Source organism: Homo sapiens, chromosome 7, assembly GCF_000001405.40.
Source record: "Homo sapiens chromosome 7, GRCh38.p14 Primary Assembly".
In the NCBI taxonomy this organism is placed as follows: Eukaryota; Metazoa; Chordata; class Mammalia; order Primates; family Hominidae; genus Homo; species Homo sapiens.
Genome location: NC_000007.14, coordinates 16599493 through 16741360, shown reverse-complemented (window position 1 = coordinate 16741360; position 141868 = coordinate 16599493). Strand labels below are relative to the sequence as shown.

General features: G+C 38.3%; 2 protein-coding genes and 1 long non-coding RNA gene across 11 annotated transcripts, besides 3 other annotated features; 1 reads left to right on the top strand and 2 right to left on the bottom strand.

Annotated features, from left to right (window-relative positions):
• Positions 1-34843: 34843 nt before the first annotated feature.
• Positions 34844-95180, bottom strand: BZW2 (basic leucine zipper and W2 domains 2). 7 transcript variants are annotated; one of them, NM_001159767.2, is made up of 12 exons: positions 95057-95180; positions 75860-75924; positions 66773-66949; positions 59957-60060; positions 58516-58581; positions 55321-55456; positions 51455-51564; positions 46357-46527; positions 44300-44446; positions 43175-43313; positions 36692-36814; positions 34844-35301 (listed from the first exon to the last, which is right to left on the bottom strand). In NM_001159767.2, exons 2-12 carry the CDS (start codon positions 75915-75917, stop codon positions 35273-35275), a joined length of 1260 nt encoding a protein of 419 aa, NP_001153239.1. In that variant the 5' UTR covers positions 75918-75924; positions 95057-95180; the 3' UTR covers positions 34844-35272. The 7 variants fall into 7 exon arrangements, with proteins under 7 accessions (NP_001153239.1, NP_054757.1, XP_006715770.1 ...); NM_014038.3 differs by having other exon boundaries at positions 95073-95180; XM_006715707.2 differs by lacking the exon at positions 95057-95180 and adding an exon at positions 79107-80147.
• Positions 83026-83609: an enhancer, noted in NCBI's record as "NANOG hESC enhancer chr7:16697377-16697960 (GRCh37/hg19 assembly coordinates)". NCBI's record gives its function as "activates a minimal SCP1, AML or CMV promoter by ChIP-STARR-seq in naive and primed H9 embryonic stem cells {active_cell/tissue: H9 hESC(naive and primed)}" and the evidence as "EXISTENCE:reporter gene assay evidence [ECO:0000049][PMID:30033119]".
• Positions 92495-93006: an enhancer, noted in NCBI's record as "NANOG hESC enhancer chr7:16687980-16688491 (GRCh37/hg19 assembly coordinates)". NCBI's record gives its function as "activates a minimal SCP1, AML or CMV promoter by ChIP-STARR-seq in primed H9 embryonic stem cells {active_cell/tissue: H9 hESC(primed)}" and the evidence as "EXISTENCE:reporter gene assay evidence [ECO:0000049][PMID:30033119]".
• Positions 95201-95480: an enhancer, noted in NCBI's record as "active region_25669". NCBI's record gives its function as "activates an Ori minimal core promoter by ATAC-STARR-seq in GM12878 lymphoblastoid cells {active_cell/tissue: GM12878}" and the evidence as "EXISTENCE:reporter gene assay evidence [ECO:0000049][PMID:35858748]".
• On the top strand, positions 95607-141582 carry ANKMY2 (ankyrin repeat and MYND domain containing 2). Its single transcript, NM_020319.3, has 10 exons — positions 95607-95854; positions 104906-104970; positions 114183-114321; positions 116280-116378; positions 125457-125617; positions 130598-130812; positions 131596-131731; positions 136512-136640; positions 138852-138981; positions 140416-141582. Exons 1-10 carry the CDS (start codon positions 95788-95790, stop codon positions 140598-140600), a joined length of 1326 nt encoding a protein of 441 aa, NP_064715.1. The 5' UTR covers positions 95607-95787; the 3' UTR covers positions 140601-141582.
• Positions 112996-136536, bottom strand: LOC105375169 (uncharacterized). 3 transcript variants are annotated; one of them, XR_007060226.1, is made up of 5 exons: positions 136450-136536; positions 128089-128222; positions 125182-125335; positions 123942-123985; positions 112996-113081 (listed from the first exon to the last, which is right to left on the bottom strand). It is a non-coding gene; the product is annotated as an uncharacterized LOC105375169 (long non-coding RNA). The 3 variants fall into 3 exon arrangements; XR_007060225.1 differs by lacking the exon at positions 112996-113081 and adding an exon at positions 122561-122644; XR_007060227.1 differs by lacking the exons at positions 112996-113081; positions 128089-128222 and adding an exon at positions 122561-122644 and having other exon boundaries at positions 136450-136529.
• Positions 141583-141868: the final 286 nt, after the last annotated feature.

Genomic DNA, 141868 nt, shown 5'->3' with positions numbered 1-141868 from the left:
CAGTGAAGGTTCAAGAGGAGAAGACTACACAATAACATTAATACCAGGAAGCATTGGGGGCTATCTTTGAGACTGGTTACCACACCCTAACAAATTTCTTTTCCATCTGTGGCACTGCACCATTGTGTTTCACTGCATGAACTGACACAGTGGAAGTACCTTCATACATGGGACCAGCAATGACTTAACTATATATGGAAGTGACTGCAGGCTATATAACTACATTGTACTAAGTCCAATCTAAATATATCCCTAACTCAACTTACCCCTAACTAAATCTCAGTATGTTGATGGCCTCTATAAAGCCACCTGGCAGAGGTGAAGTCGTAATAGAGTCAACAGCCTTAATGGTTTGAAATTTAAATATCTTAAGTTTGCAAATTTTACAAAAAGATAGGACTATGTGAACACATTCCCAGAATCCCTCCCAAGGCCTTGGAAGAGATCTATTTATAATCTTTTAATTCTTTCCTGTTCTCCACCCTCAGTTCCTGCCTATTTCAGGATCGCTTTCTTCTGACATGCTACTATAGCGTCTATAAGTAGTCTTCTTATCTCAGACTTTAGTTGCTTCCATCTATTCTCTACCCTTCAACAAAAGAAATCATTCTAAAAAATAAATTTGACCTGATTGTCACTCTCGCTTAAAATCCTTAATGGCTCTTTGCCATTTTAAAGATTCCTTAACATAGTTTACAAAGTTTTTCAAAGCCTGGACCTTATCTATCTTTCAACCTAATTCTTCTTACTGACCTTCAAGCACTCTTTGATCCAGTCACACTGAACTATTTTTAATTCTCTGATATTCTTTTCACTCTTGGTCGTCTAACTCCTAGGTCTGGGTTAGGCTCTGTATTAGTCAGATATGGTAGACTATGCTGTAACAGAAAGTTTATTCCTCCCACGTGCAAAATTGAGTCAGAGCAGCAGTCCTTCATGCAGTGACCCAGCAGTCTGAGCAGCTTCTATCTTATCATGCCAGAGGGAGAGAGCCTGGAGAACACACACATGCTCGTAAAAACTCCACTCAAAAGTGATTCATGCAACTTGGCTCCCAGTCCTTTGGCCAGAATGAATCAAATGGATGGAATAATTGGTGAGCACCACTAATTATACTAGGAAGGAATTAAAATTAGCTGAACATTATCTTTAAACTATGGCTACTGTATCATGGTGTAAATTACTGGGAAAAATCAAGTTAGTAAAAAATCTTCTCCCAAACCAGAAATCACAACGGTAATAAAGAAAGAAAACAAACCCTTTTATTACTCAATAAACATTAAACCAGAATGTGATGTACATCATAGGCAATCTTCTAAGAGATTGCAAAAACAAAAAGGAATCTCACCCTCTTATATCATCAACCAGATATAATCCACTATATACATGCTTTCAAGATAAGCAATAGCTACTTCTGTTTTGAGACAGGGTCTCACTCTGTCACCCAAGCTCGAGTGCCATGGTGTGATCTTGGCTCACAGTAACCTCGACCTCCAGGGCTCAAGGGAGCCTCCCACCTCAGCCTCCAGGGTAGCTGGGACTATAGGTCTGTGCCACTATGTCCGGCTAATTGTGTTTAGCTTTTGTAGAGATGAGGTCTCGCTATGTTGCCCAGGCTGGTCTCAAACTCCTGCAGTCAAACAACCCTCCCACCTCGGCCTCCCAAAGTGCTGGGATTATAGTGATGAGCCACCATGACTGGCCAATTAGTTTTCAAATAAGAGGACTGCCAACACCATTTGTCACACCATAGTTTATCCTACCTTTACCTAGCTATTGGGGTGACCGTCTGCATTTTTTTCTAGCCTCATACAACAATCAACACAGAATACATCTGTGAACAAATGGGGCAGGGGGTTTCCCACTACACCAAGCAGCAGACACCAGCAGGGTGTCCTCTATGTCCTCTAATTCAATTCTGTTGCTATCTACCTGGAGATAGCCTCACGTCCCATAGGTTGAGGGCTCAGTCCCCAAGATTATCCCCTCCTTACCACTAGTTGCAAGTCCAGGCTTCCAGAACTTCTGATTGACCAGCTTCAAATTGGGTTTCCCATGACCCCCTCTTTGGGTTCGATTAATTTGCTAGAGTGGCTCACAGAACTCAGGGAAACTTACTTGCATTTACTGGTTTATTACAAAAGATATTTTAAAGGATATAAGTGAACAGCCAGATGAAGAGACTCATGGGGTGAAGTCTGGGAGTGTCCTGAGTGCAGGAGCTTCTGTCCCCGTGGAATTGGGGTGCCACATCTTCCTGCACATGCTTGAGTTCTTGTTCACCCTCTTGTAAGCCTCCACATGTTCAGCTGTGGGAAGCTTTCCAAACCCTGTCCTTTTGGGTGTTCATGGAAGTTTCATTACATAGGCATGATTGATTAAACCATTGGCCATTGGTGATCAGCTTAACCTTCAGCCCCTCTCTCCTCCCCAGAGTTTAGGCGGGGGGTGTTGCTGAAAGTCCCAGTCCTCTAGTTGTGTCTTAATATTTCCAGTGACCAACCCCCATCCTGAAGCTACCCAGGGGACCATCAGTCAACTCACTAGCACACAAAAAGACATCACTTCAGAATATCTAAGAATTTTAAGAGTTGTATGTCAGAAAACAAGGAAGAAAACCAAATACATATTTCACCATATCACACTATCTATATTAGTTAATTGACTTTATCCAGAGTGTCATCCAAAAGGCTATCAGGATGGCTAAATAGTAGAAAGGAGAGCTTTTTGGGCAATATTGGTTTGCAAACTTGTAAGAGACATTCTCTGGCATGTGCCAAAGGTGTTCTCTCTTGGAAAAGGGGAAGGACAGGTTGGATTTTATGCCTCACAGGGCCTGTATCACACAATAGAGTCATAGATATTCAACAGGTTGGGGGGAAAAGCTACACGCATTTAGGAGAGGAGCTGAGTGCATGCACAGTGAGTAAATACATATGTCACATACATTCCATGTACACTTTGTGGTGAAGTTTTACCATTAAAATGAAGTGAAATTTGGCTCTTTATCTCAAAAGATGAACTACAGAACACAAAGACAGTTTGTGTGTGTGAAGTCTCCATAAACTGGCTGAAATGGCTTAAAGTCTGCAATAGCTTATCAGAAAAGATGTCTATCCTTTGTCCAGTCAGAGTGTAGTGGTTTGGGTTGTAAATCACGGGAGAGGTCTGACAGTTCCTATTGTTAGGAAGTTTAGAGCCATAAGGATTCAGAAATCTGCCTTGCCAGCCGAGCCTCAACTCCCGCAGGTGATTTTGTTTCCTCAACTGTAGGGTTCCTCTTAGTTGATAAAGGGGAATTTGTTTTGGTGTCTCAGATCGCAAGATGTTTGAATCCCTCTTTAAAAAAAAAAGATCACAGAGGGGCAGGCCAGGCATGGTGGCTCATGCCTGTAATCCCAGTGCTTTGGGAGGCCAAGGCAGGCAGATCACTTTAGGTCATGAGTTTGAGACCAGCTTGGCCAACATGGTGAAACTCTTTCTCTCCTAAAAGTACAAAAATTAGCCAGGCGTGGTGGTGCATACCTGTAATCCCATCTACTAGAGAGGCTGAGGCAAGAGAATCACTTGAACCTAGGACGTGGAGGCTGCAGTGAGCCGAGATCACAGCCTGGGTATCAGAGTGAGATTCCATCTCAAAAAAAAAAAAAAAAAAATCGCGGAGGAAAAACAAACTTCTTCTATCTTTATGAGAAGAGATAGTTGTGCAATTTGAAGCAAGGTGCCCACCTAAATAATCTCCACTGAAACCAGTATGTAGGGTGCTATCTCCCTGATGTTTACATTTCAAAGAGATGGCCCCTAGTTCCTTGAAAAAGGCATTCATATGTCATAAAGCTGGAAACCTCAATCTAGTCTTCAAAAGGATTTATATACATTTCAAAAGAAGAGAGTATCTACAATTACAAGTTTTTTTTAAAGTAAATGCTCAAAATAAGAGGAGAGAAAAAATTCTTCCCTTTTCAACAGGGAGAAATAAGCCTCTTATTTTTCATTTGTATGTTCCCTTTCATTATGCACATATTTTGATAGGTACACAAGACAATTAAATAGGTGAAATTTCATCCAACAAATATTTCTAAGATTGCTTACTATTGTCAACTGAAGAATGATGAGGTTCATACACAAATTTGGAAAGAAGAGCTTTATTTTTCATAAAGAGCTGCAGGCTGCAAGTTGGCCATTCTGACAAGCTGGGAAGCATAACCTCCAACCAGAAGTCAAAAACAAATACTTCGAGGGAGGGACAAGGGGAACAGGAATTTATGCTGAGCAGGGTGGCCAGATATACATATTCAATAAGCCATAAGAGGAGTCCTGAATAGTTATGAAAGGAGAAACATGCATGTGTGCGATTGAGCTTCATGCCCCTTCATGGGTCCAATGTACAAAAAATGGTGGCATTAGCATGATCTGAGGGTAGAGTTTTCTGCCCTCTGACATCAAAAGGTAAAGCAGAGGACTTGAAAATCCTTACTGTATATTCTCTATAGACTGGCCAAAGGAACTCGATTGTTCGTGCTGTCTTATCAGGCAAAAAGTGAGCGACAGTATCAGGTGGTTGGTTGATATCTATAGTGGAATCTTTTGAAAGGGCTGGTTTCTATTTAGCCCTTATGGAAGAAAATCTAATCATAGATTGCAAAAGAAGGGGTATAAGATGTGCGTCTTACCCTTATCCCATCATCGCCAAGAACTCAAGTTTTCAAGGTAGTTCTGGGGTCCTTTGGGCCAAGAAATGGTCTGTTCAGTCAGTTGGAGGCCTTAGAATTTTATTTTTAGTTTATGTTATGTACTAGCCATGCACTTGGCAAATGAAAAATCCTTTATGCTTATTCTAAACTAAAAAGCTCTGAAAATTATACAAATTTTTATATCTAGTGCTGAGATTGTTTTGGTAGCAAAATTTGACCTAAAATGACATGAAACTAAGTATAATCTTTATTTAGTTCACTTGAGGTAAATAATCTTAATACATTTTGCTAAGAATTATCAATGTTCTTGAATCCTGGGCAAGACCCCAAATCCTGCTTTATTAGCTTCAGTTATCATTTTACTTTGATTTTTGAAGGAAAAATGCATTAAAACATGGAGCAGGAGGTAGAATATTAGATTCAATATAGATAAGTGGTATTTAAAAAAATTTAATTTGGGGCCAGGCACTGTGGCTTACGCCTGTAATCCCAACACTTTGGGAGGCCAAGGAGGGTGAATCACCTGAGGTCAGGAGTTTGAGACCAGCCTGGCCAACATGATGAAACCCTATCTCTATTAAAAATACAAAAAGTAGCTGGGTGTGGTGGCAGACACCTGTAATCCCAGCTACTCGGGAGATTGAGGCAGGAGAATTGCCTGAACCTGGGAGGTGGAGTCAGCAGTGAGCTGAGATCATGTCACAGTACTCCAGCCTGGGTGACAGAGTGAGACTCCATCTCAAAAATAGAATAAAATAAAATAATTTAATTTCACATTATATCCAGTTAATGAAGTTGGAAGAGTAGAAAGAAAAAGAGAAAGAAAAAGCAGACAGACTGAAGGAAAGGGGAAATGCAAGCACCATGTATACAAATGAGGGCAAGAATCTTATTTGTTTTATTTCTAGTTAAATATCCAGAATTTAGCACAGAGCCTAATACAAAGTAGAAGCTCAACAAATATTTGTTTATTTGTTTAATGGGAGGGACAGGAGGAAGTACAGCAGGATAGGCACAGAAAATAGAAACAGTCACAGGATAATCACCAAAGGAAAAGAAACAAATATCATATTCCTAAAACTGGAGATGGGGGAAAAGAGAGAAAGAGAGAGACAGAACACAAAGCTACATACAGAGAGAATGAAAAAGACAGGAAAGAGAGAGACTAAGAGTGTCTGAGCTATTAGCCTGGTGACAGCTCTATAGAGATGAGAGGGACTTTAAGAGACCTATTATCTTTGATCCTTGAAATTCTAACTCACTGATTAAAGACTTTCCTCAAATTATTTATACTTAAATTTTTAGAGGCGGCTTCTGAAAGGCCTGGCCACAGCAGTTCACCAAAAGTGAAATTATTCTTTTGGTTGAACTGACACGGAAAGATGACATGATGGGGTTGTATTTGCCTGGTGAGTTCTTCCTGCTCACTGCACAGACAAAATCAATTCACTGAGAATGGGGCATTTCAGCAGAGAAAGAGTTTAATAGACACAAGGCCACCCAACGCAGAAGAATTGGAGTCATCACTCAAATCAGTCTGCCCAAAGGCTTAGAGTTTAGGGTTTTTATGAATAATTTGGAGAACAAGGAGCTAGGGAACGGGTACTGCTGTTTTCTGTTTTGTTTTGTTTTGTTTTGTTTTGAGATGGAGTCTTGTCTTGCACTGTCACCCAGGCTGGAGTGGAGCGGCACGAACTCAGCTCACTGCAATTTATCTCAAATAACAAAGGTTCAGGGTAAGTTAATTCTACTCAAATTTACAGGAAACCCAAATTAGATTCAACAGAGATAAGCAGTTCAAATTTCCCGGTAAGAGTCACTAACGGGGCTTAGGTATTGGCGTTTCCTTGAATCGTCCTCTAAATTGTCTATCTTAAGATTAATTTGTTAGTGATTTTGTTACAGTGAATAAGACTTCTGATCTATATCTTAGCCACATGTAGGAGAATCCTAGCTTTTTTTCTTTTCTTTTTTTTTTCTTTTGAGACGGAGTCTCGCTCTGTCGCCAAGGTTAGAGTGCAGTGGTGCGATCTCGGCTCACTGAAGCCTCCTGAGTGTCCCTGTACCTAACTCCATGCTCACACTTAGTCATCAAGTCCTGTTGCTTTACTTTCAAGAAATGTATCACAAAATCTCCACTGCTTTCACGGTGCCCAATCACCCCTCATATTGTACCTGGGTTCCTGGCATGGCCTCTGACCAGCTTCTCTTCTTCCCCTCTTACTCTCTTGGCACAAAATTTATGATACAATCTTGCTGAAGAGCTTTCAGAAGCTTTTTGAATTCTGGGATAAAATCCAAATTGTGTAACTTGACTGATTAGGCCCAGCCCACTTGTCCACTGCCCTCACTTCCCCTGCTTCCGTCTCTCCACTGACCTCCTCTCCTTTTTCTTGTTCTGAGGCCTCCTCAAATCTCTTGTCTCTTAAAGCATCCTCATGCAGACTCATTGTCCATTCCACCAGAATTGTCCACTCTCAATCCTTCTTCTTCCTCTCCCACCCTAAATGCCAGGTCCCTACACCGCTTTCTTGTCAGTGAGGCCTGACTACATTTCTTTTACCCTTTAGTTCTCAAGTTAATTCTCTAACTCTGCATTTTTTCTTCAAAGCATTCCCAACAATTGCAAATGGAAGAGTTGCCTCTGCATTTATGTGTTCATCTTCCCCCACAAGAATATAAGCTCCATGAGGTCACAGATTAGATATGGTAAATTTCAAAGATAATTTTCATTTTTAAGTTTTTTGTTTGTTTGTTTTTGAGACAGGGTATCACTTTGTTACCCTGGAGTGCAGTGGCACAACTGTGGCTTACTGAACCCTGACCTCCCAGGCTCAAGTGATCCTACCACCTCAGCCTCCTGAGTATCTGGGACTGAAGGTGCGTATGCCACCACACGCAGTTAATTAAAAATTTTTTTTTTTTTTTGTAGAGGTTTCACCATGTTGCCCGGGCTGGTCTTGAATTGTTGGGCTCTAGAGATCCTCCCACCTGGGCCTCCCAAAGTGCTGGGATTACAAGTGTGAGCCACCGCGACTGGCCTATTTTTAAGTTTCTTATTAATACAATAATAGGCTTGCAAAACAAACTTATTAGAATTTGTACTTTGAAAGTTACGGGCCAGCTGCAGTGGCTCACACCTGTAATCCAGGCACATTGGGAGGCCAAGGTGGGCAGATCGCTTGAGCCCAGTAGTTTCAGACCAGCATGGGCAACATGGTGAAACTCCGTCTCTACAAAAAACACAAAAAGTAGCCACTGTAGTAGCATGTGCCTGTAGTCCATCCAGCTACTCCAGAGGTTGAGTTGGGAGCATCATCTGAGCCTGGGGAGGTCAAGGCTCCAATGAGCCATGATCACCCCACTGCATTCTAGCCTGGGCTACAGAGTGAGATTCTGTCTAAAAAAAGAAAAAAGAAAGTTCTGCATTTTCTTTAAGGGTAGTAGAACATATACTTAAGTACCCATGCCTGGAAGTCATGTTTCCGTGACTTATTATCTAAAGATTTGGATGAGTTACTCAGCTTTGCTAAAATGGTTTATCAGCTGCAAAGTTAGATTCATAGCTCAACCTTACACAGTTGTTTTGAAGATAAAAGGAAAATTGATTGTTTGGCCATAGAGAATTTAGAATAATTGCTGAAATGACAATTATATTTGCCCATTCACATTTGCGGAAGCCTATGTATTTATTTCATTAGTATATATTTTAATTTGGCAAATGTTTAAATTATGGCTGAGTGACAAGATTCCTAATATGGAAGCATTATAGAACACAATAGCGCACTGCATATTTAATGGTATCCGTTATATTAATCTGTCTCTAAAAGTAGTTCATGATCAATTTTATGTTGCCCACTTACTAGATATTTTATCATAATTATCTCAAATACTATAAAAACATTTTGACTTATGTCTTATTCTAGTATCTCAAGTACTACAATAAGACATTTTGACTTATTTGACATTTTATCATTATTATCTCAAGTACTATAAAAGACATTATTAACATAAACTTGACTTCAGAAAATCAGCAGGGGCTGAGCATTGGGCCTTAAGTCTGTGATCCCAGCACTTTGAGAGGCCAAGGCAGAAGTATCACTTGAGCCCAGGAGTTCAAGAAAGAAAGAGAAAATAGAAATAAAGAAGGAAAGAAAGGAAGGAAAGAAGGGAGGAAGGAAGGAAGGAAGGAAGGAAGGAAGGAAGGAAGGAAGGAAGGAAGGAAAGAAAGAAAGAAAGAAAGAAAGAAAGAAAGAAAGAAAGAAAGAAAGAAAGAAAGAAAGAAAGAAAGAAAGGGAAAGAAAGAAAGAAAGAAAGAATACTAGCAGAGCTGTTGTGCTTCATGCTCAATCTGGACTTCCCTGTGGGATTCGTAGTGTATTAATTGGCGTCTTGGTATCTTAGCTTCAGCTGCTACAAAAAAAAATCATAAGCAGGGCGCGGTGGCTCACACCTGTAATCCCAGCACTTTGGGAGGCTGAGGCAGGTGGATCACGAGGTCAGAAGATCGAGACCATCATGGCTAACGTGGTGAAACCCTGTCTCTACTAAAAATACAAAAAAATTAGCCAGGCCTGGTGGCAGGCGCCCGTAGTCCCAGCTACTCGGGAGGCTGAGGCAGGAGAATGGTGTGAACCCGGGAGGCGGAGCTTGCAGTGAGCCGAGATCGCGCCACTGCACTCCAGCCTGGGCGACAGAGCGAGACTCTGTCTCAAAAAATAAATAAATAAATAAATAAATAAAATAAAATAAAATAAAATAAAATAAATCATAGACTGGGTGGCTTAAGCAACCAATGTTCATTCTCACAGTTCTGGAGGCTGGGAAGTCCAGGATCAGGGGCCCAGCATGGTTGGATTCTCGGTGACGGCCCCGTCCCCAGTTTGCAAGGGCAGCTTCTCGCTATATCCTCACATGGCAGAGAGAGAACAACCTCTCTGGTACCTTTTTTTTATGTATATAAGGACACTAATCCCATAATGAGGGCCTGTTGGGAATGAAACTTTTGGAGTTTCTCTTCCATTTTGCCACACTAGGTAGTAGCTACTGTCCCCAGCAGCCACTAGAGGTCTAGAGGAAAAATCACCAGCAGCGGATCCACCCGCATGTGCCCCTTCACAATGGCCTTGCCATCAGGGGTTGGATTTCAGGCACGGCTTCAGTGACATAACTACAGTGTGAAGGTTTAAGAGTTTTTACTACCTACAGACTCTGGAAGGCAGATTCCCCCACATGCCTGTAGGCCACGTACGTGGAGGTCAGGGAGTATAGGCAAGGAGAGACAGAGGGACCCATGAGCCAGTGCCCTTATTGGGTCCAGGGCATTTATCCCAACAACTTTCCCATGGGGAGTTTTAATTGGTGGGTTTAGAGCAAGCAGGTAGGACTCTTGAGAGGTCACACAGTGACTGACAGGTGGTCAGGTGATCACTGTGGCATGTCTGCACAGTCCATGGGTGTAGGGGCAGTAGGCCAGTCACCTAGGTTGCTTCTAGCAGTCCCATAGGGCAGTGGTCAGCAGGGAGCAGTTGTATAAGGCAGATGTCTGGATCGGCCACACAGAGACACTGGGAGGAAGTATACAACTGGAAACTGTGTCAAGGGTGACTGAGCCAAGCTTTTGGTACGGGAAAGCCCAACATGTTTCAACATAGGTGCTGAAGCAGCATAAATATAAGCATTCACTACAGGGCCCCGTCTTCATGAACTTATCTAAACCTAATCACCTCCCAAAGGCCCCATCTCCAGACATTATCACATTGGGAGTTAGACTTCGACATTTACATTTTGTGGGGGACACAGACATTCAGTGAGTAACATTTTGCTAGGGCTGCTGGGATCAACAGAATTTATCGTATCACAGTTATGGAGGCTGGGAGTCTGGAATCAATGTGGCAGCAGGGTGGGTTCCTACTGAGGGCTGCATGGGAGAATCTGCTCTCTTGGTTTCTGGTGGTTTGCTGGCAACCTTTGGTGTTCCTTGGCTTCTGCTGAATCATCCGAATCTCTGCCCCCATCAGCATATGTTGTTCTCCCTCTGTGCATGCCTGTGTCCAAATTGTCCCCTTTATAAGGACACAAGTCAGATTAGGAGACCATCCTACTCCATTATAACCTCATTTTTTTTTTTTTTTTTTTTTTGACAGGGTCTTGTTCTGTCACTCTGAGGCTGGAGTGCAGTGGTGTGATCTTGGCTCACTGTAACCTCCACCTCCCGGGCTCAGATGCTCAGGAGATCCTCCCACCTCAGCCTCCTGAGTAGCTGGGACTACAGGTGCATGTCACCATGCCAGGCAATTTTTTAATTTTTTTTGTAGAGATGGGGTTCGCCATATTGCCCAGCCTGGTCTCGAACACTAGGCTTAAGCCATCTGCCTGCCTCTGCCTCCCAAAGTGCTAGGATTAAGGGTGTGAGCCACTGCACCTGGCCCATTATGCCCTCATCTTAACTAATTACATCTACGATATTCCTATTTTCAAGTAAGTTCACATTCTAAGGTGTTGGGGATTACAACACCAACATATAAATTTGGAAGTTGATGTAATTCAACCCATAACACTTAGTTACCTTTAATACCTATACAACTTGGGTAAGGATATGAAACCTAGTTTTTTTAAGCTCTGAAGTGTTCACAGGCTATATTCATTTTGATACAATTATGAAATATGATGTGATCTAACTTTTTTCACTTGATATCTTTCTTCTGTGAGAAGCATTGGTAATATTGAAATAAAATTCGGAGCTGTGTGTAAGGAACATTTATTTATAAAAAGGAACTGAATCCTACATGTAATGCAGGAACACTGCCAGATCAAATTAGCAATGTGCTGAGTTTCCTGGTATGGTACTTCCAGTGTTAAAAAGTGGTCTCTAAATTAGCTATTAAAAAGCATTTAATTTTGCATAAAGCGGCTTTCACTACAGAGCCTTAATTAAAAGCCAGTACTCAATTATTTATGTACCACTCAGGGTATTCAAATGACTTAGAAGAACTAGCAAGTGACATTTTACAGATTTGGGCCCTTTGGCATAAAGGAACTCAGGGTAAATTCAAAGTCTTGTTATGACTTTACTTCTTTGGGTTTGTATTCATTAGCCTTTAGAGAACACTGCCAGCTACTGCAGTCTCTGCTGAGATCAAAAGCCAAGGAGATGCTGGAAGTATTCTGAATATTTCATTAAAAGTTCTGAGAAATTTGAAGCCGTAAAAATTTTGCTAGCTCAAAGGAGAACAATTAGGCTGATAATACAAACAGATTTCTCCCCCCGCCCCCCCTCAAGACGGAGTCTTGCTCTGTCACCCAGAGCTGGAGTGCAACGGTGTGATCTCGGCTCACTGCAACCTCCGCCTCCCGGGTTCAAGCAATTCTCCTGCCTCAGCCTCCCAAGAAGCTGGGATTACAGGCACATGCCACAACACCCGGCTAATTAATTTCTCTGTATTTTTAGAAGAGATGGGGTTTCACCATGCTGGCCAGGCTGGTCTCGAGCTCCTGACCTCGTGATCCGCCTGCCTTGGCATCCCAAAGTGCTGGGATTACAGGCATGAGCCACCGTGCTCAGCCGTACAAACAGATTTTTAAGAGCTAATTAATAACCACAGCCAAAGAAAGAAGACTCGGGTATCTAATGCAACTAGACCTCTGCAGCTCGGTGGTGACTAAGCAGGCTCTGAGGGTGTCGACGTCCCCACTGTGGTGAACTACAGACATGGGCAGCTGCCTGCCTTGAGGATGCCTGAAGGGAGAGGAGTTTAAGAGCATATCCATGCACCTCTAAAACAATGAGCAAAATCAGCAACACGGGCACCCATCCCTCCTCTTTGATACCTTGATGGTGTCCAAGAGGTGTTCTGCCATCAGGACATATACTGCAGGACAGCTTCAGAGGCTGACGCTGCCCATCAAGGGCAGGGAGCTCAGGGATGATTTATAGGAGTTGCATTCCATGTGTCCAAGAAGCAAGTCTAGTGGTTCCAGGTGTGGCTGTTTTGGGGCAGTGCTTGAAACCCAGTGGCTCAGTGGGGACTCAGGCCAGGTATGGCTCCAGCCAGCAAACCTGAATCTCTGATTTTATATACATGGTGTCCCAAAAGTCTTAGTTCAGTTTTAGGTTGTAATATCTTCAGTAGTACAGACGCTGTGAATGTACAAAATGAGCTTACAAACTTACAAAACGAAGAAGACTATTTAAATTTATCTGTACTTAGTTTTGAGATATTTGAAAAATTAATTTTTAAAACATTTTAGTCCCTCTAAAGATGGCAGACACTGACACAACTAAAGATTAAGTTAAAAATGTGTTATTTGGCTAAGTGTATGAAATAATCATTAGAGAAATGCAAAGAAAAAAGACACAATGAGATATCACCGCACACCCATTTGGATGGCTACTATCAAAAAAAGGAAAGAAAAGAAAAGAACAAGTGCTGGCACTGATATGGAGAAAGTGGAACTCTTGTGCACCATTGGTGGGAATGTAAAATAGTGCCACTGCTATAGAAAACATAGTGGTTCTCAAAAAACTAATAATAGAACTACCATATGATCCAGCAATTCCACTTCTACACATATATCTGACAGAATTGAAAATAGGTCTCAAAGAGCTATTTGTACACCCGTGTTCATAGCAGGATTATTCACAATAGCCAAGGGATGGAAGAAACCCTAGTGTCCATCAACAGATGAGTGCATCAACAAATGTAGCATATACATACAAGGGCATATGACTCAGCTTTCAGAAGGAAAAATATTCTGACACATGCAACAACGTGAATGAACATTGAGGACATTATGCAAAGTGAAATAAGCCAGTCACAAAGACAAATACTGTATGATTCCACGTATATGAAATATCTACGGTAGTCAAATATTTAGAAAGTGGAATGGTGGTTTCCAGGGGCTGAGGGGAGAGGTAAATGGGGAGTTACTATTTAATGGGTGTCTTAGTTTGGACTGCTATAACAAAATACCATAGACTGGGTGGTTTATAAGCAACAGAAATGTATTTCACGCAGAGGCTGGAAATCTAAGATCAGGATGCCAACATGCTCAGGTTCTAGTGAGGGCTATCTTGTAGGCTGCAGATTGTTGACTTTTTTTTGTAACCTCACAAGGGGAAAGAGGGCTAGAGAGCTCTCTGGGGGTCTCTTTTATAAGGCCTAATCTCATTCATGAGGGCTTCACCCTTACCACCTCCCAAATTGTCTTCCAAAGACCCTGCCCCCTAATACCTCACATTGGGAGATTTCAACCTATAAATTCTGGGGAGACACAAACATCAGTCCACTGCAATGGATATAGAGTTTCAGTTTTGTAAGATGAAAAAGTTCTGGAGACTGGTTGCACAGCAATGTTAATGTATTTAACGCTACTGAACTATACATTTAGAAATGGTTAAGATGGTAAAGTTTATGTTACATATTTTTTACTACAATAAAAAAGTATTATTGAAACTTTCTCAAGACTTCCTGATTGTGATACATTTAAATCATTACATTTTCACTTTTTAAAATTTTGAAGGACTTATTCTTCTGAAATTACTAAAACTTAAAACTGCAGTAGGACTTTTGAAAGATCCTATGCTTTGGGACTTCTCTCCGTTATGGAGAGAACTCCATTTATGACAGTTGGTGTGCGCTATTAGTGGGCTTTAGGTTTGCAGAAGTGTCATTGCTCTAAAATCCATGTTGCAAATAAAAGCTTCCATATTACTCTGAAATACTTAACGTTTACAAAGTTTGTATGGATTTGAAACCATTTGCATTATCACAGAAATTTCAATATCACATGTGGCAATGAAGGAAGTGAAGTGCCATTAGACTCTTAAAATATAATTTCAAATGTATATTTTTGTTTCTTTTCAAATGTATATTTTTGAAGGGTCATAAGAACAGTTTAAATTGTTTCAATTATAATTATGAAAATTTCAACCCTATAAAAAAAAGAAATGCTGGGAGAATTGGACATCCACATGCAAGGTACAAATGCACTCTATTGAGAAGAGTCAGAAGGATCAGAAGACACATAAACATATTGTGCTACAGAGAATGGGAAGATTTTTTTGTCGTGTTTTAAAAATAACAATTTAAAAAATCAATAAGTATTTATTTGCAAATAAAGTTTTACAAGTAAAAAGGCTATGAGTACATAGCCTTCTTAACTTACATGACTGAACTTTGATTTTTTTAACTGGCTGAATTGATTACAACAGTATCAATGAAATCATAGTCAGTAATGATCACCAGGCTGGTGAGTAAATTCAACCTCCTAAACAAACATTGTTCGCAACTTTAAGTGAACAAACAATTCTCTAAAACAAATATTTTCACAAACATTGTTTTCATAAGACGAAAGGGTTCTAAGGTCAATAGTCCTTACAGCATAACTAATAAAAATAAATTTTAAATATAAATGTAAAAAAAACCCCAAAATTGACATATTAAGGGAAATTTCCCTTCCCCTTTTAGTAAACAGACTAAGATATTCTGTTTTAGGATGATAAGGGACAGACTACATGTAGATTTAACTTATTTTTTATGGCAAATAAAGGCTAAATATCTTTATTCATTCTCTTTCTCCCTTACCTCTCTAAGCACATAGTAATGACTAACCTAGTACCTTTCATTCTCAGTCTATTATTTCAACACCTTTTCATTTTTCCTTACAGGTTTGCTTTTAGAAATCTTTGTCTAGTACCTTTTTTTCCCGCTTAATTTAATCAAGGCTTAATTAAAGTATCTGGGGATTATAATTTCTTTTACCTTATTCAATACTGTGAATGAGCATTATAACAAAACTTCTTTATATTCTGATTCACATTTTGACAGTCATTGTAGGCTGAATAATAGCCCCCAAAGATGTCCTTTTCCTAATCTCTGGAACTTGTGAATATGTTACTTTACATGGCAAAGTATAATTTACAGATGTGATCAAGAAAGGATTTTGAGATGGGGAGAGTAGCCTGCATTATCCAGGTGGGCCCCATAGAATCACAACAGTCCTTTAAGAAGCGGAGTAGGCCCTGTGACCAGAGAGGTAGAAGCTATACTGCTGGCTTTGAGGCTGGAGGAAGGGTCCACTGGCCAAGCAATGTGGACAGCCTGTAGAAGCTAGAAAAGGAAAGGACCTGGATTCCTCCCTAGAGCATCCAGAAGGAATGCAGCAGCTCTGCCTATTGTAAAATAATACATTTGTGTGGTTTTAAGCCACTACATTTGTGGTAATTTGTTTCAATGCCAATAGGAAACAAATGCAGTGATCTGTAATCAGCTATCAGTCATCTCTTTTGTGGGATTTGCACGTTAAGCCTGTGGCGTTGCTTTTAGGTGTTTGTGAGACTAATGCTGTTCGAGTCACTGCCTGCATTTACTGACCAAACTGAAAGGTAGTCGAAGTCTCAGGTGAATTGTGTTGCCTAAGCTGTCTTATAATAAACAGTCGGAAGCTGGTGTGGGGTGGCTCACGCCTGTAATCCCAGCACTTTGGGAGGCCCAGGCGGGCGGATCACTTGAGGTCAGGAGTTTGAGACCAGTCTGGTCAGCATGGTGAAACCCTGTTTCTACTGAAAATACAAAAAGTAGCCGGGTGTGGTGGTGGGCACCTGTAATCCCAGCTATTTGGGAGGCTGAGGCAGGAGAATCGCTTGAACACAGGAGGCAGGGGCTACAGTGAGCCTAGATTGTGCCACTGCACTCCAACCTGGACGACAGAGTGAGACTCCATCTCAAAAGAAAAAGAAGCTAGGATTCTCCTACATGTGGCTAAGATACAGATTAGAAGGCGTATTCACTATAACAAAATCACTAACAAATTAGTCTTAAAATAGACAATTTAGAGGACGATTCAAGGAAACACCAGTACCTAAACTCAGTTAGTGACTCTTATCAGGAAATGTTAACTGCTCATCCCTGCTGAATCTAATTTGGGTTTGCTATAAATTTGAGTAGAATTAACTCACCCTGAACCTTTATTATTTGAGATAAGTCTAGAACCATCAGACCAAATTGATATAAAAAATGTTTCTCCACTGCAATATTTTTATTTTACTTAATTAAATATTGATCTTGGAAATTTCCTCTGACTATCCTCTCACCTATTTGGTTCAGAGCCCAGATTGCCTACTGCTTACTTCTGCCTCCATGTAGAATAAAAATATTATTCCATCCCCCTTCATTCTCTAGGCCAAATTCAGTGCTTGCTCTCTCGTTCCAGCCTCATTTATGTTCTGAGGCAGTAAATGGAGGGCTGTTCTGCTGTGTGTGTCCTCCAGCACTTTCTGCTACAATCCTGCTGAAAGATGGGCTGTGGGAGTTCAAATTTTAAAAAAGACAAGGCACAAAGTTAAATTGAGTTCATTTTGGGTATTGCAATCCTAGGAACTAGCACCACCTCTAACCATGCCAGTCATGTTGCAAAACTGAGATCTTCAACACTGTTTTTCATTTTTTAATTTTGTTTTCAGTGTTTAGGGGAAGAAAAGAAGAATGCATCCAAAAGAAACACTACTAGACCATAATCCTTAATTGATTATTGAACAATTCAAATTTATTACCTGAGTTTTTTGTTTTGTTTTGTTTTGTTTTGTTTTGAGACAGCATCTTGCTTTGTTGCCCAGGCTGGAGTGCAATGGTACAATCACAGCTTACTGCAGCATTGAACTCCCAGGCTCAAGCGATCCTTCCACCCCAGCCTCCCAAGTATCTGTGACTACAGGTATATACCACCCTGCCCGGTTATTTTTTTTTTTTTTTTTTTGAGACGGAGTCTCACTCTGTCACCCAGGCTGGAGTGCAGTGGCACAATCTCGGCTCACTGCAGTCTCCTGCCTCAGCCTCCAGAGCAGCTGGGATTACAAATACAAGCCACCACACCCAGCCAATTTTTTATATTTTTGGTAGAGATGGGGTTTCACCATATTGGCCAGGCTGGTCTCAAACTCCCGACCTCAAGTGATCTGCCCGCCTGGGCCTCCCAAAGTGCTGGGATTACAGGCATGAGCCACCACACCAGGTCCTGGTTATTTTTTTTATTTTTTATACAGACAGGGTCTCACTATGTTGCCCAGGCTGGTCTTGAATTCCTGGGCTCAAGTGATCCACTTGCCTCAGCCTCCCAAAGTGTGGAATTACAGGTGAACCACTGCGCCCCGCCTATTACCTGAGTTTTTAAAAACAAAAATATAATTTGAGTTATCTACTTCATATTTCTTAGAACACGGGCCTTTGCTTTTTTAAATCTTTTCCCCTCAAACAGTATTATGCAGTGTTCTTAGGCTAACTGCTGAGTTGCGAACAGGAGAAAGGGGCCATTGGAGCAGGCACTTCATTATGTCAGCACCAATCGACATACAATTCCTTTTTGTATCTCTCTTACTCTTCACACCGCATTTTCCCCTTTCTTCTTCATTTTTCCATTGTGAGAACATGTCAGAAGGAAGAACAGCCCTCAGGACAAAAATGAGATTCAATTAAGAGACTCTGATATTCAAAATGGCACATACATTTCATCTGGGAGGCAGGCTGTTGGCTATAACTAACTTTCATGAGTTACTTTTGGGAAGCCGACACTAGCTGGGTGCTATTTGTTTTTTTCCTGAGTGCACACATTTTTAGCATATTTTGCAGTCCAATTTTCAAAGGCATCTACTGTATTGCTTCAGTTACAAATCTTTCACTGTTAGAATCATTCTTTACTTTCAGAATGATTTTAAGAACTAGAATATTTTCCCTATATCTAACATAATGCACGAATCATAACAGATTCTGGGGAGTTAATTTGTTTGCTTCCAACTTTGTTGGCCATTGTATATAGAAAATAACTTTTTTTTAATACAAGGGGGGAAATATCAGTGGCTTTTTTGAATTTCATTGATTGTTAAAAAATTGTGATTTGTGGAATTAGAAAATCTTTCAATCTCTCTGGTTTTTTTTCTTTTCTTTTTCTTTTTTTTTTTTTGAGATAGGGTCTCTTTCTTCACCCAGGTTGGAGTGCAGTAGCACAATCATAGCTCATTGTAACCTCAAACTCCTGGACTCAAGTGATCCTCCTGCCTCAGCCTCCTAAGTAGCTAGAACTACAGGCACACACCCCCACATCCAGCTAATTTTTTTATTTTTGTAGAAACAAGTCTCACTATGTTGCCCAGGCTGGTCTCAAACTCCTGCATTCAAGCAATCCTCCCTCCTTGGCCTCCCAAAGTGCTGGGATTACAGGCATGAGCCACCATGCCCGGTCTAATCTTACTCTTATAATCGTTTTTTAGGGTGTCTTGAGAGTGTTGATTCAAAGAGGTCAGAAGGCAGTTCTGGATCATCTCTAAGTCTCAGGTCTTATTTATGGAACTGTGGAATAGTTCTTAGAAAGACTCAGAGAAATACTAGAGGTCATCGTGTCTAACCTCTACATTGCAAGAGAAGGAACTCAAGACAAGAGGAGATAAGAATGAACAACAGAGAAGCTGTGATCTTTTGACTCCCAACCTGATGGACTTGTCTCAAAATTATGCTACTTCAGACTTTGAGCATCAACAAACATGGTTCCCCGCAAACTATTATAAGAATAAAGAGGTTGTAATATCTATTTTAGAGATTTTTCTGGACGGTTTAGGGAAACATAATTTTGATCTGAAGAAAACTTGAATTCATAATATTTTCAGCACTTAAATATAATCTTGTTATCCCCATGTAATGGTGTATAAGTCTGTTCTCACAATGCTATGAAGAAATACCCACAACTGGGTAATTTACAAAGGGAAGAGGCTTAATTGACTCACAGTTCAGCGTTGCTGAGGAGGCCTCAGGAAACTTAGAATCGTGGCAGAAGGCAAAGGAGAAGCAGGCACCTTCCTTACAGGGAGGCAGGATGGAGTGAGTGCAAGCAGGGGAAATGCCAGATGCTTATAAAACTCTCAGATCTTGTGAGACTCACTCATTATCATGAGAACAGCAAGGGGGAAACCGCCCCCGTGATCCAATCACCTCCCACCTGGTCCCACCCTTGACATGTGGAAATTATTACAATTCAAGGAGAGATTTAAGTGGGGACACAGAGTCAAACCATATCAAATGGAATAACCACATAATGGTTAAGAACATGGCTTCTGAAATAAGATTGCATTGGATCCATTTTTATTATCTGTACAACTTGGGTGTGTTCGTTAACTTTTTTATCTTTGTAATATGTGAAAATATAATCAATCACATTGATCTCAAAAAAATTATTTGTGAAGATCAAATAAATAAGGCATACACCATGTTGAACATCATTGCTAGAAATAAAGTCACTCAAATATAAACTATTAATTTTATTGTTGTTAATAAATATAGAAAGACATTAATTTTGCCATCAAGTAAGAATAGCTCTTTAGAGAGATATGTCAGAGAAAATAAGTTTTCTTTTCTTTGTTGCTGTTCATCTACTCTCACCCCTGATGAAATGAATTAAAAAGGAAGCTAATCTGAACTGAAAGTAAACTACAGAATTAATAGACCAATAGTTACCAATTTTTTGAAAGGACAATCACTAAAGATACTCACATAGATAGACACACACAACATAATAAGGATCAGTGTTCTCATGCATTAAAATATACTATTCCTAGTCTCCAAGTCTCATTGGCCATAATTAAGATCTGTATGCAACAAAATGTGGAACTTATTTTATTTTTTTAAAACTAGTCAAGTGAGGTGGTGCACGGTGGCTCACACCTGTAATGCCAACACTTTGGGAGGCTGAGGTGCGTGGATCCCTTGAGGTCAGGAGTTCAACACCAGCCCGGCCAACATGGCAAAACCACATCTCTAAAAATACAAAAATTAGCCAGGCATGGTGGTGCACGTCTGTAATTCTAGCTCCTCAGGAGGCCGAGGCAGGAGAATCCCTTCAACCCAGGAGGCGGAGGTTGCAATGAGCCGAGATCACGCCACTGCACTCCAGCCTGGGCAACAGAGAGAGACCACGTCTCAAAAAAAGAAAAAAAAGAGACAGACTCTGATATTCAAAATGGCACATACATTTCACGTGGGAAGCGGGCTGTTGGCTATAACTAACTTCCATGAATTACTTTTGGCAAGCCGGCAAGCCCTCACTACCTGGATGCTAGTGGCTCTGTCTCAAAAAAAAAAAAAAGGAAAAAAGAATTTTTTTTTTAAAAGACTAGTCAAGTGCAGTAGTGAGAAAGGGAAAAAAATATACGGAATTTAAAAAGAGAAAAATGGAAATCTTGTCATTGCTGAGCTTTTCCTACCTACCTCTTCTCATTGTCCTTTTACTGAGCACTAGAATTTAACCTTAAATGAAAACGATCTGTGAGTATACATTTGATTCTAATGTAGAGAAATGTGAAAAATCCATTTCTTTTGCCAAATTTAATTATGCACTAAAAGAAATATTTTAGTAGTATTTTTATGAGATCGTTAGAAATTTGAAATTTTCATAAGAAATAAATTAATTAATTAATAAGAATTTTTAAAAAACAAAAAAGCATTTTAGTAATCTGCCCTGATTTCTTTCTAAGGATATTGTTTGTTTAAATTTTTACTAAAAGTCGAATAGGAGGAGGGGATCGTAAAACTCCCTCTGTCTATACTAAGCCGTGTGTCTGTCCACATTTTACTTATACCTCATCCTTATTTCCAGGGAAGAGAAGCTGCTGATCTCACCATTGTATTTAAAGCCATGGATGAGGAAATAGTTGCTCATGAGGTAGAAACACTGTATGTGTCAGAAAGTGAATATCTCAGTATTGAACCTCTTCCTGCCTCCATGCTGTAAGGACAGATAGCAGGGCCTGCCCTCTGGCCAGCAATTTCTCTTCTTCTTTTTCCATGTGGCTTGTCAGGTAAATAGTATCAGGGTCTCTCTGGGAGCCTGCTAATCTCTTTCTGTCTAAAGATACCTCTAAATATGCTACAACCAAGATATAGACAGATGTGGGGAGGTAAAGGGAAGGAGTAGGCTCAGAGTATCCTCTTGATTTTACCCACACCCCGAAAAAGATATTGCAATATATAGGACATGGTGATATTATTTCTATTTACTCTTGATTCTTGTGTGTATAGTTCTCTTGGGACCCTCATAGGGAGTGAGAGTGGGGAGGAGCAGCAGAGTAATTTATCAGGGGAGGATTTCAGCAGTATTGGGACTTTTGCCATAACAAACAAATCTTATTTTACTTCCTACTAGGCTATACATTCTCCATTTCCAGTAGGTTTGTAACTCAGTTTTTTTTGGTTATTCTATGATTAGTCCTATTTAGTACTTAATGTTCTTAAATATGTAAATATGTGATGGTTTGCTTTGTGTGTCAACTTGGCTAAGGTGTTTCGTAGATGTGGTTAAGATCTACAATAAGGTGACTTTAAGTAAAGGAGATTATCCTCATAATCTGGGTAGGACTTATCCAATCAGTTGAAAGGTTTTAAGAACAAAAATTAGGTTTTTCTGGTTTCCCAAGTCTTCACAGGAAGAAATTCCACCTGTGAACTGCAATCTTAGCTCTTGCCCAAGATTTCTAGCCTGCGTTTTCTGTGGACTTTAAACTTGCCTAGTCACCCCTACAACACATAAACCAATTCTTTGCAATAAATCTCTCTCTCTCTCATACACAGACACAGACACTTATATACATGTACGTGCATCTGCAAATCTGTGTGTGTGTGTGTGTGTGTGTGTGTGTGTGTGTGTGTGTATCCTGCATTCTACTGGTTCTGTTTCTCTGGTAGAATACTAATATAGATTTTAGTATCCTTATATATAGATATTACACTACAGTAAATAATTGAGACATTGAGTAAGCTCTGGAAAGTAATGAAACCCATAATCTGTTTCTAAAATGGTTTATTACCATTATCTCTAAGTGCTTTGAACAAGTTGCTAATGGAGGTGATTCAAAAACTGTCAGGGAATATGGCAAGATTTGTAATTTTGTGTTTTTCCAATCAACTAGAGCATAAAAAGGTATAGTATGGTTTGAAGGTGCTACAAGCCCACAAAACAATCAGAGCCCTGACAGCTGCCGTGCCTCTGACCCCCTGCTCAGATGGTGTGATACTGATGCTCATTCACTGTGTGATATTAATTTTGTGATGTGATAAGCTATGACCTAAAGAAAGTATTCCTTTCCCACATCAACATAAATTCCCAGTTCCTAAGTTTTAATCAAGATTTTTATCCTATAGGACCTAATCAGTACGTAGGTACATAGACATAGATAGACAGATAGATAGATAGATAGATAGATAGATAGATAGATAGATAGATAGATAGACAGATAGATAGAAAGATACATACATACATACATACGTACATACATACATAGTATAGAGAGATAGCTTTTAGCCTGGGGGTAGTTCTAGAACAATGATTTGAAAGCTGCTTGACTTCTCATCAGGAAAAAATGGAGCCATAAGACAGTGGAACAAGATCTTTAAAGTGCTGAAAGATAAAAACTGCAAACCCAGAAGAACACTGTGTCCAATAAAAATATTCTTTAAAAATTAAAGCAAAATAAAGATATTTTCATATAAAAGTAAACAAGATCATTTTTCAGCAGATTTACACTACTAGAAATTCTAAAAGTAGGGTTTTGTTTTTGTTTTATAATTAATTTGTACAATCATTATATGTATATGTAAAAAAAGAAATGATACCAGATGGAAACTCAGATCTTTAGAAAGAGGAACACTAGATACAGTAAATAAATGGATAAATATAAACATATTTTTCTTTTTCTATTTTGTTTTTAAATTTATTTTTAGTTTTTCTAAGTTTCAGGGTCCATTGCAGGATGTGCAGGTTCTAACACGGGTAAACGTGTGTGCCATGGTGGTTTGCTGCACAGATCAACCCATCATCTAGGTCTTAAGCCCAGCATTTATTAGCTATTTTTCCTGATCCAATCCCTCCCCCCACCCCAACAAGCCCCAGTGAAAAACACATTTTTCTTAATTAAAAATGAATAGAACTGTTTAAAACAAAAATTTATAACATTGTATTTTGGAGTCCATAATGTTTACAGATGTAATATATATGACAACTATTATATAAATGATTGAGGAGAGGGTAAATAGACCTGTACAATTACAAGGTATATTTTATGCAACAGGTTACAATAGTAACTCTCACTAGACTGAAAATTGAAGATTGTACAGTGAAATCCCTAGGGCAACCACTACAAAGATAACATAAAGAGGTGTAGCTAAAAGGCAATAGATAAATTAAAATGGAATTCTAAAAAATATTCAATTAATCCAAAAAGAAGGCAGGGAAAGAGGAACAGAGGAGTACAACCAGAAGGAACAAGCAGGAGAAAACTAAAATTATAGACTTAAAGCAACCATATTAATAATGAGCCAAACATACCATTTAGAAGGCTGAAATTATCATAATAATTTTTTTTTAAAGCAAGACTTGGCCCAGTGCAGTGGATCACGCCTGTAATCTCAGCACGTTGGGAAGCTAAGGCAGGATTGCTTGAGTCCAGGAGTTTGAGACCAACCTGGGTAACTAGGGAGACCCTGTCTCTACAAAAAATATACAAATTAGCCAGGCATGGTGAGATGCGCCTGTAGTCCCAGCTACTTGGAGGACTGAGGTGGAAAGATCACTTAAGCCCAGAAGGTCCAGGCTGTAGCTAGTCATGATCACATCACTGCACTCCAGCGTGGGCAACAGAGTGAGACTCTGCCTCAAAAAAAAAAAAAAAAAAAAAAAAAAGAATGCAAGACTTAGTAATGTGCTCTGTGCAGAAGAGTCATACTTTAAATGTAATGACACAGATAGGTTGAATGGAAATGAATGAAAAAGATATGTCATGCAAACAATATGCCTGAAAGGGTGGAGTGGCCATCCCAATGTCAGATAAAGTAGACAAGAGGCCAGGCACGGTGGCTCACGCCTGTAATCCCAGCACTTTGGGAGGACGAGGCGGGAGGATCGCCTGAGGTCAGGAGTTCGAGACCAGCCTGACCAACATGGCAAAACCCCTTCTCTACTAAAAATAGAAAATTAGCTTGGCGTGGTGGTGCACACCTGTAATCCCAGCTACTCAGGAGGCTGAGGCAGGAGAATTGCTTGAACCTGGGAAGCAGAGGTTGCAGTGAGCCGAGTTTATGTCACTGCACTCCAGCCTGGGCGACAGAGCAAGACTCCATTTCAAAAAAAAAAGAAAGTTAAACTGAAGACTGTTAAAGTTGTTTATAAAAATCAGATATCTGTGGATTAAAAAGTAGACAAGACAAAGATTATTACCAGGTAAAGCGGGACATTTCGTTGGACAACTCATGAGAAAGACATAACAATCATAAATCCGTATGCATCTAATAACAGAGCTTCCAGATATATAAAGCAAAATTGGCCAAATTAAACAGAGAAATGTACAGTTTACAGTCATAATCTGAGATTTTAATACCCCTTTCTCAGTAACTGATACAATTACCAGGCAAACAAAAACAAAACAAAAACATTAAAGATGCAGAACTTCTGAACAACACTATCAACCACCAAGACCTCATCCATATTTGTAGAACACTCCACCCAACAACTGTAGAATACACATTGTTTTCAAGTGCAAATGGCATATTCACCAAGATAGACCATATGCTGGGCTATAAAACAAGTCTCAATAAATTTAAAAGCTTTGGAATCTTACCATTTATGTTCTCTTACCACAATGAAATTAAACTAGAAAGTAATTAAAACCACATATTTTAAAACTCAAATATATGAAAATTATACAATGCACTCGTAAATAATTCATTGGCCATTGTCATTGCTCAAAATATTTCAAAGCCATTTAGCAGGTACAAGTTATGACGTGAAACAGGTTGTGATTTGAACAAAACGCTAGAGGCCAAAGTGAACAGTTTTTCTAAAATCCATGAAAAAACTTTAAGGTTGGTCCAAAGCAAGATACATGATCAAATATCTCATCTGCTATTTTATCCTCAGCATCAGAATTTTAAAATCCTTTGTTGCAAGCTAGTTAGCCTGGTACTCTCCTATCTAGGCTGCTAGAAGCATATACACAGAAAATTCATCTTTCCCTACTCTGTAGCACCTGTGTTACTCTCTATTCTCTGAAAGTTTTAGATATGTTGTAAATAGTCATCTCTTAGATTTCCTTGTATTTAGAAAAGTTGTTTTTTGGTACTACAACAAAAATTGTTGTTTGGTTGTAATTGTTGGTGAGCACACTGGAAAAAAGAAAAAAAAAACAAATACATTTTCACTTTATTGCTCACTAAGATAAAAAAATCAAGAAAGACCAGTTTTAGGACTATACTTTTCACTGTGTTCCCACACACTTGGGAATGAGTTCAGATTAGCTGTCATACGGCTATAGGGCACTAACATCTTCTATCCTCTTACATCAGGTAAAACCCACTGAAGGATGCCAGGACATCTTTCTCCAGAGATATTTGCCAGTTTTAATCAGCTTTCAGGAAAAATGAAATCTACCATCTCACTAATCCCTTATCCTGTGCCAAAGCCTGGTCCTGCCTCAGTTCTTGTCTGCTTGCCCTTATGTCCCCTTGGGAATGTGTTCCAAGATGTTTTGACACCTGAAGTTTGGGTTAGGTCAGTGTTCCTAAGCCCAAGCTTGCATCCAAATCACCAGGAGGGCTTGTCAAAATAGATTGCTCAGTCCACCCCCAGAGTTTCTGATTTTGCATGTCTTGGGGGGATCCTGACAGTCTTCATGTCCAGCTAGCCCCCAGGGAATATCAATGCTGCCAGTCTGGAGACTACACTCAGAAAACCATGAGGATTTCCTGCTAAAAAGAAAAGATAATGCTACGAAAAGGTCTAAGATTCCTCAAAGGATTTAGTTGGTTGTAAAACATCAAGGACTGCTTCTTCCCTGGGGACTAAAAAATAATAATAATAAAAAAATCAAGACTATTTGAATTGAGACATTTCCCACTCTCCTGTGCCTCTTAAAATACTTTAAAAGTGTTTTATTTTATTTCATTTTATTTTTTTATTTTGAGACAGAGTCTGGCTCTATCACCCAGAGTGGAGTACAATGGCTCTATCTTGGCTCACTGCAACTTCTGCCTTCCGGGTTCAGGCTATTCTCCTGCCTCAGCCTCCCAAGTAGCTGGGACCACAGGTGTGAGCCACCACACTGGCTAATTTTTGTATTTTTAGTAGAGACGGGGTTTCACCATGTTGGCCAGGCTGGTCTCAAACTCCTGATCTCAGGGGATCCACCCACCTCGGCTTCCCAAAGTGCTGGGATTATAGGCGTGAGCCACTGTGCCCAGCTGAAAAGTATTTTTAAAAATACAAAATAAAAATACTTGAAAATACTTAAAAAGTAAAAAAAAACTTTAGGATTTTATGGGAAAAAACCCTCAGAAGCAGAAAGTCAAATATCACATGTTTTCACTTTCACAAGTGAGAGCTAAACAATGGGCACACAGGGACATAGAGTAGAAGAATAGACACTGGAGACTACGAAAGGCAGGGGTGGGACTGAGGGGTGAGAAATTGCCTGTCGGGTACAATGTATGCTATTTGGGTAGTGAGTACACTAAAAGCCCAGACTTCACCACTGTACAATCTATGCACCTAAGAAATCTGCACTTGTACTCCCTAAATATATAAAAATTTGTAACAACTTTTAAAAAAGAATAATTGGCATTGTTACAGAGCCTGGTTAGACAATCCTCACAGTAAAGTTCTTTTTGCTTCCTTTGAAAACAAATAATAAGAGAAAGTGTCAGGAGTATTTTATAAATAAATTATGGGCCCACAGTGTATTGGCTCTGTTCCAGGGAATGACACAATCAATAATGATGTGTCGTTGTTTAGTGCATTAATCCAAATTCTCATGAAGTAGCAGTCAGGCTGTGGCTCCAATGCTGAACTTGTTAAAGAAGGTATAGGAAAAATTTAGGATGAATTTTTGATCAACTCTTTAAAAAGGATTTCTTTTTTTTTTTTTTTTTTTTTTTTTTTTGAGGCGGAGTCTTACTCTGTCACCCAGGCTGGAGTGCAGTGGCGCAATCTCGGCTCACTGCAAGCTCTGCCTCCCAGGTTCACACTATTCTCCTGCCTCAGCCTGTCGAGTAGCTGGGACCACGGGCAACCGCCACCACACCCGGCTAATTTTTTGTATTTTTAAGAGAGACAGAGTTTCATCATGTTAGCCAGGCTGGTCTCGATATCCTGACCTTGTGATCCGCCCGCCTCAGCCTCCCAAAGTGCTGGGATTACAGGCGTGAGCCACCACCTTTGGCCTAAAAAGGTATTCTTCTTAACGCACATTCACTCACTTAGACATTCGAACTTTACGGGACACCAACTTCCTGCCAAGCTATGTGCTACGCTATATGGCAATTGCAGATACAGAGTTGAACAAAATACAATCTGTCTCCTTAACTGAAGACATAACGGACTTCAGAAAGTCAGCACAGAAATGGAGCTTAGTAACCATTCGGCCCCGCAGTTCTCCAAGTGTGGTTCTGACACAGAATAGTGTCATCCGGGAACTTGTTAGAAATGCAAATCCTTAGACCCCAGCCCTACTGAGTCAGACACAGGCTGGCAGGGGTGCAATCAACTGTAACAAACCCTTGGGTGATCCTGATGCATGCTGAAGTTTGAGGATCAGCAAGGTAGCCCAGTCATATTTTACTTTCCTTAGGTCACAGACCACTGACTATCTGATGAAAACAGAGTTTTGCAGATTACTTTGGGTGGCTCACACTATTGGTTCAAGGCTGAATCCTGTCCAAGCTCTTATTTTTACAATTAAGCAAAGTAAATACCAAGAGTTAAGTGACTAGCTAATTAGTTTAACAGCAAATTAAATGGCAGAATGGGGTCTTCGCACTCAAGCCAATCAATTCCAAGTTCCTATCTCTACCCCTTCACTTACAACAGCAGCAAAAGTCAAATGTGGGAAGAAGTCCAAAGGACTGAAGCCACAGTCGTTTATGATTTCATTAAAAAAAATCTATCTTGCCCATAAAGATGTGACTACTTTTCCAGAGAAGACACGGATGATTTTTTTTTTTTATGATGAGGAAAACCATGTGCTCCAAAGATTATCTCTGAAAAACAGATATGTACCTAGAAATTATTCTCTGCCAAGAACATAGTGCAACATTCAGGCTCATTAAAAAATAATGTTCTCATTTCACCTGTTCCTGCTGAAGGAGCTGGGCATTATTGTTGCTAGGTCAACTGTGGCTACTTAATCACACACCAGAAAACAACTAAACACAAAGAACAACAAAAAAGGTAAAACAAGGTTGAGTAAAAGAAGACATTAACAAAATAATATTAAATGCATCCATTTCAAACACAGGCAAAAATAATCCAGGATCATGATTTCTTGGGTGGAGGCTGGGGTTGGGAGAGGTAGGAGGAGGCTAACGTTCAATTTCTTCACTGGATCGCTGATTACCCAGGTGTGCTATTTCCATTCAAGCCAAAGACTTAGATGCACTTTTCTATATGTTGTATGTCAATAAAATAGTTAAAACGCACATAAAACCAAGATGTAAAGGTTTCAATCATGCAAAGATTAGTTCTAAAAAGGTGTTTTATGTGGAAGAAACATTTTACACCCATTTATTCCACAAGAAAAGGTGTACCAAGGTATATACCGGGTGTAGGGTATACCAGGAGGGACTTTGAAGTCTATCATTTCTCAAAAGTACAGAGAGCAGAAAGGAAATAATTACCATTAGTTCAGAGAAGATGTGGTCAGAAACACTGAATCAGCATGAGCTGGGAGGTGTTTTAGAAATTAGTAATGGGACGCACATTGTCTCAAGCCAAACAATTCTATGACTATGCAAGACATGATATGTTTCACGATTGTTGGTTTCTTGGTTTGCAAATGAAAGATTTTTATTTCCCTCTACCCCAACAAAATTTTGCAAATTGGAAACTGCTGAATTCCAGAAGTTTCGAAGTGTAGCGTTCTATTTTTAGACACTAACATAATTTTAAATTTCTTACTGAAATGATACTGCCTTGAACTATGCCCAAAATGGGAGTAAAATGTATTTAAAAGTATACATGCAAATCCAGAAAGTGACATCACATTGTGTTAAAATGTTCAAACCCTTTAAGCCAAATTCCATGTTTTTTCTAAATAACCATAGATGAAGAAAAATTTATATAAAGGTATATTTTAAATGCTAGTTTTTAAAAGCAAAAAGTTAAAGATACCTTATACAGAATTCTGGAATAATTAAATAAATTGTGACCCTTCTGGACCAAGAACAATGACATGTTCAAAAATCATGTTTTTGAAGAATAGTTATTGATATTGTAAAAATACAGAGTATGATTAAGGAGCAGGATATAAAAATAATATAGAATAAGCACATTAATTTTAAAATTATGAATGTATCAGATACTCTAAAGAAATCTAAATAGGTGTGAAGAGTAAAAAGAAAAATTATTATTTCCCTTTCTTCGTCCCATCACTGTCCAAGATACATGCAGAAATAACATTTATAACAATTATTAGATAATATTTTCTCTTTTATGTATTTATAAGGGTAAGGTATACATACACATAACTTTTTTGATGAAAAAAACATTCTTTAAAACTTGCATTTTTCCTTGAACAATATATTATTAACATCTTTTTTAGTTTACCTTAACTTAAAATCGCTATCTCAAGTTTTGTTTGGGAAAAATACTTCGTGCTAGAAAATGTCAAGTAGTATTCTAAAACTGTTCGAGTCATAGATTAGAAATGCATATCATGGGACCACCCTGCTTAGCTGCTTCCAGATTCCTGACCTACAGAAACTATGGCAGAAAAAATGTTTAAAAAATGTTTATTGTCTAAAGCTGCTAAATGTTAGGGCAATTTGTTTCACAGCAAAAAAAAAAAAAATTTGTTTCATGATATAGATTTATGATAATTTTTAAGGTAGTCGTTTCCTTCCTTCCTTCCTTCCCTCCTTCCTTCCTTCCTTCCTTCCTTCCCTCCTTCCTTCCTTCCCTCCTTCCTTCCTTCCTCCCTCCTTCCCTCCTTCCTTCTTCTCTTCTTCCCTCCCTCCCTCCCCTTCCTTCCTTCCTTCCTTCCTTCCTTCCTTCTTTCCTTCAGTTCTTTCTTGAGGCAGTTTCTCTCTTGTTGCCCAGGCTGGAGTGCAATGGCACAATCTTGGCTCGCCAGGCTGGTCTCAAACTCCTGACCTCAGGTGATCGACCTGCCTTGGCCTCCCAAAGTGCTGGGATCACAGGTGTGAGCCACCATGCCCGGCCAAGTGGCTTTTTTCTTATACACATTTTACATCTACCAGCCTGTCACTAATACAGTGATCAGTGCACATAGGTCTTTGGGTACAACTGTGGAATGATTTCTAGAAATGGAGTGCTGGATCAATGGACATGCATTTTTAAAATCTTGATGTTTATTGCCAGATTGTAACTGTAAAGGCCATATGTGAAAATAACTCACTTTTCATACAACTAACGTTATTGATTTTAGTAATTTTTTCTGACTTTATTATTTTAAGTTGTACATCTCCAATTAACAGTAAGGTTGAGCATCTTTTCATTTTAATTATCCATTTGAATTGACTCATCATACTCTGTATATTTTCAGTTAAATTCTTTATTTTTTCTTATTTATAGAAGCTGTTTATATTTTATTAACTTTTATTTTTATCCATCTGTTGAAACTCTACTGATCCCGTATGCATTTGGTGTTTCTCATTCATATGCCTTTCAGTATAGACACATTTTAAACTTTCTATATTCAGAGCTTTTTTTTTTTTTTTGCTTTTGTGTCTTGTTTTCTCTATGTGAAGGCTATAAAGACATTTCTCTGTTTTTTTAGGGCTTTCATTGTTTTACCATTAGGTGAAAATTTTAATTTTTAATTTTTTTAAGACAAGGTCTCACTCTGTCACCCAGGCTGGAGTGCATAGCATGATCACACCTTATTGCAGCCTCAACCTCCAGGTCTCAAGCAAATCCTCCTGCCCCAGGCTCGAGAGTAGCTGGAACCACAGGTGGTGCCACCATGCCCAGTTTGTTTGTTTAACTTTTGTAGATATGGGGTCTCATTGTGTTGCCTAGGCTGGTGTTGGGCTCAAGGGATCAAGGGCTCCTCCAGCCTCCTGGGCCACCCAAAGTGTTGGGATTACAGGTGTGAGCCACCATGCCTGGCAAGGTGAACATTTTTAATTTATCAGATATTATTTTTGTGTATGTACTACTGTGGTAGCCAGTCTCCAAGTTGGCCTGAAATTATCCTGATGTACTGGTATTCATGCTCTCACTCAGTTCTCATATACATTATACAGGGCTGGTCTACGTGACCAATAGAATATAGTAGAAGTGATGTTATGTCACTTCCCATATTAGGTTATTAAAGGTGACTTCCTTCTTGGGCTCCTTGTCTCTCAGATTACTCAGTCTGGAGGAAGCCAGCTATTATGTCATGAGGTCACTCAGGCAGTTGAGTTGAGGTTCTGGCTAAAAGTCAGCAAGAACTGAGGTCCACCAACAACCTTGTGAGTCACCCTGAAAGCAGATTCTACAGCCCTGGGAAGACAGCGACTCCAGCCCATGGCCTGACGGCAACCTCATGAGGCTGAGCTGAAGCCACCCAGCAAGCCAGTCCCAGATTCCAGATTCCAGACCCACAGAAGCTGTGGCATCACATATGTTTATTGTTTAAAGCTGCCAAATGGCCAAATGTTAGGGTAATTTGTTCTATGGCAATGGATAACTAATTTAACTACTTTTAAAATAGAAACTGGTTTTATTTAAAAACAAACAAAGAAACAAACAAAAAACAGGAAATTGTCTTTCAGAGAAAGACAGGGCTTTTGGTTTGAAGATTCATTACTGAGTCCCTGCTGTTTGAGCATTCCTCTCCCCTCCCCATGCGTGCCGACCTTACAATCACTACTTCAAGTTTTGTTTGGGAAAAATACTCTGCGCTGGAAAACGTTAAGTAGTATTCCATAGACTTCTAGTTCCATGTTGGTTCCATTCTAAGCCCTTGGATAACTGTGCTTTTTGGTTACCTTGGAAATGCTGGAGCCAACAAAGTTGTTGGCTCACATTTTTTACTCATATTCTGCTGAAGTGGAGCAATAACTCTCTTACACATTGACATATAAAAACACATAAAAGTTGACATAACATTTGTAGCATGTTTTCAATATTTTATCTTTAAATTTTGTCAGTATATTAGAGATGCATATTTAACTTATTCAGTTTATAGAATATGCTGGCCATGTATCCTAACTGGCAGTCAGGATGTGTCAACTTAGTTGGCCAAGTTTATTTTTCAGTTAAAATTTTGCATTTTTTCAATTCAAATAAACACATTAATAGACACTCATGGTATAATTATTATTTATCTTCAAAATTACAATTTTTAGATATATGGAAGGGGGCAGGAGCAGTGACTTGCGTCTGTAATCTCAGCACTTTGGGAGGCTGAGGCGGGTGGATCACCTGAGGTCAGGAGTTCGAGACCAGCCTGGCCAACATGGTGAAATCTCCGTCTCTACTAAAAACACAAAAATTAGCTGGGTGTAGTGGTTCACGCCTGTATCCCAGCTACTCCGGAGGCTGAGGCAGGAGAATCGCTTGAACCCGGGAGGCGGAGGTTGCAGTGAGCCAGTATCATGCCACTGCACTCCAGCCTGGACAACAGAGCGAGACTCCATCTCAAAAAAACAACAAAAAAAGATCTATTTAAACAGATATTACTCTGTCCATCGCTGGGGCAGAGAACTTGACAGTGCTCTAACTAGGCAGAAAGAAAGACATTTATCAAATATTTAAAAGATAGGAAGACTGGTCCAGTACAGTGGCTCACACCTGTAATCCTAGCACTTTGGGAGGCTGAGGTGGGCAGGGTGCTTGAGCTCAGGAGTTCAAGACCAGCCTGGGCAACATGGTGAAACCCCATTACTACAAAAAATTTAAAAATTAGCTGGCTGTGGTGGCATGTGCCTGTAGTCCCAGCTACTTGACAGGCTGAAGTAGAAGGATTGCTTGAGCCTGGCTGGGAGGTTGAGGCTGCCATGAGCTGTGATCATGCCACTGCACTTCAGCCTGGACCACAGAGGGCACGAGCCCCTCTCAAAAAAAGAGAAAATGATCTATCATTTTATGAACATAAATAGTGGTCGAGTCATATGGAAAATATTTTTTCTTTTCTGAAGACAAACAGGAAATCAGAAAACCCTCTTTAGATACAGGATGATGATACAACAATGACAATTTTCCTTTTACTTATCTTAATGAGTACATGGGTTACTAATGTACCATCCTTTTGTTTCAAGTCTTAGATAAAATGTTTCCTTCTTAGAGATTACCATCACCCTAGCACCAGGGCAGTACCTTAAGCTTTCCAAAAGTTAAAAAAAAAAAAAAAAAAAAAAGACTTCTGTATAAAGTTTTCCTAAATGTTCAGATGTTTCGTACTGTTATGAATACTACTGAGAGAAGAATAACTTAAAGGATAAAATAACTTAGCCATAAATAAATATAAACAAAGACCTAAACCTATATACATAAATCTTTAGCTCTCCTCTAACTAGGGAGAAAATAGTGCTGAGGAAAACGAGCCATGTGAATCATATATTTATATGCTTAATTATTAATAATATAACCATGGTATTATTAATAAGACCAATGTGCGTGTATTTGGGGGTTAACTTCTCCTTTGCCATGAGGATAACTGAAATGTATTACTCATGAGATGAGAGAAACAGAACAGTTTTCTGTTTTTTTTTTATTTGAGACGGAGTCTCGCTCTGTCGCCCAGGCTGGGGTGCAGTAGCACAATCTTGGCTCACTGCAAGCTCCGCCTCCCGGGTTCACGCCATTCTCCTGCCTCAGCCTCCCGAGTAGCTGAGACTACAGGTGCCCACCACCACACCCGGCTAATTTTTTGTATTTTTAGTAGAGATGGGGTTTCACTGTGTTAGCCAGGATGGTCTCGATCTCCTGGCCTCATGATCTTCCCGCGTTGGCCTCCCAAAGTGCTGGGATTACAGGTGTGAGCAGAATAGTTTTTAATAGATGACAAGAAATATAACCATTCAGTATTGTGGATGGAAAGAGAAAAAACACCAAAATACTATCTGTGTAAGAAGTCACGTACAGGAAAGAAATAAAAGCTCTGACAATATAAGCCCAGATTTTTAAAAAGCCATTTATTTTAAAAAACTGGTTTGTCAAATCACATACATGAGCAGATACACAACTACCAAAGTGGCCTGTAATAGACACCAGTGGGGCGGTCACCACACAGTACCTGAAAAATACAGCTAAAAAAGGAGGAGTCTGTTGAGTATTTAATTTCAGATCTACTTGACTCCTTGTTGAATGGCTTTAAGTTAGCATATAGTGAGTGAGAGGTAGAGTCCCAAGTATAATAGCTGATGCCTCAGGGCTCCATTTAAAAACAAAACAAAAACAAAACCATTTCTCCCTCTGCACAAGGGAAGCCTATCCTATTTTTTTTTTCCTTTGCGAAAACAGAAGCCAAGTTTCTCTTCTCAAATGGTTCAGCATTCCCAATCAAAAAGTGGTGTGTGGTAACCTAGGTATTGTGCTTGTTGAGCCATTTAATTTTCCTCACCTTCCGATTCGGATTCTAGGAGAGAAGAAAGAAGTGAGATATTTCCTCCCAGATTCCTCTAATTAAGGTCAAAAGTTACTACAGTCACCAACCCAGAACCCTGCCATTGCACCAGCATACTTTTACCCTAGGCACCCATTATAAGGTAAAATAGTCACATGAGGGCAGATAGCAAACTCTTGCTCTTTTCTGCTTTCACGTAAATTTTGCCTGTCTAAAAATGCAACATGCATACATATACAAATACCTATAAATGAATACATTTTATATATATTAAATTTATACATATAAATTATATAAAAATTTGAATATATATAAAATTAAACAATATAACTTTTCTTCTTTGGATCACCTAAGATAAACTTTTTATTCTTTTTTTTTTTTTTTTTTGAGATGGAGTCTCACTCTGTTGCCCAGCCTGGAGTGCAGTGCTGTGATCTTGGCTCACTGCAACCTCCGCCTCCTGTGTTCATGCCATTCTCCTGCCTCAGCCTCCCGAGTAGCTGTGACTACAGGTGCCCACCACCATGCCCGGCTAATTTTTTATATTTTTAGTAGAGACACGGTTTCACTGTGTTAGGCAAGATGGTCTCGATCTCCCGACCTCATGATCTGCCCGCCTTGGCCTCCCAAAGTGCTGGGATTACAGGCGTGAGCCACCGTGCCTGGCCTGAACTTTTTATTCTTAATTGAATTCACTTTATTTATTTATTTATCGAGATGGAGTCTTGCTCTGTCATCCAGGCTGGCGTGCAGTGGCGCAATCTTGGCTCACTGCAACCTCTGCCTCCTGGTTCAAGTGGTTCTCCTGCCTCACCCTCCCGAGTACCTGGGACTACAGGCGTGAGCCACCATACCTGGCTAATTTTTTTGTGTTTTTAATAGAGACAGGGTTTCACTATGTTGGCCAGCCTGCTCTCAAACTCCTGACCTCAGGTGATCCACCCACCTCTGCTTCCCAAAGTGCTGGGATTACAGGTGTGAGCCACCACACCTGGCCTGAATTCACTCTTACTCATTATTATCCTTCCACTTTATATTTCCATTATTTAAAATTGCCAGTTAATTGGTAAAGGTGTCATAAAAATCTATAGAATTCCATAATGCGTGATTAAGCTAAATGTATTTTTCTCCTTTCACATCTACTAATCATTTCTTCCTTATTGTCCTCCATCAGAGTGGATAATTTAAGCATTTCATTTCTTTCTTTGTTTTTACATGTAGAGATTTTTATTGCCGTGATTTCAGAAAGGAAAGCTAAGATGTTGGCAAAATGTTTGATACGAAAGATAACTCTAGAATTTTAGTTTTAGAAAATCAAGTAAAATCTGTGGAAGAGGTAAATATTTTGACATATAATGAGACAGTGTTTAAAGGTCATCAATGTTTGTAAACAGAATCATACCTTCTTCTGCATTTTGTAACCACTCAACAAATTTCTTCATCTGGTCAAGAAAAACACTTTTGCCTTTAGCAACATGTGCTTCCTTATACCATTTCAGTATTGCTTCTTCGCTCAGAACATCAGCTGCAATTTTAAATCAAAGATTTCAAAGTTACTATACAAATGTCATGTTTCAAAACAACTTCATGTATTACAGTTTAATAGAAAGCAATCATTTTAAATATAAAGCATTCTGTTACTTATCAGAAGAGAGGAACCAAGTTGATTTTCATGTAGCATAGTGCCATATTTTGATAGCTTACTAAAGGCTTAAGTACTGATGATGATGATATACATCTTCTTAGGCATGATATAATGCAAGCCTATAGCTCACTACTAGGACTTGGAAATCTCTCACAGTGCTAATTTGCTGGTAGGAAATAGAATTGTTTTGTAATTTTGCAAATGAACCAGCAATTCCAGCATTTTAGAACATTTTGGGTCCTGCCAAGTTCAACCATATCTTGATTAAAGAGTAACCTCAAATGACCAGTGTCTTTTAAGGAGATTGGGATTTTCTTTTTTTAGGAGAAAAATGACAAAGGAAAAAAATGTAGATAGTATGCAATAATGATGTTAGCAATTAGATATAAAGAGGAACTTCTGGGCTATGTTGTGGGAGTAATACACACCTAAACTGAAGTTCTACACTTTCTCCATCACTAAATCACGACTTATTTTCCCACAGTATATCCCAAATTACAAGAGTAATATTTTTCCTCTACTACATTAAGACAAAATAGACATATTAGCTAATTTCCTACAGGTTTCTAAAAACAACAAAAAATGTTAACTATCTTTTGTCTAAAACTCTAAATTCCACAAATGTGCCTTGATATTCTCAACATAACATTAATTGAGAGTATTTAATGTTAAGAATAGGAAGGAGAATATAAAAATAAGTGTACATAGTCTCCCAATGTTCTAATGGGTTGTTCTAACATTCTTCTAATGTTCCAATGTTCTAATGGGTTGTTGTTTGGGAATCTGTAGTGGGAAACGAGACAGAAAACAGGTACAAAGCATTTATTATTGTCCCCGAGATGTGCTCAATTCATTACAAATACTGATAAAGCCATATAATGTTAATAAATTACTTTAATGATATCTTTTCAGTTAAAATATAATTTCAACTTATGAAAATGACAGAAACAATTTAATATTGTTTTCATTTAAAACATCACTGGTAGTTTCATAACAAAAACATTGGCTTTTTTTATTTTTAAAGAATTATTGGCTCTTGGAAAATGTTCTTGAATTAAATTGAAGAGGCTGAGCTGACTAAAATGAACATGATTTGTTTATGAAAATAAAAGGTTTTTTAAAAAAACATGTTTATTATCATCACTAAAAACATTACATTTTGCAAAGGAAGCAAGAAGTCTGGATTTACTTATAGAGCCTGGATGTAAGAGCTACAATCAGGGGTCCTGTAGACTTATTCTTAGCTTCTAGTTATTTTAGCTCTTTGTTTCCAGCTCTCCACTGAGATAAAAGAAATTTCTACCAGCCATCAGAGCCTAATTGTCATAGAGCTGAGGAGCAGGCAGTTGTGTCCCGAGGAAGTGACCTGTTATTGTGTAAGACTGCCTTGCAGAGACTTTTAAAGAACATTAACAGGGATTTTAAAAGACCCTTTTATATAACTTGTAAATTATCTTTAAGATGCTTATGATTAGATCAGTAATTATCAAACTGTTTGGATCATGTCTTCCTGCCTGTAGGATAATTTTGAGCATATACACCCAACATATGTATATTTTTGAGTTTATAAATTATATTCATGCACTATTAAACTATCATTATTAATGTTCTGCACAAACAATATAATTTTAAACTGTGACAAACATGGAAAGGAGAATTGTTTTTTTTCTCCACACCTTAATGAATTGAGGATGATACAAAGTACAGGTTGGAAAGCTGATGTAGACTGCAGTTTAGTGATACTATTTGTCTGAGCTTTCCTTTTGAAGGTTGAGAGCACATTCCTGTGTTTTATTGCCTCACAGAGGCTGAAGGAGACCATGCAACTACTAAAATGCTTGTCAATGTCAGTGCTTGTGAAAAGCACACTAAATGATAGGTAAAACCTATCAAATGCATTGTTTATTGCAAATCTTGTGCCTTGATATTCTTAAGTTACCATTAATTGAGAATATTTAATGTTAAGAATAGGAAGGAGAATTTAAAATAAGTCTACATATTAACGGCGCAATGTGGAGTTCTTAGAAGAACCCAGGGTAGTAACAACTACTTGCTGAAAGATCAAACTTCTAGTACCAGAGAATTATTAATTAAAAGCTACTGAAGTATCTACACAGAGCACCATATGAGGCAAAGTATGAACATCGAAGAGTTTAAGAAGAAATTAAACTTCTATTTAGTGAAAGGAAAGGTCTGAAAAGGAAGGAACTCCTTGAGGGACAAAGAATTCAGACAATTTTTTCCCTCACTAAGGATAAAGTAGGGAAAAGAGTTAATTAAAACTGAGAAACCATTTTTGGTGGGATATTTCATAAATGCCTATTAGGAATATAGAATAACAGTAAAAGACAGTAAGAAAGGAAGACATTGTATGATGGCACATAGAGACTGGAATATATGTTTTCCCCTTCTATCTGGCCAACTTCTTCATAATGTCTGGTGAGATACATGTACCTTGAGAGCCTTCACTTCTCCCCCTCCAAATTACCTTTAACAAGTTAGGTGCCCTCCCTCTGTGGTCCTATCCCTTCTGACACCCTCTGTGTGAGGCTTATTTCAGCAATTGACATGGTGAGTGTAATTCTTTGTTTTCTTCTACATCCTGAAATTCAGGAAGTCAGGGACTATATTTTGTTCATCTCATTTCCAGCATTTAATGAAAGACCTGCCCTATAGTATCGATTCAACACACGTTTAAGGAATAAATTTGTTAACTTGATGAGAAAAAATAAATATTTCTCAATTTGTAGAGTTCTAATGTATTCATGAGGATCGAAGAGACAATACTGTAAAAGTGGCTTGAGAACTGCTAAATTTTAGATCATGTTAGTTATTTAGAAACTTAGTCTGAAACTATGTCACTTGAAACTCTTGAAATTCAGAAATTTTTTTATTAGGAATGTCACATAGGGACACAAGTCAAAAATAATTTACCCTAAGAATGCTGGGAATATATGCTGAGAAGGGCACTCACCCTTTTTTAGAACTAGAATAAAAAACTCCTTTTAGAAAAATTTGCATGCAGGATAGAATTTAACCTAAAAAATTTCTGCAAACAAGAAAACCCATGATAGAGATAATAACAGTACTTGACAAGGTAGTTTTACACATTTTAGACCATGCTGAGTCTATGGGACTTATCTTCAGGGAAAAAAGAAGAGAAAATTATTTTTAAAAGTCAATAATGTGATGCTTGAAAGTTAGCAATGGATTTACTGTTTCTTACTACCTTAAAAATATGCAAATCTAGATTTTAATACAGAGAGTCTTTGCAAAATGACCCATCACCACTTTTTTCTTTGCTGACTAGCATTATTTAGTTTATTTGCTTTTATTCCACTGTTATTTATGTAAAAGATTTATAAATCTTTCAATAATGATATTCAATTAAGTAATTAGATTTGCCAAGGGGGACATGGCTAATCATATGCCCAAGTTTCTGCTATCATCAAGTTCTGGACATGTTGGGAAAGGGGAGGTGTGTGTGTGTCCATGTATATGTTTGTGTGTGCTCTGTGTGTCAGAGAGAGATAAAAATGAAAATTAAAATGGAGCAACGGTTTCCATTACATTTTAAAAACTTGTTTTAGAGCACTACGTTCCTTATGACAAACAAAAGGAATCCACAGAAACTTGGTAAAAGAAGCAGAGAAGACACTACTCCATATGTGTAAAATGTGGGTATGTACATGAAATCAAAGGTAAGTATAATCTTGAACATGTCACTGGAGTTCATAGCATCTGTTGCTTCTTGAATGCTATACACTTTACACCAGTGGTCCTGGTACAACAGTCAGAGCATCAGCTTGGAAACTTGTTAAAATGAAAATTCTCAGGCCCAACCCTGGCCCTACTGAATCAGAATCTCTGGGGGAGCTGTGTTTTATAACAAGCTCTCTGGGTAATTCTTAGGCATATTAGGAAAGGAGTGCTTTAACACTCACTGTTTACTAAGTCTCCCTCTAGGCATATAAAACACGGAATGAGAGCATCCAAATCTTTACAGAAACAAATCAAATACATGTCTCCTGGTGCACAAGTGTTTGGTGGACAAAATAAGGTGAAAGTAAAAATCTGGCAAAAAAGAGACAAGATGGTAAACATAGTTAACACAGTAACGCTCTTAACGGTGGTATGGAACAATCATTCCTCAGGGATTGCATGTTCTCCAGAGAAAACATGGAATCATTTCACTTAAGAAAACAGACTATATATATCATTCTGTGGAAAATTACAAAATTACCTAGAAAATGGTATTGAAAATGTTAGTTCAGTGATGTGTTTTAGGTTTACATTTTTAAAAAAGTTTCCCAATTTCATTTCCAAAAATAACTAAGGCAGAAATAAAATTGATGTTGACACTCACCCTTCCTGTGTTCCCTGGGGCCAGGTCATACTTGCCACAGACCTCACTAACTTTAGGTTATTTAAACGCTGATTACCTAGTTAATCAATGAGCCTAAGAGCTCATGCCTCTTCTTTTTACTTCCTAGTGCTTACTTCTTGAGTTATTTTCTAATTTCAGGTCATACTGACCCTTAGCATCTGGGGCTGATGAAGAAGAAAAAACTCAAAGTAGCCAGTTTTACTACCTGTCAGTAGTTGTTATAAGAAGTCTAAGTCTAAAGGAAAAGGAGGTTGGCATTAGTGGTTAAAATGAGAAATCTGAAGGATTTTAATAGTTCATGTGCCACCTAGATGTCATTTCCCGTAACAATGGGTTTGCTGATTCTTTGTGATTTCATTACAATAATACGATAGGGTGCTCCTGAAGATGAGACTCCGACAACGATGTCTCAGTTAAAAAAAAAAATTGGTGAGAAACACTGGTTGGGTTATCTTTTATATGACAAGAAAGCAAACTATGTTCAGGTAACTAACTAGTTTACGAACAGTTTGGTTTTCCGTAGTGGAAAAAATTGACCACCCTCAAAACAAATGTGAAACCTGTCCCATAGGTCTCTCTGCCAGTTTTACAAATGGAGCCAGCTGTGGCCACAGAAGGTTGGGCCCCACTTCTCGTTCTTGGCTGCTGGGTACCATCTATGAATTGGTAACATGGCTTGCAGGTTTGGTTCTGATGGGTGGATCACTTTGGGTATCATTGGGTGGGGCCTAGTTTTAGGACACTGCTATCTTATGACTAAATCCAAGAAGACCCAACTCAGGTCTGGTTGGAGAAAATACCAATTACTGAACTTCAAGTGGCAATGGGTGGCCATCATATTTTCCTCCTGACTATTATAATTGTTGCTGAATACCTCTGTGCCCTGAAAAAGTAAAATATCACCCAAACACTTGTGGACAAGATTCATTCATTTGAGGAATCTACGTGGCCAATAAAAATTCATTGTGAAATGCTATTAAGCATTTTTAAAAGAGCTATTATTTATCTAAAACCTTTATTTTCCAAATTCCCAAGATATAATTCAAAAGAGACAAATTTAGGAACACATGAAAGGGAAAATAAACATTTGGCTGGTATTATTTTAACTTTTCTGATATGATATTTATGAACATAATAACATAAAATAAACATGTTATAATGTTCAAAATGTACCACTTCTTAAGTGTTCCTTTTTCTCCCTCACAAAACTACATAAATGTAGGCCCAAAAAATAGCCTAGGACATTTCTGTATGCTGTAGGTATACAGATTGGGATCGGTTAAAACCTTTAGCATTCATATTTTAGTGCCAGTTGTCATAGCAACCTAATCCTTATAAATACAATGAAAAGACAGTAAATGTGAAAACCTAAAAATAGCCATTCCCTTGGAAAACAGGAGAATGGCTGGGCCAAGTAACTAAAATACAAAGTAAAAAGGCTAATTACTTCAGTAATTTTAAAGTCAGATTTATGGTACCTAAAAGAGTCTGAACATAATATATATACTATTTTGATAATCATTGTTATTAGAGCTAATCCTTACAATTCAAAAACAGGCTCAATTTTATATAATTACATTTTTTTTCCACCAACCCCAAGAAACAATTACCAGTTCATCTACCAATGAGAAGTGCCCAGGGGCCTAAGCAGGGTTTCCAAGGCAACGCATATATGGCGTGTATGCCTCCTCTCTCTACATGGTATGGTTGCCTCAATAAAACTTTCACAAATTAGCATCTTGCTGTCCCTCTCTAAACAGAGCCCCATGACCTCCTCTGCCTCATTGCCTGCTCTGCCTCTCAAAGAGCTTCAGCAAAACACAGAAGCACAGCAGTGGCACGTGGATGGATACCTTTATAAAAGAGAACCACAATCTTCTGAAAGGCTTTCATGAAATGGATGTTGTCGTAGCAGTATTCCTGAACCTTCTGGAGGAGGATCAGCTCTGACTGGCCTTGGGAGCTGAACACGGCCAGCAGGGGAGCATATTGCTAGAACAGAAGTGGAGAGTAAAAGCCGTCACTTGCGTGGGAGGTACAGAGCCGACACTGCTGGAACTATAACAGTAACCTGGAGGGTTGCTTAGAAAAGACTGACTTTCAGGATTGACACCTTTTATCATCATATTGTGCCCAATGGGGTGAGGGGAACAGAACAGTAGGAACAAAGCAGTATAGTCGACCTGTGAGGGAACTGGGAAGAAGATTCACATTTTTTCAATGGCAGAGCCACAGTCCAATAATACAATGGATATTCTATGAGGATATGACCTCATTTTCGAAATATCCCTTAGACATAGCAGGCCAGCAATTATCTTTAATATAGGCAGATTCTCATATTTGGTCTCTTAGTGGGTACAGGGAAGGAATCTTGATGAGCTGCTGGGATAAAAAGCATTCATTTAGAAATATCCTTGACTTTCTGACACTGAGGCATAGCCATTGTTTTTCTGAGACTTACTCAATTCAATACTTATCTCTTCCAAAGGGCCTTCCCTGATCAAAGTAACATGGACAGTTTACTCACTGCTATGTTCTCATGAACGCTGGGTGCAAACTTGGAAAAAAATTAGGAAGTATATGTTTAGTCTGAGTCTAGGGTAATTGTAGTTGGAACCCATTTGTCATACTCTCAATTAAGACAAATTTGGGCCCGGCGTGGTGGCTCATGCCTGCAATCCAACACTTTGGGAGGCCAAGGCAGGAGGATAGCTTGAATGCAGGAGTTCAAGACCAGCCTGGGCAACACAGCGAGACTACATCTCTACCAAAAAATGAAGAAATTAGCCAGACGTGGTGGCACGCGCCTGTAGTCCTAGCTACCTGGGAGGCTGAGGAGGGAGGGTGGCTTGAGCCCAGGAGTTCAAAGTTGCAGTGAGCGCAGATCGTGCCACTGCACTCTCAAACAAACAAACAAACAAACAAAAAAAGCTGCAGTTTGCCCTTGGCTGGGTCAGTTCCTTGCTAAGGGCTGTTACCTTCAGGTGCTTCAGAGCCTGCTCTGCAACAAGTTCTTCCTTCTTGTTCCACTCAACAGCGTTCATTATACATGTCCACAGAAGACCAATCACTGCTGTTTCTGGAAGATCATTCCTCTTCATTTCTTCTTTGACATAAAGCACCACCTACATTACATGGAAATGGGGTCAGAAAGTAACAGGCAGATGGAGGGCTCCCATCTCCCCGCTAGCTGCCCAGTCAATCAAGGTTTTGGGGCAGCTAAGAAACAATCTGCTTAGCTTCTCCTTTCCTTGTCTGCATTCTCAGACTGGAAGAGGGAGAAAAACTATAATGATTTGTTCTCAAAGCAAATTTATTTTTAGTCCCAAAATTAATAGGCTTAGCTCTGGCCAGGAGCTGCTGGATAATGTGGAGTAAGAGAGGATTTTTGTTTCCTCATAGAGAAACCCCTTTGAGTCTAGTAGAGTAGGGATACTTGAGCCAGTTTGACTTTTTGGAGATTTAAAGAAGGCAACAGCGTTGTGAACTTTTATCCCATCCCTAAACTTTAAAACCTCTTGATGGATACCATCTTGGGTTTGTACAGGTCCATTCTCCACAATTTATTCTTCAATGATTACTTTTGATGATCCTTATGCCCCATCTCAGTGAAAAGTTAATTTGTAAATAAATTGTAAGTGCAAAGGCAATTTTTAAATTTCATATACATCAATTCAGCAGTATTCAGCAACTTATTTTCTCCTTTGAATTATGTATAAATATGCAAATTTATACTCAACCCTGAGAGTATGGAATATAGGCTTGCCTAAAATTTATTTGAAAGGCTTTTTCCTTTTAAAATAAAATAATAAATAGAGGTTTGGGCCTCAGAAGTGATTGAAAGTCATCGTATATCTCCAGCATACTACTTTGTGAGTAGTAGTAACACCTTTTTTTTCCCTCCCTTTTCTTTTTTGCTGGAAACACATTGCTTTCTTGACTTCTGGCCTGGAGTGTAGAAATGCCAGCAGTGACTTGAGCAGCCTTCAAAAGCAGAAGGAGCCGGGCAGTCCCAGTCCCTGTGCTGGCTGGAGGAAGCCACATAAAAGTGTGACATCCTGGCATCTACAAGCATCACAAGGCTTTTTATGTTTGCTTCTTTTCCCCATGGAAAATAATGTACAAATTCTTGCTTGGAGAAATATGATTAAATATACTGCTATCCTTAATACCATGAGACTTAAGAATATTTGTCATTCCAACACCTCCACCTGCTGGATAGTATCAGTCCTACATTCTCCAGGCTTCAACCATGTGAGCTGCCAAGCAGGGCTTGGAGCATGGAAGGAGGTGTGGGTCAGGCATTTTAGAGCACGTGGAAAAAAAGAAAGGACGCTTTATATTAATTTTTAAATTGTTGCATGAAAGATTTTAAAACTTCAAATAGAAAGCTCTCTCCAGATACACTAAAAATAAAAAAAAGATATAGTCATTGCTTTGTGAACTATAGCATGTATATATAAACTATGTATATGCGTATTATAAAAAATATAGCTTTTACATTATAGGGAAACACAGCTCTTCCAAGTGTGAGTGGGATTAAACAAGTCACTGATCCAACTAGTCTTTTCCCATGACAGGAATTCAAACTTTTTTCAAATAAAAAGCCTGTTACATATTCATACAGAGTGATGAACAAAAAATCCAGTGTTAATTCCAAACACTAGACAAATGCTTAATCAGGTTAGATAACCTGCAACAAAATTTTAAAACTACCATATAATGGGCTATACTGATAGTGGATGGTCAAATCTCTTTGACAGATGAAATATTTTGAAAATCATAGCAGCCTGGTAAAATAAGTCAGTTGTGTGGAAATCACTATTAATTTCTGGACCATCCTAGAGTGTTAACAAAAATGGAGGATTCTAAATCAATACTTTGAAGCTGAGTTAATTTAAATGGTAGGAATAAGTGGACAAAGTTTACAGCAATAAGCATAGGACAGACTTGTTAAGGAAAGCCTTTGCTACACAGCCCATGTAATTCCTCTCATTCATGTGTATTGAGGTGATGTCTGCCCGTGGTCTCCCACCTCCTTGATCGGGCATTCCTGAGAAAGACGCTCCTGGAGCTCCTTCTGCAGTTCCTTCCTGGTGCCCAGGGACTGCTGGACTCGGAGGAAGTCGGAAAGCTCCTTAAGACCTGCGTCAGTGAAGTATTTAGCAAAATGATCCACACTCTGTCTGTTAACTGGAAAGAGTTCCTGAAAAAGGGAAAAAAGACTGCTATAAAACAAGCCATTCAAATTTCAGCAAGCATAAAGGACAAAAGTCTTCATTTCACTTAGAATATCTCACATTTGGAAGAAAAGAATAAAGACTGTTTTACAAAACAACAAATCTCTGGTATATTTACTGAGCTAAACATCTTCTGAAATCAGGCAGTTTCACAAAGAAAAAGAAAAAAAGGGTAAGCAATTGAGATAAACTTGGACCCTACTGTGGCAATACTGAGAGATGAGGCTTTTAAAGAGTTACTGGATTATAAGGGCTCTGCCCTCATGAATGGATTAATCCATTCATGGATTAGTGGGTTATGTTGGGAGGGGACCTGGTGGCTTTAAAAAAGAGGAGGGGAGACCTGAGCTAGCACACTCAGCCCCCTCGCCATGTGATACTCTGAGCCTTCCTGGGACACTGCAGAGTCCCCACCAGCAAGAAGGCCCTCACCAGATGCAGCCCCTTGACATGGGACTTAGCCTCCATAACTGTTAAGAAATAAGTTCCTTTTCTGTATAAATAACCCAGTTTCAGGTATTCTGTTATAAGTAATAGAAAAGGTCTAAGACACCTACCCTACCAACTCTAGTTTATTACATAATTCTGATGGAAATTTTCAAAAAGAGCAATATACCATAGCTGCTCTCATATTTTCACCTCATTTCCATTTTACCCTACACAGTTTGGCAGAATCTCAGTAACACTTAGTCATGATCTAATCCTGGGTGAGTTCAACTCCCATCTATGAAATTAAGATGATTTTCAAAGTTCTCACATTTTTCAGACTGCTGCAGGGTCTAAAAAATATATCCAAGCTTTTGTATTGGTTAGACTTGCATATATATGGCCAATGGCTATGTGGTTCCAGAAAGAGCCTCAGTAGATCTGCAATGGGTTTGCCACCACCTATAGGAACACAGCTGGAGGGCTCCTATGTCAGGATTCAAATTTCAATGTTCTATCATCCTATTAATTTCCCCTGTTGAGTCATATGTTTCAAAAATGTCAGAAGAGAGCTGGTGGGAGCAGCTATCAAACACGCATTCATAATAAAGCAAACATTTTATACCACACTGAAACTGCGTCACTGATATTTCCTCTACTGCTCCACATCTTCCAAATCTGCAGGGAAGGGAACTAATGTATTTTTATTGAGTTTCTTCTATGAATCAAAATGTACTGGCACTTTCCTCATAATAACTGTGTAAAGCAGACATTTTTCTAGACGGTAAACCAAGTTTCAACAAGGTTAAGCAGCTTGACCCAATTTATGCCACCAAAAATATTTAAGAACAGAGCTGTGTGCCCCCAAGTCAATACTTATTCCATTACTCTGTGCTAGCATTCAATATTCTATTTAGGAAGAGTGTGACTGCAAAGTTTGATTTAAAGTTATGTTCAGAGCAATATGCCATTAAACATATCACTCGTAGTTCACTTATGAACTACATTCCAAATTCTTATGAATAGTATATAATACATTGAAAATCATTATTCAGATTAAGTTGAGGGGAAGCCCGTCTAAATCATACCATGTCATTTTTTGACTTGGAACATGGTTTGTATTTTTTTAGAGAAACCATACCGTGGTACAAATCTGTATCATCTCATCCCTAGATTAAGGTCTCTCTGCTTTTGCTCTTGCTCCTGAGTCTATTCCCAAAGTGACAGCAAGAGTGATCCTGTTGAGAGTCAAAATCACATTACACACCATTCTGCAGAGAATTTCCAAAAGTTTTCTATCTTATTTGGAATACAAGCCAAAGCCCTAGATGATATGGGCCTTGCTACTTCTCTGAGCTTATCTACACTTTTGCTCTCACCTGCTCTCCCCTTGCGGTCCCCAATATCCCATGCCCCAAGGCCTTCCCATTTCCCATTCCCTTTGCCTGGAATGCTCTATGTGGAGATATTTAAACAGTTCACTCCACACCTCCCTCAAGTCTTTACACCAATGTCATCTTATCACAGAGGGCTTTCCACCACTGAAAGTTACAGCCCACATTTGGAAGCTCTTTAACTCTTTCCTACTTAATTTTGTTTTGTTTTGTTTTGAGACGGAGTCTTGCTCTGTCACCCAGGCCGGAGTGAAGTGGCGTGATCTTAGCTCACTGCAGCCTCCACCTCCCGGGTTCAAGCAATTCTCCTGCCTCAGCCTCCCGAGTAACTGAGATTACAGGTGTGCACCATCACGCCCGGCTAATTTTTTGTATTTTTAGTATAGACAAGGTTTCACCATGTTGGTCACGCTGGTCTTGAACTCCTGATCTCAAGATATCCACCTGCCTCAGCCTCCTGAGGTGCTGGGATTACAGGTGTGAGCTACCACACCTGGCCCCTACTTAATTTTTACCTTTATTATAATACATATTTTACGGTTTTTAGTTTATGGCCCACTCTCCTGAAATAGAATATAAGCTTCATGAAGGAAAGGGTCTGTTGGTTTGGTTCCTTTCAATCTCCCCATCTCTTGGAAGTTTCTGGCATATAATATAATCGATACATACTTATTGAATAAATAATGGAAGAGATCAATATCTTTGATTTCTTAATCACTATTCTCTTTGTCAGTAATAAGGGTTGGCTTCTCCCATCCCCTCACCTCTCTGAGTTGCTATAAATTGCTCTTTCTTCTGTATTGTAATAGTGGGTGATAGCTAAAGTCTAGTAATACACAACTTTTCCTAAAATGTAGTAGTTCACAGTTAAAGAGAATTTTGTTGTATATGTTCATAAAACAAAATTTCCTCCTAAAGAGTGGAACTGACTCACTAGTTCCTCATTCTTTTGTTGATTCAACAAATATCAGGCAGGCATAGTGCATAGGCAACTACGCTGTTCTCACCCAGTTTATATGTTTCTCGCAGAAACCACCACCTATGTTCCATATATATACACAAACACACACATATGTACACACACACACACACACACACACAGAACCTAGTAAAAACAGCTAAATGACATGTGTTTCCAAAAAGAAAATGAATTTTATAAATGAAGCCATCTAATTAAGCTAACCAGGCTATAGTTGTGAATATCTTTAAGAAAATTACTGCTTTAAGAAATAACCGGATAGATTGTATCTTTGTTCCCAATCATACACCTTCTCTTCTTCAAAAGAGTATTAAGAGAACCCCCTCCTTGCTATGTCTATCTGCAGAGGTGGAGAAGCAGCCTATTAGTGGATTGGATTTTCCCAATCTATTGCCAGGCATGGCAGCGTCCATAGGTGAGTTTTTAAGGTACTTGAGACGTTCAGTTCAGTCTCTGTGTTCTGGTACTTTGCCATGAAGACAGAATGGCCCAGATGGGAGCTGCTCCCTCAGCCTGTGCCCGAATGAAAAGGCATGTGGAACTAAGCCAGGCTTAGCCAAGATAGAGCTAATCTATAGACAACCCACAGCCTCATGGACAAGAAATATGTTCCCTTCATATGAACCTCCACCTTCCTCAGCAACCTATTCACTTATCTTCTGTGACTTTTGCTTCTGTTTACAGGGATTTGCCCTAAGTCCACTAGAAAGTAGGTTTCACGAGGGCAGGCAACTTTTCTATCCTGTTCTCTACTGGCTCTGCAGCTTGTGGTACCATGCCCAGCACAGGGTAGACATTCAGGAAACATGAGGAATGAAAATTATTATGAACTAGAATCTAGACTTCTGTACCTTTTTTACCATAATCTAAAAACTTTAAACACACAAATCTATTTAAGGTAAACTTCAAGAAACAAAGTATTCTTAAGTGATTTAAATTGCAAGTATTTACATTTAAAATTACTTTCATGTGTTCTTGAGGAAAAGAGATAGTCTTAGAATTATCTCATGGGACTGGACCCTTGCACACTGAAACACATTGGAAGAGAACAACAGAGAACAGGCCAGGTGAAGAGATGGCAGCGCTGTGTCTTATTTTTACACTTCATCCTAGAACTGTAAAAGCAATTCCACCTGGAGAAATCTTGGCATTTCACAGCTGCTGCATCAAGAAGAAAGAAATTGTAGGGAGCAGATAGAAATTACAAGAACAAAATATTTTTCTGGATTTTCTTAGAAAAACACAAAGATGGAGAAATAAAAATATAATCAAGCAATTGTGACACAATTAACTTGTTTAATTTCTGCAACAGCTTAAGTATTTCCAGGGAAATCTTGTTTAAACTTTTATTTTGTTAGCAAACTATTTAACACACATTTGAGATTAGCACAGTCTGACTGCTACTCAAGACAGACATCACAAGTATTTGATTAAGTGAGATTGATGAAATTTTTATCATATTAAAACCTTAAAATGTCTAGAAAGTTATGATTATAGGCTGAGTGTGGTGGCTCACGCCTATAATCCCAGCACTTTGGGAGGCTGAGGTGGGCGGATTACTTGAGGTCAGGAGTTCAAGACTAACCTGGCCAACATGGTGAAACCCCGTCTCTATTAAAAAAAATCCAAAAATTAGCTGGGTGTGGTGGAGAGCACCTGTAATCCCACCTACTCGGGAGGCTGAGGCAGGAGAATTGTTTGAACTCCGGAGGCAGAGGTTGCAGTGAGCGAGATTGTGCCATTGCACTCCAGCCTGGGTGACAGAGCCAGACTCTGTCTCAAAAAAAAAAAAAGTAAAAAAGTTATGGCTATAAAACAAAGTCTTAATTCTGATGAAATGTTAATACTATGTCAACAAACTTACAAATTTGGAAGTCTATATTCTTCACAATTCTTTAATTTTATTGTGCCATTTGTTCACAAAATAAAGATTAAAATGAAATTAGCTTCTACTACCAATTACACAGAAATAAAAGGAACAGTGCTCCAAGTCAACACAGATCCAGGGATCTTACTCATATACTACATTGCAGGCATTGCTTAAGCTCCAAGAAAGGCATCATACATACAACTCTTTAACCAGAAAACACTTACAAGCAGCCTCTTGTCTAAGTTGGCTTTTCTCAAAGACGAGGTAACAGAGTTGGCATCTTTTTCTGCCATCCATGCTTTGAAAAGCTTGACAGCAAATGAGGCCGCAATGCCTGTTGAAAAACAAAAGAGAATTTCATTCCTTTTACGAGCAAAACCAATTGTGATGGTGTGCAAAGCAACCAGGTTTCCTGAAATGTGTAAATAACTAAAAGACTAATTTTGGTACAAATGAAAAGTCAATAGACCTCTAGGCAAATTCTCCTCTTCTCATTACTCAAACTAGAACATTTTCAGGAAAAGGAAAATAAATTAAAATATTTTTCAAATTTGGACTCCTTGAATCCAACCTGGTCTAACTGCAAGTTTATTTTATTTTACCTTGGTCAAAAACATATTTCACACCCAGTATCTTTGGTGTTATTGCCTTTATTTCACCCTCTGGTTCATATGTATTTCATCTTTATAACAGTGATCTTGAGGCACAAGAAAGTAAATTAGGAGACACAAAACTGTAATGTCACCTTTATCAAGTAATTTGCTAATAAAGGATGCCAGTACAAGAACACTGATAGTGATAGATACAATAAGTATTGCTACGAATAGATGAACACATATCATTTACCTTAGTTTTGCTTTTTATAAAAAGCATTTTATTTATTTATTTTTATTTTTATTTTTGGGGGGATGGAGTCTCACTCTGTCGCCCAGGCTGGAGTGAAGTAGCACGATCTCGGCTCACTGCAATCTTCACCTCCTGGGTTCAAGTGATTCTCCTGCCTCAGCCTCCCAAGTAGCTGGGATTACAGGCATGCACCACCACACCCAGCTAATTTTTGTATTTTTAGTAGAGACAGGGTTTCGCCATGTTGGGCAGGCTAGTCCTGAACGCTTGACCTCAGGTGATCCACCTGCCTTGGCCTCCCAAATTGCTGGGATTGCAGGCATGAGCCATTGCACGCAGCCATAAAAAGCATTTTAAAATATTCTTGAGTTAAGCTATAAAAATACCAAGGCTGTTTCAAGTTAAACTCTTCTGGATTTAAAAAAAAATCATTATTAAGCTAGTTATGTTAAATCAGGAAACCATTTAATCACATGTCCACATTTACATTACCACTTATTTCCAAATAGAAATAATCAGATAACAAGAAGACAGTTCTATGAACACTTCAAATTTCTAAATTTATGTTGCGGTTATTTAATGAAGAGTTAAGATGTAACTGAAACATTTAACTGATTTTTCTAAACTGAAGGTTCTACTATTGTTATGAGCTAATGATAATGTGGCCTAAGCAGCCTCTATTCTCTTTACCTCCTTCCTAAAAGAGGTCCCCTTTTATCCAGTCCAGGTGACTACTGATTAGTCTAAGTCCTGGTACCACCCCTTTCTGATGATTAATTTAGTGACCTCGCTTAAGCTCATCTGCCCAAGGCACGCCCCTGGCAATTGCTACTGGACCTGCACTAGTCATGCAGCCTGTGTCAGCCAATCAGCTGAAGGAAAGATAAATTATCCTCTGTTCAGGAGAAGTGTTCTTCCACTGAACCTGAACCAGGAAGAATATGCCATAACTGTGTCAGCAGGCATCTTATAACAACTAGAGGGGGCACCATCCTTGGGATGAAGTTAATGCTATGAATGATAACAGGAGAAAAATACTTAAGTCCTGAATGATACTGCTGTTCAGCCTGAGGTCTGTCCTAATTTTCTATTTATTGTTACATAAGAAATCCATGTCCTTATATACCAATTTGACCCAGGTCTTCCAGCAACTGGAAAGTAAAAGCATTTAATTGGTCTATCATTCATATAGACACCAACTAAACCTGATTTTCTTCCCTTGAATAAGCAAAGAAACTAAGTTAAAAAAAAAACAAAAACGGCTATAACAACAAAACATGCATTACACCTTAACTGAAAGTTCATGTTAAACAACTTAAGATGAATTTTTAGCATTATCATTAGCTCATAAAACCAATATAAAATTTAATATAAATTAACACTAGGCTGTAATCTGTATCGTAAAGAAAAACTACGCTTGAAACTAGGAGCCTAAAACTGAGATTTAACTTTCTTTATAGTTACTCCTCTGAGTAGGATAATCCCATCTCCCTTGGTCATTTATTGGATGAGCTGGGGAAAATGATTAATTTCTTAACCATTTTCTTTATTTCTTTTTTTTTATTTTAGATAGTCTTTCTCTGTTGCCCAGGCTGTAGTAAGATGATGTGATTATAGCTCACTGTAGCCCCAAACTCCTGGGCTCAAGCAATCCTCTTGCCTTAGTCTCCTGAGCAGCTGGGATTGTACAGGTGTGCCAACACACCTGGCTAGTTTTTAAATTTTTTTTTGTAGAGAAGAGAGTCTTGCTTTGTTTCCCAGACTGGTCTCAAACTCCTGGCCTCAAGCAATTTTTTTACCTCAGCTTCCCAAAGTGTTAGGATTACAGGCATGAGTTACCATACCCAGCATTTTCTTAATCCTTTTCCAATTAGGAAGCAAGGGTTTAAACCTCTAGTTTGTAAAAGATGGCAGAGTTTAAGGAAAAGCCATATAACAGAGGTACTATGTTACTTCCATAGCAAAGTTATTTTTCTCCTCACCACCCCCCAAACATTTTACTACAATAATTTCCAGACATACAGAAAAGTTGAACAAATTGAACAATGAACATTCACATGCCCACCATCTAGTTTCTATAACTAATATTTTGCCGTATTTGCTTTATCAGATATCTATCCACCTAATAACGTAATTTTTGGATATATTACAAAGGAAGTTACAGACATCACTTAGGTTTTTAAAAAAACTAGAAAGGCAATTATTTTCTGTTATGTTGGCTAGGATAATTTAAAATAATTAATGATTAACATTTATATTCTATGTTGACTTTCTGTGTGCAAAATGGCTAATAGCAAAAATAAGATGTGTGTTGTATTGTGAATTTTCTTCAGGGAAATACTTTAAAATGTCATAATACTAATAACATCTAACAATTACAGAGTCTGAATTGTCATAAATCTGAGTGATTTTAAGCTAAAAACTAGGAAGAGTCTCTGAATAAGACCAATTGACTCTCAATTTACTATTCTTTCCTTAGCTACAAGAAAACTATGACTCCTTTCTTTCACTATAGGCATGAATGAAGCTAGGACTTCATATATGTAGGAGGAAAACTTTAAGTTCTCAGAAGAAACAGATGTTCTCACAAAAGCTCTTTTAATTTATTTTTAAGGAAAAATAACTGTTTTGTGTTGCATTGTAATTTGACTATCATTATCCTCCTACAAGTAAACAGCCGACTTTTATTTTATTCTATAACCAAACCATGGTATGCATGCCTATCCAACCCTTAATGCCTTAAAATTAAAACAAGACTCCTTCTAATGCAGCAGACTTAAAATTGTTTTCTAAAACTGAGACAATGAGTATCTTAAAAAGTGCAATCAAAATGAATATCTGAGCATCAGTTTCTCTAGACCTTGAGAGGGGAACAGTTTTTGTTCTTATAATAGGGGTGAAAGTTAAAGGCTGCCATTTTGTGTCGAAGGGCAAAAAGATTACCAGATCGATTTCGGGGTATTTGACCTAGGCATCAAGTCTTCCATGAGATTTTAATTTGCTATTAGTCTTTCTTAATATGTCTTTGTACAGGTGTGCATATTTTTTCCTTCAAACTTCCTACAATTAACAAGTCCACTCCTTTTATTATTTGAAAGGCAATATACACCCATACAAAGATATTCTCTTAAATGAAGAATGAGTAATAGAGGACACCAAAAAGAGCCACTGGCATTTTTCTAACTATCTGTGACTTTATTTTTCTTTTGTTGTCTGACAGGCGAGAAAACAGGAGCCTCGTTACCTTCTTTGACTAAGCTGTCGGTGAAGAGACTGGTGAGGATGGTGGCGGGCAGGGTGCCATTGCCCAGCAGAATCCCCGACAGCATCGCCAACTTTGTCTGCTCTGTTTCGGAAAAGGCTTTAAGGAAGAGGAGAAGCTGTGGGTCAAAAAAAAAAAAAAAAAAAGAAAAAGAAAAAGAAAAAAAAAGGAACCATGTCTATGAAGCAAAGGACTGAAGTGGGAAGATAAACTGTGAACATCCATGGCTACGTGGCACACAAACAGAAGGTCATATGCAAAGCATAGTAATTCATTTCATGATAAACTGGATGCTGTGGAAAGTGACTTGAGCAGGCAGAGTTCCTTTCTTCTCAGTTAATTTACTCACAGCTGTAGATAACATTCATGGAAAGGAAAAGAGATATTTGGATGATATGTAAACAGATGGATTTATGTTTGACTATGTGCATGCAAGAGAGTTAAGTATACATGATGGACATGTTTTCTGAAATGTATTGTTTTTCAAGTTTTTCCACTTCCTTGGGCGACTACCTCTTCCCCTGCTACATGTACCCATTTTCTCTGAATAGAATTTGTACGGCAAAAACATAGAAACAAAAAAAAGCCCCACACAAACAAAAAAAAAAAACAGGAAAGAGTCGAAGTTAAGCTTTTGACATTTAATATATACTTTTCTGAGCTCACGGAATACAACAGTCTTCAAAACAAGACTGTTGAGGGAGAAAGGGGTTTTCTAGGTTCTTGATGTTTTTTTGGTAAACTTTTAGATTCTCTTGCCCCAGAGGCAGGGAACTAAAAAAGTAGCAACCCTAGAAAATTTGAATGTAAGCTCAAAGCAAATAAAACGAAAAACCCACTTCCTGTATTAAATTCTAAGAGTAGTCAGCCCTGTGGGATGCCCTTCTCTCTCCTGACTCTCCTCTGCTTTGTGCTTTGACTACATTCTACTGTTACTTTCTCCATTTCAGCAGTTATTAGGCTTGCCATGGAAATTCCTCAGGGGCCACTATCACCACAGGGGCCTTGCTGATTTTCCATTATTTTGCGCCAATGCAAAATTCACTGGCATTGATAGAGACTTAAGTGTCTCCACCCTGATGACATGATTATTCCACTAACTGTGTAGGGGATAAGAAAATATTAACTTACTATTCCCCAAGAATTGAAGGATTATTATATTATAGACTATTTACATTATGTGAAAGTGGCAGAACTGGAAACAAACCAGTCCATTTGCCTCTCAATTTATACCTATTAAATTCTCAACAAATTAAAAAGAAGTTAACATCTAAGTAAGTGCCAGGGAGTGAGGGAATGAGGGATTGAAAGGCTTAAGTTCCAAGGAGCATCAGAAATGGGGAAGAATGAAAGAACTAACATAAATATAGACAGTTCATGTCAATTTGTCCTTTTCCTCCATTATAAAAATAAATAACATTTAAACGAGAATAATAAAAATTAGCCTCTAAAATAAAATTTTAACACCACTTCTTTAAGCTCACACATATAACCATATTCATTTAAAATATACTTAATCACATAGAAATGGTACAAAAATTAGATCATCATAAAAATAATAACCACATTGCTCAATTATATTAATCAACATTAAAACATAATTACATGTATACACACATATTGTTTTTTACTGCATTATATGCTAATGATAGCTAAAACTTGTTGAGTGGACCAGACACTCTTCTGATCCCTTTATGTGTATTAATACCTACAACAGTCTCCATCTCCAATTACAGAAAAGAACACTAAGGTACAAAGATATTAAGTAATTTGCCCCAGGTCAAACTACTACCAAATGGTTGCTTTGCACCTCGCATTTCCACTTAATTTGTCATGGGCATTTTCCCTTATTAATACATGTAGTTATGCCTACAAGTATAAAAGACTGCATAGTATTCCACTGTATAGATAGATTGTAATTTAATTAAACAGTCTTCATCTCCCACCAATGAACATTTAGGCTATTTTTCAATACTGTGGTGACATCTTCATACATATAGCTTTATATATCCATGCTAATGGATTCTTATAAATTCATGACGGCTGGGTCATGGGTCATGTAAGAAACATTTCTTTTAATGACTATTGCCAAATTGCTCTTCAATATTATACACAGAACCACTTTGAACTGGGTGGGGTGGGGTGCAGTTAGGTGGGGAGGAGCGGGGAGAGTAAGTAAGTAGGGAAGAAGTAAGTATATGTTATGGTTACTTTTTTCACTTGGTTTTTTACTTTAGATAGTTATCTAAAATTGGAAGCAATGACAAAGTAACAAACAAATCTGAAACAAGTAAAGGTAGTGGGTGCCATATATAAATACAGGAGTTACAAATTGGAAGAGGGAACATGCAATTACTCAAAAGAGGACATCTTTAAGGAGATGCTACTGTGGATTTCACTGATGAGAAAGAGTATTGAGAATTACACCTATATACTCTATCTCCAAAGAGGTGCTTTTATTCCCTTTGCTAAACTGCATACAATTAAAGAATTTTGCTGAACATTAGCTGCTGTGCTACATTCTTCCATAGGCTTTAACTACTTAAATCACTTTATCTAGTTTTCATTTTAATCTCTGCAAGGTCAGAGGTTATAGCCCGTAAAACTATTCTTACTGAACAAAGCACACTGTCTTACATTAAATATTAATGGAAAAAGTCCAGAATAATCACATATTTCTTCCTATAGCTATTAGCTAATGATCTTTCATACTTATTTACCAAACATGTATTAAAAACTCACTATGTGTTTCACATACATGTTATTACATATATGGCACTTCTGCAATATCATTGTACATGTAAAATTTTATTTTATTTTATTTTTTGAGATGGAGTCTTGCTCTGTTGCCCAGGCTGGAGTGCAGTGGAGTGATCTCGGCTTACTGAAGCCTCTGCTGCCCAGGTTCAAGCAATTCTCCTGCCTCAGCCTCCCAGTTAGCTGGGATTACAGGTGCATGCCACCATGCCCGGGTAATTTTTGTGTTTTTAGTAGAGACAGGGTTTCAGCATCTTGGCCAGGCTGGTCTTAAACTCCTGACCTTGTGACCCACCCGTCTCGGCCTCCCAAAGTGCTGGGATTACAGGCGTGAGCCACCGTGTCCGGCCACTTATAAAATTTTTATCCACCCCCATGTCATTACTATAAAACAGATAGGCATTATATTTGAATTTTTACCTTTTTCATTTCATCTTCAAATGCCTTCTCCAAATACTTATATCTCCTGATGAGTTTATTGAAGACCTAAAAAAAAAACAACCATTAAATATTAGGTCAACCAAAAAGACACAGAAGTAGGTAATAGAAACTCACTATAATGACACCATAGATCTATAATAATAAAAGTGTATAGTTAAACAGGCTCACACTGTAATATAAGAACTATAAGCATTTCAAAGATGCTATCATGACCTAGGGGAACAAATATGATCAAAATGTACACGTAAGATAAAACAAATTCATTCAAGAATATAGCAGGTAGAAAAAAAAATTCGACGAAAATAAAATAAATGTGATTTTTAAACTGTGAGATGCAGAGACTAAAAATCACGGAAATGAAGGTGTTAAAGATATAACCACTTAGACAACGATGTGATGGGGAGGAGAGCAAAGTGCAGGACAGATTCTACTCTAGGTGGACAACAAACATGTTTCTAGCAGATGAGCAAAACGTGTTATAATTTACTGGCAATAAAGGATGACTGGCCCCTACAGTCCTGTTAGAACTCTGAAGCAAAGTTTGCAACTGTATTAGTAAGATTCTAGACAGTTTTCTAAGTGGAATGATGTTTTTATGTAAATGAGGATTTTGTAAATATTGGTTATTTTAATAACTGTGGAAATGATTTCTTAATCTAGTTCCTTTTTCTCCTACACACAGGCTATATTCCTACTTACAACTCTTGGTGTATTCGTTTCCTAATGTAATCAAGATGGAGTCCAAGAGTAAAAAATATGGTTGCCCTTTATGGAGAAAGAATGACTCAGGCAGGGAATTAACACACAATAAGAAAAAGAAATAAATTGCATTAAAATCCCATAAATTTTATTTCCAACTTACACTAATACTTACATATTCCTTAACATGTATACAAGAAAAACGAATTCTCCTGATCCAAGAATAAATATTTAAATTCCCACAAGAGAGGTTAAAAAAAAAGCATTATATTCTTGTAGTTCTTTTTGTTTTGTTTTGAGATGGAATCTCACTCTGTCACCAAGGTTGAGCAGTGGCACGATCTCAGCTCACTGCAACCTCCGCCTTCTGGGTTCAAGTGATCCTCCTGCCTCAGCCTCCCAAGTAGCTGGGATTACAGGCACCCACCACCACACCCAGCTAATTTTTGTATTTTTTAGTAGAGATGGGGTTTCACCATGTTGGCCAGGCTGGTCACAAACTCCTGACCTCAAGTGATCCGCCTGCCATGGCCTCCCAAAGCGCTGGGATTATAGGCTCGAGCCACACTGCTAGGCCTATTTTTGTAGTTTTAATGCCCATTATTTTCATAAGTTTAAAGGCTTTCTAAGATTCCTATTTAAAAAGTGGGTGGACTGTAGAGCTTCTATAGAGTTTTCCTCAGTCCTCTTCAAATGCTTCAGTCTCTCAAACAGGCTCTACCTGAGCATAGTTTCGGATGGTTTCATGATCTTCATTTGCTGAAAACACACAGTGGTTGGTCATCTTGGTCTTGTCACCATCATCTATGCGCGTTCCTCCAGGGGCTAAAAAGAGAAAGGTAATTGTAATTAGGATAATACTGAAATTGAGAACAGCATTTGCAGAACACATCAATTCTGGCAAATGAAAGAAAATAATCAAAGTAGATGTAAAATCTAAGAGTCACATAAAATTTCAAAGAATGACATGTATGTATAGATGTACACACGTTGCTGTACATTTTTTCCTTTTTTTTGAGATGGAGTCACACTCTGTCACCCAGGCTGTGACAATTGTGCAATGGCACAATCTCGGCTCACTGCAACCTCCACCTCCCCGGTTCAAGCGATTCTCCTGCCTTAGCCTCCTGAGTAGCTGGGATTACAGGCATGCACCACCATGCCTGGCTAATTTTTATATTTTTAGTAGAGACGGGGTTTCACCATGTTGGTCAGGCTGGTCTCGAACTCCTGACCTTGTGATCCGCCCACCTCAGCCTCCCAAAGTGCTGGGATTACAGGTGTGAGCCACTGCACCTGGCCTATTTTTTTATTTTTATTTTTTAGACAGGGTTTCGCTCTATTGCTGGAGTGCAGTGGTGCAATTATGGCTCACTGCAGTCTCAACCTCCAGGGTGCTCAAGTGATCCTCCTGCCTCAGCCTCCCAAGTAGCTAGGACCACAGGTGTGTGCCACCATGCCCAGCTTATTTTTTTGTAATTTTTGTAGATACAGGGTTTTCCCATGTTGCCCAGGCTGGTCTTTAACTACTGGGCTCAAGTGGTCCTCCTGCCTCAGCATCCCAAAGTGCTTGGATTACAGACGTAAGCCACTGTAGTTGGCCTTGTATACTTCATGTTTCTAATATAATACAAATTAGTTGTTTCATTCATACTCCCACCATAGTGTACTTCATTTTTGTTCCACATCCTTGCCTTCACTACATCCTGTCACTATAAGTCTGGTTCTTTCCAAAGTATATTCTTAATCATGGAAGCAAAGAACAACATTTATTCAGTAAATTTTTCAGTAAATATTCAGTAATATTCAGTAAATATTCTCAATGCAACTCCAAACACTTCCCACTCCAGGACATAGTTCTTTCTTCAGGCTTGCTAACATTTTGCAAGTATTTTGCAGATACTCTACCTAGATCACCAACTACAGAACTGACCAGATCTGACTCATAGAATCTTTTTGCCTTCTACTTGGGTAGCTATTACAATTGCTCCCTCCTTTGCTAACCCAGTTACCCATGACTGGTTGAATAGCATGGACTCCGATGCTTGCTATTTGAATTTGATCGCCCAGCTGCTATGTTGGCTAGAAGAAATTATTTTATTCTCTCTCATCTTTTTTTCCCCATGGACTCAATAGATTAGATGCCTTTTTCTTCAATAACTTTCCATATTCAAAGGGTCCTCCTGTAAGTTTCAATGGTAGCCATTAGAAGCATTAGTTGATTAGAAGAGCAGAATGAGAACATTAGGAATTTTTATTTTCTAATTTTACTTCGTTGTAATTAAGGTAGAAGGTTTGGGTAGTTAGATTAATATCTTTCATATACACAACAAATGTTTCTAGTGTATATACTTATACCAGCTACTGTGCTAGGCACCAAGGATACAATAATAGTCAAAGCTGAAAAGACAAACACTCTCTACTCATTAGCCACTCCCTTTATTTGTTTGAGTATTAGTGTATAATCACCTTGATTTAACTTGTGATTTCAGATCTCTGGATTAAAAGGGCCACCCATAGCCACCTTTCTTAGCAGGCATAGGCAAATGAGAATTCAATCAAGTTATACTTTCCTTAGCTTATCATCCCCTCTATGGGCTTCAGACTTCAGCATACAGTTTAGTAAGTAAATTAGTTTTTGGAGAAGTCAGCCCCTTCAAGAGTCTATTTTCACTCAATTAATTTATGCATGAGATTTAATTAGCCCTTTTAAATGAATATAACCACCTGGAACTGTTGCGGGAAGTCAGGGAACCTGAACGGAGGGACCGGCTGAAGCCACGGCAGAAGAACATAAATTGTGAAGATTTCATGGACATTTGTTAGTTCCCCAAATTAATACTTTTATAATTTCTTAAGCCTGTCTTTACTGCAATCTCTGAACATAAATTGTGAAGATTTCATGGACATTTATCACTTCCCCAATCAATACTTACGCAGTTGAAGATAAGGGATGAAATACACCCTGGTCTCCTGCAGCACCCCCAGGCTTGTTAGGATTGGGAAATTCCAGCCTGGCAAAATTCTAGTCAGACCAGTTGTGTCTGCTCTCAAACCCTGTTTCCTGTTAAGATATTTATCAATGACAGTGTGTGCCCAGCGGGACATGGACCTTCATCAGTAATTCTAATTTCGCCCTGGCCTTGTGATCTTGCTCTGCCCCCATCTGCCTTGTGATATTTTATTGCCTTTGAAGCATGTGATCTCTGTGACCCACACTCTATTCGTACACTGTCTCCCCTTTGGAAATCGCTAATAAAAACTTGCTGGTTTTGCAGCTCAGGCCGACACGTGATGTCACCCCCCGAGACCCAGCTGTAAAATTTCTTACTTTTGTACTCTTTCTCTATTTCTCACACCGGCCAACACTTAGGGAAAACAGAAAAGAACCCACGTTGAAATATTGGGGGCTGGTTCCCCTGATATGGAACAAACTTAGATAATGATCTTCTAAAAACTCTGGGCTAATTATTGCTATTGCTTTTGATAGAAATTATAAAACTGAAAAGTTTGATATTGAAACTACAGACTTTTGAGAGGTATGTTTTTTAAAGTTACATTGTTTAATGAAAGAAAACACTTATTACATATTAATAATATTGCTACATCTTGCATTAAAATTTTTGCTGATATTAGGACAAAGTATTGTTTGCCATTTCTAACGTTTTTGGAGTGACTGCTGTTTTTCTCAAGGTAGAAGTGAACTTAATACATTTATTGTATTTACTATACGAAGGGTAATATTGAAAGACCAAGATAGCTGCTATTTTAAGAACAATGGGGCCGGGCGTGGTGGCCCATGCTTGTAATCCCAGCACTTTGGGACAGATCACCTGAGGTCAGGAGTTCGAGACCAGCCTAGCCAACATGGTGGAAACCCCATCCCTACTAAAATTACAAAATTAGCTGGGTGTGCCGGCACACGCCTGTAATCCCGGCTACTCGAGATAATTGCCTGATTCCAGGAGGCGGAAGTTGCAGTGAGCCAACACTCCAGCCTGGGCGACAGCATTAAAAAAAAAAAAAAAAAAAAAAAAAGAACAATGGAAGAAGGTAAATTGTGAGTGTCAGGAAAATTTCTACATAATAATTAAACAAAGCATTTATGTAAGAAGAATGCACCTAGCTGGCTTCAGTCCTTACGTCACATGTCCGGACTCAGTAGACATCTGGTGTTGCATAGCTTATACCAAAACGTTTGGCCCTATGTTCTTCTTGAATGTATAGACATGCAGTGAAGAAGTGAAATCTGGGCTGCACTAACCAATGGAAATTACTTAAAACCCTTCACCAAACCTTTCACTTAGGCATTGATAGCACCCAGACGCCCAAATTATTATTTACTGGACCAGGCCTTTTCAAAACTATCAAGCAGATAGTCAGGGCCTGTGAAGTGTGCCAAAGAAATAATCCCCTGCACTGCAGGCCATACATTTCAATCCCTGTATCTTTAACCTCCTTGTTAAGTTTGTCTCTTCCAGAATCGAAGCTGTAAAACTAAAAATGTTCTTCAAATGGAGCCCCAGATGCAGTCCATGAATAAGATCTACCGTGGACCCCTGGACCGGCCTGCTAGCCCATGCTCCAATGTTAATGACATTGAAGGCACCCCTCCCGAGGAAATCTCAACTACACAACCCCTACTACACCTCAATTCAGCAGGAAGAAGTTAGAGCGGTCGTTGGCCAACCTCGCCAACAGCACTTAGGTTTTCCTGTTGAGAGGGGGTACTAAGAGACAGGACTAGCTGGATTTCCTAGGGTGACTAAGAATCCCTAAGCCTAGCTGGGAAGGTGACCACATCCACCTTTAAACATGGGGTTTGCAACTTAGCTCACACCCGACCAATCAGGTAGTAAAGAGAGCTCACTAAAATGCTAATTAGGCAAAAACAGGAGGCAAAGAAATAGCCAATCATCTATTGCCTGAGAGCACAGTGGGAAGGATAATGACTGGGATATAAACCCAGGCATTCAAGCCAGCAATGGCTACCCTCTTTGGGTCCCCTCCCTTTGTATGGGAGCTCTGTTTTCACTCCATTAAATCTTGCAACTGCCAAAAAAAAAAAAAAAAAGAAATCTGGGCTACAGAGATAAATCTGCTGATCATGGTAAAGGAAACTTTAAGAAACTCAACACAAATTATACAGATAATTTTATATGGGGAGGTGGTTAACGATGGAAGCCAGGAGTAATGTAAGAAGTGGCATGCAGAGAGGTAGAAGGAGGTCTAAGTGGTCTCGTGTAAGGGAAGAAAATAAAAGAGTTCAAGAATGACAAAAGGGCCAACAGTGCTGCCTAGAGGTCACTCAGTCTGAAAAGGGTCCATATAAGTGACTACTACAGTCATGTGACTTTGGCAAGAACCAAAACTCGCTGAAGATCACTCTGATAAAAATATATCATAATTAACGAAATACTAGAAGTCAATAATATATTAGGAAATATTCAACTCCACTATTAAAGTTTTAAAATGAAAATACTCATCCCTTACCTAATTGACAGAGATCTAGAGAACTGATGAAATTAGGTAGCTAACATTGTTAAAGGTGTATGTAAATAGGAACTCATAATTTTTGATAAAATATTAAATATAATGTTCCTTTTGAAGATCGCAATGGTGTGATCTCGGCTCACTGCAACCTCCACTTCCTGGATTCAAGAGATTCTCCTGCCTCAGCCCCCTGAGTAGCTGGGATTACAGGCACCCACCACTATGCCCAGCTAATTTGGTATTTTTAGTAGAGACAGGGTTTCTCCACGTTGGTCAGGCTGGTCTCGAACTCCCGATCTCAGGTGATCTGCCTGCCTTGGCTTCCCAAAGTGCTGGGATTACAGGTGTGAGCCACCGTGCCCAGCCCCTAAATATTCTTTAACATCCGTTTGGCTTTAATTCTTTTTAGAATCATCCAGTATAACACTGATGGGTGTGCAAGGCAGCAACATATTGCTGAATAAATACAAATCAGCATGCAGAATATCGTATTTGCATAATGTCACCCAGTCTCAAAATTTTATGAGGTAAAGAGATTTCTTTTTTCTTTTCGAGAGAGAATCTCGCTCTGTCACCCAGGTTGGGGTGCAGAGGCTCGATCTCAGCTCACTGTAACCTCTGCCTTCTAGGTTCAAGTGATTCTCCTGCCTCAGCATCTCTAGTAGCTGGGATTACAGGCAGCCGCCACCACATCCTGTTAAATTTTGTATTTTTTTATAGACACGGGGTTTCACCATGTTGGCCAAGCTGGTCTCGAACTCCTGACCTCAGGTGATCCGCCCGCCTCAGCCTCCCAAAGTGTTGGGATTACAGGCGTGAGCCACCACGCCCGGCTGCTAAAGAGATTTCCAGAAGGGAAGTAACCAAAATGTTAACAATGATTTTTCCCGGGTAATGGGATTTGAGCTCAATATAGATAGCTGTTATACTTAGACTTGAATTATTTACAGTCATAATGTAAGCTCTTCATAAACAATAAGAACAACAAAACTAATTCAGTATGTGGTGAAAACTAGCAAGGCAGAATGACAGAAGGCCTAGTAGTCAATGGGGCCATGTACCAAACAGATTGCTTGAAATAAGAGCTCAGAGAAAAAGGAATTTACGGGCAGTTCCACCTCAAGATGGAGGAATGTATGCACATTCTTTTTCAAAGCCAAGGTAGGCTGGCTTAAGCAGTGTTTTCTCAAGGAAAGGCAATGATGGCACTTTGGGCAAGGCAATCTTTCATTATGTTGCATGTTCTTTGCATAGCAGGTAGACAAATACCTGCCCTCCCCGCTTAAGTCTTTTTAACAACTAAAACACTTGCACACATTTGCAAACTGAAAATTCCTGGCCTAGGAAATTTGACCGTTTCTAGTGATTTACAGCTACGACAGGAACTAACGATAAGAACTCAGATCTAAGAATGACTATGAGAGGAAAAATGGGTGGCTATTATACTTAATAAATATTAGAATCATCTACTTAATAAACTTAAATAGCATTTGAAGCCTACTTTCCTGATGCCTCTGTTCTATAAGGTATAGCTTTTATTTTGTTTTCACCTATCTTTAACAATTTCTAATCTTCTATCTTTAATTTTTCTACTTACTTAAAATTTAAATGATTTTTCAAAAACCAGGTTTAAACTATATTTCTTATATGCTTTATTTATGGATGAAATGGCATTAATTAAACCTTGGAAATTTATACACTAAGTTATAGTATTTTGCAGAAATTACCCCTTTTATGGCCCCACCAAAAACACTGAAAGATTAGGGACATATGAGAAAGGCGGCTTTTAGGAGAAGCAAAGTGGCCAACTTTGTTGTAACGTCAACCAAAGTCCTCCATTCTATGCTTCTATTAACCAATAATCATTTCACATCTGCATTAATACCATTCCAAATCCTAAACCAGGTAAAATTATAGGCTTCCATTTGTATTTTTATTAACTCTAATAAACATAAACTTATAAAGACTCTATCTTATAAGGAAATACTTCAACAGAATTAAAAATATATAAATATACTACAAGAAGCGATAATGCATGGTTTACCAAGCATACTGCCAGCCACCAGGATATCGAAGAGTGTGTCTGCATAGCGACGATAATCTAATCTTGAGCCTGTAGAGTCCAGAAATTTGGCTACAGCTTCAAGGTCATCACCAGCCTCATTAAGCCCCTGGACAAGTGTATCCCTGAAGACTGTGGGTTCGAATTTCTCTTTTTCATCTAAAATAAAACAATTCAAAATAACAGTCAAATAAATAAATAAATACTGAGAGTATAACAATCAAAACTTTAATTCTATTTTATCTAAGATAGGAAAAAAAAATCCACAGAGCATCGCCAAAGAATGTACGAGAATATACAAATATAAACAAACAAATAAAGATGGCATAGGGGAATAAGAAGGGATGTCTCTTTTAAAATAAGTTACTGTAGGCCGGGCGCGGTGGCTCACGCCTGTAATCCCAGCACTTTGGGAGGCCAAGGCAGGTGGATCACCAGAGGTCAGGAATTCGAGACCAGCCTCGCCAAAACAATGAAACTCCGTCTCTATTAAAAATATAAAAAATTAGCTGGGCATGGTGGTGGGTGCCTGTAATCCCAGCTACTGGGAGGCTGAGGCAGGAGAATCACTTGAACCCAGGAGGTGGAGGTTGCGGTGAGCAGAGACAGTGCCATTGCACCCCAGCCTGGGAGACAAGAGTGAAACGCTGTCTCAAAAAAATTAAAAATAATAATAATAACTTATTGCAGAGTACTTAAATATTTAATAGATGTAATGAGCCATATATGTATATCTACAGCTTCAGGACAGATGTGCTAAACTTTTTGGTCTCATGACCTCTTGACACTTAAAATGTACATTTGGAATTAGGATTCCAAAGTATCCTTTGGAAAAAGACTCTGGAATCCTAATTACAAAGGATTAGGATTCTAAACTTTGGAACCCTAATTCCAAAGTTTTGGATCCTAACCCAAAAACTCTTTGGAATCCTAACTCCAAAGCATTCCAAAGGGAGTTTTTGTTTATGGAGGTTCAATCTATGGATATTTATTTTAAGAAATTAAAACAAAACATTTTATAGTATTTATTTAACAAAAAAAAATTAGTGAGAAGGATAGTACTGTTTTATACTCTTGCAAATTCTCTTTAATGCCTGGCTTAATGGCAGACAGATCAATTTTCATATCCACTGCATTCAATTTACTGCAATATCACACATCTTTAAACTCTAGAAAACTCCACTGTAAAAGTATGAGAGAATGTGTGAAAGACGTGAATATCTTGGTATCATTATAAAAATGGTTTTGATTTTGTGGGGCTTCAGAGGACTGACAGGGATATAGATATTATGTAGCTTTTTTTCCTTAGAAAGTGGATAAGACAAGGCCGGGCGTGGTGGCTCACGCCTGTAATCCCAGCACTTTGGGAGGCCGAGGCGGGCGGATCACGAGGTCAGAAGATTGAGACCATCCTGGCTAACGTGGTGAAACCCCGTCTCTACTAAAAATACAAAAAATTAGCCAGGGGTGGTGGCGGGCCCCTGTTAGTCCCAGCTACTCGGGAGGCTGAAGCAGGAGAATCACTTGAACCCGGGAGGCGGAGCTTGCAGTGAGCCAAGATCGCGCCATTGCACTCCAGCCTGGGTGACAGAGCGAGACTCCGTTTCAAAAAAAAAAAGAAAGTGGATAAGACAAACACAGAGCAATCACAAAGGCACACATGAAAAGCATAAATGAGCTGTCACAGTGAAATGGACACATGAGTCTGCAGAAGTAGTTTGGTGTGGTGACTGGAAGTTTGGGTTTGGAAAGAGTTTTGGTTTAGACTCTAGCAAAACCTTGTGGAAGGTCGACTTGGAGCCAGGTCTTGAACAAAGCAGGGATCATATACTGTTGATAAGAAGTGAAGATGACAAACCACATGTCAGATTTGGTGGAAAAGAATGAGTGGATTAAAGGTAAAGGGTCTGTAGTTCAACTCAAAGGACATCACCCTTTTTTTCCAAACCCATGGAGAATAAGTCTGGATGTGAGGAGAGAGGAGCAAAGGATGAACCCAAAACTTCAAAAGAAAAAATTGTATCACAGATCTCTCTAGAGAGAAAGGTGAAAGATACTGCAACAGAAGTGGGAGGGATGGAGGGAAGAGAATACTATAAAAATATTTCATAAATAAAGAGTTCTTGGAAATAAAAAATATGATAGGAAAAGTAAAAAACTCAATGGAAGCATTAAGAGAAACCTAAGATTATCTTTCAGAAAATAGAAAAAAGGTCAAAGACCTAGAAAATAGTAGCAAAAAGAAGAGAAAAAGGGCAGACCTGTCAAATATCCAAAAAAATACATCGAATAGACAGAATGAGAAAACAAAGGAAAGGAAATTTTTTGAAAAATCTCAATAAATCTCCCAGAAATGAAAGATTGTTTCCAAGTACATGGCTGTCTGGGAACCCAGCACAAAGACTGAAAGTGGATTCACACAAAGTACATTGATTACTGTGAGATTTCAGAATACTGGGAACAAAGCAATTATCTGAAGTTTCCGGGGTGATAAAAAAACAAGTGGTATGTAAAACTTATCAAGCAACTAAATTGCTCAACAGAAATACCAGACACAGAAGACATTTCTTCAAAATTCTTATGGAAAAGTATTTCCAGCCTAGAATTCTTGTTAGTGTTCCGATTTTTTTTTTTTTTTTTGAAACAGGGTCTCACTCTGTCACCCAGGCTGGAGGGCAGTGGCGCAATCTTGGCTCACCATAACCTCTGCCTCCTGGGTTCATGTGATTTTCCTGCTTCAGCTTCCCAAGTAGCTGGGACTACAGGTACATGCCACCACACCCAGCTAGCTTTTGTATTTTCAGTACAGACAGGATCTTGCCATGTTGCATAGGCTGGTCTCAAACTCTTGGCCTCAAAAGATCCACCTGCCTTGGCCTCCCAAAGTACTCGGATTACAGGCATGAGCCACTGTGCCTGGCCCAGCCAAACTACTAATCAAGGGTAAGAGCAATACGAACATACATATACTGAAACACCCAAGGCCTCAAAAATGGATAATAACTGAAGAGTAAGTCATGAGATCCCAGGCAAGAGGGAAAAAACAAGACAGGCAATAGTACTCTTGTGGATAATGGTGAAAGGACATTTCAAGCTTTTCCTTAAGTGTTTTGTATTAAGAGATTCGTACAACAAAGGGAAAGGTTAGGGTGGGCTAGTTTTAAGGCACAGAAAACTAAGGCCCCCCAACTCAAGAGATAATTACATTTATTAAATCAAGAGATAACAAAATAACGTTATTTTTTAAAAATGCAGTCATATCATAGTTCAGCTGTGAATAGCATGTACAATGTCACAAAAATATAAACCCTAAACATTGGTGTAGCTGAAACTATATGATACAATGAAAGAATAGAGAAGGACAGGAAGTATGGGGATGGGGGGAAGCAAGCAATGAAAGAGAGCTGAATCATCATTTTCCATAGTAGAAAAGGCATATCTACTATCTCCAACAGAAAAAATCAAGAACTAGCCATACTATGTGCATGCATAACTTTGATAAAATTAAAAACTACATTTTAAAACCATATAGCAACTGCCTAGTTTGTACTGCTTGTAAGTGGTCTAACAGAAGGGCTGGGTTGTAAGTGGTTAACACTAGTCACATAAGCATGAGAACCAGAGAAGAATGGCATTCCCAGTACCAGTCAGAGTCACGCAGCGTGAGATACCATAAAGACACACATAAATTAACTGGGACAATATTCATCATGAACAAGAGATAAAAAGTCCTTTTGATGCTGTAAGCAAAACATTATGCAGTCAAGAACATGCAAATGGTGACTGCAGAAAAAATATAATTAGGGTCTTGTTGTGTAGAGGGGGAGGAAAACGCATAGGAATTCTAGAGGAATACATTAGGTGGAGTGGGAGGAGGGGATAACTGGGTTTCTACACAAAAGGAACCCACTGAAAAGCACAGAAAACTTCACCTCCCACTCAGGGTCTAGCCAACAGGCAATTCTCCTTCCTTGTTGAAAAAAGATATTTTCTTTCCTATAATATGAGAAAGGTGGAAATAAAACAACTACATGCTGTTATATTAAGTCTTGTGACCAGTTTCCAAAATCAAATAAAGTCATTCCCACAAAGGCCCTACCACATGGTTGGATGTTGATTCAGGTGGTAGAACAGATTTTGATGATTTGAAAATTACAAATGGAGGCATTGGGAAATGTAAATGGATAAATGAGGAAAAACCCAGATTATGCCAAGAATCAATGCAGAGGACTTTGTTTTCAATGTAAGACACAACTTAAAAACTTGTTTGTAAAAAGATCTTCATCCTCCCATTCCAAAAGAATTACCAGCAAACAGAAAAAGGAAGATAGCATACTACAGCCAAGGATATTTCAACAGTGAGCAATAAGGGTGGTAGGTCAAAATGATTACTTACAGCTTGGAAATCTTAAAAACTTATGATGGACCGAAAGGACTAATAATTGTTTTGCAGGCTGAAAAAAGCTCCCAGCTGCTAAAACAAAGTGACCATCAAAAGGACTAGAAAATTCCCATATAAGAAAATGGCAAGAACACTAATGAAAACTTGAGAAACAAGACAACTTTGGAACTAAAGAGTCTTTTTCATCTGAAAGTACAGTAAATGTAGTTTGCATTTTATTAGAGGACAGTCTAGCAGAAATACTAACAAAATTCGAATGAAAATATGCCATTGCCTCCTTGGATTTCCATTTGGCAGTTCAAGTCTGCCTTGAAGTGAGAAGGATATAATTAGGGTCTCCAATTTAAACTGTGCTGGTGAATCATAATTGTGATACTCAAGAGTTAGTCATCATAGCCCTTGTACTGACATAGAGAAGAAATGGGCCTAATTCTGACACTCAAATATGCGTATACATTACCTAACTTGCTTACTGTGGGAACTACAGTAACTGGTTAAAAACACATTAGTGAAGTGATATAATAGCAGAACCTACATCCCTTTCTGGATGTCACTGAGATGTAGCAATGAATTTTAAAAATCACATATTTTCTTTTTTCCTGTAAAATCAAATGTATTTTCTAATTATATATATACACATACTCATATTTGCACATATATTTCAAGATTTAAAGGTTTGCTCATTTAGTTATTAACACCACTTACTATAAAGCTAAAAGTGATTTAAAACCAATATTACATGGCTGGGCATGGTGGCTCACGCCTGTAATCCCAGCACTTTGGGAGGCCAAGGTAGATGGATCACTTGAGCCCAGGCGTTCTGAGACGAACCTGAGCAACATGATGAAACTTCAGGTTTACTAAAAAATACAAAACTTAGCTGGGTGTGGTGGTGCACGCCTGTAATCCCAGCTACTCGGGAGGTTGAGGCACAAGAATCACTTGAATCTGGGAGGGAGAGGCTGCAGTGAGCTGAGATTGCGCCACTGAACTCCAGCCTAGATGACAGAGTGAGACTGTCTCCAACAACAAAAACAAAAAACATTATTTACAGAGCTAAAGTCTCAGGGAGAAACCTGAGCACATGGTCATGCTGAATGCCTGCAGTTTGGCCTTTTTTTCTCTCTCTTGTTTTCACTAATTGTAATCCAATTTTTCTAAAAATGTACAGAAAGAACAGTTTGATTATTAAATGTTTCATTTAGCAAAGCATAATCCAATTGCTCATGGGAGAAATTTTCATCTTTTCAGATTTTCACAAGTCACAGGAAAAAACATAATTACTTTGGAGAATATATCATAAGTGAGATGTGTTTCATAAAGGAAAAGAGAATCTGATTAGAGTTCTATTATATAATGTGTCCTGCCATGACGTTTGTATTTTAATGCTAAGCAGTAACGACAATGCAATAAGAAATACATTGTCATACTAACTTGGCATGCAGGAGCACTGGCTTTGCTAGGAAATGTTTCAAAGTGAAGACCTATCTTCAGAAAACAGCCTATCACAAGGACCTTGAAATATCCTCAGTAGTAATTTTCCCCAGCTCTACAAAATTGCTAATCACTTATTTGATGTCAGCCCCTTCATAATAGCAAAGAAAAGTTAAGGATGAGAAATCATCAGGAGGCGTTTCACTACTAAGAAGAGCAGAAAATGAAGTTGACTCAATTTTTATTCCCCCATCAGGAGTTTGGCACAAAATGGCTCAAGTGTTGCTTCAATCCCCAAGAGATATGAGTTATATGAATCTAGATCAACTGGCAAATAATATATATTTCTCAGTGGCTCTCCCTGAGCACTCCAACAGCACAATCTTGACCACCAAGTGATTCAGAGGCAAACCGGTTCTGAAGGAGAGAAAACTTTCTGGTTCTTAACTGAAGACAAACGTAAGGGCCAGTTTACTCGCTGACTCACGTCTGCTGTTGTGCAACACATTCTGAGGCCCTCTCTTGAGCTCAGTTCCAGTGAATTAGCGTCACACTAATAAAGATGCTTGAGGTGGAGATCCAGCTCTGAGATTAACACGATCCCCCAGCGGCAGGCAATAGCCAACGTTTCTGTGCCTCATAGCTGGGCATATATTAGCTATTATCACATTACTAGGCTCCACAATACCTTCACTGTAATTAGGTTTCTGAACTATATTGGTCATTACTGATAAATCCTTTTAAAATCATCCATGTCCTTTTTTCCAAGACTGCTTTAAACAATAAGACAATGAATTCTGGTTAGCACTTTGTGTTTGATATCTGCTTCCAGATGGCAAGGGGCAATGTAGTGGGGCACAATTTGTAAGAGTAAGATGAGGACTAAATAGAGAAGTGGCTCAGGCTATACTTGTACTTATTCTTCTCATGCGGATAGGCCAGAAATGAAAAAAATAGAAAAGGGAGAGTGCAAAACAGAAAAACTGTACAAAGTAACTATTTTCCGGTCACTTGAATTTTTTTTAATTTTTATATTTTACTTTGAACATGAAGCTTCCCAGCAGATAGCACACAGTTAAATTCAGTCTTACTGCTTCCTAGTGACTCTTACAAACTCTTCTGATCCAAATGATCTATTATATTGCAATTTCTTTTCCGTCTACGTGACTAGACTTGTTACTTAAATGGAGACAGCACTGCAAGAGAACACAGGCTGCTTAGCACTGACTGCCAAAGGCATATAAAGTCAGTTATTAAAGAGATAATTTAGTCCTGCAAGATCATTACATGTGATTCTGCTCCAACATCTTTTACCTTTATACATACTTCCTTAAATATTTTTCAGTAATTCCCTTCAACTTTATTTAATTTAATCACTCACATCATGTTTCCTCTTTGAAAAAGTTTCCCTATTGAGTTCCAGTTCAGCGTTTTTTTTTTTGTTTTTTTTTTTTTGAGATGGAGCTTCACTCGTTGCCCAGGCTGCAGTGCAGTGGTGCAATGTCGGCTCACTGACCTCCCAATCCTGGGTTCAAGCGATTCTCCTTGCCTCAGCCTCCAGAATAGCTGGGATTACAGGCATGCGCCACCACGCCTGGCTAATTTTGTACTTTTAGTAGAGACTGGGTTTCTCCATGTTGGTCAGGCTGGTCTCAAACTACCAACCTTAGGTGATCCACTCGCCTCGGCCTCCCAAAGTGTTGGGATTACAGGCATGAGCCACCACGCCTGGCCCCAGTTCAGCTATTCTTACATCCAAGAGGACCTCTATATAATTATGCAAAACTGACTAAATATAAAATCATGTTTAAAATATTCTTGGCTTGGTGTAGTGGCTCATGCCTGTAATCCCATCACTCTGGGAGGCTAAGACATGAACATCGCTTGAACCCAGCTTCAACAACATAGCAAGACCTTGTCTCCACACAAAAGTGGCTCCTTGGGTGGCTGAGGTGGGAGGAGCACTGGAGCCCAGGAGGTTGAGTCTGCAGTAGCTGTCATGGCACCACTGTATTCCAGCCTAGGTGTCAGAGCAAGACCCTATTTCAAAAATAAATAAGCCACTAATTAATTAATAATAAATAAATAGGCGGATCACAAGGTCAGGAGATCGAGACCAGCCTGGCCAATATGGTGAAACCCCGTCTGTACTTAAAATACAAAAATTAGCTGGGTATGATGGCGGTTGCCTGTAATCCCAGCTACTTGGGAGGCTGAGGCAGGAGAATCGCTTGAACCTGGGAGGAGGAGGTTGCAGTGAGCCGAGATGGCGCCACTGCACTCCAGCCTGACGACGGAGCAAGACTCCGTCTCTAAATAAATAAATAAATAAATAAATAAATAAAAGTCTTTTATACAGGCCAGGTGCAGTGGCTCACATCCACAATCTCAGCACTTTGGGAGGCCAAGGGAGGAGGACTGCTTGAGGCCAGGAGTTTGAGACCCTGTCTCTACAAAAAAATTTTTTTAAAACGTAGCCAGGTGTGGTGGTGTGCACCTATAGTCCCAGCTACTTGGGAGGCTGAGGTGAAAGGACCACTTGAGCCCAGGTGTTTGAGGATGCAGTGAGCTATCATCACACCACTGCACTCCAACCTGGGTGACAGTGCAAGACCCTGTCTCTAAAAAAATATATAAAATATTATTTACACAAAAAGAATGCTAAGATGAACATTATAAAAAAACAGTCACTCACACAAATAGAAATTTTACCAGTCATCATCAAAATGGGTCTATAACTACTCTTACCACAATTGAAGACACTTGAAAATATGGTTTTTAAGGGGAATTTAGGGCAGTAGATTTATTTTGACTTCTTCATTTCTGAAAAATTAAAAAACTCTTCAATATCTCACTTCCTAATTTACTTTTCATTTTATCATCTTTGCCATCAACGTTTTCATAAAACGACAAAGAAAGCAAAAACCAAATACAATGCTAATGTCAAAACCAGTAAAATTTATCAATTGCCTTCATAACCTCCTAAGACAACCTGAACAGAGATATCTATCCCATTCTGTAGATGAAAACAAGTAGCACAGGCAAATTAAATAACTTGTCCAACAAGTAACTGGCAGTTCTATGGTTTCACTAAAGCACTTCAGATTCTACACTCAGAGCTCAAATGAGTAGAATCAGTGAGGCTGGGGGAAACAGGGATCATTCAGATTCTTCTCCAATCTTATATTTTGGTTACAACTTTAAACACACACACACACACACACACAACCTACCCCTTTTCCGAGTTTTGAACCGCTGGCCTGTTAGCACTGGCTTCTGATGCTTATTCATAAAATTTCTGAAAACAAAGAAAATAAAGATTATGTATTTCAGATAAGCAGTTTATATGGAAAACATATGGCCAATAAGTTTGGTTGAACATATGTTCAACCTCACTCATTACTGAATATGCCTCTTTTTTTTTTTCAATTGAGACAGAGTCTCGCTGTCGCCCAGGTGGGAGTGCAGTGGTGTGATCTCAGCTCACTGCAACCTCTGCATCCCGGGTTCAAGTGATTATCCTGCCTCAGCCTCCTGAGTAGCTGGGACTACAAGCGTGAGCCACCACGCCCAGCTAATTTTTGTATTTTTAGTAGAGACGGGGTTTCACCATGGTGGCCAGGTCTTGAACTCCAGACCTTGTGATCCACCCACCTTGGCCTCACAAACTGTTGGGATTACAGGCGTGAGCCACGGCGCCCGGCATAAATACACTTTTAAAAATGAGATCTAATTTTAACTTGGACTAGCAAAAATTTTAAAGTTTACTAATACTCAGTGTTGGCAAAGGACATAGGAAAAACAACCACAGACACCAACTTTGATGTAAAGGTTAAACTCCATGAAATACTTTGAGGAAAATTTTGGTGAGTATTTACTATAAACATTTACATGGGCATAACCTTGGTCCAGCAGTACTCTACCAGGAATTTATCCTGTAGCTATATTCACACAAGAATGCAAATATACTTGTATATGTAAAAGGATTTAGTTGCAGCATTGTTGTATACATAAAAAATGGAACATGAAATGTCCTCAAATAAGTTATAATTTAGGCACCAAGTGGAACACCACGAAGCTTTATGAAAGCAAGAATTAGATCTAACTGTACCACATTTCTGATCCTGGCTACCTTTCTGACGGTATATGTATGTTCAATACACATCTCGTCTCATCGCTCATTGAGTTCCAGTCACATTGATCTCTTTGTTGTTCTTCCAATAGGCCAGATAAGGTCTGGCTTCTGAGGCTCTGTTCCTGCCTCTCTTTCAGGAAAGATCGTCCCCAGCTGTCCACATGGCTATCTCCTTGCAATCATTCAAATGCCTCCCTGAAAATGGAGGTCTTCTCTGACCATCTCCACCAAAGTGGCCTGTTGTCACTAGCTCTCCTTACTTGGCTTTGTTTTTCTTTAGCAGTGCCTGCCATTTTATTATTATCTCTTTGTCTGGGGTCTATACCCTCCATGAGTGTAACCTCCACTAGGACAGGAACCTTGTAGGTTTTTATTCCATAGAGCTCCTTTAGCTCCTCCATTCTGTATCTTTTATATTGAGCAAAGTATAAACATATAATAAATACTTTTCAAATAAGTTGCTGGACTGTTATGGAAAGATGCTCAAGGGATATTGATAGTGGAAAAAAGCAAGCTGAATAAAAGAATGTAAAGTACTTGGTTAAAAGGAGGGTGTATAGAATATATGGTTTTCTATGCAATAACAATTTAAGAAGGCTACAAGAAACTGTTAATAGATTTTTTATCTTTTTGGTTTACCTTAATGGACAGGGATTTGAGTACTTTATACTATTTTACTGGATTTAATACACAATTTAAAAATTGCAATATATTATCTTTGAAAAAATGTAAGGCCTGCTCCACAAGACTTCTTAAAAACTGAGAATATGCTTGCTGACTTAAATATTATAAACTGAAAATATGTCTAGATTGCTTCAATTATGAAGTCCAAACATTCAATATAACATGCATTATTCAAGCAAATTATTTAATTACCTTCCAAAGCTTTTAGATATTCACTTGGAAATGTCTAGATTTCCTTAATTACTTATACCATCAAACAATAAAAAATTTACATTATTCAAGTAATTTAATTACTCCCAAAAGTTTTTTTTAAAAAATCCTTAAGAACATGAAAAAATTATTTATGTACCAAATTTTCCTTCTTACACATAAAAGAGAAACTTGTAGCTTCACATAATAAAAAATCTGTTTATTATTGAAAACGTCAAGTTAATCATTATTTTAGAAGAGAAACTAATCAAAAGTCACATAAAACAAAAAAAGTAATTACATGGCTTGAGAAATAATTTTTGCCAACCCTATAAAGTAAAATGAACTTAATACATCACGCTTGGGGATACAAAGGTTATTAAGCCAGAATCCATGCCCTCGAGAAACTCACTAGGAAGGATAAAATTCAAACATTTGCAACACAATGTAATAGTTCAAACAGTAGAAACACAGACCAGTGTAAGAATAAAGTAATTGATTGCTTATGTGTATGGGGGCAACAGCAACATATCGAAATCATTACAAATGCTATAAACTTAATCAATGAATTCCCATTTCATTTGATGGATGTTGAAAATAGAGCTTCTAATGCATCATTTATATTCACTGCAAAAGTTTCATTCAGAAACTTTCCTGCTGGCATTATAAACAGATTCACTCTGAATCAGCCAATACTTTATTGTTGCAAAAGTGATGATGATATACATATTATTGTCTCCATATCTCCCAAACACAAATATTATACAAAATATATTTGTGTTAGCAAAGAAAAATATGTGTCAAGAATTTGGGTGTTGGGTCTTGTACCAAGATGCAAAAAGAATGTAGCTCAACTGGACAGAAATCTCTCCAGCAGACTTCTCTGCCAAAGATGTTTTTCTTCTTTCTTTCCGTCCTTTCTTTTTCTTTCTCTCTCCTTCCTTCCTTCCTTTTTTCTCTCTCTCTACCTCCTTAGAGATGAGGGTGTTACTATGTTGACCAGGGTGACTTCAAACTCCTGGACTCAAGCAATTCTCTCATCTCAGCCTCTTGAGTAACTAGGATTACAGGCGCACACCACTGTGCCAGGCTAAAAATGGTTTTTAATTTGTAATTTCAAAAATTCTAAAGTGTGAGTCCTTCCTAAAAGTTTTGTTTTGGGGTTTAGAACACAAACTCATGGAATTCCCTAATTAACTCTTTGCACCTTGTTTTTCTTTTTTCTGTTAATGGAGAAGTACCACCAAACACAGCATATGAAAGAATTACTCTATTTTCAAATGTTTAGCTTTTATACTTACTTCCTTTCTAAGCATAAAAGTTTGTTTCTTTATAACCCAGGTATGTGGGCTTACTTTTCATACCCTCGATACATTCCATGTGGAGAAACACATGATAACATGTAAACATAAAAATGTATGCAAAGACTTTGGTATAACACCCAAAATTAACACAAACAAACAAAAACTCACCCACTGGTGGTGACAGACTAAATAAAGATATTCTGCTCTCCAAGAGTGTCTATCCTTTAGCTGTTACTATTTGGAGCAGAGGCCCCACTTCCCTCTAAATTTAGCTCTTCATGCTACACTATAATCTGCTCCAGTAAGGGTCAGCCTTTATAAGGTACTCACTAAGCCCTTATAAAAGCCCTGGCCTAAGAGAAGCAAGGACACTTTGAATAAGAAACTGCTCGCTTCAACCTAGGAAGATAACAAAGACAGTTCTATTAGGCCAATGTCAAAGGCTGTTAGTACACTGCCCTACAATGTATTTTCAAATCTAATAACTAAAAATACTTAAGTTTAAAAAAATAAAAGTTTAACAGTATCCTCAGAGACAAATCCCCATGGTGGTACAACCTATGCATCATGACAATTTGGCTTCTGTTTTAAAAACTATAAGCCACACACAAAATACACACATATTCTACCAAAATGGAACAGTTCCATGGTTTAAAATAATATTAAAATTGTATGTGAAATGGTAAACAAAATGGACTTAAGTATTTCACATGTCACCTAAGAGACTACATTTCTTGGATACTCCACAAGGTAAAAGAAGGCGATAAGAATACTAAAATGATCCAATCAATCAAATATTTAGAAACTTGATACTATATTAATGAATCGAACACTTTTGCATAAATTCCTATTTTAAGTGTAAATTGAAAGGTTTTTAGGTCTAACCTATTACATTTATTTCTGTTACCTACCTCAGTCTGTTAATCTTCTAACTGTCCTAGCATCTTTTTCAAATTCGGTCCCTTAACTTGCAATGAGACTCTGGGCCCAGGTGTGACAATGAGCCACACTGGCACAGATGCATCTCATAGCAACTGTGCACTAATCCTTCCAGTTACCCAGCCCACCTTAAGTGGATTAGCACCTTCGATGTAGACTGATCAGTCTTACCTGGGACTCTTCTTTAGTTCTCTCCATTTTGGAAAGAAACTGATCTACCAGAGGACTTACCTTCTAGTTGTCCCTACAAGGGAATGACTGCTCCTGTCTAATTATCCAGCACTTTGGTCTTAGATTCTATTTTTGACTGCTCTGGTATGACTCATCTTTGAACTATGATAACCTGCCTTACGTAACATGCTATATTACTAACATGTGCTATGCATATGTTATTCAAACAACTTTATGAGCATATATACTCTAAAGCAGGGAACACAACATTTTTTGTAAAGAAATAAAAGAAAAATATTTTACTCTCTCTGAGGGATATAAGGTTTCTGTTCCAACCACTCAATTCTGCTGTTACAGTGTGAAAGCAGCCATGGACAATATGCAGACAAATGGTCATGGCTGTATTCCAGTAAAACTTCATATTAACACAACAAGTGGTGGACCAGATTGGACCCCCAGGAGGTCCTTTGTGAACTCCTATTCTAGCGCATTGTATCCAATAGAAGTGTCTGTGATGATGGAAACGTTCTCTATCAGCACTATCTAATATAGTAGCCACTACTGATCCCTTGAAATGCGGCTAGTGACTAGACAAATAAATGTTTAATTTTATTTTATTTCCATTAACTAAATTTAAACAGTGTGGCTAATGGTTACTTATGTTAGGCTGTGCAATTCTTATGTCCCAAAACACTTAAATTTGATACAAAGATAAAAATACATCTAAAGAATAGAAATTTTTAATTAATATTTTTCAAATAAAGTAGCTCGAAGAGTAGTCTGCACAAATTTCAAAGCCAGGTGGCTAGAGTGAGGAAAAAAGAAAAATTACCACATTCCAAAGTAACACTCTGTGTGCAGTCAATACTGTTTAAGACTTTAGGAAAAAAAGACCTTTTTTTTTTTTTTTTTAAATATGGAGTCTCGCTCTGTCACCCAGGCTAAAATGCAGGGGTGTGATATCTGCTCACTGCAGCCCCGACCACGTGGGCTCAAAAGATCCTCCCAAGTAGCTAGGACTACAGGCACACTACCAGGCCCGGCTAATTTTTTATATATTTTGATAGAGACAGGGTTTCCCCATGTTGCCCAAGGTGGAAAAAAGACTTTGGAGTCTAAAAATTATAGGGCAACAACATAAAAAAGGATGAGTTCATGTCCTTTGTAGGGACATGGATGAAGCTGGAAACCATCATTCTCAGCAAACTATCTGAAGGACAAAAAACCAAACACCGCATGTTCTCACTCATAGGTGGGAACTGAACAATGAGAACACGTGGACACAGGAAGGGGCCTGTTGTGGGGTGGGGGAGGGGGAAGGGATAGCATTGGGAGATATACCTAATGTTAATGACGAGTTAATGGGTGCAGCACACCAACATGGCACCTGTATACATATGTAACAAACCTGCACGTTGTGCACATGTACCCTAGAACTTAAAGTATAATAAAAAAAAAAATAAAAAAATAAAAACAAAAATTATAGGGCAACAATATCATTCCCAAAGTATAAAACGTTTCATAAAGATATAATAACAACACACAAAACTCAATAAAATTGAGACACTTCACTGCAGTGTTCTCATGAAGTACTTTGTATTTAATAACAAGTTTCAAGAATTACCTTTTATTCTATATTTTAAATGAGTAAAATTATCTACTATTAAAATAAACTTTAAAAATTACCCATAACTATACAACATTTTCCTTTCCATTAATGCTAAAATTAAAAGAACAAGTAACATAAAATCCTTTACAGAAAATAAAGGAATCTAGGAATCTTTTGGGTTGATAACATTGTATTATCATTCTCTCCAAAGAAACAAAAAATAATTAAGTTGGTTCTAAAAGTTTAAATTATTGACACTCTAAGCAACAAACTAACTATATGCCTATAATAACACTATACAATTTGTTGCCTGAAATAACATTAGCTTGTTTAATATCCTTATCATGATTTTGTAACAGCCTCTGCCTACTCAAAATCACTCAGCCAGTACAAAAAGCTTAATTACTAACAAATACTATGAAAGTTGTAGTATTTATAATAATTGAAAAAAAATTAAAATTCAAAACATGACACGAGTTATTTGGGCTTTAATAACTCTTTATAAGGTAGATAGTTGGCACAAGTAAAGAGTCCACCATTAAAGTTCTTCACTGGAAAATATATACATTTTTGAGGAGAATATACTTTTTTTATTGTTTTTTTTTAGTTTTTAAGAGTTTCGCCATGTTGCCCAGGCTGGTCTCGAACTCTTGAGCTCAAGCAGTCCTCCTGCCTCAGCCTCCCAAATTGCTGGGATTCCTCACCTGATCCTGTTTAATGCTTTTTTTTTTTAAGTTATTTTTATTCTTTTATATTATTCAGGATAAGAATGAAAGGAATAGGGAAATGACAGCAACATATAAATATATATATATATATACATTTTTCTGAGACGGATTCTTGCTCTGTTGCCCAGGCTGGAGTGCAGTGGTGCGATCTTGGCTCACTACAACCTCCACCTCCTGGGTTCAAGTGATTCTCCTGCCTCAGCCTCCCAAGTAGCTGGGATTACAGTTGCACGCCACCATGCCCGGCTAATTTTTGTATTTTTAGTACAGACGGGGTTTCACTATGTTGGACAGGCTGATCTCAATCTCCTGACCTCATGATCTGCCCACCCCGGCCTCCCAAAGTGCTGGGATTACAGGCATAAGCCACTGCGCCTGGCCGACAGCAATATTTTTATATTAGAAAAAAGAGCATTTGACCTTATTTTTCCCTTAGAGCTGTTAATGCAAATCTCCTTTCAGAAAACATAAAGGCACCATGAGAAAGTTTTCATTTTATTATAATACTTCCAAAACTACTTTACACCTTAAACTAATTAGAAGACCTAAGTTGTAAATGCTTGAATGCTTGTTTTTAAAATTTCCTTTTAAATAAAAATAAAAATATTACAAAAATTACATTTTAAATATCCATGTAGAAACAAATTAAGGCAACTACACAATGTCACTTACTTTATCTCAGTGAAGCTATTTTCAAAAACTTTTAAGAAGTATAAATTAATTCCTAAAATCCTTTCATTCTAGGAATCACTTCCTGGTCTCTAGTTACTGCAATTCTACTTTTCTAAGAGGTCCCTTAAGGCATGTGCATTCCTTCCTCTGGGCCCTTGCACTTTCCCCAGATGGGTTATCTCCCAGGCCCTGCCCTTCCCCCAAGGGCTAGCCAGCTCATTCAATCTTCCAGATGGTCTAATTTTACTGATGTCATTCTTAGGTCTTTCAACACTCTGAAGACACAAACACATATACACTACCCACATTGTAGCATACTTTGGCTTTTAGAAAACCCGTCCCTCAAATATAATGTTTCAGGGTACTTTAACAAAATGCCCTAAAACTTCTGCTCTCGATACGTTAAGACCCTTAGGTCTGAAATGTCAGTGAAGTGCTGAGGTTGAGAAACCCTACTGTAGAGAGGAAACAATGGTGAGCAAAGCCAGAGGTGGTCCCTGCTCTCAAGGGCTGAAAATTTTGCACCCAGATCTGAACATACCAGTGGCAACTAAGCACATATTTTATTGAACTACTTACTCGTATTTGCCAAATACTGGTGTCAAATTTTAGAAAAAAAAAAGTTTATCACTAGATAGTCATATCTCAAACCAAAAGTACAGTTAGAATGTACAAAATACATGTTTCCCAGTCTCTGATACTAACAATTTATTTCTGAAATTGGTAATTTTACATCTTATGCAATTTAGTGGAAGGGCAGAGGATAGGCAAGAATATGGGTTTTAAAGAGAGCAGAAAAAGAAGCTCAACACCAGCAGACAAACTTTTTCTACTTTAGGATATTGCATCAATGGAAACAAAAACAAGAAAGAAAAGAGAAATTTTAATATACAATGTGTGACTTAAAAATGTTAATTTCTATGACTTTGAGAAAACAATGACATGCTATGTAGATACAGCAAAATGCAATATTCTATATACATGATGTGATCTTGGCTATGTAAAATACATTTACGTCCAATGGTGGTCAACATGAGTAGTGGGTTCAAGGCACCTCTTATTCTTCTTACCTATACTTGTCTATATTTTCTGTAAAATAAATGCATATCCTTTCTATAATTAGAAAATTGTATATACTTAAGTGAAAACGTTTTAACCTCTTTTGAAGTTCAAACCAATTCTCAAAGAGTCACGAGCAATAATAACATTTTTGCATAAAAAGATATGTGCCACAGGATCTAACTATCATTCCCTACTGAGAGAAACCAAAGTTTCTTGGATAAATGGCTGACTCCAAGGCTGGAGCAGGGGAGATTCACTATGATCCTGGGATGTCTTGTGTTGGCAAATTCAAAAGTGTCTAAAAAAAAATCAAGCTAGATCAAAACAACATAAGAGCCATCTTGAGGACAATTCCACTGGCCTAGCCCAGGGCAATTTGAGGACCCAAATAACTAAGGATAATAGCTAATAACCCATTCAAAAAAATACAAACCCATAGGTCCATGCTCATAACTTTTAGCTTCATTTTAAAGAAAACAAATTTTTCAGTACACAAGGAAAGGGAAGTAAGTGAAAGATTTTCCTTCAGTAGAATGTCAACTAATAAACAGAGAATGAAACATTGAATTAGAAAATCACCATTTTGCAACAATTAAATAAAAAACTGATTCATGCAAGAGTAATCAATGTATGCTAAACCTACTTGTGTGTGTGTGTGTGTGTGTGTGTGTGTGTGTGTGTGTGTGCGCGCGCGCGCTGGGGAGTGCTTGATGATCAACAGGATACTTACATAGCCTCCAAGCATCTTCACATAAATTTTTTTAAAAATATAACTACATATTGGAAAAACAAGACCATACCTTAACCAAAGGACAACATACAATCACTACAACTCCAGATGTTTTACACTTAGAAGGACATATTGCTCATGTGGTACCCCAGACAAAAACACATGACCTGAATAGCTAATCATGAGGAAACAGATGTATATCTAGGGACATTCTCCAAAGTAACTGGTCTGTATTCTTCATCAATGATAACGTCTTTCCAAAACAAAGGTTGAAGAACTGTTCCAGGAGAATTAAAGGTGCATTGCTAAATGCAATACACATTCCTGGACTGAATGCTGTACTGGGAAAAAATATTTATGTATATATATATATAGTCATTTATATATATACACACATATATATGTATATATACATACACACACACACACATATATATGACTATTGAGACAACCTAAGAAGTTGGAGTATAAAGATAAAATTATGGTATCTATGTTAAAATTTACTGAATTTTTTTTTGCACTGTGGTTCTGTAAGAAAAGTATCTTATTTTTACAGAATAAATACTGAAGAAATAAGAGATAAAGGCAGAAAGTGTATGCAACCTACTCTCAAATGATTAAGAAATAAAACTGATTATGTACACATAGAACCCTGGAGCAATGGCAAACACAGGAAGCCATATGTATTTTAGGGCATGGCATGGTGGCTCCGATCTGTAATCCCAGCACTTTGGGAGGCAAATATCATATGATCTCACTCATGTAGAATCTAAAAAAGTTGGTATCACAGAAGTAGAGAGTAGAATAGTAGTTTCCTGGAGACAGGAGAATAGGAGTGAGGTGGGGATGGGGAAAGATTGGTGAACAGGTACAGAGTTACAGTTAGGAAGAATAAGCTCTAGTGTTCTATTGCACAATAGAGTTATTATAGTTAACAATAATGTATCATATACTACAAAAGAGCTAGAAGAAAGGATTTTGATTGTTCTTACCAGAAAGAAATGATGAGTGTTCAATGTAATGAATATGCTAATCACCCTGATTTAATTATTACACAATGTATATGTATATGGAAACACCACACTGTACCCCACATATGAAAAATTACTATATGTCAGTTAAAAACAAAAATGTTACATAGTAACTTAAGTAATTTAAAAAAACATTTTCCAGCATTTACCCATCAAAGTAATTTCTTCCTTCAATAAAGAAAAACTATGAACTAATAATGCTTCCATTAAACAAAACCCCTTTTAATTAATAGATTTATGAAACTTTTTTTAGAATTTCCTCTGGAGTCTACAGATCATTCTTTTGACTATACTCAATGATGAGAAATTTCCTTGTTTGATAGAGGATTTAATTTTAGAAAGTCGCCAGAGATCATTCAGAGTCTAATCCATTGAAAAAAGTAGGTGGCCACTTTGAAGCTATCTGGTGTGTCCAACCAGGTTTTTATGACAAAATACTGAACAGAAGCAAAAAAGTAGGTGATTAAGCTGAGAAACAACAGCATCTTTATTTGAAAGTGAGAGGTAACCTTTAAAAATCACTGATTATAAGGTCAGCTCATCATGTATATTATAGAATATTTAAGGAAAAATTAGAAAAAATCTATCAGTCTAACTTTCAGTAATGACCACTGTTCACACTTAAACACAGTATAGTATACAGGCTGGGCACGGTGGCTTATGCCTGTAATCCCAGCACTTTGGGAGGCTGAGGCAGGCGGATCACCTGAGGTCAGGAGTTTGAGACAAGCCTGGGCAACATGGTGAAACCGTGTATCCACTAAAAAAAAAAAAAACAATTAGCCAGGCATGGTGTTGCACGCCTGTAACCCCAGCTACTTGGGAGGCTGAGGCATGAGAATCACTTGAACCCTGGAGGCAGAGGTTGCAGTGAGCCAAGATCATGCCACTGTATCACAGCCTGGCTGACAGAGCAAGACTCCGTCTCATAAATAAATAAATATCATCCGTTTTTTTTTGGGGGGGGGGGGTTATATACAGAAAAAAATTAAAATTAAATTCTACCATCTTTTCTCATATTATGCTAAAATACAATTTAAAAATGATTTGCATTTGGACTTGGAGTTATATAACTTGATTCAGTGATATTCTCTGAATCTTTATTTTAAAAGTCATCTGTTCCATTGCATCACTTTAGGAAAAGCAGAAACTCTTATAGAGAAGGAAATGTCCTTGAAATTTGTTAATAATATTATAATTTTAAGCTTAGAAAAAAGCAAGATGGTCTCTATATTATTATTATTACTTTTTGAGACAGAGTCTTACTCTGTCACCCAGGCTGGAGTGTAGTGGCACAATCTCAGCTCACTGCAAACTCTGCCTCCCTTGGATTCTCGTGCCTCAGTCTCCCAAGTAATTAATTTTTGTATTTTTTTTTTTTTTTTTTTTTTTTTTTTGTAGAGATGGGGTTTTGCCATGTTGGCCAGGCTGGTCTCGAACTCCTGGCCTCAAGTGATCTGCCCACCTTGGCCACCCAAAGCGATGGGATTACAGGCATGAGTCACCATGCCCAGCCAGTCTCTATATTATTTTAACTAGTGATTTAAAACTTTAAAGTAATAACACACTGATGGCAAAAACAAAACAAAATCAAACAAACAAAAAACCCCAACACAGTACAGAAGGGTAGTGCTCTTCCCAATCTTTCACTCTTGACCTTATATCCTAGCCCCACTCCATGGAGATGATAATAATTTAAACCCTTTAACATCATCCTATGTAACCTTTTAGAAAATGCCTATGCATTCGAGATTTTCACCTCCACTGAAGACAAAAGTAATATTTATTATTAATGAGTATTCTCATCTCCAATGTTCCTTCCTCCAGAAAAGTGCTTTTTCACTGGAAGATACCTAAATACATGTTGAGCTTTACATAGTAGAGGAGAAAGATGATTTTATATGAGATTTACTTTCCACCTAGAGGAAAGGAGCTATGGACAGCACACACAACACTGGCCTTGCTAACTGAGGTGAGGAGAACCAGGAGATGAAAATCAGCAAGAAGTGGAGTGGCAATGCCAGAGAGCAAGTTAGTTTAAGACAGACACAAAACTGATGGGAGTGTTGGTGACTATTACTCCAGTGGGAAGTCAGAAGACAAGTTATTAAAGTAAAAGAGTGTTGAAGTGTTTGCCTCTCTTCAGAGGATTTTTAATCATGGAAAAGAGGAAAATAAAATCTTCAGAAAAAAAAGAAATAAAAAGAAAAGTAAGGCCTAGACTGGTAGACAGTGAGAGAATTCTGTTTTGGAGCAATTGCTTAAAAATCGTAATAGTGGACCTTCAGGAAGCTCAAAGGTGGTGGTGGGCATGAGTCCAAATATTGGCTCACTTACTAGTTCTCTCAACCAAGAAACTCCCATCCTCCCAGAAGGGGACCTGCCCAAGCCTGTCTAGCAGGTGAAGCTTTATTTGAAGGGCTACACACACACACACACACACACAAAGTTACTTTCCATATGCATGCTTATTACATAATGAGAGCATGAACTGGATAGAAATGCCAAGCCTAGTCTAGGGCACGCTGATGACATGGGACTGGATTCCCCAACACAACTTTACAGAAGTGGACCATACAAAATTGAATTAAAGGAAATAAAAAAGAACTAGTACAGAGCTACAAGCTCTCTGAATCATACATTTTAAAAAGGTTTAAGCCAGGTATGGTGGCTCATGCCTGTAATCCCAGCACTTTGGGAAGCCAAGGCGGGCGAATCACCTGAGGTCAGGTGTTCGAAACCAGCCTGGCCAACATGGTGAAACCCCGTCTGTACTAAAAATACAAAAATTAGCCAGGCATGGTGGCAGGCGCCTGTAATCCCAGCTACTCGGTAGGCTGAGGCAGGAGAATCACTTGAACCCAGGAGACAGAGGTTACAGTCAGCCAGTCAGCCGAGATCACACCATCGCACTCCAGACTGGGCAACAACAGCGAAACTCCGTCTCAAAAGAAAAAGGTTTAAACCTACAGAGAATCATTCATTTATTTGTTTGCCAAATATACCAGGTCTGGTACTAGTCAATAGGGATGCAGCAAGCACTAAATCAGGCAAATTTCATGGAGGTCACTTTCTAGCAGGTGGAGCTTTGTTCCAAGTATTGCACAATCGGGCAGAACAAGTTAGCAAGCACTGATTGTCTCCAGTATGTTTAAAGACAACATATGATGCATTCGAGATGCAGTTGTGTTTATTAACGTTTTAATAATTAAGTGCGTGTTTTTTTACTTTGTAACTTACAAGTGGCATCCACGCGGAATGGAATACTTTGAAAACCATGGATGTAAGCCCAGTCCCTAAGCTAACCTTCAGATAAGGCACTGAGATGTCAAACCACTTGGCTGAGGTCAGGAATTCCATTCTAGCATTGGTAAGACAGTGGAGATCAAAGCAGAACGATCCCTGCCCATCTGGAGCTTATGTACATGGAAGAGTTGGGGCCAGAACCTGATCCACTGTCTCCACTCAGTGCATTTTCCAAGGAGCCAACTAAAGCTGTTGCAATGTCTTAGAGAATTATTTATATGATTCTCGAAGACAGCTTTTTCATTATTTGCCTCATAAATTTTATAGTTTGGAATAAGATGGAGTAGCGCATAAATATTAATTTAAAGTTGAGTTCAGCACTTGGATAAATTGAATTAGCATATGTTACTTCCAAAATACCAAAGAGTTCTCCATAGAGTTCTATTAAGCGGTGGGGGGGAAAAGGCATTTATCTTTAGAGAGAGAATTTAACAATATTGCCTCTTAGGGACATACGAATATTAGAAAATTTATGGCACCATAATTTCTAGCACTATAGGATACAGTTTTTAAATTGTTTCCTGCAGAAGCTCAACTCTAACACAAACACAATCTTCACACTCCCAAATACTAACACCGCATCCTTTTCCTCCAGCCAGCAGTTTCCTCTGCACCGACAACTAGGGGTTCTCTTTCCTGTTTATAATAGTCCCATTCAATTACCTTGTTCACTGAGAAAAACATATAACATTTCTTTTTTCTTCTTAGAAATGACCATAAATCCAGGTTAGTTTGAAAACCATTAAAGTCTTCTGTGTGGATATATAAAAAGGATGACAGTAGAATATCATCCAATAGTAGCTTATGATATATTCTCTACAGTGCTAAACGTTATTATCCCTTATTATTCATCTCTGCCCCAGGGCTTTTCTTGAGATTTATTTAGAAGTCCTCAAAAATAACAGTACACCTGTTATATTTTTTAAAGTTCTCATCTAGCATAAAAATAAGTTGAGATGTAAAAAGAAAATATAATGCTACATCTGACACAAAAAATAATTCTACATCTTAAGTTATTGTTTTCCTACTAAAATATTAATATTTTCAGAATGGAATTAAAGATAGCCAAAGGATTATACTATCTTAAATATTAATACAGGGCATTATTCTTTCTTTTTGTCATTATACTTTTTTCCTTTAATTTTTGAATAAACTTAAAAAACATCAATGGAAACACCTATTGCTAAAAATCAAGAAAGAATAATGAGAACATTATCTTTTTGGCATTTAACCTTAAAGAATGGTTCATTCAATGAGTTATTCAAATCTTTATTTTCAAAATAGATAGTTTACAAATATGACTACCTGAACAATTTTGGCACTCTTCACTTAATACACGCCAAATTTAGAACGGGGCAAATCATTCCACTCGGCACCTAACTGCCCAAAAGATACTTGCTAAAGAGCGCCATGGCCTCAATACACAGAAATGAGTGAGTTAAGAATGAAAAGTATTCTTGTTTATGACCTGCTAAGATTGGTGGATTTCATATTAATTAAATATTCTTGTAAAATCCCAAAGTCTAGGATGACATGTTATAAAGGACATTTAATATATCTAAAACACAATAAAAAATTGTAAAGATCAAAAAATCAGTTTAAAAAATTGCACAAATTAGAAAGTAGGTGTCAGATTAAGTATTCAGCTAAGCAAACACTGAGTAAGAACCTACCAGTCACACCCTGTCCTGGGCCTGCTCCTGATTTTCCTAGACTAATACTTATCCTATCAGTGCTGACATTGCTCGAAACAGTTTTGGTACTCTTTTTTTTTGGAATGCCTTCTGAGTTGGATTATGACGCACAGAAGAACATCAGTATCTCCACTTCATTCACCTCTTGATTTTCTCAGTTAAACTAAATGTATCTGTACCCCTTCTTCAGAATTTTCTTTTCAAAAAAGATGAAGATTAACTACCAGTAAGATATTCATCAATTTGTTCTACAAGCACTGAGTAATGCCACCAACCTTTTACTTTTTGGAGAAGTTAAAATGTGATGTCAAATGTTTATGGAAACGCATTGTTCACAAGACAGTTCTTTGCAGATTTAGGTGTAACTGTTTTAACACTTAAATGAATAATCACATAAGCGAAACTCCAAGTATAGAAAAAAGAACATTTGTATTTATATTACTTTCTTATGTTGTGTTTAAAAAAAAAAGATTTCTTAGAGGCTGTAATACTTCCAAATTTTCTTTTTAAAAACTTCATTATGGAAAATCTCAAATATATCCAAAAGTAGAGAGAACAGTATAATCAAGTGAATATACTCATCACCCATCTTCAACTGTTAACATAGTCAATTTTATCTCATTTATATTCTCATTCAGTCTCTCTTCCTTTCTGTCACAGAATTATATTAAAGCAAATCTCAGCTGTCTTCTCATCCAGTTCTGAAATAATTCTGTTCCTATCTCTAAAAGATAAGTAATCTTTTAAAAATATAACCGTAATCTACTTCCAACTTAAAAAAATCAAAATTTCTTATTATCAAATATCCAGTCAATAAAGATACCTAAGTCTAAGGAAAAAAAGTCAAATGTCAAGACAAACAGTACCCTGAAAGATGTAATACTCAAAAATGCAACAAAAAGGCAGCATTCTCCTAATGTAGAGAGCTGGAAATCAGGGTCTTTAATGGGGAAATCTAAGAATGGCATGCCAAATTTGTAACATGTGCACAAGAACAATTTTTCTTGGTTGATAGCATTCATCAGAATGTCAAGAAGCTTGAGATCCAAAACATTTAAAGACTTTCTGCCTCTGGTTATGATTGTGCGTGCTTAGTGCCACCTCACCTCACATTGCCAGGAAGGATTAGTCAAGTAGGAAAACAAATCCACCTAAAATAACTTAGAAATCAAACTGAATTCAACTCAGCTTGTACTGAGCATACACTAGGTGCAAGACACTGGGTTAAACCTGAGAAACAAAGATAAATTTGACCTAGTTAATGTATACTGTAGAATGAGAAGGGACCAAACAGATTAATAATAACTATAATAGAATGCGATGAGAAAGTGCTTGTTTTAGGTATTTTCATGGAGATTCAGATGAAGAAGCAATGATGTCAATTTAGGGGGGCGGTAAAAGAGGGGTCGCTAGAATCCATAAGAAGAGAGAATTAAAGGCTGCCAGCAATGATACCAGTAGCCATGTTGCATATCAATATCCTCCATGTACAAAGATTTTACTTATAACCCTTGCCAAGAGACATGAATAAATGTATTTACTAGCATGTATATTTCCCTTACTGGATAGAGAGGGAGAGATGAACACAAAAGCTGAAGAAAAGAGGTTTTGTTTAAATTGTGTCTGGAAAGTTGAATAGTTCATCAGATCTGGAGAGGAGATTCAGTGAAAAGGGAAGGGAAATCATTCAGAGGAGGAGAAAAGCAGGAACAAAGGGGTGGAAATTACCGGCAGGTTGGGGAACAAGCAGAGTGGTGACCTTAGAGCCCAGTGTGTGGGAGGGCCCAGATGACTGGAAATGCCTGCTGAGACCATGGATGGATTGGAACCTTCCAGGCCAGACCCAGCCCTCTATTCTGTGGCCAGCAGAGAGCCATTCAAAGAATGATGGGTGCTCAATGTTTATTGAACTGGTAGTTCCCTGAATTAGCTAGATGGAGACAGGTGAGAGAGAAGCAGGCTACTTAAGATGCATTGCAATAGCTCTAGAGTGGTAGATATGAGAGGACACATACAACATTTCAAACATTTCAGAAATCATTATTCCAATTCTGACTTGACACTTCCTAATATGGGATTGTGGGCAAATTATTTCCCTTACTTTCTGTCCTCTTATTTGCAAAGTGGGTATAATATTGGCTCATTCCTGGGTTGTCATAACACTAGAATAATTCTATGCAAAGCATCTGGTAGAATATCTAGCACAGACTAAATACTCAATATGAAGTAGCTATCTTATTATCAATAAAACTTCTTTGATGTGAATCTGTTTTAATATGCTCATTATCTAATCTTATCCCTACATTAAATATTTACACCATACAAAACTACTAATGTAATCAATCCATCTAATGAACAGTACCCATTATGAATCTGTTTCTAGAAATGTAAACTGAACATGATTTATTTGCATTTCTAGGTAGATGTTAGATTCTCTTTCAACGTTATTGTCTCTAAATTCACTGGTCATGTATTCAGAGAGCACTAAATACCAACCAAGTGTCATAAGGCATCAAGAAAATAGATAGTAAGCTGCTATCCTCGAGGAACTGACAACCCCAGTGAGACAAACAGGTGTGACCTTCAAGTAACCATGGCCCAGATTTGGCACAAGAGATGGAAATACTAGCAATGAAGTACCCAATTATGTGTATGCATCTGCTGGTAAGATGCTAAATCACATGTTCCAGGAGGTTACCACTCAACTGTTTTTTTAGGTTTGTGGGTTTCTTCCGCATGATACTATGTTATAAATCAATTGTAACTCTGAACTAACAGCATTACAAAAGATTGGTCACTCTCAGGAGCCTTACTACTTGCTTGAACAGCCACATCATTATTAAAGCATCATCCAACAAAAGTATCTTTGTTATACACTGAGATGAATAATTTCAAACCATTTTCATGTAAGATGTTCTGGCTCAGATCTGTCCCAGTCTTTAATGCTGAAGCTTTAGGGGGGAAAAACAGCTGGAGTTTAGGAAAGATTTTTGCTAAAGGCAGGAAATAATGATAAACATATTCCAGGAGATTTCAGATGTTAGTGAAAGCTTCACGCAAAATAAATGCCTAAGGCCAGAGGAAAATGCATTTCGCTTTTCGTATGGCGCTATGAGAAGAAACAGTGGTCCTGGGGATGCTTAACAAAAACCACCTACATAATTACTCAAATATTTCTCTTTGACACATACACGTCTCTTTGACACACATATTGAGAGAAACATCAATACTACTCTGTAGGGAAACAACAGTAAAACATAAACACTAATTTCCAAAGAAACTTTCATTGATGATGTAAATATAAATCTGCACCCTGGAGAAATGACTGATTCCCGCATTTTAGCAAGCAAATCTTATTCTGAAATACACACTTGTATTTACCCCCATCTACCTATGGTCGAAGCTCCAGGCTACATATTACAGTTGAATGAAGGTTGGATTAAGAGGCTAATCTAAGGCTATATATAGGCAGCAACACCAATTTAATCTCCGCCCTCTCCAACCTCCCCACCCTCCACTCCCTATTTCCATAAATCTCAAGATCTGAGTTACAAAGAGAACCGAGAACTCTAGCAGAGCAAAGAAGCCCTTCCTTCCCCCTCCCACAGGCTGTCTCTCATAAACGAAGTATTAGTGCAAGTGTAAATTGTTTCCAAACATCTTTAACAAGCAACATTGGGCGATCAGGTTTTCTTCTACAGCTTCCACAGAGGCCAAAGAGATGACAAGTAGTGGGGAGGGCGAGGATCACCAGCGTAAAAACTACCTTCTCCCGAGTCTGTTCTCACTGACTCGCTAGTAATGGGGCGCTGTCCTTGCGACCCCTACCTAGCCCAGAGCCCCGGCCCCAGCCTCCCCGGGAGCCGCATCTGGCGGTGCCACGCACGAGACCATGTGCACCCGCCACTTCCCACCGCGTGGCTGGCCCCCGCCCGCCCGCCCGCGGTCCCAGGGTCTCCCGAGGCGGCCAAACGTTGCGAGTCGGAGGTCTTCATCCCAGGGCACTGATACCCCGTACGCGCCGTGATGATGAGGTGGAGCGGGGGCTTCTCCACCGCGAGGCAGGAAGCCGCCCCAGGAGGCACATGCTTCCTCCCCGCCAGCTCCTGCCCGATGGAAACCCCGGCGGGGCGGCAGTCGCTACTCTCGCAACCCTCACGGCGCCCCTTGCCTCACCTGGGCTGCTTCTCACCTGTCCGAGGAGGTAGCGACGACGCGCAAGGCTGGGGGCTGCGGCGATTCGTGCAGCAGCAGCGGCAGCAGCAGCAGCAGCAGCAGTGGCGGCAGACAATGGAGGAGTGAAGGACAGACACATTGACATAGACACACGGAACCCGGCGCAGCCCCGCCTCCCGTACCGCCCCCGTCTCCTAGACCGCCCCCGCCCAGACTGCGCCACTCCCGGGGGAATGGTGGGGGTACGGCGACAACCTGGGGCCTCTGCATGCCCCAGAAAGCCGTCGCTGAGCACATAACTGCCAGCTGTAGAATTTTCAATATTACATGTGGCGAAATATTTGAACCGGACAGGATAGGGGAGCGGAACGTGTAGGAGGAATTTAATTCCCCCCTCCAGCTTTCTGCATTTGGTTTTGTCCTCCCAGGTTGCTCCAATGGCGATCTCTCGCTACCGCCTCCTGCGGCTCCTCCTCCTCGGCAGGGCCAATGACAGGCGGCAGGCGGTGACCGCCGCAGGGCCTGCGGAGACCGTCCGCCTGGCTCGCCCGAGCTCGCCCGCTGTCCGCCAGCCCGCGGGAGGGAGGAGAGAAGCGAAGCGTTTCCGCGGTTGGCTACTCAGTGTCTTGGTCTCAAGTTGCCTCATTGCGGCTGGCGTTCCCAATACAGACGCATCGTTTCTTTTTTAATACTCCCTAAGAAAGGGAATAACCTTCAAGCTGGCGGGAGCAATGGTTCACATAAAGAAAGGCGAGCTGACCCAGGAGGAGAAGGAGCTACTGGAAGTCATCGGGAAAGGTACGGGTGCTGGGCTGCGACGCGGCCGCGGCCAGCCTGGCCGGGGGGCGTGGCGGAGCCCGGGGGGCGCTCCTGGCCTGGGTGACCTTTGGCTGCGGTTCTGCAAGGTTTGCAGCCTGGAACCGGGAAAGAGCGTTTCTCCCTTTGGTCTGGGAAAGGTTGCAGGGGCGGAGAGGTGGGGAGGCAGAAGCAGTGCTGGGACAAGAGGGGTAGTTACAGAGGCTCGGCCTCTAAATCCGCTTTTGGAAACGTACGGATTTCCACGCCCCGCCTTAGGTTAATGCGAGCTTCCCGGGGTGTGGACCCCAGTGTGTGAATTCTTCACTGCTCCCGAGGGATTTTGACCGCGGTCAGTCCTGGTAGTTTCAGGTTCTTAGGCGGGTGTCTAAATGACCCTTTAGACTTCCGCAGGCCGAATGATCTGGATCCTTTGCCGATCCCCGCCCCCGCTTGGGAGTGGAGGGCGCCCTTAGGGAGAGGGGTTCTTCATAAGGGTACAGAACTAGGTCTGTAATTTGCTGCATTGAGACTTCCGTATCCAGGGCCTCCCTGGCTTCCAGAAGCCCCGACAGCCTCAGGAACCCTAGAGAGACAAGGAAATTGGCGAGGCCTCCACACCCACCCCTCGGCCCACGTTGCACAGATGAGACCTTCTAATCGCGCTCCTTCGCGCTTTCTTGTCCACTCCCCCAAGGCGTGCCCCACTTCCGCAGTGCTGAGTCCCAGCGGGGAGCCCCGAGGACGAGCCAGAAGCCATATTTCCCCGGAGTCCCCGAGTGGACGTCCCAGAGGAGTTCCCTGCCGAGTCCCGTTACCTGGCAGGTGACATCAGCGTGACTGCATGCTTCTTCTGCACCCTCACGGTGCAGGGATGGTGATGCGTGCGACTCCGGGCAATTAATGTGGTGATTTTAAACTCAATAATAATATAGCCATGTTTGTCCTCGAATGGCAGAGATGCCAGTCATTGCAGCATAAGGCTTCCCAGTTTCCAGTTTTATTTACTTAGTAGCCAGGCTGAAATGTGGAATCCTAGAGAATAAGGCAGATTTATTCTTCATAGCGACAAGGAAACTCCACATGCGAAGGAGAAAAAATTCCGGTTTGAACTCAACAGGTGCTGATGAGCTGAGCCCACCCGATCTGATCTCAACTATTCTAAGTCAGTCACAGCTATATCTATCAATGATGTGTTCTTTGCCTGGAATTTGGGGATTTGGGTTAGAGTTTAGATTGTTGTACTGCATGGTTCTTGCTGACCTATTTGGCATTTCAGTCTTTCAGTTCTTCCTGTCTCTAGGTAATTTCTCCCTGCCTTTGATGGCTCTGGGATTCAATTAAGCAAACATGCAAGTTCTAGCTGTGTGCCAGGTACTGTGCTGGGCAAAAAGGAGACAAAGGATCAATTCACAATCCACCAGGGACAAAAATTCTTTTAGGCAGGACAGAGCTAGTACATGTCCTCTCTCTCTCTCGCTCTCGCTGTCTCTTTCTCTCTCTCTCTCGTTTGTTTGAGACAGGATCTCACTCTTCACCCAGGCTGGAGTTGCAGCTCTCTGCAGCCTCCACCTCCCTAGTGGCTGGGACTACAGGTGCGAGCCACCATGCCCGGCTACTTTAGAAAGATTTTTTTTTTTTTTTTGTAGAGATGGGGTGGTGGGGGTCTCCCTATGTTGCCCAGGCTGCTCTCGAACTCCTGGGCTCAAGTGATCCTCCTGCCTCGGCCTCCCTAAGTGCTGGGATTACAGGCATGAGCCACTGGGCCTGGCCCATCATGTGATCTCTTAAAAGTGAAAAATAGTGAGCAGTTTTATAAATTGAGTCTTTGAGAGGGGAGAAGGGATTCCTTGGATACATTCTCAGGTGTCCATCAGTATTTATTTTGAAGATTATATAAACCTGAATTAATGTGCATTTATTCTGGTTAGTGCTGTGATATTTCTGGGCTCACACGGTGCATCAAGTTGCATGAGTGCACTGATGCTTTCATCGCTTTCATTGGACCATGCCAATGAGAAAAGAACTGATGTGGACCTAGTATGTGATGCATTCTTGTCAAATGAAGGTCTGTGGGACATCACTTGCACTCATAAAGAAAAGTAATGGGAGATATGAGAAAAACAACCATAGCCAACGTTTATTGACTGTTATTGCAAGCCACACATAATTTTAAGTACTTTACATATATTAATGCATTTAATTTGGATGAGCTAGGAATTAATTTTAAGCTATGACAGTATGAGAGACAGCATGGGATAGTGGTTAACCATGCAGGTCTGGTTTGAAATTCTAACTCATTTACTGGTGATGTGGCCTTTGGGCAAGTGACTTTTCCTGAGCCTCAAGTCCTCTGTGTGAAAAATAGGAATAATAATAATACCCACCTCACAACGTTGTTATGGGGATGAAAGTAGTTAGTATAGTTAAAGCATTCGAAATACTGCTTGTGTTTGTGATAAATATAGTAATCTTCACTTTATAGGCAAGGCAACTGAGGAACTGGGAAGTTAGGAAACTTAGTGTCAAACAGGTAAGTGGCAGAAAGTGGCAGAGCAGAGGTATCACAGGGCCCATAGGTAATAAACAGGCTGTACCTAAAAACAAACTAAACAAAACATGAAACAGTACCATAGCAGTCCATACAATATTCACTTTGAGAGGTCATTTAGTTCTAGCAAAACAACATCTGTCAAGTTAACTCAGTTTTAAATGTTACTGATTTTGTAGTTCTGTGTGCATTAAATTTAAAGTAAATTTTTATTTTATAGTTGAAGAAAGGCCATAAGCAAAGTTTATATTTGTGCCAAAAAGAGGCATTTTTTTTAAAGTGGGTGAAGTGAGTTTTTTTTTTTTTCTTTCATACGTTTTTCAACTTTGAAAAACTCTAGATGAGACAATAAGTTCTAGTACTTTGAACTAACAACTTTTCAGCAAAGTCTAGCCTGGCATCTTGGTCAATCTGAAATAAACTCGGCAAATATTTAAGTGATTCCCATCTGCCAGCCACTGCTCTCCAGAAAGACAGACTCTAAGTGGGGCTTTTTATTTATTAGAATGCCAAGAAGTTCCAGATGAAAATGAAAATCTGTTTCCAACATACCCATTTAAATCATAGTTAATGACAGCATTCATTTAACAGTATGTAAGAGGAAATTGAAATCACTGAACTGTGTTTAACTGGCTTATATGACTTGTAGAGTTACCCATTCTTCTAAGCTTTGATACCTTTTTCATTAATCTCAGAGCAAGCACTATTATGAAATAAATTAAACCTTTTTTAAGGCTATGAGCTAGATAATTTTCACATTACTTCTCTTATTTAGTACCTGAAATTCCTGGGCTTACTGTTGCTAACAAGAAAGTATTATACTTCCTTTTTTTTTTTCATATCTGTGTAAAGGAGCTATGAAACAAGTTTGGATAATAAGGCTTTTTCTTACCAACTATTGAGATACAATAAATTGCACATATTACAGGTAGTACACACTTTTTAATCAGTTTTGATTTAAACATACATCTGTGAAACCATCAGTAAGATCAACATAATGAACATCTTCATCACCCCCTAAAAAGTCCTTATGCCTCTTTGTGATCTGTCACTAACTTCACCCCCATCTGCAGGCAACCACTAACAGATCTCTGCCTCTGTTGATTAGATTTCTCTATTCTAGAATTTTATATTAGTAGAATCATACAATAAGTATCCTTTTTTTGAGGGGGGGCTGGCTTCTTTCATTCAACATTATGATTTTGGGGTTCATATTTATTATGTGTACCAATAGTATGTAGCTTATTTTCTTCTTTTATTTCCAGTGGAAGGATATACTACTATTTGTGCATCCATTCCCATTGATGCCCAATTGTTGTTTCCAATTTGGGACTATTGAAATAAGATCCTGTTCTAAGGTCCTGTGTCGTTAATAATACTTCTGGTGTCTTTATGGTTGAGAAACATTCAAGTCTGCTTATAACCAATTATAGTACAGAGTTCAAAGAAAAAATTAAAATATATGGTTACCATTAGTTGGATGGCTGGACAGGTTATGCAACCTATATGGGCTTCATTGTCTTCATTTTCACAGCAACAGCTCTTTTAGATACTCCCAATTTTATACAGTGCTCTGTAATACTAATTTAAGATCATTTTTTTACAAAGTCTAAAAATAGATATGAGTAGGAGACCTTTTAGAAACATCGCACAAATTCACGATTTCAAAATGCATGTTATAATTAGAAGTCTCCACTATGTGTGTGTGTGTGTGTGTCTGTGTGTGAGACAGGGTCTCACCCTGTCACCCAGGCTGGAATGCAATGGTGCGCTCTCGGCTCACTGCAACCTCTGCCTCCCAAGTTCAAGCAATTCTCCTGCCTCAGCCTACTGAGTAGCTGGGATTACAGGCGTGCACCACCGCGCCCGGCTAATTTTTGTCTTTTTAGTAGAGATGGGGTTTCACTTTTAAAATATATTTATAGCTTTATATCTATGATTATATCAAAATCTATATCCATATGTTCTTGTTTTAAAATTAAGGCACTTTAAACATTTTTACATGATTTTACTTATACGTAAACACTATAACAACTAACAAAGCCAAATAGATTTCTAAATCCTTAACTTGATTATATATTCCTTAAAATATCCGTTTTCGTGGCTTCCAATAAATAATGATTGCAATCCAGCTGGACATAGTGGCTCATGCCTGTAGAGTGACCCCTCTGCACTTTGGGAGGATCCAAGAGGATCACTTGGACCCAGGAGTTTGCCACCAGCCTGGGTCTCAATATAGTGAGACCCCGTTGTTACAAAAAATGTAAAAATTAGCTGGGTGCGGTGGCGTGCACCTGTAGTCCTAGCACCTCAAGAGTCTGAGGCAGGAGGATTGCTTGAACCCAGGAATTCAAGGCTGCAGTGAGCCATGATCATGCCACTGCACTCCAGCTTGGGCGATGGAGGAAGGCCCTGTATCTATAAAAAATTAAAACAATAATAATGAATAACGATTGAAATCTATACGTGTTTGAATCTCATGGTTGTGTGATGAATTGCTGAAAACAGAATGTTTGTTTCTCCTGTTCTGTTTGTTTTGGCTGCATCTTCTTGTCTTTGGTAGAGACCCGTGTTCCCGATCTAGATATTAGAAATGTTACAATGAATTATATTGTGCTGCTCTGAATACAAAATAAAAAGAAGATCTAATAAAGGCTTATATGTGCTCCACATTAGGACACTCCTCAGATAACTGTGGGATGGATATTGTTATCCTTATTTCATAGATAAGGAAACTGAGAGTTTTACAGGTCTTTTTATTTACTTTTATTTATTTATTTACTTATTTTTTTGAGACAGAGTCTCGCTCTTGTCGCCCAAGCTGGAGTGCAGTGGCGCGATCTTGACTCACTGCAACCTCCTCCTCCTGGGTTCAAGCAATTCTCCTGTCTCAACCTCCTGAGTAGCTAGGACTACGAGCACGCACCACTACACCTGGCTAATTTTTGTATTTTTTTTTTTAGTAGAGATGGGGTTTCACCATGTTGGCCAGGCTGGTCTCAAACTCCTGACCTCAGGTGATCCATCCGCCTTGGCCTCCCAAAGTGCTGTGATTACAGGTGTGAGCCACCATGCCTGGCCAAGTTTTGCAGGTCTTGTTCCACTTTATAGTATTCCTGAAAAAGCTATAATGTAGTAGAAGAGAGAGCAGTAACACTAAGAATATCATTCTCTTTTGAGACAGGGTCTCACTTTATTGCCTAGGCTGGATTACAGTGGCATGATCATAGCTCACTGCAGCCTCAACTTCCTGGGCTCAAGCAATCCTCCCACCTCAGCCTCCTGAGTAGCTGGGACTACAGGTCCATGCCACCACACCTTGCTAATTTTTTAGAAAATTTTTTGTAGAGATGGGGTCTCACTATGTTGTCCATGCTGGGAAAATATTATGTACATAATCTTTTCTCTCCTAAAATGCTTGTTCATCCAGATAAAGTGATCAATTCCACCCTAATGAGGCAGGTTATGCTGTATTTTCTTCTTTGGTTTGAGCAGTTGGAGGAATTCTCTAAAGGGAAATAAATCACTAATTATTACTTTAATTAGTTTAGGTCTGTTGTTTCTTATCTCCAATGAAGGTAAATGTTGGCTCCTTGCACATCCCTTCTTATAGTACTCTATCTTCCACCCCCAGCAGTTTGTTAAATCAGATTTAACATATTTATTTCCCAGAATAAAGCAATTAATCTTTTACACTTACTTGTAAAATATTATTTAAGTCTACTATGGACAGTAGGAATGACATAAAGTAAAAATCCTTCTGTGTGAGCCATGTGTTTCACATTTCCATGCTATTCTGGACCTTCTATAATTTCCGACTAATGTCATTACATTGTGAACACCGAATTGGAAATCATCACAGTTTTTCCTCTTGGAGTGTTTTGCTCATCCATGTTCCAAATCTATTTTTACCCTCTAGAAGCCCAATCTGTTTCAGATTATTTTTCTCATTCCAGCCCCTGCATTTCAAAAGGCTAACCTTAGTGTGATTGTGGGTACGTGTACATGTAGGATATAATAAGAAATATCTATTTGGTCTCTGCCACTGGCTCCTAACACAGAGCTCCTAAAACCCTTATAATCTCCTGAACAATGGGGTGCTAGGTGCATCTATTGTTCTAATATTTGGTCTTTGACCCTGGTACCTGACACAGAGTTTCTAATCCCTTGGAATTTCCTGGGCGTTAGAAATGTCTTTTGTTCTAATGAGGCGACTGTTGGATAGCTTCAGGATGGGGGCTGGTCATGAGAAAGTCCAAGCCATGATTAGAAGGTTGAATTTTTCAACTCCACCCCTCCCCGCATCTTCAGGAAAGGGAGAGGAGCTGAAGACTGACTTAATAATAGGTCACACCTATGTAATCAAGCTTGCATAAATATTACTGAACTACAGGTTGCAGAGAGCTTCCAGATTGCTGAACTCGTGGAAGTTCTTGGAAGAATGAGTGCCTGGAAAGAGCATGGAATCTCTGTGCCAAGTGCCACATACCTTGCTCTTTGCCCCTCTTCCATCTGGCTGTTCATCTTTGTCCTTTGTAATATTATTTGTAATTGATGGGTAAATGTAAGTAGTGTTTCCCTGAGTTCTGTGAGCTGTCCTAGCAAATTATGGAACCTGAGGAGGGGATCATGGGAACCCTGATTTATAGCCAGTCAGAAGTACAGGGGCTTATGATTGGCATCTGAAGTGGGGACGGTCTTGTGGACTGAGCCCTTGACCTGTAAGATCTGACTAACTTTAGATAAACAATGTTAGAAATGAGTTAAATTATAGGATACCCCATTGGTGTCCAATGGAGAATTGCTTGGTGTTTATGGGGGAAACCCCATATATCTGGTGTCAGAAGTGAAGGATTGAGACTATTGAGTGAGAGTTAAGCAGGAGAGAACAGTTTGTTTTCCATTATACATGCATCATCTTTAAAATATATTGTTCCCTTACAGAATATGTTAACTTAGATTGTTGGCTATTTGGCAAACACCTTAGAGAATTATCAGCCTGTTCTCTAATGAGAGCCAAATGTTTATGATCTTAATCCCCATTCTACTCTTCCCATGTAGCAGGTTTTGACATGCTTACAATCACTATAGTATTCTCCCTTTCTTGCAAAAACATCTCTTGGGCAGATAGAAAAAGAAAATAACTTTGGTTCTCAGTAGAGAATGGGATTTGGATGAAGCATCTTCCTCAAGAGAAACTGGGGTGCGGGGTTTTTGTTCTGGTTTTATTCTTCTATAAAGATTTTTGAGAAAGTCTCTGATGAGAAGACACAGATACGAATAAGGTTTCATGTAGAACTGGCTCGCATGCTCACACACACAAGAGCTTTGCCCTTGCATAGCGATTCAGCCAGTGATACTAACTGCTTTCAGATGGAATACAGGGTCAGAAAAATGCATTATTTATAAAAAAAATAGCTGCTATCATACTCCAGGGACGTGTAGATCATTCACTTGACATTTTCCCAACAGAGCTACTTCTCTATCTAGGAGATGTTTCTGTTTTTTCTCTGTTGGTGAGGGGAACTCAGGTGACTTGCTTAAGAAGTGGGTCAGAGAGAAAAAAGCATGCTAATCTTTATTTTGCATTTCACCTTTAACTCTAGAAGGCTAGCAGAGTTTAGCACAGTCTTGCACTACAAGTCTAAATTTAAAGAGAGGAAATAACCTGATTGGGAGACTTACCTATTCTTTTATGTTCTTTTATAGGAGAGGCTTATCTTAGCCTTTCTCCCTCAGCACATTCAATTTCATTCTTCTCTTCCCAGTAAAACCAGAAATTTCTTGGCAAAATGTGTGGCTGGCTTGTACTAATGATAATAGCAACATTCTCTCCTGCAAGTATGCTTCTGTCATTATGCCTTATAGAAGACTGGAAAAACCTGACAACTTTGGCCCAATTATAGCTTCTTTCCAAATTTACAGAGGAGTGACCTTAAGGTTTACATTAGTTGACTTTCAGGGTGGTGAGTACTGATCATAGAGCACTGTAATGTAGTACTAGGCATTGAAGATGTGTTTCACCTAAGTATTTCCAAACCAAGCACTCTATTATAAATATGTCATCAATTCACAAGATGTGGTGCTGACAAATTATATAAATACTGACTGCATTTTGAATTCCAAGTATTACATTGACTGGAATTTAAGCTTCAGATGGTGATTTGGATTAGATACCCTTTAAGATTTTTTTTCAGTATTAAGTCTTATGCTTTGTGGTTATTGTATTACCGCCAAAAGGAAAATGTGGCCAATGTAATATACTTTAAGGTCAGTGAAAATAAAAACAAGATGGAGCTATTTTTAGTTTCTGTAAATCTATTCTACTGGACAATTACTTTGTAAAATAAATAGTATGTGATTGGATGTTTCATTTCTTAGCAACCTACACTGACTAGATGTACTCTTACAGATAACTCCTTAAGGTTTATTTCCTTGATGTTAGATTTTTCTCTTATTCTAGTGACGAATAACCTTACTTTTCATCTTTTTTTTTTTTTTAGGTACTGTCCAAGAAGCTGGAACATTATTATCCAGCAAGAATGTTCGTGTCAACTGTTTGGACGAGGTAAGATTTTAGAAGTTTAATAAAGGATTTTACTTCCTATAAGAAGAGATAATATATCCTTTTTTTTTTTTTTTTTTTTTTTTTTTTTGAGATGGAGTGTTGCTCTTTCGCCCAGGCTGGAATGCAGTGGCACAATTTTGGCTCACTGCAACCTCCGCCTTCTTGTTTCAAGTGATTCTCCTGCCTCAGCCGCCCAAGTAGCTGGGATTACAGTCACCCACCACCACTCCTGAGTAATTTTTCTATTTTTAGTAGAGACAGGGTTTCACTATATTCACCTGGCTGAGCTCGAACCCTGACCTCATGATCCTCCTGCCTTGGCCTCCCAAAGTGCTGGGATTATAGGCATGAGCCACCACGCTCAGCCTTCAAATCTCTTAATACAAGTTTTTTTTCTAGCATTTTTGCTCATATTACACTAATAATTCCTAAACTAAATGTAAGCAAATAGGTCATAAAAGAAAAATAAGCATGTAAAAATAGTTTAGTCTTATTAGTAATCAAATAAGTGCAAATAAAGTCAAAATCATATTATTTCTTGTCAAGCATGGGGAAAAATGGACTTTTAAATGCTAATGGTTAAGTGTAAATTGATGTACTATTCTGTAGAAAATTTTGGAATATGTATCAATTTTAACTGAGTATATTATTTGATCCAGCAACTTCAGTTCTAGGGAAAGTTAAGTGAACCTAAACTCAATTTCCTAGAATAGTTGCTTCTAAAATAAGTTTTGGAAATGGTGGTAACATCTGAGCATTACAGTAGCCATTGGCCATGTGTGACCATTAAACACTTCAAATAAGGGAAGTTTGACTGAGGAAATGGATATTTAGATTCCTTCATTTCTTTCGGTTATTAGCAGCTTTATTGAGGTATAATTAATATATAATAAGCTATACATATTTAAGGTGTAAAATTTGTTAAGCTTGACATATGTATATACCTGTAAAACCATCACTATAATCAAGATAACGTAGATATCCATTACCTCAAAGATTTCCTCATACCCCTTTGTAATCTCTCCTTCCTGCCCTTCCCCACCCACTCCTGCAAAAAGCATTAATTTGCTTTTAGTCACAATATATTAGTTTGCATTTCCAAGAATTTCATATAAATGAGATCACACAATAAGTACTCTTTTTTTAATCTAGCATCTTTTATTTAGCATAGAGATTCACCCATGCTGTAGCATATATTATTCCTTTTTCTTGCTGAGTAGTTTTTTTTGTTGTATGTGTATACCATAATCTTTTTATCCATTCATCAGCTGTTAGAGTTTTGGGTTGTTTCCAGTTTGGGGATGATTACCATAAAGCTTCTATGAACATTTATGTACAAATGTTGGTATGGACATCTGTTTTTATTTCTTTTGAATGATTTATCTTCTCTTTATGGGTTGTATGTTTTTATTCTTTCCATGTTTGATTGTTTTTTATTGGGTGCTAGACATTGTCAATTTTACCTTACTGGGTGCTGTATGATTCTGTATTTTGATAAATACTCCTGAGCTTTTTTTCATGAACACAGTTAAGTTACTTGGAAGCAGTTTGATTATTTCAGTTCTAGTTTTTAATGTTTGTTAGGTGGAACTAGCAAAATGCTCAGTAAAGGATTTTTTTCCTGGTGTTGAACTAAGGCACTTCCTTGTCCTCTATGCAATGTTCTCAGATGCTTGAGGTTTTCAAGCCTGGCTGGTGGGAACAGGCACTCTTCCTGGCCCTGTGTGAGCACTGGATGCTATTCCTTGTAATGCTGTCAGCTAGTTATTTGCCCAGGCTTGGGTAGTTTCCACATACGCGTGTGTTGATCAGTACTCCAGCCAAACACTCTGAAGAAACCCTCTGCAGATCTTTAGAATTCCCTTTCTGTGCAGCTCTCTTCTCTCTTTTACTCTTCCTGGGAACTTAAGCCAACTTGGTGACCCTGGATGCTCAACTCCATCGCCTCAATGCAGTCTGCCAGGCTCAGTCTGGCTGACCTCTCCATATACTGTAACCTATAAACCCTCTTAAGGTTATAAGCTAGGCAATTGCAGGAGCCAATTCAGTTGCTTTCCCTTTCTCAGGGATCATGTGTTTTATTGCCTAACCGACAGTGTCTTGCAAATTGTTATTTTGTCTGTTTTTCTGTTACTCTAGGAAGAAGATAACTCTGGTTTCTGTTACTATATCTTGGCTAGAAGTACCGGTTTCTAATTTTGTTTAATTTTAATTAATTAGAAGTTAAATTTAAATAGCCATATGTGGCTAGTGGCTACTATATTATATAGCACAGTCTAGTGCTAAAAAGTTCATTGAACTTCAATTTCTCATGCAGAAGGGAAAGGGGTTCTGTTAACTCTTTACCCACACATGGGTAGCAAAATTAATATCAGACAAAATAAAGTTTAAAGCAAAAAATAATTATATGGATATTCTGTCTTATATATTAAATTAATAATACACCAAGAACATAATAGCCTTAAGCCTTTTCTTATAAACTTATCAGCTATAGGCATTGAGGTTCATAAAGAAAAAAATGATGGTGCTCAAAGGAGAAATCTGTAAGATCGCAATAGCACCTTTTAGAAACTAACAGATTAAATAGAAAAAAAGTAACATAGGATGTAGAAAATTTGGACAACCCAATTAACAGTACATGGACTGTATATTAGCAGAAAAAAATAGTATATCTTCTTTACATGTAACATTGATAAAAATTAATCCATGTATTATACTATTTTATAACGGAAATTGTAGCTTATTTCAGACAGCTTTGCTAAATGTAGTATAATACATTCGAAAAGAAACAAAAATATAATCCAAATAATGAAGCACATATCTTGGAATTTGTTTTTTTGTCTCTAAATAATTCTCAGGTTAATGAAGATATAGGAATAAAAATTGCTGACTGTTTACAACTGAAAATACAACATTTATCAAAAGCTTTGTTTGCTGGCCAAAGTGATACTCAAAAGAAATTTTGTAGTGTTTATCATTGCACTTTTAATCTTTATGGTGTTCTGAGCTTTCAGTTCATGAAATTATTAAAAGAGTAAGTATACTAAAAAAAGAAATGATTTAGAAAAAACAGAAATAAAAAATTTTAAAAGCAGATAAACATAAGCAACAATATAAAAATAGATAAGCTGGAAATAATCAAAATTAAAAACTTTTGTGTTTCAAAGCGTACCACCGAGAAAGTGAAAAGACAGTCTACAAAATGGGAGAAAAATTTTATAAATTATATCTGATAAGGAACTTGTAACTAGAAAATAATAAGAACTTCTACAACTCAATAATAAAACAATATATAACTCAATTAAAAAATGAGCCAAGGATCTGGATAGATATTGCTCCAAAGAAGATATACAAGTGATCAATACATAATGAAAAAAGGCTCAACATCATTAACCATCAGGGAAATGCAAATAAAAAGCACAATGAAATACCACTTCATATCCACCAGGATAGCTATAATCAGAAAGGTGGTATAGCAGGTATTAGCAAGGATGTAAAGAAATTGGAGCCCTCATACATTGCTGGTGGGAATGTTAAATCGTGTAGCCACTTTGGAAAATAGTCTCGCAGTTCCTCACATGATTAAACATGGAGTTACCATATGACCCAGAAATCCTATATATATACTTAAGAGAAATGAAAACATATATCCACACAAAATTTTGCATATGCAAATGCATGTTTATAACAGCATTATTCATAATAGTCAAAGGTAGATACAACCCAAATGTTCAACTGATGAATACATCAACAAAATATAGTATAATCCTATGATGGGTATTATTCAGTTACAAAGATGAAAGAAATGCTGATACTTGCTACAACATGCATCAACCTTGAAAACATTAATGCTAAGTGAAAGAAGTCAGTCACAAAATATTGCATATTTTAGGATTCCATTTATACAAAATACCAAAAATAGGCAAATTCATAGGAACAGAAAGTAAATTAGTGGATGACTGGGGCTGAGTAAGGGAGTGGGGGTGAAGTGGGAAATGACTGCTAATGGGTATGGAGTTTCTTTCAGGGATTATGAAAATATTCAAAAATTGATTGTGGTGATGGCTGCACAACTCTGTGAGTATAATAAACCGATTTATTTGTACAAATTAATTGAGTAAATTGTATGCTATATGAATTGTATCTCAATAAAACAGGAAAGAAAAAACAGTAAAAATTATCAACTTAAAACCAAAATATAGATACAGCTTGGGAAGTACAAGCAAGAAAACAACATGTATAAACAGTAAGGAGGAAGGAAGGAAAGGAGAAAGGGAGGGAGAGAGGAAGGAAGGAAAGACGGGGGGAAAGAAAGGAGAAAGAGAAGGAGGGAGGGAGGGAGAAAGAAAAACATAACTGCAATTATAAAGAAGATTGTCATAACTTTTTTATTAAGATAACACATTTGGAAACCCATATGATCTTTGTAGAAAATTAAAATGAATATATTCATCTCATATAGAAGTAGAAAAACTGGGCCGGGCACAGTGCCTCACGCCTGTAATCTCAGTACTTTGGGAGGCCGAGGCGGTTGGATCACCTGAGGTCAGGAGTTCGAGACCAGCCTGGCCAACATGGTGAAACCCCTTCTCTACTAAAAATACAAAAATTAGCCAGGCGTGGTGGCGGGCGCCTGTAGTTCTAGCTACTTGGGAGGCTGAGGCAGGAGAATCGCTTGAACCCTGGAGGCGGAAGTTGCAGTGAGCTGAGATTGCACCATTGCACTCTAGCCTGAGTGACAGAGTGAGACTCTGTCTCAAAAAAAAAAAAAAGTAGAAAAACTGGAATAATCAATAATTGGAATAATCAATAATTAAGGAAAATTTGTATAAATATTTTTAAATCTCCTACCACCTTCAAAAGCTGCAAACCAGAGTAAGCTTTATCAAACTTTAAGGACCAGTTAATTCTCATTTTACACTAATTATACCATTAGTTTAGAAAAAGATGGGAAGATACTCAACTCATTTATTTGATAAGGCTAGCATAATGCTGATGCCAAATAGTAAGAAGTTTCACAAAACTATGGACCCAATTCACTTTATAAATACAGAGGCAAAAATTCTAAAAATGTTAGCAGGTTGATGCAGCCATCTGTTAAAAGGATTATAAGATATCATAGCCAAGTAAGGTTTTTCCAAGAATGTTAGGATAGTTCAGTTTTAGAAAACCTTTCAGTGTAATTCACTATATTACAGAATAAAAGAGAAACAAATAGGATCACCACAACAGATGCTAAAATGTATATTATAAAATGTAATAACCTTTGATGGTATAAACTAACAAATTAGGATAGAATGACTCTTCTGTAACCTGATAGGTTTGCAGAAACCTTCCACAAACTTTAGCATCATATTTAATGTTCAAATAGAAGTACCAGAATCAAGACAAGAAGCTTCCTATGTGTTCCTGAAGATTGAGTGGGCTGCAGACAGACTTGGCCTCTGTGATGATCCTTGAACACAGCACAAAGTTTTTTGCACTTTCATTCCCTTTCCCTGGAGCATCCTTCCTGTAGTTATCTGCATTCCTTGCCTCCCTAACTCCTTTCAGGGCTTTGTTCAAGTGCCACCTTTTCAGCGGGACATTCCTTGAATGTCCTCTTTAAAATAATAGTCTTCTCTTTCCCTCTGGCACTACTCTCCTTTGCTTAATGTTATTTTCTTCCAGCACTTGTATCACCATCCATCTAGTCACCTGTACTGTAAGTCCCAGGGACTTAGACTATGGGAGGCATGAAGTTTGCTTATTGCTACCTCCAATGTATAGATCAGTGTCTGACATGTATTAAGCACTCATTAAATATTTGCTGAATGAATGGATGCTGCATTTAATGACATAGAATTCCAATGTAATAACCTAATGTTGATTGATTCTTTGACTTAAGAATTATGGGAGAGGAACTTTATTTTTAAGGGGATTGTATCTAAAGAATTGTAGAAGCTTGTTTCTCATGCTATTCAGTTAAGCAGACTACCTACAAGGTTATCTTTGGGAAATGACAAGGACGTGAGGATTTTTACTCTTGCATATCATTGAGTCTAAGATGTCATAAATTTAAAAATTCATCTAGATATTTTTTAAATGAGGGGAGTGTAAACTGATGGTAATTTGTGAGACTTTAGTAAAGTGAAAATTCTGGAGATTTTAAATATAAAAGTGAGATGCATCTTAGAATTGATGAATTACAATATGATAACATTTTATGAAATTTATCACTACCTTTCTAGTTTGAGTAGAGATGGACATTTAGTATTCTGTCTGATACTAAGTTATTTCATCTTTACAACTGTAATATAATATTTTAAATTAACTTGCATCATGTATTTTGAACATGGGAATATTCTCTTCTACTTCTAGTAGATTAGCAGTATTGTTTCAAATTATTTCCTTTTCTGGATATTTACACTGAAATACTATAAAAACACTAGAATAAATAGAAAATTTATAGCATGGTGGGTTTATATCTCTATGGAGCATCAAAATTTATTAATATTACTTCTTTTTACTTTGCCCATGGGAAAGTTTTTATAAATCACATGGTACTAGAACCAAGATAATGCATAGTAATCATTGCAGTCAAAATTTATAATTTCCTTCATACTGTTCTAAATTCTTATAACACAAAATTGTACTAAGATAGGAAAGTACATGTGATATCCACTTCTTTGAAAAATAAGTGTAAATTTGTTACTTATCACTAGTTTTTTTTCTAATACCCAGGACCATCTACCACAGCACTTAAATTTGGTATCTGAAAATCATATACTGTATTATACACATGACAAAAAGAGCAGTTTCAGAGATTGCACAGCAGATGACATGATTGGGATAGACATTTACCTTTTTTTTTTTGAGACAGAGTCTCACTCTGTCGCCCAGGCTGGAGTGCAGTGGCGCCATCTCGGCTCACTGCAACCTCCACCTCCCAGGTTCAAGTGCTTCTCCTGCTTCAGCTTCCCGAGTAGCTGGGACTGTAGGCACCCACCACCAAGCCCAGCTAATTTTTGTATTTTTAGTGGAGACAGGGTTTTGCCATGTTGGCCAGGCTGGTCTTGAACTCCTGACCTCAAGTGATCTGCCCACCTCAGCCTCCCAAAGTGTTGGGATTACAGGCGTGAGCCACTGTGCCTGGCCGATACTTACCTTTCTGGAAAGAAACTCTCTCATTGGTTTGCTCTAAAAACCAATTTCTGCTAAGGTGACAGCTGGTAAACAGAAAAGAACAAGTGAGAAAGAGAAAAGAGCCAGGAAAATTTTTTTTAAATGAGACGAAAGGGAGTAATAGGAGACACGTAAATGGGCAGAAGTGATTAACACAGATGACAGTGAAAACACAAACACAGGAAAATAAGGACAGTTGGAGATGTGAGATTCAAAAGTTTTGCATATCTCTTTTGCTCTTAAGCAGATTATTACATTCTGTTGAAAGCTTTGTGTTTTGTTTTGTTTTGTTTTGTTTTGTTTTGTTTTGTTTTGTTTAAACTAGAGGCCAGTTCTGTAGTCTGGGGATTATTCATTCTCAGAGCTAGATAACCTCTTGTTGTAGGTTGGATTGCTGGGCAATTGACTGCCCACCTGTTCTGGATAAACAGAAAAAAACAAACTCCATGATGAAGTCGGGGTCCTAAAATCTGCAAAAGAAACAGCTGTTTGCTTCTTTGTGGTGGCCTTTCTGATGGGCCTGTGTCCTTCCCCTACCACCCCTCAGGCTACACACTAGCTTCTTATGGACAGATTCTATCATCCTTTAGGAGATATCACCTTAGTCATGCTCGCGATATGGTATTGCCTTATTTAAAAGCTAAAGGCCATGCAGTCCATTCCTACTCCCTTGAAGCACGGCAATGAGATTTACCCACACCCACCCACCCACTCCCAGCATACTAATATTCCATCTCTGTAGAGACTCCCAGCTAAGGGAGTCTTCAAAGTTATCATCTGCTTATCATTTTTCCATTCTTACTCTCAAGAAATGTCCGTTGCTTCCACGGAGTTGCCTCTTGTGCAACTGAAAGGTCCCAGCCTCTCTATCATTCTCGTCTCCACAACCCTCTGAACATAGTGTGTACTGCATTAACAAGATGATGGCTTACGTTCATAATAATAATCTGGAAGCATCAAGAATAATTTACATTATGTTAGCATTCTAAGCTTCACTAAGGTAACGGATTATATGTTTTACAGAGCGTTTCATCCAAAACAACTTTGATGTTTTGGTACTTACAGCGTTTCGCCTACACTACTGAGAAAATTCACTCACACTAACAGCTCATCCATTTACCTACCAAATAATAGTAGTGCCTAGTACATAAAAGGCTGGATGTTTTGTTGAATATGCACAAAGCATATGGAGACCAAACAGTGTAGCCTAGCGTAAATACTACCAACCATTTTTCCATATATATACAATCACATATAATCAAATCATATGTATGATCAAAATATATGTGTGATTTGACCAAACAATATAGCCTAAATACTACCAACCATTTCTCTATATTTATACAATCACATATAATCAAATCATATGTATGATCAAAATATATGTGTGATTTGACCAAACAATATAGCCTAAATACTACCAACCATTTCTCTATATTTATACAATCACATATAATCAAATCATATGTATGATCAAAATATATGTGTGATTTGGGGAATCATGGTTTTAAAAAATGATACCACTGTAATATGCATTTCCTTCACCTTTTCTCATTGACAATAATTTGTGAAAAATGTTCCAGTTCAGTAGATACAGATGAATCATTCATTTAATAGCTTCATAATATCCCATGTTATGCATATACCATACTTTATTCAACTTTCCCCTTGAGAGGCATTATTTGAGATTTTTCTTCTTTTAAAAAAATATGTTTGTATCTGTTTGTTCATTTGCTTTCTGAGAAAGTAAGTATGTTTGGAAAATGTGGGTTTCAATCCCTGCCCCCACCATTTATTAGTCATGTGAGGTTGAGCAAGTCCTCTCTGAATCTGTTTGCTAATCCGTAAAAAAATCTCCAGTAATAAAACCATCTCTTCCTCAGAAGTTTATGGAAGATCAAAGTGTGGAAGCAAATATAAAAATACATATTATAATGACCATTTTAATTAGTTCATATTCGTTTTATGTTTCTAATTGCAGAAATTGTTCATAGGTACAGAAAAGATAAAACAGTAAAATTAATACTTTTTTCCTCTTTCTATTAAAGAATGGAATGACTCCTCTAATGCATGCAGCATATAAAGGAAAACTCGATATGTGCAAATTACTACTGCGACATGGAGCCGATGTAAATTGTCATCAGCATGAACATGGATACACAGCCCTCATGTTTGCTGCACTTTCTGGTGAAGTTTTAGTATTTATAAATATAAGTTACCTATACAAACTTGTTATAAGTACATATATACTAAAAGATTAAATTCATTTTGATTTTAGTAATTTTATGGTCAAGTTTTATGGAAAGGAATGATGGCAATTGGTTTTTGAAAAGCTATAATGCAGGAAATAAATTATATAGTGAATTTGGTGATTTGTTTCTTTTGTTATTTAGATCAATTGATTCTTTATGTGGACAACATTTTGATGGAATTGAGGAACTGGATCTGTTTTTCTTTCAAGTTACCTCCTTTGATGTTCTATATCTTTATATTTTCAAGTGACATGAAAACTTCTTTCTTCTCTTGATCAAACAGTTGCCATGACAGAGCCGTCTGTTTGCCTCACTGGCACTTATGTACTAAATATGATGATCCCTTTAGAAACTTACTCGGATTTGTATTGTTTATTATTTGCTGAATAAGGACAATTTAGAAATACTGTCTACAATTAAGTGGGATTATCTGTAATTGGTGCAGCTCTTTGAAAAATACAGAAGTAATATCCTTGTACTTTGAAGATAATAATCTATATTTTCATAATCCTGGAACCCAGAAGCACTTCTAAGCATTATATAAACCACAGAATCCAAAAAGGACAATATTGATAAAAATTTAACATTTTCATTTGTAGGATATACCATAAATAGAGTTAAAATACAAATGAAAAACTAAAAATCTGTATTATATGTCTTAAAAGATTATATTGTGAAATATTAAAAGTTCTTTTAGCTGGGCACAGTGGCTCACACCTGTAATCCCAGCACTTTGGGAGGCCAAGGCGGGCTGATTGCTTGAGCCCAGGAGTTCGGACCATCCTAGGCAACACCATGAGACCCCGTCTCTACCAAAATAACAAATATTAGCCAGGGACAGTGGCGCACGTCTGTGGTGCCAGCTACTCAGGAGGCTGTGGCAGGAGGATTTTTGAGCCTGGGAGGCAGAGGTTGCAGTGAGCTGAGATCGTGCCCCTGAACTTGAGCCTGGGTGACACAGTGAGACTCTGTCTCAAAAAAAAAAAAAAAAAAAAGACTTCTTATAAATCAAGTATAAAAAGAAAAATACTACAGTAGAAAATTGGATGGAAAACAAAAGAAATACCACTGGCTGATCAAAATATAAAACATTTTGCGCAGTAATCAAAAAAATGCAAATTAGAACAATAAATTTTATTTTTTAGCTTATTATACTGGCAAATGTTAAGAAAGAGCTATAATGCTCAGGAACTTCTTTACACTATTTGGGGGAGTGCATGTCAGTCCAACCTTGCTGGATGGCAGCCTGGCAAAATGCATTTAAAATATGCATAATCTTTGATCTGGCAATATTTCCCAGGAACTGTTCCTAAGGAAATCATAATTCAAACTTGCGAAAATGAATGGAAAATACTTTTCACTGAGTATAGTTCATAATAGCAAAATACCCATAATGACTACTTTAGTAGAAGAATGTGAATAGAATAATGTGTATGTTTAGATAGAAAAAAGGTGTAGAAAGATAGATGCCCAGTGGTTAATAGTTCTTCCAGAGCCTGTAAGTGTGAGGAATGGGATGGATTAGTCGATATTAAAGGGGAATCCTATTCATTTTATCTCTTTTTAAAAAATTGTTTTGTATGCGTATTTTGATTTTATAGTAAGTGTTACCTCTAGGAAAATATATTTCATTTTGTTTAAAAAGGCAGTATTCAATTCCATACTGCCTTTGCATTGCTTGATTTGTTTTCCAGAAAATAAGGTTAATTTCTAAGGTTCTATAGCATTTTATTCTTTACTGTAGTTAGGATTCATGTTTTAAAAGAATGAAAATATCCACATGACAGAAACCTAAAACTAACTGGGGGAATAAAGGGTATAGAGAGTTTAGAAAGGGATGTTTAAATTGTGTCCTCCTTAACATTAACAAATGTGTTCCCTTTAAAACTCTAGGTAATAAAGACATCACATGGGTAATGTTAGAAGCTGGTGCTGAGACAGATGTTGTCAACTCTGTGGGAAGAACAGCAGCTCAGATGGCAGCCTTTGTGGGTGAGATTTTGCTGCAGTTTTGCATTAGATTATACCCAAAATTTCCCTTGTGGAAAAAAAACCCACTTTGCTTCTCATGGTGAAAATATTATCATGTTGCTTTAAAAAAACTTAAGTATTTACAGTCCACTGTAACTTAATGAAACACCTAGTGACTCTGGAGAAAACAAATGGCTATTTCGAATTTCCACTTTTTCAAATACAAAGAGTAGTGGGGCCATTGTAATTGCTCACAAATGCTTATAACATGTATATTTTATGTCTCTGATGGAAGTAGCTAACCCTAATGTTTAAGAATGCTAACCGAGAAGTCAGTAATCCCAAGTTAAATTTTGGCTGTGCCACGTGATAGCAAAGTACTTAATAATTCTGACCTTCAGTTTCCTCATGGTAAAATGTTACAGGGTTATTGTGAGGATTAAAAGAGGTGATAGACTTGAACTTTCCATGTAACACTAAATAAATGGTATTAGTTACTGTTGTTAATAATTATTACAACAATGACATAACTCTTAGGAAAGAGTACTTGATAATAATATACAACTACTTCGTTATCATTCTCATCAACCACAGACGTTTATTTTGTGTGCCCAATAATTCTTGGCATGTTAATCCTATTGCTTGACATAATGTAAGGAAAGAGTGGGAGTGAATTCTTGTTCTTTGGTATTTTGACACCATTGAATTGGTGGTGAAGAGAGTCCACTGAGAGAAAAGCAAAGAGCAACGTCTGATTTATTGGGAGTGCAGTAAGTGGCCGTATAGGGACTAATAATTCATTAAACAAATAATGTTCACAACCTATAAAGCAAGCATCACTGTAGGTGTCTTGGTTATAGTGACAAGACAGGCTGTTCATACTTTCTTGGCACTTAAAGGGTAATAGCAATGACAAATGGTGCGAAAACACATACTCCAAGGTAGAACTTCAGAGCTCCATAAAAATACATAGAAGAGGAGGATCTGTCCAATTCAAGGGGGTTTTGAGAGAAGTCAGGTTCAGATACAGTGTAAATTAGGTGTGGAGGATAGTAACTGAATATTATGTTAAATTTTATTAGAACATTTTCTTGAAACTACTAATAGAAGCTGCCATTGATTAAGCCAGACACTCAGTTGCTTTATGACAGCTTTTTCTGTTAGAAGAAGTATCCTTATTTTCATTTCAAAAGGACTTGAGAAAGGTATGGCCTTGTGTAAGCTTCGGAGAAATATTTTAACTCCCGTGTGTACAGGCCCCAAGTTGCCCCATCTCAGTTCTGAGCTAATTTTGAGGGTGTCACTGCAGGGGGAAAGAACACTAAAGTAGGAATCTGGAGACTTGAACTTTAGTTCATGTGTGCTGATAATTAGTTATAGGATCACGGGCAAATTCCTTTACCTCCATAGGCCTCAGTTTTCTGATCTGTATGCAAAGAAGCAGGGGAATTAGGTGATCTCTGAACTTCTATTTAACTGTACAAGTTTTCATTATATCCACAATGTAACAAAATATTGCTCAGATACAGGTAAAAAAATTTCCCAAGATCACAGGTCTGGAAATGGAGGAGTCTCTTCTTTCAGGCATTAACACAATGCTCCTTTCTTTTTCTTAACACTACAATACTAACAAAATTTTTACTACAGTAAAAATTGTTTGCAATCCTATCCTAAAATAAGAGTAATGTTTTCATTCCATTTTAATATATTTAACTGATTTCACAGACAGAAAATTACATTGCACCCTTCCAGTTGTTACTGTATTTTCCAAATAATTAGCCTTTAAAAAAGCTCATTCTCCCCTTTTTGTTTCCTTCAAGTGGATCAGTATGTATACATGCGTACATACATACATAAGATTTTTGTCATTTTTTAAAAATGCCACCCATCACACAGCAGATATTCCTTGTAGCTTGTTTTCTTCACTTACTAATACATCATGGAAGTTCCTCCCATCTCAGTAGGTGTAATTCATTTCCTTCAACAGCTATATGATACTCCATGATATAGATGTTCCACAGTTCAGTTAGCTCTCCCTTATTGACAGATTTTACAGTTTTTTAACCACTTTTCTACAAATAATGTAATAATCATCCTTGATTTTCTATGTTTTACAAGTTAGTACTTGAATATTTTTTACATGTTAGAACTTTAATATCTCTAAAGTATTTCTTAGAAGTAAAATTGCTGAGACAAAGGATATAGAGTTTTTATTTTTATTTATTTATTTATTTATTTATTTATTTATTTATTCATTTATTTTTGAGATGGAGTCTCGCCCTGTCGCCCAGGCTGGAGTGCAGTGGCCCAACCTCAGCTCATTGCAACCTCCGCCTCCCGGGTTCAAGTGATTCTCCTGCCTCAGCCTCCCAACTAGCTGGGATTATAGGTGTGCGCCACCACGCCTAGCTAATTTTTTTTGTATTTTTAGTAGAGATGGGGTTTCACCATGTTGGTCAGGCTGGTCTTGAACTCCTGACCTTGTGATCTGCCCGCCTCGGCCTCCCAAAGTGCTGGGATTACAGCCACCACGACCAGCCTAGAGTTTTAATTTTAATGTAAGTCTAGATTCCTTTCCAAAAGGGCATAGTAATTCACAGTAATATCCTCATCAGAGCTGAGTATTACCATTCTTTGATTTTTGCCACTCTGATAGTTAAAAAGATGGTACATTGTGAACTTACTTTCCCCTCATTATTTATGAAATTAAGCACTTCTGTTGTTGGTAATTTGTATTTTCACTTTTGTGGATTACCCACTTATACTCTTTATTCATTTTTTTGTGGGGGGATGCCCTTTGTTATTGCTTTGAGGAGCTTTATGCATACAAATCCATTATCTAACAAATGTGTTTCAAATATTTTATGCCAGTCCTCCTCTTCCTCCTCCTCCTCCTTCTTCTTCTTCTTTTTATTCCTCTTCTTCCTCCTCCTCTTCCTCTTCTTCTTCTTCCTTCTTTCTTCTTCTTCTTTTTTAACTTTATGGAGACCTTTACCATAGGAAATTTATTTATTTATTTATTTATTTATTTTTTTGAGATGGAGTCTCACTCTGTCACCCAGGCTGGAGTGCAGTGGCATAATCTCGGCTCACTGCAACCTCCACCTCCTGGGTTCAAACGATTCTCCTGCCTCAGCCTCCCATGTAGCTGGGACTACAGGTATGTGCCACCACACCCAGCTAATTGTTGTATTTTTAGTAGAGATGGGGCTTAGCCATGTTGGCCAGGCTGGTCTCGAACTCTTGACCTTAGGTGATCGTCCCACCTCCCAAAGTCCTTAGGATTACAGGCATGAACCACTGTGCCCGGCAGGAAATTTATTTTTAAGTAGTCATATTTTTTCTTTTATAGCTTCCGTGTTTCTTGTTTTGCTAAAAGTGGGCCTCTTGACCAGGAGTTACATAAGTATTCTCCTAAATATCCTTCAGTTATTTTTTATGATTTTTTTGGTACATCTAGAATTTATTTGTTTAGAGTTCATTTCCCCCCAGATATATAGCTAATTGTGATGGCACCATTTATTACACCAGCTAACATTTTCCTACTAAATTGAAATACCACCTTTGTGGTAAGTTAAATTCTCTTTTACTAAATGATTATATAATTATTTGCAGAGAATTAACATTTGTATGAGGTTAGGACTTTCCATCCAATTACACAGTACACTTTTACATTTCTTTTAGGGGAGGGGACTGACTTTTGGTCTTTCAGTAATATTTAATTGGTTCCTTCATATCAATCCTTTCTTTCAAAATTTATTTCTTAGTAATTTGTGGTTACTGTCCACATGGTAAGAATTTGCACTACCACCTCCACACTCAGTCACTTCCAGCTGGTTATGGATAATAAAGAGAAAAGCTATTGATTTCTGTATTTTTTTCTTATTTTTATTACAGTTTACTGCGTTTTCTAGCTATTAAACTTTATCTTGATTTCTATTTGAATTTGCTTCGGGCCAAGTAAGAAGAAATAATAGTGATAATTGGCATGTCTTTTTCCTGTTTTTAATGAAAATATTTTTAGCTTTTCACTTTTAATATATTGCTATTGGTTTTATCATTGTATAATGTCACTCTTTTTCTTGTTGAATTCTTTTAGTTCTACTTTTACTGATATTACAGCTATTCATAATTCCTTTTTTTGTCAATGATCTGTTTGCTCATCTGTTATTTTCAATCTTTATCATTTCATTTAAGTAGTATAACTTATAAACATATAGGTGGGTTCTGTTTTGTAATCTAAAATGTTAGTTTCCCTCTCTTAACAGGTATTTAGCTTATGTATATTTAATGTAATTACTGATATATGTGGTTGCATTCCTCCTCTTTTACCTCATTTTTACTCTTTATTTTACTTGACTATTGTTTGTGCATGCATCTGTGTGTGTGTGTGTGTGTGTGTGTGTGTGTGTACACATGTATTTCCCTAAAGTGATTGGCTGGTCAAAACTGTACAGTACCACATACCCCATCCCCAAGGCCCCATATTTACCCATTTAGCAACTTTATAAGATGAAATCCTTATACTTCATTTATTTCTCCACATTCTCTGTTTTTGCCTTGTCAGGCCACAGGTCTTTCCTTTCTGCCTTCTCTGATACTTCCTCAAAACCTGTGCCAATCATACCTGTAGCTGTGGACTTTGCTGAGAGAGTCTAGTATTTTTAGCACAAGCTGTAATGAGAGTGTCATTGACAGGGTGTTGCTTCTCTTTCAGTAATCCATACCACCAGCTGTGTGATTTGCCTGTCATCTATCTTCACCCACTCATATGAACTCACTCTCTTACTGTCCTCTCTCTCCTCCCCTTTGTCTCCATTTTTGCATTTTTGTCTTTAGATCTCTGTTCTCATTTAGATTTTGGTTATAGGACCTTTTCAAATGGGTTACGTAGGTTGTATATTCTTTGACACCCATCATGACAAAACTATTAATACCTTTCTTTCTGAAATGTGAGTCATATTTTGCCTAGCTTTCTGACTCATATCAGAGTTCTTTTCTCTCCGACATATAGAAGTTATTCTACAGTTTTCTAAGTTCTGGTTTTGCAAATGAGAATTCAACTTACTTTCCATTGTAAACTTTACATTTCTCATTCTGGAAGAGCATTTGATTTTCAGTTTATCCTTGAAAGTAAAAAATTTGAAAAGGATACGTCTTGTTGTATGTGTGTGTTCCTATTAATCACACTCAGTGAGCCCTGTAAGTCTAGAGGACTCAAATCTAGTGATTGTAATATGGGAGCAAAATGATGTACTGGCTTCTCCACCTGCAGCATTTATTTTCTATATTAGTAGTATTATTTTATTTATGTATATTCAGAATTTATAAATTTAAAACTAGTAAAATATTTAAGAATTTCAATTACAAACATTTAAACCTAAATGATTAAGTATTTACAAAGATAAACTTTAAACATATTATTCAAATATGTTATTAGCAGATTAATTAAAATAAAATATCAAAATAAGCATTACCTAAAATGAAAAACCTTAATCTGGAAAAAAAGGTAAAGTAATACTATTTTTTCTTTTTAAAAAGGTATAATTAGGCCGGGCACAGTAGCTCACGCCTGTAATCCCAGCACTTTGGGAGGCCAAGGCGGGCGGATCACCTGAGGTTGGGAGTTCGAGACCAGCCTGATGAACATGGAGAAACCCCGCCTCTACTAAAAAATACAAAATTAGTTGGGCGTGGTGGCAGGCACCTGTAATCCCAGCTACTCGGGAGGCTGAGGCAGGAGAATCCCTTGAGCCTAGGAGGCGGAGGTTGCGGTGAGCCAAGATCGCGCCATTGCACTCTAGCCTGGGCAAAAAGAGCAAAACTCCATCTCAAAAAAAAAAAAAAAGGTATAATAAAGAAATCCTTAGTCTTGTGACAGTATCTTTGTTATGTAGCAATTATTTTTATGTACAGATATTTCTACCTGCTGCCTGCTTTTCCTAATTGTACTAGTTGGAGGACTGATGAGAAGATACAGTTATAAGCTAATTCCTTATTTTTCTCTGACTCCTTTATCTTCAAGTCTTCATATGTCTGGTTCAGTACTTTTGATGAGCTATTTTGGAACTTTTGTGTGTGTGTGTGGAAACACCTATCTTTTTATTGAAGCTGGATGTAGATTTTGTTTTAAGGAAGCATGTGCGGTTTGTCTTCATCTTCTCTGGTTTCTTCACATACAGTTGTAAATTTCCTCACAATTACTTGGGTTGATTTTGATAACTGTGTTCATAACCCACTTGCATTAGATTTGCTTGGTTGAATGTCATTTTTCTCTCTTGAAGATTCTGGAAGGAGAGGTGATCATTTTCTAAACAGAGCACCTTGGCTCATTTCACATTTTTAATATAGACTGCTACTGTTTGACTTTTCAAGACGTATGTACTGGGGAAAGAAATAAAAGAAATACCCACCTCCCCGAATCCCCCCAAAAAGAAAGAAATTGGGTGTTCTGGTACTTAATAAAAGCATAGAGTACCAAAAATGGTATTGTGATCACTATTAAATTCTCTTTTCAAATCAGGGAAGTTTTCTTTTATCATTTGTTTAATTCTCCATCTATTCCTTTTTTTCCTTTGAGATGTCTGTTAATTTTCACTATTAGATTTCCTGGATTTGTTCTTTAGCTCTTTCATCTGTTGTATAATGATTTCTATATCTGAATTTTTCTGTTTTGAGATATTTCATCCACTCGATCTTTTTTGTTTGTTTTGTTGAAACAGGGTGTCTGTTACCCAGGCTTGAATGCAGTGGTGTGATCAAAACTCACTGCAGCTTTGGCTGGGCATGGTGGCTCACGCCTGTAATCCCAGCACTTTGGGAGGCTAAGGCAGGCAGATCACCTGAGGTCAGGAGTTTGAGACCAGCCTGGCAAACATAGTGAAACCCCATCTGAAAATACAAAATAGATTAGCCAGGTGTGGTGGCACACACCTGTAGTCTCAGCTACTTGGGAAGCTGAGTCAGGAGAATTGCTTGAATCCAGGAGGCAGAGGTTGCAGTGAGCCAAGATCACGTGACTGCACTACAGCCTGGGCAACAGAGCCAGACTCTGTCTCACCCAAAAAAAAAAAAAAAAAAAAAAAACACGCTCACTGTAGCCTCCAACTCCTGGCCCCAAGCAATCCTCCTGCCTTAGTATCCCAAGTAGCTGGGACTACAGGCACATACCACTGTATCCAGCTAATTTTTTAAATTATTTGTAGAAACGGGTTTGTGCTGTGTTACCCAGGCTGGTCTGCACCTCCTGGGCTTAAGCAATCCTCCTGCCTCAGCCTCCCAAAGTGCTGGGATTATAGGCATGAGCCACCATGCCTGCCCTTCATCCTCTGTGTTACTAGTTTAGTTCTCAATAGTAACCAGGATCACCTCTTTCAGTTTGCCTGTTAATTTTTAAAATTTGAATCTCTCTGCGGCTCTTGAAAGTCTATTTATATATTATAATTGAATCTGCTTAAGTGCATTTATTAGCTGTAGTTGTGGTAGTTATTGTTATGGTAAATGTTACCCACACACTTTCAACCCAAGAAGCCCTCTGTTGGAGGCATGGCGTAGTCTTCAGAATTGCTGGATCCCCATACGTACCTTGTTCTGTACCTCCCAGGAAGTCAGGTAAAGCTGATAGGGTCCTGGATCAGTGGAAGAAGAAAATTTAATGTCTCAATTAAGACATTAATTAATTACTTTAGAAAATTATCACTCTCCTTATAGAATCTTCAAGAAGAGAGAAAAATGACATTCAACCAAGCAAATCTAATGCAAGTGGGTTATGAATACAGCATCAAAATCAACACAGGTAACTGTGGGGAAATTTAGAAATGTGTATGAAGAAACCAGGGAAGATGAAGACAAACTGCATATGCTTCCTTAAAACAAAATCTACATCGAGCTTCAATAAAAAGATAGGTGTTCCCATAAAAAAAAAAAGTTCTAAAATGTCTCATCAAAAGTATTCAACCATTTAATTGAGACATTAAGCTGGTTTGGTCAGCAAACCAGCTGAGGCACAAGGATGAAGCCTGCCACTCCTGGGTTCTCCCAGGAACTTTCAGGGACAAGCAGAGCCCTCTGCCAGCCTCAAGCGCCAGCGTCCAGCTGGCCCACAGTGCCATCCCCACGCAGGTCACCTGTTGTCGGCAGGATCAAGCAGGCGCTCCCAGGACCAAGCACAAGCAGGCAGGGGCCATGCAGGCTACCCAGGGGGAACCACTCTCCGGGAGCGGGGGCCATGGCGTCTGCACGCTCTCCCCAGGCGCGCCTCCGCTGGTCCCCCAGCCCTCATCAGGCAGAGCGGAGGAAGAAGTCTCCTCCGGAGATCCAGGAAGAGCCTGCGCCCGCCCTCCTGTGTGCCCTGTGGCTTCTGCCTGCTTGCCCAGAGTGGCCACTGCTTTGCTCCAGAGAGGTAGTGGAGAGGGAGCTAGGGAGGGGGGGGCGCCGCAGGAGCACACTTGCAAACCAGCAGCTTCGCTAGGGAAGAATTTGCTTTCATAGAACCATTTTTAACTAGAGATGGCTTAGAGAAGTGGCTTGGAATTCTATGCAAAGCCACGATGTGGATTCCAAGCTTATGGGAGCGAAAGCCTTTTCTCTACATTTCACAAAGAGGGCAAGCTTTTCTCAAATTTAGGGGGTAGGGGATAAGGGGGAGGGGGTTTAGTTTAATATTATCATTATAGTAAGAACAATACTTTATATGGAGTAAATTTAAATTTTGTGTAAATACAACTGGATGTGATTAGGGAAACATGAGCATCATTTGCGTAGGCTGGGAAGAAGAGACATTTAACTTACAAGCAACTGTTAGAAAATACTTAAGGTCTCTTACAAGTTGAGCAGTGCTTTCTTTTGTAATCCACATAATCTTCGTATGTATTTTGGATTCTGTGTCTTTCAAAGATTGTTTATCAACTTTACAAGGAATGTTTATAAATGTTCTCTAAAATATTTTATCTCTCCTCCTCCTCCTCTACTCTCCTTTCCTGAAAAATAAAGATATTGGTGCATGTTTACATCACAAAAATAGCAACATAATTAATTTTAAAAACCAGATGTGTTATTTTTAATACTAAAACTACAACTTTTCTATTTTTCTATGAAAAGGTCAACATGATTGTGTGACCATAATCAACAATTTCTTTCCTCGAGAGAGACTGGATTATTACACTAAGCCCCAGGGACTGGATAAAGAGCCAAAACTGCCCCCAAAGTTGGCAGGCCCGCTGCACAAAATTATCACCACAACGAATCTTCATCCTGTCAAGGTAGTGTGGTGTCTACCGTATTTGCTTTTTATGTAAATATTGCTTCAGAGTTTAAACTGCTTTTATTATACAGGATCATAATTGTCTTGGGGTGGGTTTTGTAGTTGTAGAGCTTGCAGTGGGCTCTTTTGGCCTGTTAATTTATTGAAGGAACACTCTCCGTTGAAACCTGGAAGTGAGTGAGCGAGAGAGAAACAGACTAAACCATCAGGAAAAGCCACGCAAAGAGATGGGTTTGCTGAAGCCTAGCTTCCACCTCATCCCACCGGGAGCTCTGGAGTGTGAGTGGCTCCAGAGAGGCAAAGGAATTCTTTTGTATTCATCAGTCTGTTGTTGGGTGGGGCCTGTCTCCAGAGGGAAAGGACAGCCTCCCACATAGTACCAAGTGAGGTGGCTCCCTTTCAATGAGGGTAGTCCTCTGGAGAAAAGACCATAGTAGCTGACCCTGAGAGCCCCGGGGGCCTGGTATACAGGCCTGGTAAAAAGGATGTATGTGGGGGCACTAACAGCATCTATTACAATAATTGTCTTTCTAAGAAAGATTCTGAAATGTAATCATGAGCACATTTTTAAACTAAGTGGCTATTTGATGCCTTTAAATAACATAGTTCTTCCAGTAATTCATCAAATCAGATTTTCAAATTTCATAGGCCAACACATAAGTTCAAATGGCTTAACTGGGAAACTTCAAGAGCTATTCTGAAATATTTCACTGCTATTGTCTTCCAGATTTTAAAAATACAGGCTTTTGCTGTTGTTGTTTACACATAATTTTTTCAAAAAAATCCAGCTAAACAAGTATAATTTCCTCAATAATCATCACAGAAAACTACACAGCTACATGTGTGCTACAGTGATGAGGTCCTATTTCAATTTCAGTATCTATCACATGCTTTTACTCATAAAGATTTGATAGTAGTTCAGAGCTGTTTAAGTGAGCAAGATACTAAGTTGTGTCAAAAGTTAAGGTTCTTCCTTAACATAAGGCGTTACTATCATGTAGTAAAATAGATTTCCCCAGAAGTTTATTACGAAAGAAGAATCTGTGGAGTCTGCTGAGCATCATGAAAATGAGTGGACAGTTCTTATAAGGTGACTCTTCTGAAGACTGACACTCACTCAAAGATATAAGATCCAAAATGTGTATAATCTTATTACTTTGTTGATGCATCCCTGTGCATCTTTCTTGAGTACTTGAAGGTTGAGAAACAAACCAAATTTACTCATTGTGTGTTCCTCCACCCAAATTAATTTTCTAGGCCCTTAAGAGAGATGACAAACTAGTAGATACCTTTCCCATCAGACAGAAGAGTGGAATCTGCTATTTTTATTTTAGAAAACTCAGAGTTTTTCTTAATATTCTGGAAGAACTGCCAGAGGCAACACTTGTGATACTAAGTGGGCAAATTCAGTTGTGAACTGCATACTCATGTTTCTAGTGGAGATTACAGAGGGCTTAGAATTTAACCTTTAAAAAATATGTATTTTCTTCTGTGTTACTGTTTCTCTCCCTCCCAGCATACCTAGGGAAAAGAGAACTCCCAAGAGAAGCATTGACCTCTGTCCATGGCACTCTCTCAGGCATGGGCTGGCTGGGATGGGGAGACAGGTTTCTGTCAGGGTACAGTATTTCTCAATGTAGAGAATGTGTGTGGTTCTGTAAGACTCTTGTTCCTCCACTGCCTGAGCAATACAGGATATTCTGGCTTAGACTGACTTGAAGAAGTTCCCTGTACTTTTCTGATTCACTGTCTTTCATATCTATGTTTCTGCCTCTTCAGATTGCAGTAAGGGTTTGTGGAATTTTTTTTTTTTTTTTTTTTGAGATAGGGTCTTGCTCTGTCGCCCAGCCTGGAGTGCAGTGGTACAGATCTCGGCCTTCCAGGTTAAAGCGATTCTCCTGCCTCAGCCTCCTGAGTAGCTGGGATTACAGGTGCCCACCACCACGCCTGGCTAATTTTTGTATTTTGGGTAGAGATGGGGTTTCTCCATGTTGGCCAGGCTTATGGAATAATTTTTTATGTTTACTTGGAACCCAGTCTTTCAGGGTTAAATGTCCTAATAATTATTAATACTCTACCTTCAGTTATCTTTGAAGGTATATATTTTAAGTAAATTAGATTGAGGGCATAATTATGCAGACAATAATTTGTAAAGGTATATAGTCTGAAATAGACTACATAATATTTTTTGGAGTATGAAGGGGGCTATCCTATTATATACCTTCCTCCAGACCAGACCTTGCTTTTTGTAGGTATAAACAATCTATTCGCTCGAAACCTTTTCTTTTATCCACCCTTGGGATCTAAAAGCCACCCAGTTGCTTTTGTTACTGTGGCCCATTTTTATTGCTCTACCCCCTTTTTAAGCTAGCATGGCATTTCCTATGGAGTATTATTTAAAAACTAATAACCACTGTGTAATGTTAAACAGCTTTTAAAACAACCTCGGAAATTCTCCCCAATACACACCTCACTTTTCATTACAGTGCACCTAATATAGCTGTATTTGTGTCTAGATTAAGTGGCTGCCGTAGCAATAAGGATGCATTTGTTTTCAAAAGGGATTTGGAGGATTGTGCTGATGCCCAGAATATGAAGGTTATCTAGGAGAAAAACAAAATCACAGAAAAAAATGTCAGCAGAGCAGGGTCTCTAAGTGTACAGGAGGCAGATGTGCACAGAACAATCATGTCTTTGATTATTGTGATTTTCAAGCCCAGTATTGTAGATTTAGCAGTTTTTAAAAATAGGATTTAAAAAATAAAAAGAATTCAAAATGCCACTACATAAACATATTCTCAGGTAGCAATCCTTTGAATGGTAAAAATTTATCTAGTTTTTAATGCCAATAGAAATATATTTATTTGCTCCTCCTCATTAATTAATAAAAAGGATTTCCTTTATAATATATTACTTCATAATGCTGCAGAGATTAAGGAAGGAAACAAGTACAAATATTATTCTTTTGTGTGCAGCTATGTAGTTGTTTCAATAAGCGCATGTTAATGATGTGGTTATTTGTCATTTTTCTTGGTGTATATTTGTGCTGTGTATTAAAACATAGATAAGGTCTGATGTCTCCAAACAAAAAATTATTAATCTGGGCTCTGTTTGAAATTTTTTGAAAGAATTCTCACTTGTAAGTTTAAGATTCTATAGTTGATTATAAATGCCATATATAAAAATACTGATCAAACAACTTTAAATGATTACAATTAGCAGAAGTATAAACAGATAATTAATGAGTCTTTTCTTCTCCACCATAAATTGTCAAAGTATGTTTTGGTAGAGAGAGTTATCAATAAGGATTCTGATTATACTTACTTCATTAAGTCTAATAACTTATTATTAAGTGCTGGATTTTTGTAAAACACTAGATTGTGTATAAATCTAATAAATGTCAAAAAGTGAAATTCGTTTAATTTTACAAGGACATTTAATCTGTGTTAAATTTCTAATTAGAGGGCTAGCTATGGGCTTTACTAATAGATGATCTTTTTTCATGCCTAAAGAAAAGAATCTAATTCAGGAAATCTACCTGTTGTTCCCTGACATGTATAGTCCCTGGGATATTGATTTAGCTGTAACAGGTAGGTTAGCAAGTACTGACTGGCTGTCTGCTCTGTGCATACAGTTGTGTCCCTGTTACATTTGTTGTGGTCTTTGTGCTCCTTAGTTCAGCTAGATCCAAGTTCTTGTCTTACAACCAGGAAGAATTAGACAGGTGGACACTGGAGAGTGAGTGGAGTAAAATTTATTAAGTGAAAGGAAAGCTCTCAGCAAATAGGAGACGCAGTGCAGGGTGGTTCCCCTACCCAAAGGCGGGAAAGTGCCCCATGTGCCTGGGTCCAGGTCCTTTTATGGACTCAGAAAGGGGAGTGCATGCTGATTGGTTTGTGAGTATGTAAAAAAGGTTAAAGTGAAGACACCACTCAATGGTGGGCACAACAGTGTAGAAAACCAGTTAGGAAAGGGTAGGTGTATGTAAAATAGGTGAAGGGTGGGGATCAATCAGAAGAAATTGAGTCAAACAGGAAGACAAGTTCTCAATCCGGTTCAAGGATTTAATTTGTAGCTTGGCTTTCAGGCTTTAAACTGTCTTTGGCTTGGAAGTGGGGCTTCACCAAGGACCCACCCCTATTCTCTCTAGGCATTTGGCTGCCTCCTGCCACTCTCACATTCATGTTTACATTACTGTTATGCCACCATGGATATTTACAGCAGTCCTTTGCAGACCTACTTCAAATAATCTACCCTACAACAAAGCTAATACAAAAATACTCCATATTACACTAAATTTGAGCATAATCTGTGCATACATAGGAAATGTGGGACTCATAACGTGTAAGATTTGATCATTCTAATATTTCCCCTTTAAAGTTATTTATGGCTTCCTCTTTGACCTGTTCTCATTACTGTAGATGATTGGAAGCATCTTCAGGAAAATTTCCATAGAGAAATATAGTTAATTGGAAAGTAAAGCATATTTCATTTTTAGACTTCATTCTGAAAAAATCTCATTTTCTTGTGCTTAATAAGAATTAATGAGAATTGTAGTTCTCCTAGCCATGAAATTCTAGAGCTGAGTAATGTTAACTAAAAGTGGTTATTGCTCAATGATTTGATTCTTTATGTAAAATGTACAAATTTGTCATGTTTATCTTTAGTAAAAGTGAATTTAACAGAGACTGTAAAATCATGTGCTCTTGAATGGCATACTGGCACTGTGGTGTAGGTAGATGGAAGATCACATTATAACTTTGATATACAGAGTTCAAGAGATTCCACTATTTCAGGGTCTTTCTATATTAGTTCTATAAGTTCTGGGTAATTTGCATTCTAACAAATAACATAATAACTTCATGATCCTAAGGAAGGCTTTCTTTGGTAATCTTTTGAAATCAACTAAATGGACTACCTAATTTGTACATGAACAAGTGTCTCCTTTAATACCTGAGTACACTGGGATTTCCTCTAGATCGTGATGCTTGTAAATGAGAATCCTCTGCTGACAGAAGAAGCAGCCCTGAATAAATGCTACAGAGTGATGGATTTGATTTGTGAGAAATGTATGAAGCAAAGAGACATGAATGAAGTATTGGCTATGAAGATGCATTACATAAGCTGTATCTTTCAGAAATGCATTAACTTCTTAAAAGATGGAGAGAATAAACTGGACACCTTGATCAAAAGGTACTCTTTTTACTATGTCGTTTATAAAATACACTCAAGTGAATATTTTTTTTAATATGAAGCCTCATTATTATGTGTTTCAAAATTAAACATTTTGGCAGCAATTGCTGTTGTTGGACTCACATTTAGTCTTTGACAAACAGAGAATAATATTATACTTATATTGAGTGATTATTCAGTTCTGTATCCTTTACTGTGATGTTTTTGTTGTTACCAGCAATTTACAGATGAGGAATCTGAGGTTTGGAGAGGTTAAATAACATGTGTAAGATCACACCGCGAGAAAGTGGCCCAAGTCCAAATTTGAGAATATTTTATGCCCTAGGTCGCAGCCCTAGGTTTGTAATGGCATCCAGGGTGTCTCTGTTACTGTATCTTGGAGAGCTGTGTGTTATGCTGCTTCTCTGACCACCAGAGATCAAATTCTCTTGCATCCTTACCTAGAAAAGGGAACTAAGTCTGAAGGGTGTGGCTCTATGAGAGTTTTCATTCTTAGTACAAATAACTGACATGGTAATAAGTAACTAGCTAATCTGATAACAGTGTTTAGTGTGTTTTATGGTGGTAGTCACCTTTGCATATTCATTTAATGGGCTGGAAAACCTTATAAGGCCTAGCCTAACATATAGGTTGAACAGCAATTTGAACTGAGCCCGTCATCATGATTTGAAGAGACAAAGAAAATCATAAGTAACAGAAGAAACTACTAAAAACTGTTGGGTTCAACTAGGAGAGAATGCTTAGTGATTCAACTCCAATTACGCTTTAAAAAATATCTTTCAGCTTGTTAAAAGGCCGAGCTTCTGATGGCTTTCCAGTGTATCAAGAAAAGATCATTAGAGAAAGTATCAGAAAATTTCCTTACTGTGAAGCTACACTCCTCCAGCAGCTGGTTCGAAGCATTGCTCCTGTTGAAATTGTAAGGCTCCTCTTACCTAAGTTGACTCTATCAGTAAAACCTAATTCCCACCTATTGTATTGTTAAAGGCAAGTTCTCTTTAATATTTATTTTTATTATTTCAGAATATTTTTAGGAACAAAGGTGGAGATAGGTTTGCCTGCCAAACCTGTTCCTGTTTATTTATTTCCCATCTCACGATCCTCTTCTTACCTTATTATGGTTCATAGTTTCATAAACAGGACGTCGCTATGTTGAAATGTAGATGGTTAGGGTAGAAACTTACATTTTAAGTACATCCACTATGTAATATAGGTACACACATGTACACTTGTAGCTATATGAATTATCAGCACAAAGTCATACACTAGATGCAAGTATGAATTGATCACCTAGGGGGATAGTGTCCAGGCAGTGGGGATGTAGTGGGATAAGCCATGGGAAGGCTCATTGTGGTTCCTGGTAACAATCTCAAAGTATGCCTCAGCTTCCTATAATCCACCTTAATGCCTCTGATTAGAAAATGTCCATACTTACAACCTATTTATACTTACCCACTATATAAGTGTATTTTGTTAACTTTATCTGTTATTTAAATGACTTACTATTCATTTGTCATATATTTTAATTTATTTGGCCTTTTCTATTTTGCGACAGAGTCTGTTTCTGTCGCCTAGGCTGGAGTGCAGTGGCACAATCTCAGCTCACTGCAACCTCCATTTCCCAGGTTCAAGCGATTCTCCTGCTTCAGCCTCCTGAGTGGCTGGGACTATAGGTGCGCGCCACCACGCCCAGCTAATTTTTGTATTTTTAGTAGAGATGGGATTTCACCATGTTGACCAGGTTGGTCTCGAACTCCTGACTCAGGTGATCTACCCACCTCGGCTTCCCAAAGTGCTGGGATTACAGGCATGACCCACTGCGCCCAGCCACCTTTTCTATTTTGAATAGGTTTTTGTTTACCCTATCTATACCCATTCATGCTTTTATACGTTTCAATCAAAAACTTGATCAGCTTTTGTCTATCAGGCAAGAAATTGATCCTAAGACCAGTCCCATCCATGGCTTCCTCCCTCCCTCTGGCAAATCTGGTTCCCTTCTCTGTGCCTTCTCTCTGGGTTGTTATGTCATTCTCAGTGTGGAACATCAGGGCTTCAAGTGGGCTCCAGATGCTCCTTTGTACATTAAGAATTCACCTAGTCTGAGCCATAAAATAAACAAGAAAGACCTGAGCAGAAAAGACCATCTCATAAAGCTCATGCATTAATTTGTTCATGTGTGCTCCCCCTATTTTCAAGAGTTTCTTTACTCATACTTTTTAATATAGTTGGCTATTTAGTGTTTATGCTTTTGGAAGAATAAAGTTAGCAAATTATGATTTGTCAATTACAAATGTGTCTTGGCAGCACATATCAAAGCCCAACCAACCATGAATTAAATAGATGAGGGTTTATGTATTCACATATACATAGATGCCCAAAGGTAGGCAGACTAGGTCTGGCATAGTGACTTAAAAATAGTTTGGGGACCCAAACACTTTCTCATCTTTCCCTTCCAATATTCCTTAGCTGTGTAGGTTCTCATATGCATACTTATGATCTCATGGTTACGAGGCATTTGATGTTCCTCCTCCAGCTCACATTCCTATCCCAGGCAGGCAGGAAGAGCAAAGGGGTCTATATCTGGAAAACATAAGCTCTCCCAGAAGCCCTCTGCCTGTGTCACATGACTTTCCTTAGCTACACAGGAGTCCAGGAAAATTTTTTTTTTTGGCTTTTCTAAACACTCCTCCTCTGAACAAAATTACACTTCTGTTACTGAGGAAGCTGGGAGAATTGATATCAGAGAAGCAACTAGCAGTACCTGTTATGTGGGATTTCCAGCACTCACAAATGGTTGCTGACCTTTTACCTTCCTGGGAAAAAACAGAAAAACTAAAACAGCAACCCAGAGTTCTTTAAAAAAAAAAAAAAAAAAAAAAAGCAGGTCAATATTGTGGTCAACAAGTTATCCTAGCTCCATATAATAGAATAATGTAATTAGAGTTTATAGAGTATAATTATTATTATTTTTATTTATTTATTGAGGGGGGTCTTGTTTTGTTACCCAGGCTGGAGTGCAGTGGCGCAATCTCAGCTCATTACAACCTCAGTCTTCCGGGTTCAAGCGATTCTCATGTCTCAGCCTCCCGAGTAGCTGGGACTACAGGCACACACCACCATGCCCGACTAATGTTTCTGCATTTTTAGTAAAGACGGGTTTTCACCATGTTGGCCAGGCTGATCTTGAACTCCTGACCTCAAGTGATCTGCCCGCCTTGGCCTCCCAAAGTGCTGAGATTACAGGCGTGAGCCACCGTACCCGGCCTAGAGTATAATGATTAATGTTTATCCCAGTGATCTGAGTCATCAAGAAAAGGTTTATAATAAAGTTAAGATAGTATTTAATGCATTTTAGAAAGACTTTTCTTTAAACATTTTTGTTCTTTGAGAGTTTTATGTTCTTCTGTCTGGAAGACTTCATCCCAAATGCCTGTGATTGTGCGTATCACAGCCATTGTTTACTGCCTAATTGGTTTTCATATTCTGCAAGTTCTAACCCTCTGAAGTGATGCCCAACCTTTTCCCCGCATACGATGGTTCTCAGGGCTGGCTGCTGTGAGCTTCACTGTGTTGTTTTCTGACAGTGCTAATGCCTGGGCCCTCCTGCTCAGCTTTTGGTTCCCTCTGCTGCTGTGGAACTCTGGCTTCTGCCTGTCTCAAGGCTCAGCACAAAAGAGAATTCGTAGCACTTTCATGTGAAAGCAGACCCAGTCATTATTATTTGTATTCAAGAAGAACATGGTAGTTTCAAAATGAGTGCTACTTTTAAAATACTTCTTGAATCTTTGAATATTTTCTTTGACTATCTTGAGTATACAGAACAGTGTAGGACATTGTTACCAGGTGATATTTTTAAACCTCTATTATGTACAGTTGGTAAGATAATATAAAAACAAATATTCTTAGGAAGAAAAAGCAAATACTCAAATGAAAATGAAAATTATAAAGAGTGTCAAAATGCTGGTTTGGAACAAATGAACAAATTTGAAAAACTCAGAACAAAGAACTATTAGGAGTAGGTAAGAAAAATAGAAACGCTGTGATTATTTTTTGCTAAATAGGTTTTAGTAGCATCGTCTCAGACAGATAAATGCTTACCCTTATAATTTTTTTTTTTTTAAATACAAGGTCTTGCACTGTCACCAAGGCTGGAGTGTAGTGACACGATCTCGGCTTACTGCAACCTCTGCCTCCCGGACTCAGGTGATCCTTCTGCCTCAGCCTCCCAAGTAGCTGGGACTACAGGCGTGCCACCATGCCTGGCTAATTTTTGTATTTTCAGTAGAGTCGGGGCTTCACCAAGTTGGTCAGGCTGCTCTCAAACTCCTAACCTCAAATGATCTGCCTGCCTTGGCCTCGCACAGTACTGGGATTACAGGCGCTAGCCACCACACCCAGCCCCTTATAATTTTCTTTGTAAAAAAAGTTTATAGGCCAGGCGCGGTGGCTCATGCCTGTAGTCCCAGCACTTTGGGAAGCCAAGGCGGGCGAACCACGAGGTCAGGAGTTTGAGACCAGCCTGGCCAACATGGTGAAATCCTGTCTCTACTAAAATTACAAAATATTGGCCAGGTGTGGTGGCTCACACCTGTAATCCCAGCACTTTGGGAGGCCAAGGCAGGCAGATCACAAGGTCAGGAGATCAAGACCATCCTGGCTGACACGGTGAAACCCCATCTCTACTAAAAATACAAAAAAATTAGCCGGGCGTGGTGGCGGGTGCCTGTAGTCCCAGCTAGTTGGGAGGCTGAGGCAGGAGAATGGCATGAAGCCAGGAAGCAAAGCTTGCAGTGAGCAGAGATCACACCACTGCACTCTAGCCTGGGCGACAGAGCGAGGCTCCGTCTCAAAAAAAAAAAAAAAAAAAAAAAAAAGTACAAAAAATTAGCTGGGCGTAGTGGCGGGCGCCTGCAATCCCAGCTACTGAGGAGGCTGAGGCAGGAGAATTGCTTGAACCTGGGAGGCGGAGGTTGCAGTGAGCCAAGATCGAGCCACTGCACCTCCAGCCGGGTGACAGAGACTCCATCTCAAAAAAATAAAAATAGATAAAAATTATAAATATTTTTTAACCTATTTTAATTTTCCATTGCCCACTAGTAGTAAGTTTCACACATTTGGTTTTTCTTAATACTTTGATTCAATTGCTGCATGTGTGTTTCTTAACAAATTTGGAACATACCAATTATAATGGTGATAATTTATTTGAATTACAAGCCAACATCAAGTAAATGAGTTTAAATATATTGTCTTTAAAATACTTAGATTGTACTAAACTTTTCAGAATTAAGACAGTTAAACATTTTTGATGTGCCCTATAATTGTCTCATGGAATATGAATATTTTCTGGATGTCAGTTCTCAGAAAAAAATTCTGCTCTGGAGTTATTGTCCTAAATCTGAAACGCTATGGGCTTACTGAATTATCCTTATTGGAAAAATACTTTTTTTCTAGATTAAGGGTGTTTTTTTCTCTTTAATTATCTGGACATATGACTGACTTTTCATATGTTTTGTACAGAAAATGGTATATTCTAAAAGATTTTTGTCATTTTGTCTTAAAGCCTGTGTAATCTATAGCCTTAATGATTTCTTCCTTTTTGTGTCACATTGTAGGACGGCAGTGTCCGTGGGCTGATACCTCTGTAGTGTTTCCATGGTGATTTCAGAATTTGTTTTTTCTCCTCTTCATGCCCACTCTAGGGTTCTGATCCCACTGCATTCTCCGTCCTTACCCAAGCCATCACTGGCCAGGTGGGTTTTGTGGATGTGGAATTTTGCACTACCTGTGGAGAAAAGGGAGCAAGTAAAAGATGTTCAGTTTGCAAAATGGTAAGAATGGAGTTCTTTTTATTTCATTGACCTCTGGTTTAGATGCAGCCAAGCTGATGATTGAGTTTTAATATTCTGTAAGAGTGGACATTAGTTTTCTAATAAATTCTAGTAACGAAAATATTCTATTTAATACTTAAAAAGTAGTTTTGGAAAAGAATTAATAGGATCAATATAGTTCTTTACTGTGTCTGTCTTCTGCTAAACTGCCAGTCTTCCTTTGCCTCTTTGCTGATCACCTCATGGAAAGAAAGGATATGAATGAATGAATATGAGAAAATAAGAGAAAGGTTTTCCGTGGGGCACGAGACCAAGGCTGGTGCAGATGTGAAACCTAGAATAGGACAGTTCATAAATATACATTCTTTACTCTTCTGATGTTGACTTTAATGACAGTGTCTTCATCAACATATCCTTGTAAAACTATAGTTTCTGACTGTTACCAGTCTTTAATCCCTATGGACTGTACTGCCCCCTTCTGCCAGAATTATCTTTGTAAAAGGCATATCTGATTGTGTTGTTCTCATATCCAGATACTGGACACATGCATGTGTCCGTACATTCACTTAATCCCATAGGTAGCATCAACTGCCTGTTGACTTTAAGGTTGAAATTCTCCAGCATGTTGTATGAAACCCATTATAATCTGCTGTGACCTACTTCTTCAGCTTCATCTTGTTTAATGACTTACTTCTCTGAACCTGTTTCCTGAATTAAATGAAATTCCAGAATTAAATCAAACTATTTATATTGGTTAATTATTACTGCTTATAAAAACACACTCAAACTCAGTGCTTAAAATGATAATCATTTAGTCTTTCTCTCACAGTTGTGGTTGGCTGTTCTCAGCTGGGGCAGTTGTGCTCCATGTGACTCTCATCCTTCTTGTACTAGCAGGCTAGGCTGAGCATGTTGTCATGGCAATAGCAAAGGTACACATGGGCAGGTAGAAACACAGAAGACCTCTCAAGGACTAGCCTTGAAATTGCCATGTTGTTTCATGCTGTTGGTTGAAACAAATTACATGGCCCAATCTGAAGTCAAGTCTCCTCCCCTTCAGTGCAGAGAACTTTGAAATCATGTGAGAAAGTGTATGAATGCAAGGATGAATGAAGAATTGGGGCCAATAATACAATATATGTATAAGGGCCTACCACAGTGCTTGGCATACAGTAAGTGTTTAATAACATTCATTCCCATCTCCTTTCCACCCCTACTTGCAAAAATATAAGGCCATTTACAAAAACTTCTTGCTGTTCTTGAACATATCATTCACTTCCCTGTTCCTGCATTTTTGTACTAGATATTTTCTCCAGTTAGAATTCTTCTTTCCCATTTTTCTGTCTACCTCGACTCACCACAGCTAGAGTGAGTTGCTGCTTCCTCTATGCCTCCATCACTCTTACATCCTGTACTGTGTTAAGAAATTATGTATTTAGGTGCCTGCCTCTCTCCCTTCTTCCATATCTTTCTTTTTCTTGATGCTAGCTACCTTTGGGACAACTCTATCTTCCTTGTCATTGTACTGTACCAATTCTGGCACATAGCGGGTTCATAATAAGCTATTTGCTAAAGTCTTTGGTAGACTGTTTGTTATATATTCATTATTGTTTTAAAGTAAAGCTACAAACTATAAATCTAAATCAATACAAAGATACTGTGTTAGGCCGTTCTTACGTTGCTATAAAGAAATACTTGAGACTGGGTCATTTATAAAGAAAAGAGGTTTAATGGGCTCACGGTTCTGAAGGTATACAGGAAGCATGGCATGGGCATCTGCTCAGCTTCTGGTGAGGTCTCAGGAAGCCTTCAATTATGGTGGAAGGTGAAGGGGGAGCAGGCATGTCACATGGCAGGAGCTGGAGCAAGAGGAGGTGGGGGAGTTGCCACATACTTTTGAACAACCAGATCTTGTAAGAACTCACTCAGTATTGTGAGGACAGCACCAAGGGAAGGGTGCTAAACTGTTCATGAGAAAACCGCCCCCATGATCCTATCACCTCCCACTAGGCCCCACCTCCAACATTTGGGATCACAATTCAGTATGAGATTTAGAGGGGACAACATCCAAACTATATCAACCACATATTATGGTTTTAAAATAAAGTATGGAAAATGACATTTTTATAGCTTAGTTCTTGGTTTAGTCATAGTTAGGAAATCATACAACCCAAGCTCTGGAAATGAAAATAAACCAACAATTGCTTTCAGGTAATATATTGTGATCAAACCTGCCAGAAAACACACTGGTTTACTCATAAGAAAATCTGTAAGAATCTGAAGGACATTTACGAAAAGCAACAGTTGGAGGCTGCCAAAGAAAAGAGACAAGAGGAAAACCGTATGTATATAAAAACCGAGTTCACTCTGCTTTTTAGTGGAGAGAGAGATGATAGGTGATCTTAACACACTGAAACTGCGTCTTCTCTGGAAGCCATAGGAGCTCAGGAGTGACCGATGTAAGAATCACATTTAAATTTTAATGTGTCCCGTTTTTAAGTTCTTAGGATATAGTCAGCCTGGACATCACTGGAAAACAGAGACATCAAATTCTGAGGGATGTAGCTTATTTCATATTTTACATTCTAGCTTAGGTTACTGCCCTGGAACAATGGGACCCTTAATGGGTATTAACTTATATTCTGCTCATGAAGGATTTTAAAGTCTTTGAATAAGGGAATTAATTAAATTTCCACTAATGGCTACCAGAAGATTTTAAGGGTGGAAGCCTTTAAATTCCTTAATTAAATTTCAGAACTACAGGTGAAATTACAGAGTATATTTATAAATCATTCATTAAATTGCAGATCTAATATACAGATCAAATTTCTACAAGTGTCATAGCAGTGAATTTTGTATTTTTTTTTCTCCATCCCTCTTGAGGTTTTGTGACCCATTTTCATCAGAAATAGTGAGTTGCTTCAGCAGTGATTATCAGATTGGAGAGGAGAACTGCCCCCACCCTCATGCCTCATTCCAGAGAATGTATCATATGTTCTGGGGGAGTGCATGTAATTTGAAAAAGATGCCTCGGTTATTCTGATACCAGGCATTTCTGCCTCCATCTCTCAAGGAACCATATCCGCTTTACTACTGGGTTGAGATATACTCTCAGTGGAATTAAATGGTTTGTACACAATTAAACCATTTATCCTTAAGAGAATAGTCAGGCTTTCTGACTGCCATGCCTTCTCTTGTTTTCTTGACCAAACTTTTTTATTCTATGTGCTAAGGACAGAAAGTAACAAATGTTCATTACTAACACACTATTGAGGGAGAATAAGATTGTCAGTAGAATGGGCACTCCCAGTTGTTAAGCATCATTCATGCACCAAACACTGCTCTAAATGTTACAGACAACTTTATTCTTCACCAATGTAGGATAGCCTTTATTACCTGCATATTATAGACAAGGGAAACAACTTCATGCAGGCAATTACCTCTCCAAGGACATCAAATAAATTCACAGAAAAGCTGTATTCAAATACAGGCTTTGTCAAATCCCAAGCAACAATCTTGATTTAGAGATGGCTTTGGAGCCAGCGGCCTGAGTTCAAATGCTGGTTCTGCTGTTTCACTAGCCAGGAAACTTGCAGCAAGCTACCAAACCTCTCTCTTCTCAGTTTTCTCATTTGTAAAATAACGTTAGCGATGACAGTAGAGATACTAATATACCTCATGTAGTTGATAGGAAGATTAAATAATACATGTAAAGCATTGAGAAGAGTGTCTGACACATGGTAGGAACAAAATAACTTCTTCTTTTTTTAATCAGACGGCAAACTTGATGTCAATTCTAACTGTGTTAATGAAGAGCAACCAGAGGCTGAAGTAGGTATCTCTCAAAAGGATTCCAATCCTGAAGATTCCGGGGAAGGAAAGAAAGAATCTCTTGAAAGCGAAGCTGAGTTGGAAGGCTTACAGGATGCTCCTGCAGGGCCACAGGTGTCTGAGGAGTAAAAGCCAGAGCAAGTGCCAGTGTGGATGATCCTCACCCTGCAAGAAGCTGGAAAACTCCTAGGAATGCATTGTCCTCACCTTGTTATACCTGCGTGGCACCATGGCAGGATTCCACATTTCATAGAATACAGGTTTTCAAGCAAACCCCTGTTGACCATGCCCTAATTTCCTATTGATTTCTGTTCTATAATTGAATGGATATTCCTATGGAAAATTTTTTGTTTCAAAATACAGGAAAAACATTCCTATTACCTTTCTGAGGCTGGCTTTCCAGCAATTGTTTCAAAGGAAAATAGATCCCCTTAAAGAAAAAATACAGGCTTTAGGGAACAAAGGGACAAGCAGAACAGGTGTGGAAGAGAGATTTTCAGGAAGGGAAAAATTTATAGCTACAGAGGGTAGTTAGAAAAATCATAACTTATATGTGAATAAAATACATATAAGCAGCATTTACGGTAGTGGCATTCTACTTATTAAGATGCAATGAAATGAAGAAAGGCTTTATGTTCAAGGACCTTTGCCATAGTTCAGCTAATTGTAGTTTTATATAGAAATGATCCTGAACACTCTGAACTTGACGTAGTCCTGCGGTGATATTCTATCTGCAGTATTTGTACCTCCAGAATGGCAGATCCCTCAGCAGGAACAAAGGCATATTGACGGTTCTCTCAGCGTATGCATTAAAAAAGGTACTTCCTGAAACTTTTGATTCAATAATGACTAAACATACTATGTACACAATTACTGTAAGGCTAATTCACGTGCCATACTCCACCTGAAAGCCTGAGTTATCTTGCTATAAGCTTTTCATGGAGCACTTCCTTTCCAGAAACTGATTTGTAACTCATTTAGAGAATGTCCTGGCGTCGGTTTTTAGCATATGTGGTATTTAAACAGAGCTAGAATGTGATGTCTGAAGATAATGCTGCATTTCTGGGTTTCTTGTGTGGATTTTAAAATAAATTGTGCCTACAAATATAAACAACTCATCTTGTTTTATAATTTGCTGGGGAGTGGCAAATATTAGAGAAGTATTAGAGAACTTAAAAAATAATAGGGAACTTGACAAATATTGGAGAACAGCAAAGTAATAATTATTTTAATATGTACAATTGCAGAACAAAATGACTAGAATTCTCACCTCACTTTGCTGATCAAATTCTATCTTGTGGATTTTGTTTGTTTGTTGGTTTGTTTTTGTTTTGAAATGGAGTTTGGCTCTTGTCGCCCACACGGGAGTGAAATGGCACTATCTCAAGCTCACTGTG

What these genes read in the sequence shown, in the direction of transcription:
- BZW2 (NM_001159767.2), bottom strand. Translation starts at nt 75,917, where the DNA reads ATGAATAAGCATCAGAAGCCAGTGCTAACAGGCCAGCGGTTCAAAACT. An exon ending in TTGAAGATGAAATGAAAAAG is followed by an intron (nt 55,457 to 58,515) that starts GTAAAAATTCAA and finishes TTTGACCCACAG; the next exon opens with CTTCTCCTCTTCCTTAAAGC. An exon ending in AGGAATGCCCGATCAAGGAG is followed by an intron (nt 44,447 to 46,356) that starts GTGGGAGACCAC and finishes CATGTAATGTAG; the next exon opens with GTGGTGCTTTATGTCAAAGA.
- ANKMY2 (NM_020319.3), top strand. Translation starts at nt 95,788, where the DNA reads ATGGTTCACATAAAGAAAGGCGAGCTGACCCAGGAGGAGAAGGAGCTA. An exon ending in ACTGGAAGTCATCGGGAAAG is followed by an intron (nt 95,855 to 104,905) that starts GTACGGGTGCTG and finishes TTTTTTTTTTAG; the next exon opens with GTACTGTCCAAGAAGCTGGA. An exon ending in GCATTGCTCCTGTTGAAATT is followed by an intron (nt 131,732 to 136,511) that starts GTAAGGCTCCTC and finishes TGCCCACTCTAG; the next exon opens with GGTTCTGATCCCACTGCATT.